Source organism: Oryza brachyantha, chromosome 11 (assembly GCF_000231095.2).
Source record: "Oryza brachyantha chromosome 11, ObraRS2, whole genome shotgun sequence".
NCBI lineage: Eukaryota > Viridiplantae > Streptophyta > Magnoliopsida > Poales > Poaceae > Oryza > Oryza brachyantha.
Genome location: NC_023173.2, coordinates 2,295,656 through 2,417,551, shown reverse-complemented (window position 1 = coordinate 2,417,551; position 121,896 = coordinate 2,295,656). Strand labels below are relative to the sequence as shown.

The following is a 121,896-nucleotide window of genomic DNA, read 5'->3' as shown; positions in this document are numbered from 1 at the left end:
AGTGGTTGGGCCTGTTGCAACGTGGTGTAACGTTGGACAGTGTTGTGGTACTTTACAACTGCTTATTTTATTTATGCTTTACTGTTCTTAATTACCTTTATTCTTTAAGCTCTGTTATTTATTTAAACTGCTGCTTTATTGCAACTAACCCTAGCATGTCCTTGTAAATCCCGTTGCATCATTTATTTTCCCCTTGTCCGTGTTACTTGTTGAGTACGGTGGTTTGTACTCAGTCTTGCTTAACTTTCCCAACCCAGAGCTAGAAGCAGAGTCCGATGGAGGTGCCTCTCAGGAGTGAGCTGTTCCGCCGTCGAAGTGTTGCCTGTGGACTGGAGCCGTACCCGCTGGAGCTAGTCTACTCCTTTGTTTTTCTTTCCGCTGCATTTCCGCTAGAATAAGTGTAATTTTCAGTTGTTTCTAAGAACGATGGTTATGTAATCAACATTGTCTTTTTGTGTACCCTGGCTGTTCCTGGACAGGGATTTAATACACAATTAAGTTCAGAAATTCATGTGAGGAATTTCTGGGCGTGACAAGTTGGTATCAGAGCCTCCTTTGACCGTAGGATCAGCCCAATGGAAACCCTAAGAGCCCGCTGCTTTTCATGTTTGTGCATAGTTTGCGAAAGTGGGAGTGTTTTGAAAATGGGTTAGTGCTTTCCAAAAGCGTGAGTGATTTAAAAAGACAAAAGCCCTTTGATTGAAAAGCATGAGTAAATCGATTTACGGGTAAAACTTTATTTACTTTCTTTCTTTTATGATTTATTTATCTTGAAATAAAATTTTGCATCTATTGATTCCAAATCCTTGTGTTCTTTAGATGGCTGACCATCCCTTGTACCATCGTGGAAATGGAATGGCTGGGTTCGTGGCAGAGTTGGCAAGAGTCTCGTTCACGGCAGGATACCCCTACGAGCCGGAGTACACCACGATCCACCCTCTGGAAGGCGAGTTTCCCCACCGAGTAAGATTGGAGCTGCATGGAATCCCCGGTTTCCTCCCTAACTTGGAAGCAGAAGGAGCTGGAGGTTCGCATGAGCATGCCTGCCAGGAAGCTGCCTACAGTCTGATGACAACGCTCAGGGCCAGGCATGACCTGACGTTTCGGCATTCGGCTTACCGGTATCACCCTGGTCGTGGACCCAATTCCATGGTCAGTAGGTTTCGGTCTGCCCGAAGTGAGCAAGACCCTACCTTCGGTAGGATGTGCACGGTGCTGCAGGGTCTCGACCAGATGCATCACGACCTCCACGAAGCGTCCAAGGCTCTGAACGACGCCAAGCTCACCCAGATCGTTCGTCTGCAAGATGAGGTCGACCGCTTGAAGAAGGAGAACGCCAGGCTTAAAGGACTCCCAGAGCCCGGAGGTGCAAGGTGTCGCACGACGGCAAGGAAGCGAACCCGTGGGCCGCCAAGAGTTCAGTCCTACCCTGGTGCCCCGGATGAACCAAGACCCTTGATGCAGATGGTGCCAACCTCTCCGACCCCAATGCCCGAGGAAGGTGTCTCCCCATTCAACACAGCAAGGAACCGCAACAGGGTCATCACGGTCTCGAGCAGCAGCGAGTCCGCTTCTGGTGAAGAGGAAGATGGTCTCCCCAGCAACTCTAGAAGCCGCTCTGAAGACGAGGAAGAAGATCCGTCCCCTGTCGTCGATCGTCGCTCTCCTTCCGTGCCCTAGACGCCGCCCTTAGCTTCGTTTTAGTCGTTGTGTGCTAGTTTTGGTGTGTTAGGTTTGCTTCGCTTGGGGCTAGTGGTGAACCATAGCAGTAGTGGGGTTATGGTTGTACCGCCAGGAGTTGTGTGGTTTTTAAGTGTGTTTCTTAAGCAAGACAATTACAGTTCACTAATTAAATAAAGCCCCTGTCTGCTTAGTCGTTTCTTTTTCTTCTTTCTCTTTCTGTTCCTCCCGCCCCGCAGATGGTGAACACCCGCCACGGCAACCGTGACACCGACCAGTCCAGCACCGGAGGACCGCCCCCGCCGCCTCCACCAGAGAACCCGTCGCTTGCCCAGATTCTTGCTAGCCAGACGCAGATGCTCTCTTGGATGATGCAGCAGATGCAACAGCAACAGCAGCAACACCAACAACTGCTCCACCAGCTTCTAAATCAGAACCAGAACAACCAGCAACAGCAGGGACCACCCCCTGTGCAGTCCAAGTTACCAGAGTTTCTCCATGTCCGTCCCCCAACTTTCTCAAGCACCACCAACCCCATGGAGGCAAGTGATTGGCTCCATGCTATCGAGAAGAAGCTCAACTTATTGCAGTGCACTGACCAAGAGAAGGTTTCCTTCGCCACACATCAACTGATGGGTCCCGCCTCTGCTTGGTGGGACAATTTCCTGGCTACCCGCACCGCTACCACGGAAGTGACTTGGGCGGAGTTCTGCCTTAACTTCCGCAAGGCCCATATTCCCGATGGGATAGTCACACAGAAGAAGCGTGAGTTCCGCGCTTTGCAGCAAGGTACCAAGACGGTGACAGAGTACCTTCATGAGTTCAATCGCCTAGCGCGATACGCTCCCGAGGATGTCCGCACTGATGTCAAAAGACAAGAAAAGTTCCTCGGAGGCTTGGATGATGAACTGAAGAAGCAGTTGCTTTCGGGCGACTATGCCGACTTTGAGAAACTAGTAGATAAGGCCATCCGTCAGGAGGACCAGCACCTCTAGATGGACAATAAGAGGAAGGCTTCGCAGTCCAGGTCTAACCAGCCGCCTCCTCAGAAGCCCCGATTCCACACCAGCCCCTATTCTTAGAATCAACAACACGGGCAATCAACCTTCATTGTCCGCCAACATCGTCCTTACAACCCCAGCAACTTCTCCAGTGGTTCGTCCCAACGTGCTCCACCTCAACGCGCTCTCCCTGCACCAGCTCTCCGGCAACAGAATGCTCCTCCGCCAACAGCTCAACCTCCTCCAGTCAGGAAGGATGCAGGTGCAAAGCCTGGGGTGTGCTACAACTGTGGCGACCCAGGTCACTTTGCTGACAAGTGCCCGAAGCCGAAAGCGCAGTGGGCAAAGGTTCGTGCAAGCTCGCGTAAATCACGTCACCGCCAAAGAAGCACAGGCTGCGCCAGAAGTAATACTGGGTACGTTTCTTGTCGACTCCGTACCTGCTACAGTACTTTTTGATTCTGGTGCTACACACTCTTTTATTTCAAGGAAGTTTGTGGGATTGCTTGGGTTAAAAAGGGAAAAGTTAAGAGACCCGATGCGGGTTAATACTCCAAGGCATAGTATGTTTTCGGACCTTTATAGCCCTGATGTGCCCATAGAAGTCCAAGGGACACCCTTTCTAGCCAATCTCATCCTTCTCGAATCTAAAGATCTAGACGTCATTTTGGGAATGGACTGGCTTACCAAGCATCAATGAGTGATTGATTGTGCCAAGCGTACAATCACCTTGACCAGTGAAGAAGGTAAAGTGGTGACTTATCAGTCGCTGGAGTCAGTGACAACCAGGACTTGTTTGAATCAGATGGAAGCCGAAGAGCAGCCCTCGGAAAAAGTCAAAAACCCAAAGAAGTTGGAAGACATACCAGTGGTTTGTGAGTACCCGGAGGTGTTTCCAGACGACCTCACAACGATGCCGCCAGAAAGAGAGATCGAGTTCCGTATCGACTTGGTGCCCGGAACCGCACCGATCTATAAGAGACCCTACAGGATGGCCGCCAATGAGATGGTAGAAGTGAAGAAGCAAGTGGATGAACAGCTTCAGAAAGGTTACATCCGACCGAGTACCTCGCCTTGGGGTGCCCCGATTATTTTTGTTGAGAAGAAGGACAAAACTAAGAGAATGCGTGTGGACTATCGTGCTTTGAACGATGTCACTATTAAGAATAAGTATCCTCTGCCAAGGATTGATGACCTATTTGATCAGTTGAAGGGAGCCAAAGTTTTCTCCAAGATCGATTTGAGATCAGGGTATCACCAGTTGAGAATTCGGGAAGAAGATATCCCTAAGACGGCATTCACTACTCGCTATGGCTTGTATGAGTGTACGGTAATGTCGTTTGGACTTACTAATGCCCCGGCATTCTTCATGAATCTCATGAATAAGGTGTTCATGGAATACCTGGATAAGTTTGTGGTTGTCTTCATCAACGACATTCTTATCTACTCCAAGTCAGAAGAAGAGCACGAGCAACATTTGCGGATTGTGCTAGAGAAGCTAAGAGAACACCAGTTGTATGCCAAGTTCAGCAAGTGTGATTTTTGGCTGCATGAAGTGAAGTTCCTTGGCCATGTGATCAATGCCCAAGGTGTAGCAGTGGACCCCAGTAACGTGGAGTCAGTGATCAAGTGGACCCCGCCTAAGACGGTTTCCCAAATCAGGAGTTTCTTAGGACTTGCGGGCTATTACCGCCGGTTCATTGAGAATTTCTCAAAGATAGCCAAGCCAATGACACAGTTGTTGAAAAAGGAAGAGAAGTTCAAGTGGTCAAGTGAGTGCGATAGGAGTTTTGAAGAGCTCAAGCAAAGGTTGGTTTCGGCACCCGTGTTGGTTTTGCCGGATCAAACGAAGGACTTCCAGGTTTACTGTGACGCATCCAGATCAGGACTGGGATGTGTGCTAATGCAAGAAGGAAAGGTGGTTGCTTACGCCTCTCGTCAGTTGAGACCACATGAGGGTAACTACCCGACTTATGATTTGGAATTAGCAGCTGTGGTGCATGCCCTAAAGATTTGGCGTCATTACTTAATCGGTAAAAGTGTGAAGTGTATACGGATCATAAGAGTTTAAAGTATATCTTTACGCAACCGGATTTGAACCTCCGCCAGTGAAGATGGTTGGAATTGATCAAGGATTATGATCTAAGTATCCATTACCATCCAGGCAAAGCAAATGTAGTTGCAGATGCTTTGAGCCGGAAGAATTACTGCAATGCTGCGGTAACAACAGAAGTTTGTGAGCAGTTACAACAGGAGTTTGAACGACTAAATTTGGGTTTAGTCGAAGAAGGCTTTGTGGCAGCCCTAGAAGCGCAGCCCACTTTGGTGGATCAAGTTCGCCAATCCCAAGCAAATGATCCGGAGATAGCCGAGCTAAAGAAAAATATGCGAGTTGGTAAAGCTCGAGATTTTTCAGAAGATGAACATGGAACAATCTGGATGGGAAACAGGTTGTGCGTACCAGATAACAGGGAGTTGAAGGAGCTGATACTCCAAGAGGCTCATCAAACCCAGTACTCTATTCACCCCGGGAGTACCAAGATGTATCAGGACCTCAAAGAAAAGTTTTGGTGGGTTAGTATGAAGAGAGAAATTGCAGAATACGTCGCCTTGTGCGATGTTTGTCAACGAGTCAAAGCAGAACACCAAAGGCCAGCAGGACTATTGCAACCTCTCCAGATTCCAGAATGGAAATAGGAAGAAATCGGGATGGATTTCATCACTGGTTTACCAAGGACTGCTGCTGGTCATGACTCGATTTGGGTAATTGTTGATCGACTGACAAAGGTCGCTCATTTCTTACCAGTTCACACTACCTACTCAGGGAAAAGATTAGCCGAGATTTACTTGGCTAGGATCATGTGTTTACATGGAGTACCGAAGAAGATCGTTTCTGACCGTGGAAGCCAGTTTACTTCAAAGTTTTGGCAGAAGCTACTGGAAGAATTGGGAACCCGACTGAACTTCAGTACGGCATATCACCCATAGACAGATGGTCAGACAGAAAGGGTAAATCAGATCCTTGAAGACATGCTCAGAGCTTGCGCTCTTGACTTTGGTGGAACTTGGGATAAGAATTTACCGTACGCAGAGTTCTCATACAACAACAGTTACCAAGCCAGTCTGCAGATGGCACCGTTTGAAGCATTGTATGGGCGAAAGTGTCGTACACCCCTCTTCTGGGATCAAACAGGAGAACGTCAAGTTTTTGGGACTGAAGTTTTAAGCCAGGCGGAAGAAAAAGTCAGAATAATCCGCGAAAGGTTGAAAACAGCTCAAACCCGACAGAAGAGTTATGCAGATAATCGTTGAAGGGACTTAGCCTTCGAAGCAGGAGACTATGTGTACCTCCGCGTCACACCTTTGCGAGGAGTACACCGGTTTCAGACCAAAGGAAAATTGGCACCACGTTTCGTGGGACCATACCGGATAATGGAACGCAGGGGAGAAGTTGCGTATCAGTTGGAACTCCCCGCTAACATGGCCGGAATCCATGACGTGTTCCATGTGTCGCAACTCAAGAAGTGTCTCCGTGTGCCTAAGGAACAGACCAACTCCGAGCACATCGACCTGCAGGAAGATCTAACTTATGTGGAGAAGCCAGCACAGATTCTAGAAACCAGTGAAAGAAAGACTCGAAACCGTGTGATCAGATTCTGCAGAGTTCAGTGGAGTCACCACTCAGAACAAGAAGCGACATGGGAAAGAGAAGATGAGCTCAAGGCCGCCCATCCGCACCTCTTCGCCAGTGCCTCCGAATCTCGGGGTCGAGATTCCATTTAAGGGGGGTAGGTTTGTCACACCCGGAGTTTCGTCCTAAGCCTAAATCGTAAAAAGAAATCCGTAAATAACAATTGGCTTAATTAACTCAGGAAAAATCCCTCTAAAAGGAATTAATTCAATTAAATCGAGGCTCGCAAATCGACTAACAGGATTGAAATTTAAACTGCAGAAGTATAAAATTTGGCCAAACAAATTAATTTAAAACTCGGCAAAAGTGGGGTTTTCCTTTTTTCCTCCTTTTTCCTTTCTTTTTCCCTTCCTTCTCAAATTGGGCCGAAGTCCAATTTTCCTCCCTCTCTCTTTTTCTTTTTCTTTTTCTTTTTCTTTTCCTTCCCGGGCCGGCCCAGCCGAGCCGGCCCACTCCTCCTCGGCCAGCCCAGCCGCGCCGGCCTCTTCCCTCCGCCCGCGCGCGCTCCCGCCTGGGCCGCCGCTCGGCCCAGCTCGCCGCAACGCCCGCGCCGCGAGTCCGCGCCGCCTCCCTCCTCCCCTCGCGCCACTGACAGGTGGGGCCCACCTGTCAGTGACCGTTTCGCCGCCTCTCCGCTAGCTCGCGCGCCCGCGCCGCGCCGCGCCGCGTCCGAGCCGGACTCTGCGCCGTCGCCGCAACCGACGCCGCCGCAACGGTCGCCGTCGAGACCGCGTCGTCGCCGACTCGATCTCCAACCTCCGCCTGCCCTAGCCGGTGCCGCCACCCTATAAATCCCGAGCCGCCGCGCGCCGTCGCTCACTTTCCGTCGTCGCTCGAGTCGCCGCCGCGCTGCCGCTGTTCGCCACCGCCGCGCAATCTCGCTCGCCAGTCGCCGGTTGTCTCCGCCTGGCCGCGTCATCGCCTCCGCCTCGGTGTCGCCAACCTCTCCCGGGCCCTCGTCGTCGCCGGTGGACGCCTCGCGCCCGCCGCAGCTCCTCCAACCTCTCCGCCGCCGCGTCTCGCCCCCTCGCCGCCGCACGTTGATCTCCGCCGCCGCTGCCGATCTCCCGCTCCAACCCGCGTCGCCACCTTCGCCTCGATCTCGCCGACCCGCCCGCGCTCTCGCCGCCGCTTGTGAGCACCCGCACCCTCCTCCCCTCCCTCTCCCCCTCTCCGGCCGACCGCCGCCGAGTCGCGCGCCGTCGCCGGACGAGACCGAAGCTCGCCGCCCCTGCCGGCCGCCGTGGTCGTCGTCGCCTCCGCGTCGCCGACGTCTGGCCGCCGTCGCTTGCGCCCGCGCGTGCCGCGCCGTCGCCGCTCGCCAGTCGCCGTCACCGCTGTTCTTCCGTCGTCGCCGCTGGCCGGTCGTCGTCGTCGCGCCGCCGTCGCCGCGCGCCGTCGCCGCCGTCCGCCGAGCCACTCTCTGCTCCCCCCTCTCTGTTCTCTCTCGCTGACGAGTGGGCCCCACCCGTCAGTCGTTCCCCGCGCCCGCCTCCTCTCTCTCCTCCCCAGGCCCGCGTGTCAGTCTCTCCCTCTCCCCGTCTCTCACCGACAGGTGGTCCCCACCTGTCAGCCGTCAGTTTCCTCTCTCCTCGCTGACGTCAGCAGCCCCATTAATTGCGCAATAATTGATTTAGGACTTTTCTGTTTAGCTAAAAAACCCAGAAAACTTCTAAAATACATAAGTAATTCATCTAGTCTCCGTTTAGGTCCATTCAAATTTCATTAAATTCATAAAATTGTCAAGAATCCATTAAAAATAGTTTCTTTTGCTGTTTCAGTAGAGTTTGTGCCTGTTTTATTTACTTTTGTGCTTTGTCGCTTAGATTCGGACCCCGCCGAAGAACCGGTTTACTTCGAGATCGTCGCCGAAGTTCCCCAAGGGCCAGAGCAAGGCAAGTGACACTCATCCTTGAACATATTGAACCCATTATTGCAAATTCCCCGCTTATTTATTTCAAATATGCATTGTTTTAATTAAAGTACTTACTTTATGTTATTTTCGGGTAAACCTTATTATTATGCCGTTGTTTATCCAACTTTATTCATGCTGGACCAGGGGTAACTTGATTAGAGTCAGGCCTAGGTTAATGCTTAGCCATGCTTAGAACAAATAGCTCATGGGATCACATATAATTATGCTTAGTTCTGTTTAGCTGAGATAATGATTCACTACCCGGTTCGGGTTAATGTCAACTAAAATATTGATAATGGTGGGCTATGGGTGCATGGTTTTGAGAGTCGCACCCATGGCGATTAAGGACCGGTTCACGGGAAACCCTGGAAGTCATTAAGTGCTAACCACATGCCGAAATGGGTAAGGTGGGATTTGGAGCATGACTTCGAACTATTTGACGTACCCAGGCAAGGGTAGGCGTGATAGAGTATGGACGGGTAATCGTGGTGTAACGAAAGCTTCTCCTGCTTCCGGATCTACCAAGGCACAAGAGGGGACTGCCCGACTTGGTGTAAAGGAGGGGGTGAAACCTGAAGTGTGGTGCGATTAAATAGGGAGGGTTGTGTAACGGGTCCTATCACGGTCTCCTTTCCGGTATGCCGTGGTGGTATGTCGGCGCACGTTCAAGTATAGTGGAGTCGTGTCTTGTGGGTACAGTAGTACACCTCTGATCGGAGTATAAACTATTCGAATAGCCGTGCCCACGGTTACGGGCGAACTCCCAGCTTCACTGTGATTAGTGAACCTTAATAACTTGAGTAAATTGGTTATCTCTCGGGACTACTGCAACGTGGTGTAACGTTGAGTAGTGGTTGGGCCTGTTGCAACGTGGTGTAACGTTGGACAGTGTTGTGGTACTTTACAACTGCTTATTTTATTTATGCTTTACTGTTCTTAATTACCTTTATTCTTTAAGCTCTGTTATTTATTTAAACTGCTGCTTTATTGCAACTAACCCTAGCCTGTCCTTGTAAATCCCGTTGCATCATTTATTTTCCCCTTGTCCGTGTTACTTGTTGAGTACGGTGATTTGTACTCAGCCTTGCTTAACTTTCCCAACCCAGAGCTAGAAGCAGAGTCCGATGGAGGTGCCTCTCAGGAGTGAGCTGTTCCGCCGTTGAAGTGTTGCCTGTGGACTGGAGCCGTACCCGCTGGAGCTAGTCTACCCCTTTGTTTTTCTTTCCGCTGCATTTCCGCTAGAATAAGTGTAATTTTCAGTTGTTTCTAAGAACGATGGTTATGTAATCAACATTGTTTTTTTTGTTTTTTTTTACCCTGGCTGGTCCTGGACAGGAATTTAATACACAATTAAGTTTAGAAATTCGTGTGAGAAATTTCTGGGCGTGACGGGGGGTTGATGTCATTGCCATGATGCATGCTTATACGATCCATCCTTCTCGAAGTTCCTCAGCTCATGATCAGCGTACATACAAAGGTAGACGTCTACAGGGAAATACGGGTATTTATTAATTAAACAAACTCGGTATGTAAGGTCACAATAAATATTGATTGATCGAGTATCTTAGGGAAAAATTAATAGGTAAGATAAAATTATAGAAAACATCTCATTTTACACGCATAAAGTTTCACAATTTTTGTTTCAATAAGCCTATTTCCGTTCATTTTAACCCTATAGTGCCTAAAGTAAACTGCGCACCAGGTCGATTTTGGCTTACACCATTCAGCAAAAAAAAAAAGTTAAATTAAATTAGAGTAAGTGGATCGATCAGCTTGTTTATAGATAAATTGAACAGTGCATAAAAAATCTAGCGGTGAGAATACAGTGGCATGCAGTTTACGCGGTTACGTACAGAGTTTAGGGTTATTTTTTAACCATAAAAAGTTCATTACTATTCTGGCGTGAATCCAAACACCACATTTACAAACAAAATATAATTTGTGAATAAAATTTTTATATGTGTATTCTTAGTGATTTAAATACTAAGGATAAAAAATAAATTTCGGTAAAACAAATCCTAAATTTAACTCCAATTTTAAGGTTAATAATTTAAATTTTAACTTATAAACATAAGTAGAAGCGAAAAGATAGAGGTGCTGAGGTGCTGAGGTATGAACTATTCTGAAAATTCACCTATTAACGGTATTTTGCAAGGGTAAGAGCTAGGTTTGCCTGATTATTTGAATTAGTGAGTTTTGATATAGATTCCAATCTGGTGACTCATCCGGTTGTGTTACTCAGTCATGTTACTTTAGCTTTCTCACATAGAAATGCAAATTGCCTGCCTTGGGTACAAAAGAAGGAAGCATTCATGCAGGCTTAAGGCTAAAGGGACTCCAATATAGTTGAGCGGGATATGTGTTAATTATTTTTATTAATTGACGATGAACAGTACGTCAAATTAACTATATTTTCTTTATTGACAATTATTTTGGAATTATACCTAGCTACGGACGGGCGTACGACTGACCGATCGATCTGCAAGATGTACATTATTTTTATTGACTATGAACAGTGTGTCAAATTAACTATACGTACTCGCTATCTCCGGGCTGAGGCATTGAGCACCCTATAAATAGAGATGCTATCTTGCATCTTTGTTCATAAGCAGGAGCAAATCAAAATCAGCAGGTTAATTCCTTGAAAATAGTCAGAGGTAATTGAGATCGATGCCTCTCTATATGTATAGTTTTAGTTCAATTATTCGCCGATCATGCACGGTGTATATATATTGTTAGTTAATGGCCTGACTTATCGATAACTTCAGTTTAGGTTATATGTACATAGATATACGGTTAAATTTTGTACATATGGTATGTTGCGAGATCACGATAATTATTAAGCACCAGTGCACTGGTACTGCACCACTCCAAAGTCATGGATCCCTACTATTTTGCTTATTTTTATGGTTACGAGTAATTAAAAATGTTATACCCTTACAGCGGTAAAATAAACCTTCGTTAAAAAGACCACAAAAATTCTAAATAATAGCAACGTATACCAGTAAGTTGCTACAGATGACGACAACTACAATAAGGAGGAGAATGGTATTGCAATAACAGCGACAAATTAACAAGCATAAATATATATATATATATATATGATTTTCTGTAATGCAGGTACGACGATGTCGGTGGTGAAGATTGGGCCTTTTGGCGGGACAGGAGGCAGGATGATGGACATCAATCCCAACCATGTCCCGGCTCAGCTGAACAGCATCATGATCTGGCACAACGAACCCAGCGGGATCATCACCGCCATTAGCTTCAGGTACACCACCGACCAAGGCAACACCTTCACCGTGCCCGATAAGCCGCCCAACGTGTGGGGCGACCAGCGATCGAGTCAACCTCACACGGTATATACATCGTCTACATGTTTCTTAATTTTGATTGATTTCATATATATACGGATCAGGTCGTGCATGAAAAAGGTTTCGTTCTCTCGTTAGGATGCCTCGGCTGCATACATCGCTATACTTTCACTCGACATATATTGTCTCGTCGCTATCTTATCCTATTTTTCATTGAAGAGCAGATCGAGATCGATAACGATGAAGATGAGTACGTGACGAAGATAGAGGGCAGCCACAACGGGACTCACCTGAGCTCCCTGAGGATCACGACGAACAAGAAGACGTCGCGATGGTTCGGGAACCAGAGCAAGGGGCACCAGCATCAGTTCAGCGTGCCGCTGCACACCGGCGGCATCCTCGGCTTCTTCGTCCGCGCCTCCACCTGGATCAACGCCATCGGCGTCTACGTCGGCCCCATCGACCAGTAGCCAGCCATGGCCGACCTCTACCCTGCACCACTGCTATTCCTCCCCTTCCACGTTATAATACTTTCTGATATTTCTGTAACTAAATAAAATGGGAATAAGCTTTCTTTCGTTCGTGCCGTGATGGATGTATCCATGGATGGATGGATATTTGTGCTCGATCGATCCTGTTCCTCGATGTGGTTTGTGTGCAATTATGTGTTGGACAATGTTAATTTGCTATGTGTGTTTGTTTTATCGGCGATATATCGCCTTTGCTTGGTTTGTACGTACGTACTCTCCTATTAATAAATAATGGATGAATGAATCATAAAAATGAACTACTTTATTATATATGGAGTATATGAGGAGTCAATCGGCCATCACGCACACATTTATTTGATGTGTGTTTCATGTTATGCATGGAATTTTTGTGTCGACCGGTCGTATGGTCAGATTCATGTCCATCTTAGCTTATTTTCATGATCTCATTTCCTGCATAAGAGAGTAGACAATGTATAGAACATCAAAATTAAACAAAGTTACTCTCCCAGTCTCCCTGCCATGATAAATTACATTTTTTGCAGCCTCTTTAACATTTTCCTCTATAATTATTGTAAGCCACCTTAAAACTTCTAGGAACTTCTTTTTTACTATTTTCCCTATTTGTGCTTCAGAACTAAATGGTATCTTTTAGAGCCCCTTTGAAACGTCGGAATCAAAAAAAAAAAAGAACGTAAAACACCATAGAAATTAAGGTGGCATGTCATCACAATTGTATATAATGAAAATACAGAAATTGCTCTGCTGTGTTTTTGGATGCTTCACATGGAAATAATTACATGAATTGAGAGAGAAAATGGTACAAGGAAAATTTCCAAGAACTTGAACTCGTGCTAGGTAGGAGTAGGAATGGGTCAAGACCCGTGGGTTCTTTCATCACCCTATTTAATTCTTTAAAAAGTTAGCTCAAAACTCTATACAATTTTATTTTCAATCTGTTTTAAACTCGGTCCTTAAATTTTGTAGGCAAAATGGTTGGACCCATTACGACCCCTGATGCTAGGGCACTACTTTGGTCCTGTTTGGACAGCTTATGATTGTAAAAACAACATGTAAAACTAAAAAAAAACTATGTTTTCCGGCTTCTTAGTTCTATTTTATTTTCTAGATTCTACACTGAACTGTTTGAGATGTTCTCGTAGAAGATTCTATGAGAAGATGTGAGCTCCCTCAAACAGTATATGCCCTCTGTATAATAAGGTGGGCTAATTGAAAGCCCAAAACTCCGTCCTGTAAGGCTAGCCTGGACATAATTCTAGAATGGGCCAAAAGCTCTGAAAAAAAAAGAGAGAGAGAGAAAAACACCCAAACGTCCAGATCGACCGAACCTTCGCAGGCTGACAAGTGGGACCCGTCTCACAGAGACGCTGACGGCAGCATGACGCAGCGGTGACGCCCAGCAATGCGGGGGGAGCGGGCCAAATGGCACGCAGACGCAGCAGCAGCAGGTGAGCCGACATGCATGCACGGCCGGTTTGTTCTCTTCTCACTTCACTTTTACTCCCATTTCAGCAACAGCTGGAAAAGCGCCAAGAACAAACCACCTCATCATCATCATCATCATCCATCAGGCCAATGCAAATGCTTGCAACCCCACAGAAAAAGGCCTCCAAATTGATACAGCTCATAACACAGCTTCTGCACAAGGGCTCTGCAGTACTACTGTGCTGTTACTGTTTACTGATGATGAATCATCTGGATGACATTATGATTCACATGAAGAACAGAACACAGCAGAAGCTCCTCATCCTTTCATCCACATCTTGGGGGCACACAGTAGCACACGTGGCAGGTGAACCCAGCAGGTAAGCCATTATAATGTTGTCACTAACTGGAGGAAATACATTGTAGACGTTACAGAGATTTGACACAGGAAAGTGTGCTGAATGCTGCTGATGATGATGGTAACTCATGTTTAATTTTTCAGAGGATGTAAAAAGTACAAGATCACTGCAATTGGGTTGGGGATTACTAGATATTTTCTTCAAACTTTGTGCTTCTTCTGCACATCATTATTGACCTTTTGCCACAACTGTGAGAAATGCATACCAAACTAGTTCGTTTTTGTAGGTACAACAAAACCAGAAATATCCTTCCATTGCTCATGAACAAGATTAGCAAACGCGATCAGACTCTCTGAGTTTCAGTTGTGATATGTAGAAGCACTGAGGCTTTCAGGGTTTCAGTTGTCATATACACCATTCCAAAGTATAAGCATTTTTTGTGATTCAAATTTTGTACCATAATATAGGTAATTTCTGCACTAATTTCCATGATTTCAGTGCCAATCAACAGCTTGGAAAGGAAATCTAATTGATTCAACATTTAAAAATTGACCACTTAAGTGACTCAAAAAGAATCTTTTAACCTGACCTTAGTAATTCCTCACTGACCTATAAATGTTTATATTCTGGAAATGTTCATAGTTTGGAACGGAACTAGTAGTTCGGAATAAGGGGTAATGTTCTGGCATGAGTTTTGGTGTAAGTGACAAGTACTACTAACCTAGAACCATGGAAAAAACCAGAAGACTCAAATATTAGGTTCAAGTACATCAACCAAAGTAGAAACAATGTACAGGAGTCCATCTAACCAATCTGAACTACAAAGCCAACACGCACCTAGCAAGGTTAATAACATATGACTGGATAACATGCTGCACTAGCATGTTTTCCAACCTAATTTAATAATAGTTTGGTAACAGCAACAATAAAGTTTGACCTGATATTTATAGCAATATGTCCGATAGAATTACGCAGGAGATAAGATCACCCAAATATAGATTATGTACAATGAGAATCTTGCCTTGGTCATTTCTTTTCAATGTGTTGGCACGAAAATTTAACTCAAAGTGCACGTAATCTGAAATTTCTACACACTATCCATGGTTATATTTTGGTCTGATTCTTCAGACACTATTTTTCTGCTAGCAAGAAGCCTTGAAATGCATCGGTACAACAAAAGTATTACTTCACAAACAGCAATCCACAATGCAGCAGAACTCATATACATATTCCCAAATATAAAATCAGATTTAAGGATTCCACAAAAAACATATAAAGAGTTGAAAGGGTAGAAACAGGCACCAGCACGACCGCACAATGTGAAATATTGCTGCATTTTGCATACAAAAGTATAAAGATTGACTTTGGTCAAATCTGATCCAAATATCAGGAATAAACATGAGTTATGAGACAAGAACGCCATTGAATTAAACTACAGTAGATTTTTTTTTCTTCTTTCATTTTTTTGATCAACATTCTCAACAACAGGTCACATTTCAGAGTGACCTCCCAGATTTTCAACTATAAAGTAACACAAGAATTAGCCGCACACATGGAGGACTAACAAAAATGCCATGATATACACCAAATGCAATGCAGCATCAAAACATGGGAATAAGGAATCATCTTTACATACATAAAGATGGTTCCTTTCTTTCCCCTTCCTTTACAGAACGGCACACATTTTATAATTACCACTAGACCACCACAAGTGAGGGGAAAAAAAACCAAGAACAGGAGAGCTACCTATCACCACCACATTGACATTGCACGATCAAATCCAAATTCTCGATGGTTCGATCGGCATTACCTATTACCACCACATTGCGCGATCAAATGGCGAATTCTCCACGGTTCAATCGGCGTTGAGCATCGGCGAATCGAGGCCCTCCATGCGGCTGCGAACAATTCGGTGGAAGACCTCCCGGACTTGTCTTTCAAGAGGCTCAAGGCCGGCTTTCATGGCGGCACAAACCGCAGCCAGCTCGGCAGCCGCCTCCTGTACCTCGGCCTCGCGCTCGCCGGAGAGCGGGACGGGGGCGGCGTCGATCGCCTCTGCGAGCCGCTGCGTGCATTTCTCCAGCACGTGGATTTCCTTGAGAAGGCCGCAGGAATTGCGCCTGTCCTTGCGCTTCCCCTCCTCGGTGAGGCGCTCCTGGAGCGCGAGGAGCGGCGGTACCCAGGGGAATGCGGCGCGCGGTGGCGCCGCGGGGAGGTGGTGAGCCTGGAGCGCGGCGGCGCGGTCCGGGCAGGGGACGGCAGCGACGAGCGCCCATGTCGCGAGGTGGAGTAGACAGCCCATGGAGTACACTGGCGCCACGAGTCCCCCCTCGTGCGCGCGCGGCGCCGCCAGGCCGGACCCGATGGCCTGCAGCTGCCGCGCCGCCGACCAGTTGCGGGAGACGCTCCACGAGAGCGAGCGGAAGTGAGAGGACGACGACGACGAGGAGGCGAGGGTCGCCGACCGGGAGGGAGACGCGCGGGCACGGCCGAAGGAGCGGTTGCGGTGGGAGGAGAGGAAGGAGGCGACGCCGCCCCCACCGGCGGCGGCCGCGGCGTCGTCGATGAGCAGCACGGAGAGGTCCGACAGCGCCTTCCGCGCGCGGCGTAGCTGGCCCTCGTGGATCTCCCCCGGCGCGAGCAGCACGGACGCCGCGATGCCGGCGAGGCGCTCCCACCGCCGCACCTGGTCGACGCCGTCGCGGGCGGCGTTGCACACGTCGAGCGCCTTCACCGCGCGCTCGTAGAAATCCCCCACCATCTTCTCCGCCGCCGCCGGCAGCGCCCCGCGGCGCCGCGCCAGGGCCACAACGACCCGGAACTCCTCCTGGCACAGCAGGAACGCCTCAAGCAGCCGCCGGATCCACTCAATCGACAGAAACCCATCCTCCCCTCCCCCTCCCCTAAGCTCAGCGAGATGCAGGGCCACGTGCCGCTGGAACGCCTCCAGGTCGGCCTCCTCGCCGGGCGCCATCGCCGGGGACGCGCCGACGGCGGGACTGTCCCGGCGGAGGGACAGGAGCGAGCGGCCGAAGGAGGAGAACGGGGAGGGGTGGGAGTGCGAAGACGAGCCCTGGTAGTCCGTCGCCGGCATGGTCGCCGGCGAGATCGCCGGAGAGAGAAGCGGAGCGGGTCTTGGAGAGCTTAGCGGGTTAACGGGCGCGGGTGGGCATTTGGAGAAGCCGTTTTGTGATGGTGGTGGGATGGATGGATGGATGGATGGCTGTATATATGTATGGGATTGTGATTAGGAAGGTGATTATTTTAATGATATTGTGGGGTTAGGGGGAGAAGTGGTCTGAGCTAATCATGATTTGTTGCATTTGTTTAATCATGCTTTGTAAATGATTTCTTTCTGTGGGTGCAAATATTCTTCTGGAACTTAGAATGTTTCTAGTTTTATTTTAGCATTTTTTTTTACTTCCGTGGGGTTTTGGTAGGAGGGGTTCTAAAAGGATGGTAATTACTCACAGGTCCTTACAAGTTCGTAGAGTATTGCTTTTAAGTTTTAACTATTAAAAATAGAATGAGGATGGGTCTTGGAATCGAGAATATGTTAACGACCATGCTTGTTTGAGCTGTTGGCTTAGCTAATTTTAAAAACAATTTTGATTTAATATAGTGATTTTTTCGTCATTCTTTAATTATTAGAATGCTAAAAGTAGAGGCACAAAATTATTATCGTAAGGTAATTTTCCTGTGTTGCTTTGATCGCATATCTTGGGTTTATAAATAGGTCGCAACGATATAAATATCTTCCAAATAGGCCAACAGCCCACTCTTTGTGGAAATTAAAACATTAATGTGAAATTTTCTGTTGTGTATTCCTTCCTACTGTGTCCTACCAGTGTGCAGCTACAGTGATCCGCTGACTACACTGGCAGGCACGATGCACAATAATTAGTTGGCCATTCTTCATGATGAGCTGCGCCACAGGCAAGAAGATGCAGACAAAAAAAGACCCATCAGTCCTTGAGGGGCTATCTGCAAAAAGGGCAACAGCAACAGCATCCATATAGTATAATAATAATAATCGCCAAGTTTAGCTTAATGAGATTGATTTAACTTAGACTAAACAAATCCAACCAAACTCGCAGTGACCAGTCGCCTGTGCAGAGAGATGATGAACCCATCATCATCAACAGAAAAGTAAACCAAACCGAGTTAATTTGCTCGGTCGAGAAGACGAATCAAATCAGACCCCCAAATAATTTAAAAATTAAAAAAGCTTTCGCCGTCGCCGTCGCAACCGCGGGCGACGCGGGAGGGAGGCACACGCGCCCCCGGGACCGGGTCGCTGGCATGTGGGGCCCGCACCCCGCTCGTGCCCTCCGACGCGGGAGCCGTGCGTTCACACGACCCCGCGCGGGATTTTACGCTTCTGCCCCTGGGCATTCCCACGCGAAAGGGGGCCGACCGACCAGGGGCAGTTCGGGAAATATACTGCCAGGGGGCGCGGCGCTGCTGCCACCGCGGTGCACGCGGGCGCGGGTGCCACGTGGGCAGGCGGTACCGGTCGCGTCACGGGGTGGGTCGGAGTGCGGTAAATTTTTTTATTTTTTAAACTTTTTACCAAATAATTTTATTACTAAACCTAGAAAGTATTTTTATAGTATAAATTTTTTGGTCACGCCATTAATATAGACGTGGAGAAATGGCTTGTCACACCACTGACATTAACGTGACAAAACTGTCAAGCCATGACACGCCTGTCCAGGCTACACGGCAGCGTTATCTTATCACGTTACCAACGCTGACGTGGTCTAAAGGTTAAGTTTTAGGAAATTTTTGTCCGATGATTTAATAATAAAATTACTTACTTCAAAAATTTATTTAATAAAAAAATTTCGAGCGGGGTATGGTGCGGGTTGTACGGACGGACCGGGAGCTGCCCGTTTTGGGGCGTCGGTGAAACGGGCGAGGTGGTGGGGGTGCGTGGCTGCATTATGAGCTGCCACGTCGTCGGCCGCTAGTTAAGCTTCAATTTTTTTAGTAACCAAGGAAAAATAATCTTTTTTTAATAAGTAAATGAATGGAGTACGTCCTTGTGCAATTAAACAAAGCTAAAACATGGTAGATATACTATGACAAAATCTAAAAAGAAATTACATATATGGATGGAGCAGCAAAAGATAATTTGTAGATAAAACATTTCTTTATGTATTATTAGGGGTTTCCATAATGAATTCTAAAAGTAGGTTTTAAATTTTAAATCTTGGTTGCAGGGCTAATAAACCAACAAGCACATGACAACAGAGTAGGCCACTGGCCGCTGCAAAGAAATTCTGCATTGAGATCTGTTATTACTGGAAGGACCTAAACTAAACTAAGGCCTTGATTAGTTTTTAAAATTTTTTTCCAAAAACATCACATCGAATCTTTGGATATTTAAATAAAGCATTAAACATCACATCGAATCTTTGCAAAGAAATCTTAAGACGAATCCTTTGAGCCTAATTAGTCTATGATTAGCCATAAGTGCTACGGTAACCAACATGTGCTAATGATAGATTAATTAGGCTCAAAAAATTCGTCTCGTGGTTTCTAGGCTCGCCGTGAAATTTTTTTTTTTCATTCGTGTCCAAAAACCGTTCGATGTGATGTTTTGCCAAAAAATTTTGGCAACTAAACACCACCTAAGTATGCAAACGCATTTCTGTTACCTTAGAAAGTTATTAGAAGTATAGTTTTCAAAAATCATTGATGTTTTGCATACGAATGTTCAGAAGATTTTTGGCCACTTTGCAATCCATACTAATGGAAGGAACAGTGTGCAATGCAAAAAAAGGTGGTCACGATCATGGATCAATCTTCAGGGATCCACACTACTTGTGCCTAACGTTTGGTAGGGCGTCAAATTACCAGAAAAATCGGCGACTCATGCCTTTTATCCACTCGATCTTGGATGACTTCTGTCATTTTCAGAGGCACTATCAGCGAATGTTTCACCGATGGTGGCACGATATTAGCCCATCTGTCTTTTGTTTTTAATTATTTTTAATATTTAGAATACAACATGCATGAGCATGACTACTACTTATATCATGTAGAAGTTATTAGAAAACAATCTATTGTCTAATATAATTGGGATGGACTACAAGGATGCAGAGAAGAATGGGTCTGGATACAAGTAGATTAGATTAGGGGTTAGGAGAAACAATATGCATGTAAAAGTGCTTGTAACATATATGGTACTTCTCGTTTTTTACTTATATTTATAGGCTAAAATTTAAATTTTTAATCTCAAATTTAGAATTGATGTTGAGGGTTTTTTATCATAGTTTATTTTTTGTTTTTTTATAGCTAAGAACATGTATATATAAGTTTCATTCATAAATTATTTTCCGTTTATAAATATGTTATTTTTTCTAGAAAAAGTCAAATGATGACCTCGGTAGTCTCGGTTTATGTTAGGGGTCATGGAGGATGTGCGAAGAGAATATTGAATATTGTTCCAATACATATAATAGTACATCTGTGTTAAAAATATAAGTATTTCTATATTATTTAACAGGAATTAAAATTGAGAAAAATATTCTAGTGTATCTCCATAAATAACGAATGTATAAGGGTGAGAGAATATGTGGGCATAAAATGGAAAGAACTTTAAATGAAAACTGATTAATATGATAATTAGTACGTTGAATAGTGTCAAAATTTATTATTTTATTGGTATAAGATTTAAATCCTAAAAATGGTTATATTTTGGAATAAGGAGTAGATTTCATGGCACAGAATCATATTTATTCTCTCATAAAAAAAAAGAATCATATTTGTTCTAGAAGAAAAGTCAGTTAACCATTGCTAGCAAAATACTCCTCAATGTGTAATGTGGACTGCTCCAAGAAAACAACTCTGCCAATGGGCCCGGGTGGAGGGGCCGGACACGTTAACCAGCAAATGAAAAATAAGAGGACGTGTTCTTCTTCTCTCGTGCTACTTATCTTTTCGTTTCTACACATACTTATAAAGCAAATTTTAAATTTTAAATTTAGATTTATTTTTTGGTTTAATTTTTTAACACTTGTTTCTGCACCTTAGACGTTAAGAGAGTAGCTAGGTGTAGATACTCACTGCACGTTCATGATGAAAAACATTCTCATAACTGTTTCTACTTTCACCCAACGGAAAGTATGGACACTATTAAATCTCATGTGAATGATATAACTACATATTATGTAGAGTTTGTATTTTTTTTTGAAAGAGAGAAGAAATATGTATAGAGGTGTTTCTGCACCTTAGACGTTAAGGAGTAGCTACACCTGGTAGTAGGATAGAGGCTTCATATATATATATACTTATTTCTAAATTTTTTTATAAATATATCATTTGACTTTTTCAAGTAAAAGGTTAAAAGATGTGGCCTCACATTATTCTTAGTTTTTTAAAGAACCGTATATTTTCATAAAATATTTACATATAGAAGTTGATCGTCTCATATTCTGTTGTTTCTGATAGTTAGTTTCATAGTTTATACTATAAACATGCTATAAAAATTCAGACAACGTTTCGCACTCGTCTAATAGGGGAACACAGCCGATTTTCCGGGGGACACACGACCGGCAGCCGTATTTGTGTGACTTGTGAAGGAAGGCAATGTAGACGTTGCCATCGTAGGGGAGACTTGTTGCTTGTCTGATTGCTCAATGCTCATGAGTCATGCACTCACGCCAAGCTGGTTTAATTGGACAAAACCCATTACTGTTCATCCATTCCGTTGCATGGATGATGACATGGACAGGTCTTCTCGTCTTGTGTGTGTGTTTAGTTTGTGGAATACTACTAGCTAATTTTGACTTGTTTAAAAAATTAAATTGTGCAATAGTTTGTAAAAGGGAAAGGCTGGTCCACTCTAGCATAAAAAGCATTTTGTGTGTTAAAGATTCTGAAAAAAAGTTTAATGGGGTGATTGTTTGGCTTCCAAGAAAAAGCCAAATGATTTATTTAAAGATAAACTTTTTATATATATGTTCTTAGCGGTATAAAAATAAATTATGGAAAGTAAACTACTATGAAAAACTTCAAAATCAACTCTAAATTTAAAGTTAAAAAATCAAATTTTAGCTTATAAGCACGAGTATAACCGAAAAGAGAAGAACCTGGTCCATGCTTATAAGAAACGAGGGAGTAACTGAGCCTTACAACCTAACTGAAATATTACCTTCATCCAGAGACCATAAATTATATTTTAGTTACAAAATAAGCCCTACGGTTTATTATTCCAATAAAAAAATATCCTTATCTTTTCGCTTATGCTTATAAATCAAAATTTGAATTTTAAATTTCTAATTGATTTTGGGGTTTTTTCACCGAAGTTTATTTTTCAGTCTTAGTTTTAGATTAGTTTTAGATCGTTAAGAATACATATATAAAATTTTTATTTATAAATAATTTTTCATTTGTAAATATATCATTTTGTTTTTTACGTGATACACTCGAACAATCACCCAAAATGATGGGAGCCAAGAGTGGGATGTCCATGTTCTCACGTAACCAGCTAGAATTGAGCAACTTATCTGCATATCTTACTACTAGTATAAGATGTCCTTTGTTTTACAAAGCCATCCTCATAGTTTATGAGTAAAATCGGAATTTCCGCAACAAAATGTGGGCAATTAACTATTATTGTGTTCAAATTAAAATTCCGCAAATATAGCTTTAAAACTTGATGCTCGCAAGGCTGCAAGAACCCTGCACGATATCACATAACCAACTGGACTGGGTTAACTTGATGAAGGCGTGATGAAGCCTAAACAACTCTAATTCAATATATGCCATCATGGAATGAAATGCCTATTAGAGCAAGGCTAATAAATATAGCCAACAAATTTGCTATAAAAATCTTTATAGGCTTCTCTCAGTCTATCTATATAGTAGTTAGCTGTTTATAATTACTACATGGTCTAGTTATTTCGCTCACAGAGTTTTTTTGGTTCTTATGTCAGAGCTGGCTATAAGCTTATAGCCCGCTTCTCCTCTCTCTCGTTCTGTCTCTTCTCCACCTTACCATTTAACCGGCTTATAGCCTACTATCATACTTGTTCTTCGAGTAGTTGACAAGAATACCGTTGGTTGTGTTTAAAAGAACAAAAGAGAATTTGTTGTGTTTGTTTAAAAAAAAATAGAGTTTCGACATCAGGGAAAAAAAACTCAAATCTCGTCGTTCAAGTAGGAATTTTACCTATTTTCTGTGAAATTAATGAAGATGTAGATCGAGGTTCCAAGAGAAATACCTGATACTCTTAATGCGTGAACATAAAAGAAGAGCGTATAGATGGACCAGGTCTCATGAACAGGTCAAAGTTCCGACTGAAGTGTTGACCATACGATTACAGATAGCGGTGTTAGTTGTTCGTTGAACATGTTCAGACTTCAGACCACAGGCCAATTTCAATCAACTTGAAAAAGTTCGGACTTGAAGTCTGACCACACATTTGTATATAGACAAATAGCCAGAGACGAGCAGTGAACCAGAACTACTGACTCTACCTGACAAAATACCTACCTGGTACTCAGTACAGACACGTAGTCTCATTTGATTTGCTTTTGGGAATCAAAATGAATTCAAAATACATCAAGTATGAATTGATTCCCTCTCACTTATGGGAATATATACTATCTGAATTGATGCTTTGGTCCCAAATTCTTCTCCATGCACACCTATGATTCTTCAGTATTTATTGGGCTGCAGGAAATCTGTTCATGCTTCCCAAGTTGATTGCAGGGACAGTTCAGTCTAGCTAGCTATCTCCTGATCTAAGCAGGGAGTGATGCTGGTTTACATTAATTCAGGGTAAAGTCACTGTTCTTTTTTTTTTTTACTGGTAGAAAGTTAGCAGATGTTGTATCCTCTGCTGTCCCTTTCTGGCCACCTAACTCTAGAAAGAGAAGCACTGTATCTAAAATATGAGGTCACTTTCGAATCTTTACTTGGATGGAGATGCAGGCTAACATGGATTGTTCAAGATCTGCTTATTTTAGCGCCAACTGGGATAAGATCTTCATGATTTGGTTGCAAAAGCCTAACACATGGCCTCCCTTGGAAGCAAACATAGTAGTATGTGATTTCTGATGGTGACACTGAACTACTTAAGCCTAATACAAGGTACAATTTTCCACCACACCATTGGAATCATCTGAACTCGAATCAACAAAGGATTAACACTCACAGTTAATATATCACTGAGTCAATGAATTTTGCTAAAATTATCCGATGCACATACAAATACACGTCTCAGAGAGCTATGAGGCAAAAGAAATGGAGATAACATTCAATTACAAAGCAAAATCAGAATAAATAAAGCCTACGGAATGCAGGAATTTTACAGGATTTTCATAGGAAACGGTTCAATTCCTTGAAATTCCTATGAAATTTCTCCAAACCAAATAGACCCTATGCTAAATGCCAAAATAACCTTTTGTTTCAGGTGTTTGTGAGTTAAAACAACATCAGCATTCAGCAACATACAACAACATAACGGTATCCCAATCTAAACTTGGGATGGTCAGCTTCATTCAGGAGCATGTCAGACCATCAGGGCATCAACCAAGCATACACGATGCTTGTGGCCTGACAACTATTCACAGGCCAACTTGGTGTCGAAACTACTCAGGGAGATGGCGAATGCCTGGAATGCTGAAAGCGGGTAGCGGTAATCCATGGTAAACATGTCCTTGGCAACCTTCCCAAATTGCAGTATGACCTTATCATGCTCTGGTGGGGGTGGTGGAACAGGCTGTGATGGAGTTGGGGCTCCTGCAGCAGGCTGTGTGGCAGCGATGAGCTGGAAGTTCTTGACAGAAGCAACAGTTACTCGGCCCCGGAAGTTTAGGCACCAGCACTGTAGTTGCTCATGCCATCTTGGAGCCTTATTATGGAGGATCAAAGGTGTCTCCTTGCACTCCTCATCATTGCACAATTCCCTGCCTCCAATCCTTGGGCCATCTCCAACTGAGAAGTCAGAGAACCGGGCACTGCTGAAATGCATGGAATGGTCCATAATGGACGACTTCAAAAAGGAGACACTTCTAAAGGAGGACTCATTGAGGGAATGGGCAAGGACACCATCTGGCTGGCAAGGAACACTCCCACCAGCATCAAGAGATGAGGAAGGGATAGAGTGCATTAAACAGCGCATCCGCCTAGGACCCCGAGTTCCAAAGACGTTCAGCTCATATGAGATGTTTGCTATGTTATATGTGCTGCAGGGAAGCTTCGCTGTTCCCTTGTTGGAATAGAACCTTCGGCTTGTTTTCCCTGGCTGTGAAACACTGGTTGCGTTGTACGGAGGGTGGGTATCATATATTACAAACTTTGTGCCAAGGAAGTTTGACCTACAATTTGAAATGAAAATCATATTAGCAGCAGCATTTTTTAGATGAAAATGGGGTATGCTCTGCAAAAAGGTTGTAGTTTCTTCGAGTTAATACCTCAGTTTTCCAATGTACGTGTTGGTAGACCTAGATATATTGTTAGCGTTCATAGATATCACATATTCTGTACATGTCGCACGGCAGTTTCTTTTTGCTGACAGAAGGAATTTGCCATTGTCGACAAGCACAGCTGCAGAAAAGAAAAATCAAGACATATAAAATAAGTAATACTGTTACTGAAATATAAAATAATTTAGTATCCCAGAAAGGAAACATATATGTGCAAGTGGAATACTTGTTCTATAATTGGAAACTAACAATGTGACAGCATGTGTGACACCCAAATCAACACAGCAGACAAATAGCATTCAATTACAACCAAACAAAAGACACAGCAGCTCAAATAATTATTGAACCAGTCACACTTGTGGATATACTCACATGATATGGTTGTCATGCTGTAGGTGAAATGGTTTGAATGCAAACGATTTTAACAAAGAGAAAGGCTAGGATTCTGATGAAACATACCCATGCACAGCAAGTTAACAACTAGAACATATTCAACAAATGAAGGACACATTTTCTGTTGTTTAAAAATTATTGTCATGAATCATGACATTATCATGGCTCAGGTCAATTTTTTTCAGATCGTCAAGTACGGTAGATGGTCAAACATCAGCAGTAGTTACTACCACACTGTATAGGTTGCGTGAAACAGTAGAACAAGTGCATGACCAAATTCTACGATACTAGAAAACGGCAGTTTTTCAATACAGAACAATTAGTCTGCTGTATCCTATTTCGGTTACAAATATATCAAGGAAATTAAAGACAACGCTTGTGCAGAAAGCAGAATGATTGCCGACGATAGACGACGACAAATAAGAAAGAACCTTTTCAACCATATTCATATCAAATGATCAGTACATAACCATCTGTCCTATGCAAGGGCTTAATAAAGAACAGCTCTTCATTTGCTATATAACACGACCATAACTCCAGCAGAAAATAATGAGCTCATTCTACAGCCCACAAGCATACATATGAGTCTATATAAAGCATATGAGAAGTATCAAATAACTTACCTGAGCCAAGAGAGAGGTACAAGTAGTAGGTTTGGGTAGACTTATCCCTCCTAATGAAACACTGGATAGTTCCATCTCGAGGTCCAGGCTGTACATAGAAGAGGAACAACATGAGCTTATTAGCATATAAGCAAATAATAATCCTGTGATAGGTGGTGTTCTTTCTATCTTATAATGCTAGCATTCCAACAATCATTCAAAGGATAATCATCTAACATGCATGAACTGAGATTGCTCCTCAACAATGTAAAACTAAAAATGAACACAGTTTGCATCATCACCTGTTTAAGGGAAATAGGAAAGGTGATCTTCCCACAGAACTCTATATTCTTGACAATCTCCTTACACATCTCCCTCCATGTTCTGCAGACACCCGCACAAGCAACCACATGCTTCCTAGAAGGCCATGTAGCCTCACTTGCTTCCAGCCTCTCGATGATATCTCGAAGCAATTCCGGAGGCAAGCTAGCCCAGCAGGTGCTCTGGATTACAGGAACCGGGTCATGCGACTCATGGACAGCACCATGAGATTTCCCCCTGCGATGGCCGAGAATGGCGACCTCAAATCCCCTCCTTGATAGGCTCCCAAAGCCATCCCTTACATCGCGCACGATGCTGCGAAACGACATCTACTCTGAAAACTGAGATCTCCTCCTCCTCCTCCTGAACTACCAAAAGGGATCTACTTTTGGCCAACAACACTAACAACATTCCAACGTAATTCCAGCCAACTCAAATTTTCTTCCCTATTGACTCAGGCAAAGGACCTGCAACACAAAATGAATTAGTCAAAACTAGTCTTTGGTCATTCTTTCCTCAAAGAGACGGGGATGCTTCAAGGATAGCGACGTGCCCCTGCGCTGCGGGGTGAAGATTAGGTGGTCAAACAATGGCGATTGTCAGCAACGTTAATTTTCCCTCCACGGCTCCACCGATTGCAAGGACCCAAGCTACGAGGCGAAATGGTGGGCGGGTTCCCAATCGATCGAAACAAAAGGACAGTTTTTTTTCTATTTTTTTTTAATTTTTTCTACTGCAAACCTTGTGACGGTCGCGCGACGAGGAGGGGGCGCATCGTGGAAGAGGGCGGCGATGGCTGCTGACGCCGGATCGAGCGCCCACGCCGCTGCTGCCGCCGGATCGAGGAGCGCCTTCCCCGTCGCAGCTGGAGCCCGTGGTCGACGACCGATAGCGTATGGTTGCGGTGGAGTAGGGGCAGCCGGTAAATTGGAGAGGAAGTGGGAGAGGGGGCGTGGGGGAGAAGTCGCCGGCGGCGAGGAGGAGGAGGAGGAGGAGATGGCCGGAATCGGCGGAGGGTGGAAAGCGAAGCGAAGGGAGAGGAGAGGAGGCGTGTGGTCGGAGAGGAGACGAGTGTTAGGGGAATATTTTTATATTTATTTGTTTTTTCTTAATTAATTAATGTGTAGTGGGTCCCACACTCCCACATGTAGGTGCGGTCCCACACTCCCAAGTCTGGGAAGAAAAGCGAACGTTGGAAGTTTTTTTTTCACGGTATAAATGATAGAGAGAATTAATATAAAGATGAAATTTTATTTTGTAAGAGTGAGATGATTAATATCTAAGTAATGTTATATTTTTTTACATGCTTATCAAACTAGATTTATCATCTGATTTTTACCCATACCATGGTTGATTTTTCCATTATAGCACTAAATAGTTATAATAAAAAAAGAAAATTTCTGACTTTTTTTTAATCAAAAAAGAACGCAGCCTGAAATTTGCGCCGCGTTGTCTCAGTTTATCACATTTAAGGTTAAATAATCATAAATTAGACCTAATGACTCAGAAAAGTGTGAATATTTTCTTAGGCCTGTCATGGTGTATGGTGTGGTTTTCAATTTAATAATATCACCTTAGTTAAATGTGACAACATTTGTTGGCACACGATAATAAAAGCGTGAACCAGACATCATCTTAATAAAAATCTAGGGTAATATAGTTGTTCGAGTATATAAAATCATATGGAATTTTGTATTCGACACAGGTATTTTAGTTCTTTGGCTTTATAAGACCATACCTAGTTTTGACCAATTATTGATTAAAAAACCATAAAACTCCTAGCATATCCATTCCAAAATACATGTATTTCTAGGATTCATTTTTTTATCAGAATACTTTCATTCGGTCGATATTACGTGTCTTTCTAGCAGGAAAACAAGGCTACAAGCAAGCCATTTGTCTAGACGAAAACATCCAGTATTTACGATCGGAGAGAGTGTAAACATCTATATGTCACGAAATACGTACATTTTCAGTCAACAGGTGTTCATGTGCTTAAAATAATCTAAAATTTCCAAATTCAAACATTGACAATGATTGAAAAGTGAATCTTAACATTAGTATTTCATAGATAGTCTATAAATACTTACAACCTCATCATTTTGCTTATAATAATGTAGTGAAATAACATATCAGCAATTAAAGAAACAATTTATGGGTAGAATTTTTGAATATGTGTTCTTAAAAATATCAAAATCAACTTCAAAATAAAGCTCCAAAATTCAAAAAAATTTATATGCTGATAAAATATTGCCAAAACGATGAACCCCTTATATTTTTTGGAGACGGTGTAAAAAATTATATATAACAGTTTAGCATCTTACTATTATTTTTAATTTTATAGTAATTAGTTTTATTGTTTATACTTAAAAAAGCTTTGCAGTCGAGCGCTAACGAAACGGGAATGCGACTATTATGTTTGCAAATGTGTGGGTTACGGGAGCACTGTACTTGCATTTACGTGGTCAAAATTTCGTACGCTCTCTCCGACACGCTGCACATAGGGTAAAAAAGAAAAGGAACAGAGCCACTGCCAGTATGGTCCCCGGTTCTGTATCAAGGCAATGGCTGGTTGTGGGCCCACCAAACCCTTGGTCAAAAGTCAAAACTAACAGCCATACGATATGCCCATATGACATGTTCCCTTTGATTGGATCCAAGATACTACTAGTAGTAATTACTGTATATGTAGGGGCATAATAATAAAGTGGTAATTGTGATATTTACAGCACCAATAAACAAGCAGCAAAAATGCTCAGTCCATGCTTGTACCACTCCACCATTCAATACGAGTTGACTGGTCAACATCGCCCGAGGGCCCACACGCAGAGACCCATCTGACTAGTAGACCACCACATTTTGACTTGACTTGTCGTTCCTGGTTAGCAAGAATAATCCAGTAAACCAAAGCTGGATAGAGAAAACAACGAAAATTCTGGCGAGCCCCAGTATTACAATGGAAAAATTTTACAATAAGAGAATCGGAGATAACTGAGCTAAGCTCTAATGCATCGAAATGGTTGTCGGAGCCCAATCTGCCACCTGTACCATCTTGCACAAACACAACCCTGAATTGAATTCATCCTCAACCTGAAACAATTCCATGGAACGAAATCGAGTTTCAGATGATCAGTATTTCAGTTCTACAGAGAATGTAAAATTATTGGAAGGGCATGGAAGAAACAAAACTCGGTGCAGAATATAATGCATTGATAACAGGTTACTACATTGTACCCTGATAAACCATCTACATTTCCTTTCAGTAAAAGACCATAACAATGTAATCCTTTTTTAGATGCAAACTACCTACCTCCATTCGCGAATGATAACCATCTTTGTAACAAACTAACAATGCATTCCATCATATTAAAAAGAAGCACTCTACATATGAATAGATAAACATTGGTTCTGAAATTGAAGAAACAGAAGCTACTTCTTATCAAGATAAGAAACATCATGCCAATTAGCAACTTATCCGTACAAGAGTAAGAACTATAATCTTTTTTTTATCAGGGGAAGAAGATATATACTCTTTGAATCATGAAGATTTTTGGATACTGAAACTCAGCTTGGGAGTGCCAATCTGACACCACAGGATCACCGCATGCAAGCACCATCACTATTCATGTCTTGGTGATGCCGGTATTTCCTTTTGTTTTCTTGTAGTATTCACTAATCATGTTTTACCCCAAATACACCATGTATAGAACCACAATCATTGCAGTAGATACTTGTACTATTCATGAAATCACTCATGTTTGAGTGTTAATATCTAACCGATGCCTTCTTTGCTGTTGAACAGTAAAATCTCCATCTAACTGATGCATCCATCTACAGATGGGAGTATGGGACTAATTTTTGTCCTACTAGGGTTTGGGGTATAAAACTGAAGTAAGCACTATCAACAAGAAACAGCCACAATGCATGACTTCCATAGCTCCATTATCTAGTACACTAGTAGCACAACAATACCTAAAAACTTTTGTCATGAAAAAACTCCTACGAGAAGCTACTCAAATTATGAATATTGAGTACTTTTGAGTAAAGGTAACTAAAAATCTAGTCCATTTGCTTACCATATTACAAATTAAAGCACTAATGGAAGAAAGATCATGCACGATTGTCATTGCCTTTTATCTTGATCTCAAGCTCTAGCTCTTGGTTTCTTAGGTCAAGCTCGAACCGCTTATTCTCAAGCATCATTTGTTCATTCTCCAATGCCATCATTTCCAATTCCCTGTCCTTGCTCTCCCTGAACCTCTCCCACTTGAGACGTTGCTTTGCAAGTTGCACAGCCTTGGTTTCAATCTGCAAACGATGTTTTTGAATCTCTGCTGCTTTCAGAGCCAAGTCTTTTTGCACCAAAGCCAAATCGGTTCCATCTGGAAAGGTTTTGTTGATATCCAATATGGTGTCATAGGGAGCAGACCTCCCACTACCATCGTTAGAGCATGAGGTCACAAAACCCACATCACCATGATCCACCACATCCCACATCCTTTTATGCATTGAGGAACCCCTTATACTGGTATCAACTGCTTCGTCATTTTCCTCATAATCTGAATCTTCACTCTGATCATCATCCTGTTCAGCATCTCCTCTTGCATGCCTCCTCAAATCATTATCATCTTTACATCTAAGAGCAAACATTAGTGACTGCTGAAGTGCAGGGTCTTCAGGCAGATTCATATGGTTGTTATTATGGTAGGAACACATCTCTTCGTAGAATAAGTGCTTAGAGCTCAGTATCTTCCTTGCATCCTCTTTCATCTTTTCAGAAATATCCATGTGATCAAGAAGTGTGTGATTCTCCACAACATCACAAGCAGTACCCCTTCCAAGGATATCTGTTAGTCTTTTATATCTCTTATTGAGATCATTGAACTTATCCTCACACTGCTGCGGTGACACATGGCAACCTCTCTCGCCCATGACCTTTGATATTGCCTTCCATTTTCCTTTCTTTTGCATCATTGAATAGTTCCTCCTCCCACCACCAAAATCAGCTCCGGGATCCTCCCCTGTGTAGGATACTGCAGTAATCAAAAGCTTCACCATTGAATCTGTCCATTTCATCCGATGCCATGCAGTGCCCTTCTTGTCTTTCCCAGTCTGGGGATCAACAGCATCCTCGTTCATATCATGCTCCTCATTATCACTCCCACAGTTCTTTGAGCGGTGTTTGTGGTGATGATGGTGTGAAATGTTTCCTCCTTGTCCTAACTGAACTCCGTCAGAGATGTTATCAGGCCCTGTAGCCCTGTCCATAGGAATGATAAAATTCCCTGGTATCTGAGGTTGGTTGAAGACCTGGTTTCCTGAGTGTGGAGGATTCGTTTGCATAGGGAAGTCCAAACTCCCACAAGGAGGTCCTTGCATCATATTTCCTGGGGGTAGGCCGCCGCCTTCCATTTCCCCAAAATGATCACTCAAACACTTCAACCTTTTGCTAATACCATATAAAATTGATACATAAGTGCCACAGGACGTCACATTTATATGACCTGAAATGGAAATTTAGGATGGAATTTTGAGATCCAACACATGTATACTGCACATTTCTATACATCTCAACCTTCAAAATCACACAACATTATCTGAACTAGAATCCATCTGTAACCAGGCTCACCAAATAAGAATAACTACTGCATGAGACTTTACATTAGTACAACAAATGGCATGCGCTCATCCTGTCACTCGTGAGTCATGGTATCAGAGCCATTGGCTAAAGTGTTTATAATATCCGAAAACACGATACTAATGGAGCACTAAAAATTACGGTATTCTGAAGAATCTAATTAAACCGCATCCATCAAGTTAGGTGATGAGAAGCATAAGTTGGCAAATCAAACATGCATGGACAAACCATTTTACTGGGTAAGGTGAGTGGAACAATTTTAGGACATCAGTGCAATAGCAAATTAGCTAGTGGTAAGCAATCAAGCAGCTCGTGATAAACAAAATGTTGCAACCATTTTCGTGCTTCAGCTTCGGCTCTACTTAAACGTAGAGTGAACCCTATGTGATCTCACTAAAACATTGTTTTCATTCACAAATAAGGCATCCATCTAGTAATCCACGAACCACACCTACCGAGCATCAAACGTTCTTCCGTCTTCGCATGGCTCAAACACGCAGACACAATAAACTACGATTACGATACCACGAGGAGCAATCAGTCAGACAGGTGGCAGCGGCTCCGACCGACTCCGGCCACCGCCTCCGACTCCGACGTGACGAGCAGCCGAGCACCCCCAAACTCATCGTCTAGACGGAGGAAGCGGCAAGGTCACTGGGTTTAACGCCACGCGAGAACAGAGAAACCAACCGACGCCGCGGCGAGCAACGAAAGCCATCAGGGGAGGGGAAGGAGGGAGTGGAGAAAGCTAACTCACAGTACCCAGCGGAAGCTCCGGGAGTAGGGAAGCCGCCTCCGCCTCCGCCGCCGTCGCCGCCGCCGTCGCCGCCGCCGAAAATATTGGACCTCGCGGAGCACGAGTCGCCCCAGAAAAAGTGCCAAGCCCAACGGAAAGGCAGGAGGGAGGAGTGTACTTTATACTCCACGTCGGCACTTGTTGCCATGCGGGATCCACATGTCATTGGAATAACGAACGCGCGTGTGGGGTCACGCCGGGGAGGCAGGGCGGCGCGACCCCCACGTCGGCGTGCCCCTTTTTTCTTGTTACGGGGGGTGGGGTGGACCCCACTTTGCAGCGAGCCATCATCACGGGCCACGTCGCGACAATTTCACACACACTGTAGCTATGTCCCAAAATAAAATTATTTATGCTTTACATTTTTGTGTTCAAATGATTTTTAGCGATTATTAATAAATGTATTAAAAGTAGATAAAGAGAAGATTAATTGTGTTGAGATTAGATAAAATAGAAAATATTTTAATCCTTATATTTGTGCATTTGTATACTTGGAATAGTGAGAATAGAGTTATTCTGTGATAGAGACGAATACTTTACTACTACTACACCCATTCTCTGGGGTGGTTGGGTTCATTTGGTTATGGCAACTTGGCAAGATGCTGTGCACACCTGAAGAAAAAATAAATGTAAGTACCATGCATGGTTCGTGGGGTAGCCAAATGGTGATCTCAGCATATGTTATGATTCGAAAGAGAGTCGTTTAATTGCACTTGTAATGATAATGAGGCTGTTCTCAACAAAATCTACTGTAACTTTTGTTTATGACGAGTGACTTTCTATCTCATCTTTTATAAGCTAAAATTTTACTAAAATTTGAAGTAGATTTTAGGTTTTTTAATCGTAGTTTACTTTCTAGTCTTGTCTTTTAAATCGATAAGAACGCATGTATAAAAATCTTATTTATAAATTATATTATTTATAAATATATCGTTTGATTTTTTTCAATTATTCGAGACTTCCTACGGAAAATGTCAAAATCTATGCTCCCATACAAAACAGTAGTAGTGCACCATCAATGTCACGTAGGACATTATATTAGTGGAACTACGTGTGAAATCGCACTGCCCCTTCAACTTGCGTACCTACACAACTCAATTAAAAATTATGATGTTTTAGTTTTAGTTTTTTCAGATGAAAAAATTTGTTACTCCCTCCTTCCCATAAAAAAACCAACTTTTTGATTTTTTTTATCGAGCATTTGACCATCCGTCTTATTTAAAAAATTTTCAAAAAATTTTAAAAAAAATTAGTCACACATAAAGTACTATTCATATTTTATCATCTAATAAAAATAAAATTATTAATCTAAATTTTTTTTAATAAGACGAAGAGTTAAACGTTGTATCTAAAAACTAACTAAAAAGTTGATTTGTTTTGGGACGGAGGGAGTATTTTTTTAAGCACAGTATAACACATGTGCAGTCATATTTCAACCCATTAAACATAGTTTTTTAACCATACTTATTTTTGTTATTTTTAATAACCCGGTGCAACACTCAGACATTTAGGCCCCGTTTAGTTCCTAAATTTTTTTCCAAAAACATCACATCGAATCTTTGGACATCTAAATAAAGTATTAAATATATATGATATTAAAATTAATTACACAGTTATGGAGAAAATCGTGATATGAATCTTTTGAACCTAATTAGTACCTGATTAGCCATAAGTGCTATAGTACCAGCATGTGCTAATGACTGATTAATTAGTCTCAAAAAACTTGTCTCGTGGTTTTTAGGCGAAATCTAAAATTTGTTTTCTAATTAGACTACATTTACTGCTTCAAATGTACGATCGTATGCGTCGATGTGACCTCCCACCCAAAATTTTTGGGATCTAAACGCAGCCTAAGCTAACGTACAGAGATGGTGTTGCAGAAATGCAAAGCTCAGAATCAATAGAAGACTATAAGCCAGCTATAAGCATATTTTAAATAGATAAGAGGGGAGAGAGAAGAGAGGTGGACTACTAATTTGTAACCAGCTGTACACGGACTCTAAAACACGGTGTGTGAATAACACGTGAGACCATATACTAATGCTTTTAGGTAACTGTTATATAAATTAACTATTAAATTAATTATAGATAAATTAAAGCTAAGTAGTTGACTGTATTATTGAACTTGCTCTTATGCATCCTAGCCTCGTAGTAGCAGCTTATTGTTTGGATATACTACAGTATTCTGACAAAACTGTCAAGAAAATGCAATCCCATTAAACTTTAGGACATGGTCACATCAATCATGGTGCAGTGCAAGAACAGAGCTCAAGCATATACTGCCATAGATGCCATGGCTGTCTCTCAGCTCTTGGGCTTCACCAAGAGTCAGTTTCTGAAATCTGAAGTTGCAGAACACCTAAAGAGGTTGTTTAGCCCATGTCAAATTGGATATTTGAATACGAATTTGAAGTATTAAATATAGATTATTAATAAAAACTCATCTATAATCTTGGACTAATTCGCGAGACGAATCTAATAAGCCTAATTAATCCATGATTAGCCTATGTGATACTACAGTAAACATTTGTTAATTATGAATTAATTAGGGTTAAAAAATTGGTCTCGTAGATTAGTTCTCATTTATAAAATTAGTTTTTTTATTAGTCTATGTTTAATACTTTAAATTAGTATCCAAATATCTGATATGACTAGTGACTAAAAGTAAGTCCTTATAAACAAACACCATCTTACTCTCCAAGTGTTAGCGAAGTTGCAGTACTATGTTCCAAAATGCCATGCCTGTCTCCTAGGCTTCACCAAGAGGCACTTTCTGAATTTTTACTATGGTGGCGCTGGCATGGTCGGAGGAATCTCTTTTAACAAAAAGCTTCGGACAAAGTGACAAACAGTTGAACGTCGTCAGCCGCGATATGATCAAACGTGTCGTTACAACCATCAATTCGGTGATCCTGCTTTCTAATCTTCCATTATCTTTGACAAACAAAGATTACAACGATGCTACATCGTATGACCATCGTCGTACGATCACGGTGCAGCGTATGCATGCGCGGTGCGCGCCGTCGCTCATCCGTCGTTAGCAGCACGCCCGTCGCTCGTCCGACTGTTAGATCGTACAACGGTCGTACGCAAAAATCGTACGTGTAGCATTTTTACAAAAATTAATGGCTTCTCTGCCAATCTGCTACTGTACTCCACTATATATCAGGCTTTGTAATCAGGCCAGCAAACAAAAAAGAAAGGCACCCAAATTACCTTTGCGGAAGGCGATCGATCACAAGAACCGCCGACGTCGGCGTCGGGTGCAGGGCTGCAGGCCGCCAGGGCGGGGCTTCTCCGGCGAACGGCGGCGCCGGGTCATGCTAAGCCAAGTTGGAGAAAACTTTTGTGTTAGGCTGACAGGTGGGGCCTTTGTCAGCGAGGCAAGTGGGCAGAGATTTTTTTTATTAAATATTCACTAAAATAATTTTTAGTTTAAAAAATTGCAGATCTATATACCCAACATCTACTAGAATTCTTTTAAAAAAAAATAAATATCCTTCTATGGAAATTTTTTACAGTATGGCAAACGACGATTGGTTCAAATGAACAGACCCGGATTCGATCACATTGCTCCGTGACATTCTCGATCATAGAATTTACGTCCAAACGGGGCCAACCGGGCATGCCATATTTGCATGTGACTCCTAAACGCTCTACTACTAGGCTTTATCTAGCACCAAGAGGCCACCTACAAAAAGTGAAGCCCTTTCCGAGCAAGGCTAATAATATAGCCAACAAGCTGATTATAAGACTTCTTGTAGTCTTTTCTTAGCCTACTCATATAGTAGTTAGCTCTTTATCATTAATGTAGGACTCACATGTCTCTCTCACATAATTTTTGGTTCTTATGTTCAAGCTGACTATAAGATTATAGCTCACTACTCATCTCCCTCCTCCCCTCTCATGGAAATGCACGACAGGACCAGGTATTTAAGTAGGCGCACAAAAAGCCCATGCAAGTGACCGTTGAACGCTCTTCTACTTAACACCCTACATGTGAGGGATTTTTCCTATAACAGGGGGTTGCCTATAAAATTTATAGGAACACTCGTGGGAGGGGTTGGCAATCTTATACTGACTCTCTACACCATAGAGCTTGGTGTAATATTTTCAAGAAAAAATAATATATGTGTGTTAATGGAGCTGATCGTAAAATTGGCTACGCTGCAGACAACCCCTGGCGATAAAACACATAGGAGGCCAATGGTCGGTTGCCACGCCATAAAAGTGCAAAATTTTCAAACCAAAAAACATTTTTATAGCGAAATAGCATGTAGCCTAGTGGTTACAAAGACCTTAGTAGCACCTGAGATCTTAGTTTCGACTCCTTGTTGGAGCAAATTTTCCAGGACTCTAACGGCTTTGGTGCCCGTTGACATCGAGCCGCTTGTGGCGACTTTGTGGTTCTCTAGGATTTGCAAGCGGTGACTTCGTGGTTCTCTAGGATTTGCCGGCCAGTCTTCGGAGGTGCTCATAGGGGGTTTGTGTGCGTGCGTTGTGAGTGTCTGCGTTATACTGCGTTCTCTTTCGAAGAAAAATATTTTTATAAATTTTTAATGAAAACATATAATTTTAGAAAAATTGAGTGTTTCTTTCAGAGCGCTCGGATTAGAAAGTGAGCCCAATCGAGATAGCGACCCGCGGCCCAGCCTTAATAAGTGGGCCCGTTGGTGGCGAGATGGACTTAGATGGGCCTTGATTTTGTATAGCTACCGTTGGTAGCGGTCCAAACGTTATGTAGCTTCAGTTCAGTTTGGACCGTGACTGACTATTGGTAGGGCCTATATTTTCATGGGCCGAGTTGGGTTGCTACCATTTCTAGTGATCCAGTTTAGATGGGCCTGTGTCAGGCTAACATGTAGTTAAAGGTGGCAATGAGGAACCATTACCGGATACCCGACGGGTATTTATCCCATTAGAGTGGCTAAATGGGTTAGATTTTATACCTATGGATATCTTAGTGAGAAATTTTTATATCCGATGGGTAATTAGGTTTGGGTATGAGTAGTTAGTATTCATACCCATCACCCAATGGATATCCACTAAAAATAAATAAAAATAAATAATATCATTTATCTGTAAAAATTCGGTCTAACATAAAAAAAATTCTAATTATGTGGTAAAGTATTAGCCAACTACTTTTATGGTACTCATTGTTTATTGCTAAATTATAGCACAATACTACAATTGATGTTGATCTTGTATTGTTATTTTTATTGTATTGTGGGTAATAATTGGGTATGGATTATCCGTAGGTAAAAAATACCCACATGGGTATAAGTATGAGAAAAAATTATACCCATAAATGTAACTGGGTAATATAGTGGGTAGAATTTTATTTCGTGGAGGTAGGTATAAGGTCGTGATATCCATTGGGTATCTACTAGATACCCATGCCACCTTTATGATGTAGTTTCCTCTTGACAAGTCAGGGCTAGTTTGAAGAAAGCCACATGTATATGATTAATTAAGTATTAGTTAAACTTAAAAAATATATTAATCTAATTTTTTAAAATAACTTTCATATAATTTTTTTTAAAAAAATCACGATTACGGTTTATTCATCTGAGAAACGTACACATGGACAGAGAGAAAAGTTTCCTCCGTGGTCGCTTGCGAACGTGCGGGAGCACGTCGGTGGCTCGACCGATGACCGGTGCCCTCTTGTTTACGCTTTCCTTGTAAAAATCCGCCTTCGACAGAAGGTTACGTAAAACAAAAGGCCCCACTATTGGGTACGCCTTCCTCAGAAAGCGAAGTCCGCAGGCGACTCCTATAGATTGATCGTAGTGTTCTCCAGACCTGCACAGGCACTGCACAATTCCTGACATGGCTGCTCTTCATTATTAGTACTAATTCAACGTACTGTTTATGCAGATGAGCAACACAGTGCCAGGCCAAAATGGTTGCTGCATTTTCATGGACATCTGCAGGCAAAATCACAGATGGGAGAGCACCTGTAAAGAACAGGCAGGTGGAGCTACACCTCTAAAACAAAAGCGAACTTAAAACCAGCTTAGAGGACAAGGTGTGAGCTGCACTGTTGCACCCAACAATGGTCCCCCATGCCAGGCAAGGTTAAGTAATATAAACAGCCCATGTTCTTCAGGCACAGAGGCAACCCATGTTACTGAATTGATGCACTCAGTACAAGGGCCAGCAATGCAACTTTTACAGTACCAAAGGAACCAAACCAGCACAACATATCTGCCGCTCATGTGTTGATTATGACAATGAATTTTCCTCAAAAGAACTATATGGTACACTGCAACCAGTAAACTATAGATATTCAACTGAATATTGTCGTTCAGCAAGAGCATTCATGTATTAACAGTCATGGCTCGGCAGCACTGGGGGCTATCAGTAATGTGGCCCAGAGAGAAGTATCATGTCATAACTTGTAACAGATAATAACAAGAAACCATCAATCAAATGTTCAATGAGCCAGATCACTTATCTTGGAGATAAATGATAACATGACTCGCACGAGTACGATTACAATAGTTGATCCTAGGTAGTGGGGTACATCTCTCATTTTTCTTTTGGTCCTACCACTAGCCACAAACTTAGCATGACAAAAGTTGGACCATGCATGCCATGTATAATACAGCAGCCACCAGACAAATGCATACCAAGAGTTCACAAGGTGCATAATACTTAGCCATAAAACAAATCCAACAACAGTCCGATCGGACACCAACAATCCCAAACAGAGTAGCTTACATGACAAGGCCTTGTGAAAACTGAAAAGGAACTTCCCCATAAATGAGTGATCAGGAAGCCACAGCTTAGAAGCACTTCCGGTGAACAATTGCTGGACCCGACTCGTCATACTCACCCTTGGAGATCCACATCTGTAGCATAGGTGTCAAAAGAATAATGTTAACACGAAGCAGAAATACCAACATTCTTTCTATCTGGTGAACTGAAGTTGAGGTTTACCTGTTGGAAGGTGCTAAGGGAGGCAAGGATCGACCCTCCTATCCAGACACTGTATTTCCTCTCAGGCGGTGCCACCACCTTGATCTTCATGCTGCTTGGTGCAAGGGCGGTGATCTCCTTGCTCATACGATCAGCAATACCAGGGAACATGGTTGATCCACCACTGAGAACAATGTTACCATACAAGTCCTTCCTGATATCCACATCACACTTCATGATGGAATTGTAAGTGGTCTCATGGATTCCAGGAGCTTCCATACCAATGAAAGAGGGCTGGAAGAGGACCTCAGGGCATCGGAACCTCTCTGCCCCAATTGTGATCACCTGCCCATCAGGCAGCTCATAGCTCTTCTCCACAGATGAGCTGCTCTTTGCAGCCTCCAGCTCCTGCTCATAGTCGAGCGCCACATATGCAAGCTTTTCCTTGATGTCTCTTACAATTTCCCGTTCAGCAGTGGTGGTGAAGGAGTAACCTCTCTCAGTAAGAATCTTCATCAAGCTGTCAGTGAGGTCACGCCCAGCAAGGTCAAGACGGAGGATGGCATGAGGCAGGGCATATCCTTCATAGATTGGCACGGTGTGACTGACACCATCACCAGAATCCAACACAATACCTGCATCAAGAGCAACAATTTTCATGAGTAAATTGAATATCTTTTTTGAAACTCTTAATGACGACATACTACCACCATGTGAGTCGAGTTATTACCAGTTGTACGTCCACTGGCATACAGGGAGAGCACGGCCTGGATAGCGACATACATAGCTGGCACATTGAAGGTCTCGAACATGATTTGGGTCATTTTCTCCCTGTTAGCCTTGGGGTTGAGCGGGGCCTCGGTCAGCAACACAGGGTGCTCTTCAGGCGCAACACGGAGCTCGTTGTAGAAGGTGTGATGCCAGATCTTCTCCATGTCATCCCAGTTGCTAACAATACCATGTTCGATCGGGTACTTTAAGGTGAGGATACCTCTCTTGGACTGGGCCTCGTCACCAACATAGGCATCCTTCTGCCCCATACCAACCATCACACCGGTGTGACGGGGGCGCCCCACGATACTAGGGAACACCGCCCTGGGCGCATCATCCCCAGCAAAACCAGCCTGCCAGCAATTTACAAGATGCTTGATGAGATCACCAAAACAAGGCTACTGGATGGAAAGAAATACGGATGGGCACCACGAACCTTGACCATGCCGGTTCCATTGTCACACACAAGGGGCTGGATATCCTCGCCGTCAGCCATCGCCTACTGATTCTGAATTCCTGATGCAAAACACAAGAACAGGCATGAGCTACAACTCGTGTGGCAAAAATGGCCATTTCAACCTAAACTAGATCCAACCTCGAGGGGAAAAAAAATCTCAAATCTGCGTGTAGAAAACAGGACAGGATAGGCAAACTACATGTCTGGAGAGCCGGACCCTACGATAGTTTGCAGTACGGCAGCATCTCAGATCTAGAAGTCGTAGAGCAAAGAGCAACCGCATACAAGAATCACACCAGCACTAAAACCACTCATGGATCGACGGATCTAACGAACCCCCAGACCGCTACTAGCATCAGGATCAAGCCAGATCAGGAGAGAAGCTTCCAGATCTAGCAGAACGGAAGCTAGGGTTGTACTTGTACCGCCGAACTGGAGAGAGAAGAAGTGAGCGCGCGCGTGGGCAGCGGGTGAGAGATGAGAAAGCGGACGCGCCTGCGTAGAGAGAGAGAGAGAGAGGGGTGGTGGCTGCTCACCGGGATCCGGCGGTGGACGGCGGCGGCGGCGGCGCCCCTGCTGTGCTGTGGTGTGCTGGAGAGCGGGCGGAGGCGGTGTCGCGAGGGAGGAGGCGAGGGTCGGGGGGGAGGGTAGATAAGATCCTCCTCGACTAGGGCCGCACAATCATTTTTTGGACATAATTTAGGTCTTGTTTCTAATATTTTTTTTTTTAAAAATATCACATCGAATTTTTAGACACCTAAATAAAACATTAAACATAGATAAAAAAAAATTAATTGTATAGTTATGAAAGAAATCTTGAGACGAATTTTTTGAGCCTAATTAGTTCATGATTAACCATAAGTGCTACAGTAACCAACATGTGCTAATGACGGATTAATTAGACTCAAAAGATTCGTCTCGCGGTTTCTAGGCTAGCCGTGAAATTCGTTTTTTCGTTCGTGTCCAAAAACTCCTTCCGACATCCGATCATTTGACGTTACACTTCTTCCAAAAATTTTCTCAATCTAAACACCACCTTAAGCCCGCTGGGCGCTTTTCTTTTCCATTAATTTTTTTGGAGTTTAATTTTGCTCCTCTTGGGCACACAGTTACGCTGGGAATCTTCGAGAATCCTCGCTCGCGAATACGTGCAGCTGTCAGCGGGCGCGAATCGATTTAAACCACGTCGCCATGCGTAAGCAGGCGTTTGGGGTAGGTCCCGTTTAATTCGCAAAAACTTTTTAAAAAACATCATATTAAATCTTTAGATATTAAATATATATGAACATTAAAACTAATTATACAGTTATACGGGAAATTGTGAGATGAATCTTTTAAGCCTAATTAAGATGTGATTAGTCATAAGTCCTATAGTAACCAATATGTACTAATGATGGATTAATTAGACTCAAAAGATTATCTCGTGGTTTTCAGGCGGAATCTGAAATTTGTTTTGTAATTAGAGTACGTTTAATACTTCAAACGAGTGTCCAAAAACTTGATTTGATGTTTTTGTAAAAACTTTTTGCAAACTAAACGGGGCCTTAGAATAATCCCAACGGTATATTAATGATGATTTCTATCTCATTAAATATCTTATCACATAAGTAAAATGATAACATTGGAGAGAAAAACTTAGAAATGGTTTTCTCATGAAGAAACCAAGTTTTCTCTTCACTCAATGCACCAAAAAACCATGAATTCACCATTAAGAAAAAACTAATAGTTTCTAGAAGACATGTGTCATGTTCACCATTGGTGAAATAATATAGAGTTAGAAGAGAGAAACAAAAAATAATTATTAGTCGAAGACACCTTTACTGTATAAAATAGTTTCTATAGATTCTTATACTACGACGACATCAATTTCTTCTATTAGGTCTACCCTTAGGTTTTGGGGTCGAGGGGCTGGGGCCTAGGAGGTGTCGGGTTAGAGATGTATGAGTATGTATATATCGGGTTTTAATCACATAGCAAATGGAGATCGTCTTCAGAAATTGAAGGCCTCTAAATGAAATGCAAATGGAGATCTAAAATATAAATGAAGGTGAGATACGCAGTGGCGCGATGACACAAACGGATGTCGAAGCAATCATTGAAGCAACATTTCAGTTATCACCGACAGACATGGGCTAAATCTTAGAAATCTAGGTCCTTATCGCTTGATTTTTCCTAAAAAGCCAAACGACATAGTTGCCAATAAAAAATAATTTATGAATAAAAAAATTATATACATATTCACTGTAAAATAAACTACGATGGAAAGCCTCAAACTTTTATATACATATTTTACACTTAAAAAAATGAGACTTACTAAATCTTCGTTCAGATTTTGGGACCCTCCAATTCAGGGGGCGGTCACTCCGTCCGCACATGCCCATGGCCGGGCATGAATAAATTAAATAATCTCTGCTTCAATGTACACATACATTGCAGGTGCAAGATTCTCCTTGTACTCACACCTATAACAATAACTTAGCACTTTCAATTTTGCGTAACAATAAGATGATTACAATAGTCAATCATTAATATCATGTCAGCTAATAATAATGTTTAACGTTAACGTTCAATAGAAAGTGAACAAAAAGTGCAATCACATTCAAAAAATCAAGAATAAGATGATAATTCTATACCATCGGACTAGGAAATATGCTAGGCATGCAGGTCTATACCATCGGACCAGGAAATATGCTAGGTATGCAGGGCTTTTTACCTATGGGTAGTATGTACGTGTGTCCAAATAAAAAGCCCATACACATCTACCTAACAATAAGTATTTTTATTTACTAGTAGACCCATAAGTCATTGGGCTCTATTGCCATCTCTAGGTGGAGTAGGGTGATTACTGAACTTACAACATGGCTGAGTATACTACGGATTGAACGACAATCGGTGATAGGTGATGAGATGACCATGACATCGCTAGATCGCGAGATTAGGAGAGGATGATGGATATGGTTGGCAGCGAGAGAAAAAAGTCTTTGACCAATTAGGCTGGGTTGGCAAGCGAGCTGGTAGCGGGAGTGATGCATGAGGTGGCAAGGTGACGAACATCGCCATTGGTCTTAGTAGGTGGGGAAGTGGTGGAAGACATAGAGAATGGGCAAAGAGCTAACCTAGATCACTACATTGTCAATAAAGTTGAGCATACTAGCATTGGTGGCGAGGCTAGAGTCATTATAGTCTCTTGTGCCTTTTTGCTCCCCTTGTGCATGGTTGATGAATGTATAAGGTGGAGAGAGGAGTGGTTCATAGGCTGGACAACATGGATTGCTGTAGACTCTTCTTGGGATTTACTTATCTCACAATCGTGAGGGTCTAGGTTGCATGAATGCACCTGCATTAGGGTCCAATGGAACTAGAGATGCTGGCAGTATTGGGCTTCCCATAACATGGTATAGTCAACTACGATCATACCCAACCGAAACAAAAATACTCAATTCTATCCAACAATATTCGTTTTCTTTTCAATGTCCATCACGAATTGAAATAGAAGTCAGTGCAACAAGAAGGTTCTAAAAACGTAGTGTACCTAGGTACCAGTGTAATCGTCAAGGTTCTAAAAACGTAGCATACCTAGGGTGATCATCACTACCTACACTTTATCTTAGCACAATGGAATGTGTCACTTGTTGATTATCCAAATCGATCAACTAGTTTATTTTCTTGTAATTCATAGCATGCCACAAGAGATTGGTCGTTTCGTGGATGCCTATATCTTGTACTTTACAACACCTCCTTTCTTATCTCCAACACATACTAGATGGAAAGTGAGCAAGCTATCTTGGTTGCATTGATACCCTCCAAATCCATAGATTAGTGATAGAGATTTTAATGGATCTGTGAAGGAGAAAGAGGCGGAGAAGAGAATCGGGAGGGAGACGGAGACGATGAATCTTCTTGACTACATTTATACACCAACGGATGGATAGGCCCAATGTGGGTGAGAGAATAATATAATTTTTAAATGGTTGTGGAACCCATGTAGCGTTTGAATATGGCACCAACGCAATACATTTATAACACGTGCACATTCGTCCCTATAAATACACACGCACACCCTATCATCATGAGCACATCTGAAAATTAGACCGGTCATATTTTGAGATTGACGAAGTCACCATGAATACATCATTTATCATTGAAAGAAAAATAGGAGGACATGGTCGATTTGTTACTGAAATAAGCATATTTATTTGTATAAGAAAACTACCAGTTAGCTAGTGCCCAACTCATAAAATAGCAGGTTATAAGCGAACTATAAATGAAAATAGAGAAAATATAAAATGAGGTACATGGCTTTCCCACAAGAGCTGAGTCTACATATGTTCCAACATAGATATACTAAATACACAAGTGAAATAAAGAGATACGAAAAGAACAATGAAACCAACCTTATAGTTAATATATATGTGTATATAGTTTGTAGTTGGCTCTACTATTAAACTTGCTATTATACGTAGCTCACGTTAATGGTGTGTACATACATCAATATGACACCAGCCGCCAAAACTTACGATAAAGAATTTGGATGAAATGTTAAATAACAAGTTAGTAAGAATAATTAGAACATATATATTTACCGGATACTCATTATTTCGCTGACATTAAGCATAAGCAAAATGACTTATTGAGGATTAAAACAGTATATGAGTAAAATTTTTATATATGTGTTCTTAGAATTAGAAAATAAACTACAATAAAAACTCAAAATTAACTCTAAATTTAATTTTTAAAATTCAAAATTTAGATTAAAACTAAAGCATAAACAAAAAGTTGGCCGGCATATCGAGTTGAGATCGATCATATAGGAAAGATCCAGCGTCTATTGTTTTGGCTCGACCGACGGTCCGACCGACGCATCAATGCATGATGAGCTCGATCTTGGCTGTAGAGGAAAGAAGGAAAGAAAGGAAATTACGAGGCGCGGTTTAGTTTGCTAATTAGGTGGGGGTAGGCCCCGTTCGCTACCTTGATAACCCAGAATTCCTCGTTTTTCGAGCATATGCATTTCCAACTATTAAACCGTGTATTTTTTTAAAAAAATTCTATAGGAAAGTTATTTTAAAAATTCAGATTAATTTATTTTTATAATTTTTATAGTTATACTTAATTAATTATATACTAATATATTACCGTGTTTTCACGCTGGCTAACAAACAAAGAGCCTAACACAGCCGTGATCAGCGGCCTAGCAGGACATGGATGATCGGTGACAGATCTAGACAACGAGATAAAAGAGCTCTAAACAAATTAGATAGAGTTTTATCCCTTTCTATTAATCTTTTCTCTAAAATCTTAGGAATACTTCGTAGAAACTTCAATGGTTTTGAGGGGAATAGCGGGCTCGAGTCCCGGCTGCTCTCGTTCGTGGATGATGACTGGGGCATGGAAACCAGCCAGGAACAGCTGTTGCCTGCGCTGCCCCCGGCCCGATGATCCGATTCCGATGGGATCTTGGCTGGAAGAAGGGAAGGGAAAGAAGGAAGAATTTAGGGTATTTTAGTAGTACGGTGCCCCATGTGTGCATGAAAAGCTTCATGCTGTTCTTGCGCTGTTTGATCAGCTCGATCAGCTTTATTAATTTTGTTCCCCGGCCCGGCCCCCAGCTGTGTTGATCATGACCACATGTGGGCAAACCCTCCAAGAAAAAGCAGGAGAACTTGGGTTGGAATCACACACCAATCAGTTATCAATCAGAGAACTCAAATGCAATGTACAGCTTACTTTGCTGGATCATGGCAATCAGGAAAGATATGCAGATTAAATTTCTAAAAGCAGCTTATTTTCATGCTAACAATATATATGCATGCCAGGTTTACATTATTTCACGAAACCTAACCGTGACAGAAAAATTTCAAATAGGTTGCCTTCGATGCCTCTAACCGATACGTCTTCAACAATGTTAAATTAGCCGGAGAATTTCTGTTTACAATCAGCTTTTTAGATAATGTATAATCAAATACCCCAAAAATATTATTTGATAAAAAAGTGGGATTCTGTAAAAAAACCAAAATATAAAGTCCTTTCTTTTTTCAACAGACATTTGTAAAACCACTTAAATATATTTTTTCCGAGCCAAAATAGAAAAAAGTCGAGGCGGCCCAGCCTCTGAGTTCACCTTCTCATGGGCAAAAGCCCAAAAACATGGAGCCTAATTCAGCTCATCAACACTCATTTCCCCCAAATTTCAACTTTCACGTGCAAGTGGCAACCCTAATCACCCAATTCCTCATGCGTTTTCTTTGCCTTACTTAGGGTGTTTAGATGGAGCTAAACTTTTTAGCCCTTTGTCACATCGGATATTTAAATACTAATTTAGAGTATTAAACATAGACTAATAAAAAAAACTAATTTCATAAATGAGTGCTAATCCACGAGACGATTTTTTAAGCCTAATTAATCTATAATTAGAGCATGTTTACTGTAGCATCACATAGGCTAATCATGGATTAATTAGGCTCAATAGATTCGTCTCATAAATTAGTCTAAGATTATGAACGGGTTTTATTAATAGTCTACGTTTACTATTTATAATTATAACAAGTGTCTATAGACATCCGATGGGATCCCAAACAGCCTCTTAATTTTAGTCTATGGTTTAGTTGAGTTTTGAGCAGCTAGCTCCTCAATTCTCGTCGCCCCGCTAATTAACTTGTCATCCGTGTAAATGAATGCGTGTCTGTCCCAGTATATATAATATAGCTGCATTTTTTTTACTTGTTAGATCCAGGTTTAATTTGTATCAAGAAATTTGTCAAGCCGGGGGCATGGTCTGATCGTAATCGTTCTATGGAGCTGGTAGGTTACGCCTTAAACCGAGAAATAGCGATGGCTGATTGTTGGACTTTTTTCAGAAAAAAAAGGTATATTTGTAAACAAAAAATAATTTACAATATAAAACTTTTATATACTTGTTCTCCTTGATCTAAAAACGTTGGCTAGAAAATAAACTATGATGAAGAAACCCGCAAAATCAACTCCAAATTTAAGTTGAAAATTTAAGCAAAAATTAAAAAGATGAGGCCACATATATATACATAAATATATATGTATATATATATATTCCAAAAAAAAAACTCCTTTGATGACTATAGTTCTGCCCTTGTATTTTCATCTACATTGGTGGTCCAATGTCTGTCTAAATCTTACAAATTTCGGTAAAAACCTCACCTTTTACCATCTCTGACTTACCTTTTAGTATCTAATTTTAGGTTTGAATTAGAGATGGACTTGATCAGCCGATGGGTACTCTGTGGAGGGGTCTAGTTTAAATAAATGAATTAAGTTTTATTTTTGAGTTCTTAAAAAATAAAAATTAGTTTATTTATTTGAAATAGAGCCAACCACGGATTATTCACGGGCTGACCTGCGCTGCCTTCTGTCCCTGCCTACAGGCACCATCACCTCTCCCTGCAGCTGCCTCCTGTCCCTGCCTCCACGAGTCGCCTCCCTGCCATGGAAACGGATTCCGTCGGGCTTGTGGGCGGGTGAGGTTTCTAGATTGGGTTGATGTGTGCTGAAGGAGTCATGGGTATTTTGGTCACTTCATGAATGTACAAACATTTTTTTCCCTTTTTTCTACATGAAACCCTAACATTGTATTCAGAACATGATTCTTGACACCAAATCTATCTTAGCTTAGTAGGTAAAAACATGTTGATTTGGTGTGCTGAGTACATACGAAAGGCTAGGAGTCTGGGCTCGCTATAGTACAGGTCCTAAATCTTGATAAGGTGTGGTTGATAAGGTATGGGTGTGCCAGTCAGTTTGATCATGGAACTGACAAGATAAACAATAAAAGAAGTCAATCGGATATCGAGTCAATGGATAACTTCAGGACTCAGCCAATCAAATATCGATGTGGTAGCAATTAACCGATAGGTTGAACAATCGGCTATTGGAGAATTGGATCGGCTAGAAGTCCGATAAAAATAGACTCAAATAGTTAGATAAACAATAAAGCATTTGCTATAATTGGCTTAAACCAACTTGTTCATAATCCTTATAAGCCGATGCAAAACTTATTTAACTAATCGACTGAAACCTCAATGAAACGACGATGCTTATTGACTTACATAAATCTAACTTACAACCACAACCCTATAGATCGAACCAAACCGATGTAGCATAAGGTTGATAATTGCTTGATAAATTTAAACTGATATGACACCGATCAAAGTGGTTAGATACGATCGGCTAACCCTTCGTTGAAACATTAGCATGAACTTACCGGCTTAATAAAATTTAGATTATTAACAACAATCTAGCATGCTGAATATAACCGATGTAGCATGAGGTTTATCTGATCTTAATGAGCCGATAAATCTATTTAATATGATGGATATAACAAATCTATCAAAAGCATCATTGTGATTGTAGAGACATATCGACTTAGACGTAAGATTAGATTTAACTGAGACAGTTCTGATTAAACTGATGTGTCTCTAAACACAATGCTACTAAAGATAAAATTGAAATATGAGATAGAATTAAAATATACCAATCGAACCAGAGCAATCCAAAAGATCAAAGCGATGCAACCTTGAACAACACCAATATAGCTGATACAATTGATGGAACTTAGGACTTACCCCTTCATTTGAGATCAAAGACGATGCAGCCTCGCGTCAAGTGATACACCAAGAATAATTGTATTGATTTATAAGATATTTTATAGTGACCCCGGATGTACATATTTATACTCCTAGTTGAATACTAGTCCATAACGGATACACCACATGTTTCCTAAAGACAAAAGAAAACATATAAGTTCTAATGTGACACTAGAATTACTTTGCGTTCGGCTGCCCGTTAGTTACCCCATATTCTCTCGTTTTCTATGCAAGTGCTTCCCAAACTACTAAACAATGTATTTTTTGTAAAAATTTTCTATAGGAAAGTTGCTTTAAAAAATTATATTAATCTATTTTATACTTTTATAATTAATAATGAATCAATCACGTACTAATCTATTGCTACGTTTTTCACGTCGGATAACTAACCCTCATCTCACTACATGCCGAATGCGGCCTTAGTCTATATCAGACATGACATACGTTTACTAAACACAAAAGGAAACATAGTCTCGATAGAACACTAGAGTACTAGACAAAACTTCATAAAGATAAGAAAATATTAAATCATTGCATGATTAATAGATAAAATTAAATTGACATGCATGGTCTTCATGATTCATTCTTAAACTTGGAATCTACCGAATAAGATTCCCATCAGCTGATTTTAGCAAATTTTAGCGTTAACAATGGTCAAATAATAGCTTTGATTTTCAAAAGAGAGGTCAAATGAACAAATATGGAAAAGCCAGGTTAGATTCATAGTTAGGCCGCGTTCGGTGGAATGGAGATAAGTTAACTTATCCCGGTGTGAAAAACATAGTACTAGATTATTACATGATTAATTAATTATTAATTATTAAAAAATATAAAATAGATTAATATGATATTTTAAAACAACTTTCCTATAGAAAATTTTTGTAAAAAATACGTCGTTTAGCAGATTGAGAAATGCGTGTGATAAGTTAACTTAGAGGGAGGAGGCGAACGGGGCCCTAGTCTTCCAAGAAGAATCAAATGAGCAATTGTTTCAATTTTTTTAAACTCCGATTAATTGTTCTTTTCCTTAACCCTTTTATCATCGGTGTGTGACTTAAGGCGCTCGCTTCTTATAGGATTAAATTTCAAAATTTTGATCGATTTTTTGTAAAATTCAAGATGGGAGTTTTTGTTTCGTTCGAAGGGGGCCTTAACTTAATTAGCCTTTGAATGAAAGAAGGGTTTAAGAAGTGGTTTAGGCGGTTGAGCCCGGATACGGTGATTCAGTTTAGGAGAGGGATCCGACCAAAACTCAGATGCGTGCATCGCCCATCCATCCACCGTCCAAACCGAATCCGACGGCTCAGAGCCGATCCCCTCGTCCTTCTTCTCCCCTACACCGTCCGGCCGGCGCAACTCCGCAACGGCGAACAAGCCCCGCCGTCGGGAGCTCCTCCGCCGCCGTCTTCGCCGCCACGCCCCACCTCCCCTCCCTTCCCCTCCCCTCCGTGCCAGCTCGCCCTGCGACCCAGAGGCTCCTCGTTCTCCCCACCACCTGCCGGCGCGTAGTGGGTGCGCGAAGGGCCGCGGCCGCCGTCTCGCGGAGGGAGGGAGGGAGGGCGACGCGGGAGGCGGAGGGGGATCTTCGTTGGGGGGAGGGAGGAGCTGGGATCCCGTGTTGGGATGGGTATGGCGGGGAAGAGATTGGGTGGGGGACGACTCGTGTGAGAGGAGGCGTCGCTGGAATCGGATCCTCTCCGCTCGTGTGGGGGGTGGAGAGGCTACAAGGGGGCAGACGCTCGCCGTGCTGCTCCTCCATCTTCCCCGGGCGCGACGGTTGCACCGGCAAGGTATTCATCCGTTCTCCCCTCCCTTCTCCGATTGGAGTCCCCAATTCTTTTTCTAGGAAAAAGATGAGCAAAATTGGATAAAATCCATGCCGCCGCATTAGGTCTGGGTGCGATGGCGTCAACCGCCGCAGCCGCGGAGCCTCCCATGGAGGAGCAAGTGATCACGGAGTTTTTCGCCAAGAGCCTCCACATCATACTGGAGTCCCGCTCTCCCTATGAGTCATCCCGCAACTTCACCCGGCCTTCGCCGCCGTCCTCGCCGCTGTCTGGCAGCCAGCCGCGTGACCGTTGGTTCAACCTTGCGCTCCGAGACTGCCCGGCCGCGCTTGAGAACTTTGACCTGTGGCGGCAGAGCAACCTTGAACCGTTGGTCATTGACATTGTCCTCCTGTGCCGCGACAGCACCAGCAATAGCTCTGCTGGGAGTGGCAATATCATAGAGAGGTGGGTAATACAGTATGAGACCCACAGGTCTGGTGGTGGCAATGGTAATGGCAGCAAGAACAATGGCAGGAAGTCTAGGAATAGCTCGGCCGAGGATCATAGCTTGTACAGGACTACCTACCAGGGATCGACAATTTTACTTCGGTCGTTGCATCTGGTTGTCAGGCTCTTGCCGGCATACAGTCTCTTCAGGGAGCTGAACTCGTCTGGGAGAATCTGTCCACTCAGCCTGTCACACAAGATATCATCATTTGTTGAGCCGTTCACCAGGGCAGAGGATGCAGAGATGAAGCATTATGCATTTGCTCCAATTGAAACTCTGTTTGGCCGACTGAGCTTGTCAGTTTCTTATGTGCCAGTGTTGGAGGTAATGGCAGCTTCAGAACCAACCTCACCAATGCCAACAGAGATCATAAAAGATTACGTTGGAAGCCCCACAACTGATTTCCTCAAGAAATTCAATTCCCTCCCTTCAGTTGGCATTGCACCTGCATGTGCTGCAATGACCAGGAGGCACAGTTGGAGTATTGAGCATGGAGCTGGAGCGTCAATGTCACCATCTCCTTCTCCCACTAATTCAGAACCCCGCGGGAGCCCTCACCCCAACATCCCTCTTCGTGTTTCTCTAAAAACATGCTCACATCCACAAAATGCATCATCCTCTGGGCAGAAGAAATATACACCATTTGAAGAATGTTATCCATCACCACCACTGTCACCGTCACCATCCCATTCCCCTTCAACTAGCTACCCTAGAAATCCTTTGTTCCGCTATGAGAGTGCTCCTGTTATTATTCCCAAGTCTGGTGGAGGAGGCAGCGGGCTGCCTCTTTCTCCATGTTCAAAGGGTAAGCACCAGTTCTCACCTCACAATGACAACCTGGCACCTTCCCCTGATGATAACTCAAATGCGAGGAAGGATCTGGTCAGGTTTGGTGAATTGGAGAAGGACAAGACCTTGCAGAAGGTACTCAATATCTGTTATTTGTTCAAGCAAAATGTAAAATTTGCAATAACAATAATTTCATTGTGAGTTTTCTACCTTTGGATGATTGTATCTGATTTTTAGCTGATGGTTTTCTTGTTCTGCATTCTGTCGACTGCCCTAGGTGTTATCTTACAGTAAATATGATTTGGGATATTTTCATGGGCTCAAATTGTCAAGAACTTCAAGTAAACTTTTTATCATGGATGAACTGGATGAACAGGAATTGGCTTTTGCACGGGAAGACAGAGACACCATAATTGATCAGCTTAACAGGTATTCTTTCCTAGCCTCTTAATTGAAACAGTATATAGTTCGTGAGACTGTCTAGCACCTGATCCAGATTGATGCACTTAACATACACATGCTCAAGAAAGATACATTTTCAGGCAATGCTGAAATGCCTTCTATGTATTTTCCACAAATTAAAGAGAAAGAGGGTAATGACATGATTTGTAGTGCTCATTAAGGCCTATGAACCTTATTTTTGCATTTGATTATTAAAATTTTCTTCATTAATTCAGTGCAAGTTCTTCACAATGAGAACTGAAAAGGCACCATGCTTGCTTCAAGATTCTAGGTTGGATGCTCAATAGACATAATTCCTCAGTAGATAATTATTTCTGTATTTTTGGCCAGATTAACCTGCTCTGAAATGCATCTTGTTCTCCTTATTGAGAAAGTCCAAGAAATGCCATTGGTAAGCGTATAATTCCAATAAATACCATTGACAAGTGCAAATTCCATGAAATACCACCGTACAATTGACTTCGTCCAAAAGTGCCATTGCAAATTTGCAATTAGGTTTCCGTTAGCAGCCCTCCGTTAAGTGCTATAAGATGAACGATGCATTTAATGGTGCAAGATGAAAAGAAACCTAAGAGCGATGGCATTTCTTAGACAAAGTTGTTCATATGATAACATTTTGTAGAACTCACATTCATCAATAAAATCTCTTAAATTTAGATGTTTGTCAATGACATTTCTTATATTCTCTTATTATTAATAACCTTATTGGGCATTTGCATTTTTATAATTCGGATTTATCTACATTATAAATAATCTGGGCATTGGCTTCAACCAAATGAGTCTTATCCTCATGACGCAATAAGAGAGGACTACTGTTCATTACTTTTTATTATTCATTTATTCCCTAGTTTCGTGTTTCCTACATTTGCTTAATTCTCTATTGTTCATGTTGAAGTGTACACATTGTGGTGACTACTAAGACTTAGGGCCTGTTTGGGGAGCTTTAGATTCTAAGAAGCAGCTGCTTGGTAGCCAGCATTTGAGAATCTGGAAAAGCTCCTAAACCCAGCTTCTCCAGATTCTGGATTCTTAGTTCATTTTCCAGAATCTGCAACTATAGATTCTCAGAAGCTGTGGCCGTTTGGGGCAGCTTCTGGGAAAAGCTGCAGCTGGGAGAAGCTCCCCCAAACAGGTCCTTAATAGGGTTTACATTGAAAAAGTAATATCGGTATTGATTGCCTTATAGATTACTAGATTTCAACGTACAGTGCAAACTATGAACTGAAACCAAAGCTAGTGTGTGGTTTTTTTTAGGATAAAGACATATACACCAATATTAATATGTAGGTATGGAACTTTGACGATTTTGTAGATAGATCAAAGCAAGCATTTTCATTTTGCACATTGTCCCTTTCCTCATGTAATAGCTACATCAGCACACCCTAAGCTCCTAACCCCCCTAACCCCATTTATTCTGTACAGGGCAATCCAGGCCCTGCAACTACTTTTTAGCATTTTTTCAAATCTACAGTGTTCCAGAAAGTGCAACCTATTCTAACTCAACAATCTAAAACAGCTCACAGTGGCTTACCTCTAAAGTTCTTCAGATAGTTCAATACAGCTGTACTAACCAATTAATGTTAGGATAAATGTCAGATTATATCTAACCTCCTCAATTTTGCAGGGTTGATATCACAGACAGGGGGGAACAGAGAATGAACCAGGATGCTGGAGGCTCATCCACGAGGTCTCCAGCTGCCGCAATTGGTGCTCTTGTGCGCCTGCTGAAGACTGCACCAAGCCTCAGGGAAGGTCTACAGTCAGATGCAGCTCCTGTGGTTCCTCAAGAACCTTCTTCAGTTCAGAAGGTCGTGACTGAGGAACATGGCAACACCACCTCAAGTTCTGCAAAAGCAAGGACGGCGGCTGACGCCCTTGAGGAGCTGAAGAAATACAGGGAGATTAAAGAATCGCTACTGAACCGCGGCAAATCACAACTTGGGGACACAGAGTTGGGAGAGACACACACAGATGGAGAACCTTAGCATATATTACGATGAACGAAAGTTTGCCTTGTGTATATATTATATATGTAGCACACGTTAGCGGACTATCTATACCTTAAGCAAGCTAGTAGGCTACTAGGATATGACCAAACTCTATATGTTTACGTGATGACATATATATACCACATCCATGCACCTGCAGCTTTGATAAGATGATCTGAGGCTGTGGGGGTTTTGTAAAGTTGAATTGATCATCTGCAATGCATGCAGGCCGTGAGATGCAATCAAATGGTTCCAGTTCAACCATGTTGATTTAGTTCAATTTCAATGCTTCCATTCTGATATGGTATGATCCTTTTTTCCCCTCTTTGCAAGAAATGAGATTATGGTCTGAAAGGCATGAATTTGCACGGAGCTCGCGGATTCATGGACAGACTTGGTAACAAGTTCTTATCTGAAGCAGATAAGAACAGTTTGCAGTTGGATAATTTGCATCAAATTTTCTTCTTTGGGGGAATCAGTGTAGCTAATCATCCATTTGTCTTGAAGTGCTTCATGACGCCATAGGTGGCCGCCATGGCAACGAGCCCTCCAACCACGGCCCTAAGGCCGGCGCGGCCAGCGGGAGCGCCGGCGAGCAGCGCGCTGAACGCCGCCAGCGCGAGGCTCGCGGTGGCGACGACGACCACCACACGGACCCTGTAGCTGCCGACGAACCACGCCGCGAGCAGCGGCACGGCGGCGCCGCCGGCGAAGGACAGCGCCGAGGCCTGGCCGGGGCGCGACACCGCCGCGTGCAGCTGCGTGCCAGCCGGGCCGCCGAGGCGACGCTTCTTGAGCTCGGCCAGCTCGACGTCGCGCTGCGCGTGGACGGAGACGTACTCGCCGATGGCCATGCTGCAGGCGCCGGCGACGAGGCCGGCCAGCCCGGACAGGAGGACGGCGTGCGCATCGGCGGGGCGCGCGGCGCCGATGCCGAGCATGAGCGCGGCGGTGGAGACGAGGCCGTCGCTGGCGCCCAGCACCGCCGCGCGCAGCCACCGGGAGCTGGCGCCGACGCCGGCGTGGGTGGCTTCCTCTTTCACTTTGGGCTCAGCCACGGTGATCTCGGTGGCGGCCATGTACGTGTGCCGGCCACGCGCGCCGACTTAACGAGAGTGTGGAGAACACAAGGCCGACACATCTCACCTCAGCTGATTCCTGCACCTATATACAAACACAGGTGAAACAACAACCGGTGTTAATCCCTCCGGTCCTTAATATTACCTCAGTTTTAAATTACAAGATGTCTTAGGTTTTTATACGAATATAACATACACTCACTCCTGTTATGTATTATAAGTCTTTTCGAATTTGACTAGATTTATCAATAATTCAATATATCAATTTCTTAGCCTTGAGCAGGTAACATGAGATACTTTTCTATGTAAAATTTAGTACATATCTAAGGTATCTAAAGATACCAAATTTTACATAGAAAAAAATGATACCTTCGGGTACCTTTGCAAGGATGATAAAATTGCTCAAATGTATATGTTTTAGAGCATTTTTATCATCCTTAAAAAGTAACTTAAGGTATCACTATTTTTAGTATAAAAAGTTAGTACCTTGAGATACCAAAAATTTGTACTAAAATTCGTGGTATCTTGAGTTACTTTTTAAGAATGATAAAAAAACCTATGTTTTATGAGCATTTTCCTATCCTTGAGTAGGTACCATGAGGTAACACTGTTTTCTATGTAAAATTTAGTACTTTCTAGTATCTAAGGTACCAATAGATACCAAATTTTATATAGAAAATAGTGGTACTTCTTGGTACATTCTTAATGATAGAAAAAATGCTTACCATAAGGTATCACTGTTTTTCTATATAAAATTTAGTACCTTATAATATTTAAGAGGTACCAAATTTTACATAGAAAATGGTGATACCTTATTATACCTTCTCAAGGATGGTAAAATTGCTCTTAAAAAAAGTGTTTTGAAGTAGGCCGGGTTCGGTAGGGGAGAAATGAGGGTAAGTTATCTGATGTAGAAAATTAGTACATGATTAATTAATTATTAATTATAAATTAAAAAGAAATTAATATGATATTTTAAAGTAATTTTCTTATAAAAATTTCCGTAAAAAACACGCCATTTAAATATCGGGAAGCGTACGCGTGAAAAATAAAAAAATCTGAATAAGGAGTTGGAACAGCCGAACGCGGCCCGTAGTACCGGTACATCTCTGGTGACAAGCGATTTAACATTTTTTTTAGCCGGATCGGTCTGGCAACCGACCAAATTTCATTAAGATTAAAAAGAAGTTTGAGTGTACATAGTGTGGAGATTCAACCTAATTGGTGGTGATGTTCCCCACATGGCAAGCTCACTCGTTCTTCGTATGAGAATGACTTTACTGCCACTTGTAGTTGTGCCTTCTTCATTAGATGATTGGAACATTTTCCATGCTTCCACATCCACATCCCAACTGAACTCAACTATGCCTTCTTCATTAATATGACTATAGCGCGACCACCGATCTAATTGACAGAGTTTAATAAAGCTTCGATTATCCAAAAAATAATATGCTCCTATAGTCCTATTAATTTGGATGTTCAAAAGTACTCCGTTAGTTAAAAGTGCTACTCGTGGCAGTACTTTATGCATGATAGAAACCTTTTGAAAATAAACTACCTTTTTTATGCTTCAGACTTCTGATAATTCGCAATATAAACCTGGCAAGTCATTTTCTTAGTTTCCTAACAGAAAATTCTGGTTCAAGTACTTGTCACTAATTTATTATAGACTTGTCACTGTCTGTTACAGCTAGATTCTTTATCACCTTAATGATCCTATCTCACTTTGGGAGCTCCCATTTTGACAAGCTACTTCCTCCCAAAGGCTCAAGGAGAACTCAGCCGCTGCACCTGCACATGGAGTTTCTGGTCTCTGCTGCGGCAAGTGATCTTATCAGCCGATTCATCTCTTCGGTAGCGCAAAATTACAGCAACCATGCAAGCAAGGCGGATGATCGCGCAAGGCTGGAACGCGTCTTGCTGAGGATGCACTCTGTCGTCGAGGAAGCAGATGGGCGCCACATCACAAATCGAGGAATCCTCCTGCAGCTGAAGGGACTCATGGAGGGATTCTACGTCGGATGCTACAAGCTCGACAAGATCAAGTTCCAACCACCACCTGAAGAAGAAGAGGGCATCGAAGATGAGGTGAGCCATGAGGTTCAGTCTGCTTTTAAGCGATTTCGTTTTGCTGATGCCATAAGAAAACACACACCAGTAGCCTTTGGTAGCAGGAGCACAAGAACCCTGAAAGATGTTGTTGAAGGTTTAGAGACCAAGATTGCAGATATGAGAGAATTCGTCATACTCCTTGGCAGCTATCCTTGTGTGCCTCGCCAGCCTTACAGTACGTTTCTGTTCATGGAGCAGTGTATGTTTGGTCGCCGTGTTGAGAAAGAGCAAGTCATCAATTTCTTGCTTTGCAGTGATCCCCATGAACCATTTGTCAGTGTTCTTCCTATCATTGGACCACGAAATATTGGAAAGAAAACTCTTGTGCAGCATGCATGCCAGGATGAGCGGGTGCGCAACTTTTTCTCCCACATACTTTTCTTTAAAGAAGATGATCTGAAGATCGGAGAGCTCTCGGTTAACTCCAAGGCTTCTCCAGGGAAGTATTTGTTTGTGATTGAGTTCATTTGGGATGTTGTGGATGAGGCAGCATGGACAAAATTTCAATCATACTTACAGAACATGAAAGCTACCGGAATTAAGGTTGTAGTCCTAAGTAGAACGGAGGACATTGCAAAGTTTGGGACATCCCAACCCATCAGGCTGAAGAGGCTGTCTGAAGAAGGGTACTGGTACTACTTCAAGGCACTTGCATTTGGAAGTATGGATCCTGATGAACACCCAAGGCTAGCATCTCTGGCCATGCAGGTGGCTAATGAGATGAATGGATCATTTATTGGTGCAACTATAATAGGAGACGTTCTAAGAGCTAATCCGAACACTCAACTCTGGAAGAGAATGTTGCTGATGCTAACACAGCTGAGACAAAAGCACATGTCTTCCAGTGGCTTGCACCCTACCGATCTTCTGGGAAGAAATATCCCTTATGATTTCAGTTTGGGTGGCCAAGTTCAAGATTATCTGGTCTATGATCTTAGGGTGGCTGACCCTGCACAAAGTGAGCTGCCAAATTGGACATGGCGAGAGATGCTGCTGGGTGGCGACGTTCCTGTCGAAGATAAGTTTGATGTGCTCATATGGAAATCTCGCATTCCACCCTACTGTGCCTACATAGTTACTCATGAGAAACGGAAACCACGGTGTAGTGTTGGCAAGAGGAAACATCTAGCACTGAGGAAATATAAGCAGAAATCTTGATTGAGGGGGAAAAAATTTCTACAGTGTCGACAGTGTAGGTTAAAAGTCTGGGTAATGCCTTGACAGGTTCTAGCAACTACTGAAAGTAGCACATACTTTGTTGCTGTATGTTCAAAAGAGAACTGCTGTTGTATCTGTGTGTAGTTTGGATATGTGAAGTGCAGTTAGTTCCTATTGGTACCCTGACTAGTATTATGTGTGTGTGGCAGAAACGTTTTCAAAAAGAAACTTGTATTTATGTCATGTGTATGACCAGTTTTAATTTACTACTTTGTGTTTCTGACTACTATCACCTATTATTGGGTCTGTTACAACTCAATCAGTTTCAGTCCCTTTCCTCAAGCAGTTTTAATAGTCACAGCTCCTGACTTGCTTAACGTTCGTTATTCCAACTACCTTGACGATTTGTTTCTTGACAGACAATCGTTTGGATTAGTGAATTTACGTTTTGGTCTCGCGTGTTTGAAAGGGACATTCTTATCTCTGCAGTTGCAAATTAATGCAAAGTGATCTCGTCAGCCATTTCATCTCCTTTCACATGACAAAGGAGGGCCTTCAGATCCATACCAAAATTTATAAGGAAGATGCATGTCATATCACAAATCAAGGAATGATCTCTTCTCACAGGATGAAACATCTCTTTTTGTTGCTTGATCTTCTCCTTGATCTCGAAGAGGACATCTCGCAAAATTTGGTGTTCATTTTGGAGCACTCGTTTACTCCTCTCCTTCTGAATTTTCCGCATGTATACAACATCCTCTTCGTCATCTGTTTCTTTAATGCTGGGACATGATTCATGCCATCAACTTGCGAAACTGTCAAAACGTTTTGGACTCACCACTTTGCGATTTATACCACCTTAAGAAAATGTCAAACCTTCCTGGGCATAAGCTAGGACAGAGCAGAACATGAACGGTGGTCTTCCATGTTGGCTGTGACTTACAAAGCTAGCAGATCACGTGTTATGACCATCCTCCATTAGCCAAGTTATTAAATAGCCGTTAAGATCTTGTTCGGATTTGAAATCCAAGCAAAGAATTTTTATTTGTTTTCAGAAATCTTCCAATTGGATGTTGTTTTGAGATCTATGAGGCCGAGTTATTCTCCCCCTCATACTGACCTAGATTTCGTCGTTTTTTGCACACATGCTTCCCGAACTACACAGTGTGTTTTGCGAAAATTTTCTATAGCAAAATTGCTTTAAAAATTATATTAATCTATTTTTCATTTTTTATAACTAATAATTAATTAATTATATACTAATTTGCTACTACGTTTTCCGTGTCATATAAGTAAACTATAACCGACAGTGGCGAACCCACGTGAAGCTTCCCGGGGTCCTCGGACCCCGGGTAAATTATCCAATTCTTAGTAAATTATATCATATTGATTAGTGTTAAAGTATAAAATTTAGATATTTAGTATGTATTGGACCCCCGATAATATCTATTCTAGGTTCGCCACTGATAACCGAACATGGCCTTAGTCTACCTTTGAATTCCACAGCAAGGTAGGCTGACTTTGCGGACTAATATAGTCCTTGTCGACAGAATGAAAGCAAATGGATTTTATTTTATTCCAAAGCTTGATAATTGTTCTATCTGTACCATATTCTAACAATGGTGTACTCCCTGTGGAGGTACCGATACGGAGGCACTTGTGAGTTGTGACTGACTTGGTTATCTTCATTGTACGCATGACGTAAACCCTTTTGAAAAATAACTACTGTACACTTCCAAATCCCTACTTTCTATAAAGTTAATCCTCTCTTCTCTCATGAAACAATCACTTCAATTATTTTTAGCCTTAGAATGATATATCAAAAGTGTAAATTAAGCCACATCATCTAAATTGTTTTTAGCCTTAAAATAATAATATATCAAGGACGTAAATTTTATCTCTTCACATCACCTCAAGCTCACTAAGTGTAGTTAATGCTACACATCACCTTAAGCTCACTAAGTGTAGTTAATACTAATTCTCTCTTCTCTCATAAAGTCACATCACCTTAATTATTTAAACTTTTTTTTCCATTCCTAAGGAGGTACCATGATGTACCACTGTTTCTATATAAAATCTAGTACCGGTACTAGAAGGTATCAGATTACAGTGTAACCAAATTTTACATAGAGAACAATGATATCTCTTGTTATCTTCTTAAGAATGATAAAATTGCTTTTTTTTAAAGATGATAAAATTGCTCTTCCAATACTAATAGTAACCGACTGCGTTTTACATATGCAATATATAGGAACAACCTACAGTAGCAAAAAATGTGCTACATTCGTTAAACTGTACGAATTATTCCAATAGTAGTTAAAGCAAGCCTTGTAAAACTACACTGTATAGACAATGTAATCTCTTTGTAGAATTTACCCCCAAATGAGTGGTAGATGGTGCTCCTCTTGCCAACCATGCGTCGTGGTTTCTGCTTCTCAAAAGTAGCTATGTAATCACAGTAGGGTGGAATGCGAGATTTCCATACAAGCACATCAAACTTCTCTTCAGCAGGCGTGTTACCACCCAATAGTATTTCTCGTGAAGTTAGTTTTGGTAGCTCACTCTGTGCAGGGTTAGCCTCCCTGAGATCATAAACCAGGCAACCTTGAGCTTGAGAACCCACAAAGGCTACCCTGGTGAAATCAACAGGAGTGTTTTTTTCAAGAAGATCTTCAGGGTGTACACCAGAGGAAAACAAGTGCTTCTGAATCAGCTCTCTTAAGCTAGACAAGATGCTCTGCCAGAACTGAGTGTCAGGATTGGCTCTCAACAGTTCACCTAGTATATTTGCACCAAGAAATGATCCATTCATCTCGTTAGCCACCTGCATGGCCAGAGATGCTAGCCTTGGGTGTTCATCAGGATCCATGCTTCCAAACGCAAGTGCCTTGAAGTAGTACCAGTACTCTTCTTCAGACAGCCTCTTCAGCCTGATGGGTTGGGATGTCCCAAACTTGACAATGTCCTCTGTTCTACTTAGGACTACAACCTTAATTCCGGTAGCTTTCGTGTTCTGTAAGTATGATTGGAATTTTGTCCATGCTGCCTCATCCACATCCCAAATGAACTCAATCACAAACAAGTACTTCCCTGGAGAAGCCTTGGAGTTAACCGAGAGCTCTCCGATGTTCAGATCATCTTCTTTAAAGAAAAGTATGTGGGAGAAAAAGCTGCGCAGCCTCTCATCCTGGCATGCATGCTGCACAAGGGTTTTCGTCCCAATCCTGTGTGGCCCAACAATAGGAAGAATGCTAACAAACGGACCAGGAGGATCGCTGCTCCACAACCGAGTGCATCCTCAGCAAGACGCGTTCCAGCCTTCTGCGATCCTGCTCCTCGTCGCATGCATGGTTGCTGAGATTTTGTGCCAGCGAAGAGATGAGCCGGCTGATGAGTTCACCCGCCACAGCGGAAACCACAATCTCCATACCAAGGCGAGCTCTGTCAGCAGTAATGGTGAGAGGTATACAGTAGTTTGCAGAGTGAACTAGGATTCTGAAGGTGACAAAGAAGCCAGCAAGAACACGTCCACCAGAAAGTTGCTGGGTCTATATGCTATAGTGTACCATTTTCTAAACATTATTTCTTTTCATTTTTTTTTGCCGAGATGGCCAAAGGTTGGCCATCCAAATTTCATTAAGATTAGAATGAACAAGTGTACAAAGACTTTGACTCCCTGACTACATGAACAAGCTAGCTAGAGAGCAGCAGAAAAGGTTGTTCCAAGCGAGGGCGACAACACAACAGTGGGGCAGCTTCTAGCGTATGTGCTCCGGCAACTCACATTTCACCAAACAACCTGTTTGGCTGGTCTGGTCTCTATTGATCGACATGGTTGAGGACCATCCAGGAGAGGAGACTAGCAGTAGGACCATGTCAAAGTTTCCTTCCCATGTAGCATTTCCGAAAAAAACACTCCTTGTTCTCAGCCACCAACAGCCCAAACTTTGTGCCGTCTCCTCCGGCAGCTGCAAAGCCACTCTCCTCCTGTCCAAACCCTTGATCATTCTCGAGACTCGATTGGTGTCGGAACACCCGAGCATGAGCTGATGGCAGTCCTCGTCACTGTTTAGGTACAGACTTAACTCTTGACTATTGGGTGCTACTTAGGGGCCGGCTACTTAGATAATACCATCTCTATCCCTAAATCTTTGACACCGTTAACTTTTTTATACGCATTTGACTATTCATCTTATTCAAAAAAAATTGTCAAATATGTAAAGCTATATATATGCATAAAAATATATTTAACAGTACACGAAATGATATAAAAAATAATTAATAATTATGTAAATTATTTGAATAAAACAAACAGTCACACGTGTATAAAAAAGTCAAATGCGTCAAACATTTAGGGACGGAAGGAGTAGGAACCAAAAACCACCAGGCTACATGCCTTTTCACACATACACTTACTTATATTTATCTGTATAAATAGATATGTGTAAGCAACTTCTAAGATTGGACAGAATCAATGAAATCACCATATATGTCTCGCTATGCATGAGTACAATATCTACCACTAGAAAATAATTAACTGTGAATACAAGTACCTATCATCAAAGGGCAACTCTCCGGTTGCATTTTACTGGTAGTATTATACTACCAGTAGAACTAATCTCAATTATTGATTAAATATTGTATTTTATACTTTATTAAGTAATTGATTAACAATATTTTATAATTTTTCTTTTTGGCAATAAAGATCACAATAGAAAGGATGATATTATCCCTTTAAATTTCTGCTTCACCTAATATTGTTGATAGTATAATTTAATCACAGTCGTACGATAAAAAAATAGATCAACAGTGTGAATAAAATTCTACTATCAGTAAAATACACCGGAGTCAGCCCCATCGTCAAATATAGGATTTGAATCGAGTCTATAGGTTTTACTATGAAACAATTTTATCATTGTTAAAACACTACCTCTGGATACCAAAAATTATAATTAAAATTTTAGTACCTCGATGTACAAAGTATCTTGATATATTAAATTTTACACTACAAAAGGTGGTATCTCCTGGTACTTTCTTAATGATGTTAAAATTGCTCTTTTCTAGGATGAACCTAAGCTATACACTTAGTTTTTTTTTAAAAAAAATGAGCATGAGCTAGAGATATACAAGTGGGGAAAACAGAATAAGAGCAAAAAACACATTATAGTGAAAAGGAAGAAAAACAAGAATAGCTCGCAACGCGCCTTTCAGGTTTTGTCTCACGACGATATTACCGCTATGTATTTGGCTCCACACATGCTCTATATTTTAATTTAATTTTTTTCTCATTATGTGATGATTAGGTATTTTGGGCTCCATCGTTTCGTAGTTGCAACTGTTTATAAGGTAAAATTTAAATTTTAGAATTTAATTTTAGACTTGATTTTGTGGCTTTTTCGTTATAGTTTGTTTTACATATTTTGCTTTTGAGTCGTTATGAATACGCATATAAAAGTTTTACCTGCAAATTATTTTTCGTTTATAAAAACACGTTTTTGTTTATTCCTCTAAAAAGCGACACGAATGGAGCCCTTGAGCTGAGCTCTTCTATTCCTACTCAGAATCTTCTATGCAGTCAATATTGAAAATTGACTTCATGTCGAACTTAGCCATTTTCCAGAAGCACTGAAGCAAGAGCCCAATTGGTTGTCACACATAAGCGGGGTTGTCTAGATCAAGAAAAATGGTTGAAGAACCATGAGTTAGCCTACAAAGTGTGCCCTGCTACTGCTAATTAACTATCTCTATTCAACTCGCTGCTAACTTCTCCATTTTAAAATATAAGCATTTCTAAATCATTTGGCGAAGATTAAGATTAAGGAGAAAAGACTATAACATCCTCAAATAAATAAGAAATAAATAAATACACGAGAGTAGGTGAGAATAAAATGAAAAAACATTGAATAAGAAATAATTGATGATATAAGCACTATTATAAGTAGTAAATGCTTACATTGTGATATAGGATTCAAATCATGCAAATGCTTTTGGAAGAGAGGGAGTAGAATAGCTGAAGGAGCCAAAATAAACATTTTCCAAAAGAATATCCAATCGGGCAGCTTGGGCCTTATTGAGCCCTTTATGTAGGGTGCCTTATTTTGGGCCGAGATGGGCCTCCCGAGGCACCGTGAACCCACCCGGCTCCCATCGCTCGAGTCCGGAGTCCCCTCCTCCTCCTCCTCCTCCGGCGACGACGACGAGCACGGTGGTCGGTGGTCCGGCGCGGCAAGATTGGGCCTCCTCCTCATCCTCCCCCCTCCTCATTCATGATTTCTATTATTTTCTTCTACCTCCGTTTGCTTCGCTGTGCTCTCTCTGATCTGCGCCCTATGTAGGTCTAGTAAATGGCTCGCCTTGGGCTAAAACGGCCAGATTTCTTGGTGTTCATGCACTGCGGTGGGCGATACTGGTTGCGTTGGTCGGAAATTTCGGCGCTTTGTTTGCAGAACCAAACAACGGAATTCGATAGCGATCTCATAGCAGGCCCAATCCTTGGATTCGACCCGTTCCTAGAAACCAAACTGTGGCCAAACGCCCCCTTAGAAAGTCCACTTTGTTCTTGCATTTAGGAATTTTCTTCGTATTCTCAGTAAATAATTATGAGTTTATATATGGTCATCTGTTCCACGTTATAAGACTTTTTAGCTCTACTCAACTTCATATAGATGTTAATGAACCTGGGCACATATACAAAATATATACATTTGATTCATGAATGAATCTAGGCACAACCATTAAAGTTTTACAATATGAAACATAGAGAGGGGAGGGAAATTAGGTATAGGAAAATGAATGAAATCGCATGTTTCAAGAGGACATTTATTTGGTCTAGCACTAATGTAAACTGATAGCTGCAGATTCGTTTGCGTAGTTTGGAACCATTAGTGACTATCTGCAGTCATGTTCTGCCTATACACATATGCATGATGCACAAAATATTTGCACTTTTCAGTAGTTCACTCCTCACCTTTTTTTGATTGTGGTTGAATTTCTGTACTAGAATTTGTCTTTCTTATCTGTCTAGAATTCTAGATGTATTCATGTCAATGCACGACAAAGCAGCTAATGTTACAGTGTGAGCGAATGATTTGCTCAGTCAGTATACCATTGCGTTTATTCAAATGAAAATTCTGTAACTTTTACTATATGTCATACTTGATAATACTTGATACTTTGTATCCCATTTCATGGTTGTGCAGCAACAATGACGGCTGGATACATTGCCGGTTCCCTGGTTGGGTCCTTTGCGATTGCTTACCTATGTGACACATTTGTTTCAGACAAGAAGGCATTTGGAGGTGAGTGTCCTCTTACAGAGAGATGCATGTGCTTAATTTCTTGTCCGGATCTAAAGCTGCTCATTTTTTTGGATTTTGGAAACAGGCAGCATTCCAAAGACTGTTTCTGACAAGGAGTGGTGGCTAGCCACTGATACCAAGTTCCAGGCCTGGCCTCGGACTGCTGGACCACCGGTGATCATGAACCCCGTCAGCCGCCAGAACTTCATCGTCAGGTCCACTGAATAGGCGAGACACAGAAGCTGGTTCGGCGTCTTGTTTCCATCAAGGAGCTGAAGTTTATTTTTTTAGGTCTTAAAACTGTAATAAAACAAACTACAGTTAGGACTTTTTGCAGTTTCCATCACACCTGTAGCAAATTTTGGGGCTTACAGCATAACATTTGATGAATTATGTTCATTGGTGAAAATTACCACCAGGCAGCAGAGAGTTGTAATTGTTCTCCTATCTTCATGTATTCTTTGGCTAATCAGCTGCTTAAGCTCATCTTGTGGTGATTGATTTTTCCCTGCATTTTGTTCCAAACTTTGAACCTGGAGCGGTGCTAGTCCATTGTTTGTGCATGATTTATACTGTCAACGTGAACTACTGGTGAAAGCGATTTTATCAGGCCTGGCTAAGGAGGGAAACAACTAAACAAATCTTGAACAGTCGTGGAGCAAAATACACAGGTTTTCAGCCTTTTTTGTTTGTGTTTATACTTATAAACCAAAATTTAAAATTTTAACATTAAATTTGAAGTTAATTTTAAATGTTTTTCATTATAGTTTATTTTTTAGATATTGATTTTAGATCGCTAAGGATATGTATATAAAAGTTCTATTAACAAATTATTTTTTATTTACAAATATGTTATTTAGTTTTTTTTCTCAAAAAAGCGAAAAGGTGACGCCGCTTAGCTATTTAATGTGACCATCTTTTCGCTTTTTAAGAAAAAAGTTAAATGATATATTTATAAATAAAAAATCTAAATAAAATTTTTATATACATGTTCTTAGCAATCTAAAAGTCAAGGCTAAAAAATAAACTACAGTGAAAAACCCCAAAATCAATTCTAAATTTAACATTAAAAATTTAAATTTTCACTTATAAGTATAATCAAAAGCGAAAGCATGAATCAATTCAACTATTGCTACCATGTTGACTTGACTTAATTTATAGTTCTTTGTATTTGTTTGGTGGGCACAAGCAGTGATTGCGATTGATGAGACCAACATTTTGGACTTGTTTAGTTCCTAATTTTTTTTAAAAGCATCACATCAATTTTTTAAACACTTAAATAAAGCATTAAATATAGATGAACTAAAAAATTAATTGCACAGTTACGGAAGAATTCTTGAGATGAATCTTTTGAGCCTAATTAGTCTATGATTAGCCATAAGTGTTACAGTAACCAACATGTGCCAATGATGGATTAATTAGGCTTAAAAGATTCGTCTCGCAGTTTTCAGTCTAACCGTGAAATTCGTTTTTTCATTCGTGTCCGAAAACCCTTCCAACATCCGATCAAATATTTGACGTGATACTTCTTCCAAAAATTTTCTCAATCTAAACACCCCTTTCAGTCCATCTTGTACCAAAGTTGTCTCCCTCCATCATCTCCCATCAAAGTCTCGTCTCCTTTCAGCATCAAAGATTTCGGCTCCCATCATTTCGCTTTTTAGAAAAAAAAGTGAAAACGTGTTTTTGCAAACAAAAAATAATTTGCATGTAAAATTTTTATATATATATTCATAGCGATTCAAAAACAAAAGTTATAAAACAAATCACAGTGAAAAAAACCATAAAATCAAATCCAAAATTAAGTTTAAAAATTTAAATTTTGGCTTATAAGCAGCTGCAACTGCGAAATGACGAGAGCCTTCATTTACAATTTGTTCTAGTAGTCAGCCCTGCCATGGAAATATTTCTTTGTTTATCTCTTTTTCTTCAAAAATTAAACCAGGGTTATTGTGGGTGCACTTTTCAAGCTCTGATGTATTTTGTGTTAAAAATTTCTCATCTAACATTTCTAAAATAAGCTTTTCCCTTTATGTTAGTTAATTTAATCGTTTATAACCTCAAATAAAATAGCTATCATAAAAATAAGATAATCTTTCAATTATAAAATCTCGGCTATCTCAAACACTATCAAACTTCTTTGCCCATTGCCAATTGCTCTTACTAGCTAGCAAAAAAAAAAGAGCCATACGAAATTAAAGGAAAACAGTCATTGGATACAAAGCATTTGCCTTCAGCCTGACAACGAGGACTATAGTGTATCATGGATGATGTCCTATGGGTAATATTCCACAAATTCAGTCTACCTTCTGGAACTCCAATGGATGTAGCCTCACAAGTCTATTTGGAAGACTCAAACTGAAAACGAATGCAGATTCTTCGCTTCGATGGCAAATCAGAACAAGAACTTAACAGGTGATAATTTGGCTAAGCGATAAAGGCCATGCCACTTGATCTGTAAGTTCTGCAGCCAACATGGAATACAACCGTGCATCTTCTTGTTTGTTCTAATGACAAGGAAGTTTGGGACACTATTTGAAGGTAATTTACAAATGTTGATATTTTTTGGAAGGAGAGGGATAGAAAAATCCTCCAAAACGGAAGCAAGATTTCTCAGCACCACGTCTTAACAAATGCATGAAAGATTAAACCAGGAAGAAATTCATCTAAACAAATGCATAGTATGGTAGTTGGAATATAGAAAGTCAATTAGCAAGTCAAAAACTCCGACTGTAATGGAACTCATGAAAGGGACCAAAACTAATTGAGCAGTAACAAATATTTTTCAACATTTGAATTGGACATACAGAGAACATCATACTAAGAATATTAAAGTTGTTTAGTTTGAAAATATTTCTGTCGCACACATAATATTAGCCAGGGCAGCAATAGTAATTAACTGCATCTTGCATATCCAAACTAATAAGAGCAGATACAGGAGCAGTTTTCCACCAGAACTGTTTGAACAATTTCAGAAGCAGTTATAATCTGTCAAAAGGCATACACAGTTCCCGGCAAAAAAAGGCATACACAGCCTTTTGAAATATACCATCGACAGTACAATTCCTTCATAAAAATTTTTACACCAAATTTAAGATTTTGCGCTTTTATTTTCGCAGTGCTTGATAGTTTTCCTGCCAACCATGCGCAGTGGTTTTCGTTTCTCATAGGTAACAATGTAGTTAGAGTAAGGTGGAATGCGAGATTTCCATACCAGCACATCAAACTTGTCTCCATCAGGAACATGAGCACCGAGTATCATGTCCTGCGATGTCAATTTTGGCAACTCGGTTTGTCCAGGACCAGCCGTCCGAAGATCATAGACCAGGCAACCTTGAACTTGATTGCCCACAAATGCAATCCTGGGGAAATCAACAGGGATGTTTCTGTCAAAAAGATCGATGGGGTGCGCACCAATGGCAGACAAGTGCTTCTGTGCAACCTCTCTTAGGCTTAACAAGATGGTCTCCCAGAATTCAGTGCTGGGATTATCTCTTAAAAGCTGGCCAAATACAGTTGCAGCAAGAAATGCTCCCTTCATCTCAGCAGCCAGCTGCATGGCCAGGGAGGCTAGCCTTGGGTGTTCATCAGGATCCATGCTTCCAAATGCAAGTGCCTTGAAGTAGTACCAGTACTCTTCTTCAGACAGCCTCTTCAGCCTGATGGGTTGGGATGTCCCAAACTTTGCAATGTCCTCCGTTCTACTCAGGACTACAACCTTAATTCCGGTAGCTTTCGTGTTCTGTAAGTATGATTGGAATTTTGTCCATGCTGCCTCATCCACATCCCAAATGAACTCAATCACAAACAAATGCTTCCCTGGAGAAGCCTTGGAGTTAACCGAGAGCTCTCCGATGTTCAGATCATCTTCTGTAAAGAAAAGTATATGGGAGAAGAAGCTGCACACCCTCTCATCCTGGCAAGCATGCTGCACAAGAGTTTTCTTCCCAATATTTCGTGGTCCAATAATAGGAAGAACACTGACAAATGGTTCATGAGGATCATTGCAAAGCAAGAAATTAATGACTTGCTCTTTCTCAATATGGCGGCCAAACATGCACTGCTCCATGAACAGATACGTACTGTAAGGCTGGCGAGGTAGACGAGGATAGCTGCCAAGAAGTATGACGAATTCTCTCATATCTGCGATCTTTGTTTCTAAGCCATCAACAACATCTTTCAGGTTTCTTGTGCTCCTGCTACCAAAGGCTACTGGTGCTCGCTTTCTTACGGCGTCAGCGAAACGGAAGCGCTTGAAAGTAGACGAGGCGAATGTCTGAGCCCCATGGCTCACCTCATCTTCGATGCTCTCTTCTTCTTCTTCTTCAGGGGGTTGGAACTTGATCTTGTCGAGCACGTAGCATCCGACGTGGAACCCCTCCATGAGTCCCTTCAGCTGCAGGAGCATCCCTCGATTCGTGATGTGGCGTCCCTCTGCTTCCTCAACCACAGAGTGCATCCTCAGCAAGATGCGTTCCAGCCTTGTACGATCATCCCCCTTCCATTTATGGTTGCTGTGATTTTGTGCTACTGAAGAGATGAATCGGCTGATAAGATCACCTGCCACAGCAGAAATGAGAATCTCCATACTAACAAGACTCTCAGTGGGTGCACTGCACACAAGGCTAGTAGAAATTAAGCGAGCACTAAGCTTGAGAAAGATGAAAAAAAATTTGGCTCTAGAGTGGACTCTTGCGTTTGCACACAATTACACCAGCTTGTGAGGGTTCCAAAAGTCACCAAGAAGTGTAGGAAACCACAGATTTATAGGCCAAACCAGAGCTAACTAGCCGTTTGTGACTGAATGAACACATGATCTTTCAGGATAACTAACTGAACAGTCTGACCTTGTTAGGATTGTCCGGCCCATACTTGATCAACACATGATCACTGCTGGGCCAGACAGTTGGACACTGTCAAGACTGTAATATCTGGTTTAGATCTATTAGTTGATTTTTCGGTTAAAAACCGTACAACAGAAGATTGAGATGGAGAGTCCAGGATAAATAAAATTAAATTCACCGTGACTTTACCGTGCCCTTGTCTAATAAGAAAAAGAAATGGATAAGAGTTATAATAGGAGTTTGTTTCGGTGATCGGTAGAATTTAAACTCATTAACTAAATTTGAGATACACCCCAAGCCCCATCAGTACTATATAAAGAGAGAAACAAAGGAGGGGACGCCCACTTCTTCCGTACCCAATCTAAAACCCTACTTTTCTAATCAATCAGAAGCAGTGAAAAGGAATCGTGAAGTGATCCAGAAGAAAGAAAAGACAAAAGAAGAAAACAAGAGGAAAGAACAGAAGATCAATTTAATTCAACGGCTTCTCAAATCAGGTCAGCAAATCAATTAAATTTTGCATTAGTAAAGGTGATCAATATTAGGCTAAGATCATAGATTAAGTTGGATTAGATAACCCAACAAGATCTTCAGCAAGATCAGCATTGTTTGGTAGCACCTGGACTATCCGACTCATACAAACTCGCAACAATAAAAGATAGGGACAATTGCTCATTTGACCCTTGTTTGAAAGCTAACTACACTGAAATGATCCTATTTTTTCGGTCTGCTTATTTGACCCTGTTTTTTCTAAAAATCAAGCCGTCATGTGACCCTCTTCTGCGTACAACATTAGGATTTCATTTTATAATAATAATAATAATAATAATAATAATAATAATAATAATAATAATAATAATGTAATTATCGTATGACGAAGCTACCCCTGCACATCCTTAGCCTAACCCTAACTCTCTCCGTCCCATGTAGCAGACCATCCATGGCTTAAGCGAATAGCGCGTGGAGGCCAACGTCAAGTGGCGACGTGCGCACGGGAGGAGGCAGGAGAGGCGGCGTTTGTCACTCGCGAGGATGCAGTGAGAGAGCAACAGTGGCGGTGGACACACTGGGGCCGGGGAGAGGCAGCGGCGGTGGCCCGTTGTAGGTAGGGAGAGGTGGGGACGGGAAGACACGATGGCTGCCGCGTGAAGGGGGCGGGAGAGGCGATGGCTTGACGCGAGGGGGAGAGGCAGCGGTAGCTGGAGGTGAGGGGGCGGGTGGAGGCGACGGCGGTCGTGTGTTGGGCCCGGGGAGAGACGGTACCGGAGGCCGGCTAGCCAGCGAGCGGGCATGGGTAGGCGTTGGCCACCGTGAGCCGCGCGGTCATTCGGGTTTGCTCGGCGGCAACGCCGTTGGTGTCGGCGTTCAGGCTGTTCGATGCAAGCGGCATGTTCATATGCAGAGGAATGTTGCACTATATTTTAAGGAGTCATGATTGTTCCAATGCTGCCTTAGTTTCTTTTTAAAAGGGAACCTGAAAGGTATTTATTAAAAGTTCACATATTACGGGGCCAAACAAGCAAGGGCACAACGATCAATTTATCCCCTATATCACACCGTTAACTTCACGGAACATGGTCACTCGACAACATTTTTGCATAACATGATCAATAAGAAAACTGAACAAATATGGTCATTTTGGTAGTTAGCTTTAAAACAAGCGTCAAAAGAGCAATTATCCCTAAAAGATAGGATCAAATGAAGTGTTTGCTTGGGCTTTTGTGTAGGGTTTACTTAAGCTTTGTGGAAGGTTTGATAAGTACTTGCAAAAGGAACTAGAGTTTTAGTGTGCACCACACCTTGACTCTAGTACAAGAGAACCTTCCAGCTACTAAGGCAAACTCTCGCATAATAGTACGGCCTTTTAAACAAAAAAAAAAACCTATAACTATTGCATTCACCCTATGCCTTCAATGCATTTTCATACCGAGGGATAATTGGATACCTAACCCTTTTTTTGGGTTAAACTTAAAGCAAATGAATAATTTGATGATTATATTATCAATAATCACCAAAACATCAACACTGGGGTCTAGAGCTTTCACCATGAGGAAAAAAGAGCATAACCCAGCAATTGTGTGAACTTGTCAAGCTTAGGAATAAAATACAGTGCAGTTGCTTTCAGCCTGTCAACAATGACTATATTAGTGTGGTGTGGAACTGAGGATGCCCCAGGCCCCATTGGCAATAGTCCACAAAGTCAGTCTACGTTGTTGTGGAATTCAAAGGTAGACTCAGAGGTCTCAAAACAACATCTAATTGGAAGATTTCAGAAAACAAATAAAAATCCTTTGCTTGGATGTCAAATCAGAACAGGACATTAATTAACAGCTATTTAATAATTTGGCTAATGGAGGATGGTCATACCACGTGATCTGTAAGCTTTGCAAGTCACAACCAAAATGGAAGACCACCGTTCATGCTCTCTTCTCTGTCCTAGCTTATGCCCAGGAAGGTTTGACATTTTCTTAAGGTGGTACAAATTGCAAAGTGGTGACCAAAACGTTTTGACAGTTTCGCGAGCTCATGGCATGAATCATGTCCCAGCATTAAAGAAAGAGATGCCCATGTTTCATCCTGTGAGATTGAGAAGAGATCATTCCTCGATTTTGTGATATGCCATGCATCTTCCTTATAAATTTTGGTATGGATCTTCCTTATATGTCATGTGAAAGGAGATGAAATGGCTGACGAAATCACTTTGCATTAATCTGCAACTGCAGAGATAAGAATGTCCCCTTCGAACCCAAAGTAGTAAATTAAAACTGGTCATACACATGACATAAATACAAGTTTCTTTTTGAAAACGTTTCTGCCACACACACATAATACTAGTCAGGGTACCAATAGGAACTAACTGCACTTCACATATCCAAACTACACACAGATACAACAGCAGTTCTCTTTTTGTTAAAAAGAAAACATCTTTGAACATACAGCAACAAAGTATGTGCTACTTTCAGTAGTTGCTAGAACCTGTCAATGCATACCCAGCCTTTTAAACTACACTGTCGACAATGTATTTCCTTTGTAGAAAATTTTTTCCCCTCAATCAAGATTTCTGCTTATATTTCCTCAGTGCTAAATGTTTCCTCTTGCCAACACTACACTGTGATTTCCGTTTCTCATGAGTAACTATGTAGGCACAGTAGGGTGGAATGCGAGATTTCCATAAGAGCACATCAAACTTATCTTCGACTGGAACATCACCACCCAGCAGCATTTCTCGTGATGTCCAATTTGGCAGCTCACTTTGTGCAGGGCCAGCCACCCTAAGATCATAAACCAGGTAATCCTGAACTTGACCACCCATGCAAAAGAGCGTGCCGATATCATAAGGTATATTTCTTCCCAAAAGATCTTCAGGGTGTAAACCACGGGAAGACATGTTCTTTTGTCTCAGCTCTCTTAACTTCAACAAAATTCTCTTCCAGAATTGAGTGTTCGGATTAGCTCTTAAAACGTCTCCTATTAGACTTGCACCAATAAATGATCCATTCATCTCATTAGCCACCTGCATGGCCAGAGATGCTAGCCTTGGGTGTTCATCAGGATCCATACTTCCAAATGCAAGTGCCTTGAAGTAGTACCAGTACTCTTCTTCAGACAGCCTCTTCAGCCTGATGGGTTGGGATGTCCCAAACTTTGCAATGTCCTCCGTTCTACTTAGGACTACAACCTTAATTCCGGTAGCTTTCATGTTCTGTAAGTATGATTGAAATTTTGTCCATGCTGCCTCATCCACAACATCCCAAATGAACTCAATCACAAACAAATACTTCCCTGGAGAAGCCTTGGAGTTAACCGAGAGCTCTCCGATCTTCAGATCATCTTCTTGAAAGAAAAGTATGTGGGAGAAAAAGTTGCGCACCCTCTCATCCTGGCAAGCATGTTGCACAACAGTTTTCTTTCCAATATTTCGTGGTCCAATAATAGGAAGAATGCTAACTAATGGATCATGAGGCTCATTGCAAAGCAAGAAATTGATGACTTGCTCTTTCTCAATACGGCGGCCAAACATACACTGTTCCATGAACAGATACGTACTGTAAGGCTGGCGAGGTAGACGAGGATAGCTGCCAAGGAGTATGACGAATTCTCTCATATCTGCAATCTTTGTTTCTAAACCTTCAACAACATCTTTCAGGTTTCTTGTGCTCCTGCTACCAAAGGCTACTGGCGTGTGTTTTCTTATGGCATCAGCAAAACGAAATCGCTTAAAAGCAGGCAGTCCCAATGACTGAATCTCATGACTCACCTCATCTTCGATGCTCTCTTCTTCTTCAGGTGGTTGGAACTTGATCTTGTCGAGCTTGTAGCATCCGATGTAGAACCCCTCCATGAGTCCCTTCAGCTGCTGGAGCATTCCTCGATTTGTGATGTGGCGCCCATCTGCTTCCTCAACGACAGAGTGCATCCTCAGCAAGACGCGTTCCAGCCTTGCGCGATCATCCGCCTTGCTTGCATGGTTGCTGTAATTTTGCGCTACCGAAGAGATAAATCGGCTGATAAGATCACTTGCCGCAGCAGAGACCAGAAACTCCATGTGCAGCAACAGGCTGAGTTCTCCTTGAGCCTTTGGGGGGAAGTAGCTAGTCAAAATGGGAGCTCCCAAAGTGAGATAGGATCATTAAGGTGACAATGACAAAGAAGCTAGCTATAACAGACAGTGACAAGTCTATATATAAGAAATTAGTGACAGGAAGTTGAACCAGAATTTTCTGTTCGGAAAGTAAGAAAAAGACTTGCCAGGTTTATATTGTGAACTACCAGAAGTCTGAAGCATAAAAAGGTAGTTTATTTTCAAAAGGTTTCTATCATGCATATAGTACTGCCACATAGCACTTTTAACTAACTACTTTTGAACATCAAAATTAATAGGAGCAGATTATTTTTTAGATAATTGAAGATTTATTGAACTCAGTCAATTACATCAGGACGATAGATTAAGTTGAGTTTACCCCCAGCCTCTACAAATGCACACAGCTAAAAACACACACACTAAACCAACTAAAATAATAGAGACACAGCTATAAACATGATATATACCGGAGAAAAATAGACAAAGGATCTAGAGATTTTGATATAAATTTCCAAAACAACCACATGGTATTAGAAAAATAGACCTCTAAGATCATTTTTTCCCTAATAACATAGTGTACCATTAAAAAACTTATCTTGACTGCAAAGTCTTACAACAGAAAATAGAAAATGCCTATAAGAGCACCAGAATCTCCTTTGGTTTCACACAGGAATCCAAACAGACACAGAGATCAAGGGCCTAGATTTCCAGCACAAAGCAAGCCTTCCCTTCTCACACACAACTCCAAATACCCTGTTGAACAACCCAACTAGCATCCTGGCCTGAGCTATATTGCAAGCACTCAGCTCACAAGCCCTAAACCCTTCCAAAACCTCAGAAGCATTGGCCTCAACTCTCACAGACCCATAATTGCCCACAAAATCCTGTATCCTTGGTCCCATCAGTTCCATCTCCACAAGTCTCAGGCATGTCTCATAGTTACTGCCACTGAAGCAACTCGCCAATGACTCGAACACCGTGGTGAAGTGGTGCAGTGCCTCAAAGAAGAACTCGACAAAGCAGGTGCTAAATGGAGATGCTCCTCTTCCAATTCTAACCAGGTCCTCTTCTACAGTGACCACTAATTTAGGTTGCAGCTTCTTGACAAAGACAAGTAGTACATTCTGCAATGTGCTCAGTGGCTTGTAATACAGACTTGTTGTATCACATGAGACAATGACAGAGCCTTTACAGTCCTCAGAGAAGGCATGCAGTTCCTCCTCATTATGCATAAAGATGGAGTTATATTGAAACGGAAGCTCCAAGGACTCAGCAAACTCCGATAGAAGCCGTACAGCGGTGTCATGAGTGCTATCATTGCAGTCACCAGTGACAGTTGTTAGTCTGAAGGACTTACCACCACAACGAGCAAGGTCCGACATGAGCGATGACCACTGGATGCCCTCGCCGATGTTCAAGTCAACAACATGCACATCCATGTCACCAACAGTGGCATCCAGGATAGCCTGATTGGTAGTGAAGTTGGCAAACTTGACAAATGGTGATAACTCCTGTATAATCTGGTGCACCAACATGTTACCAGATGGCAGTGGTTGTGGCTGATAACACCCATTGCATGCACTGGACATCCGGGAACGCAGACCTTGATCAAAGTGGTATGCCAGTCGATCAAAAGAGCTGGCTGCTGAATTTTCAGGTACCCCAGACAGGAAGTCATCCAGCCTCAAGAACGCTATTGATGCAAGGATCGAATCCCCCGCCTCGACCGCCTCTGCGCCAGCAAGAAGGAGGTCACTTAAACTGTCCTCCTCCAAGAGCTCCTCTTGGATTGCTGCCAAGTTGCCATTCTCTTGGCCTAAAACTCTGTCACCACAACTAACAGGCACATCAACATCAGGAGCATCATGTTGATGATGCAACTCATTAGAATCTATGGCCATGGTGTCAAGGGAATCAAGATCTTTCTGTTGGTCAGAACAAGGATCAGCATGGAGGTTGGCATTCTCATGGAGAGATGCTTGAGAAGGCCAAATGGAATAGATACTCTCTTCGTGTGTGGGGAAGGAGAGAAGAGGGGAACAAGGATATGATATAGTCTCCATTCAGTTGCTGTCTACTGTAGGTCCATAACAAGTTTCCTTCATCCCTGTGCTTCAGCATGGACATATATATACACATTGAGGAGGAAAAAGGAAAGGAGAAACGTTGACAAGAAAAGACAAGAATGATGTGTGAGCCTTCATGGCCAATGCAAGCTAAATGGGGTGATTGGAAAAAGTCAAATGACATAATTACAAATGAAAAATAATTTGTGAATAAATTTTTTATATATGTGTTCTTAGTGATTTAAAACCCAATGCTGAAAAATAAACAACGATGAAAAAACCTCAAAAGTTACTCTAAATTTAAGATTGAGAATTAAAATTTTTGTCTTATAAGCATAAGCAAACGCGAAAGATGGGGCTGAAAATGTCTTGGTCTTAGATGCCTAGCATGACATGGATTGAGCTAAAGGAAAATATGAAAAGACAATTATACGGCATGCATTGTCATTTTTTGTTGGCCTAGCAGAAAGGAGCAGAAGCACCAGAGAATGCACTGCAGGCATATTCCAAGAATGCTTCTTGCTACGTGTCAGCATCCATTCAATTATTGGACCATATGCATAAAAAATACCATGTGGTGTTGCCTTTTACATAATAGCTATAGCCTGTAGTCATACATAAAAAGCCCAATGACAACTGAAAAAAATGATAGTATAAAATACATCTGTGGAAGAAAAACATGTGCTTTTATCTTTAAAATTGTGCATAAAAATTCAACTCCTACCTATCTTGGCCATGTATGCAGAGTTCATTCAGTCTGATCAGGAAAATGATAAGACTTCAACTTTATTATGACCAGAAAAGGCACAATTACTTTCCGTTTGTCAATAAAGGTTAAATTTATCAATATATAACAAAAGCATGGCATAGACTTGTTTACAGGATCAATTCAGTCATACAGCGCCATTATAAGGTGATACTATATTACTGTCAGTTCCTAATGTAGTACACATTAATAACTATAGATATATACAATAAAATGGAATTGAAAGAGGACAATACAGCTTGTCTCAAGTAGTAGAGTTGTTGCAAAGCGGAACTGACAGAGAACATATGTGGGTCACACATATTTCTTGGTTTTAAGCTACCTGTTGTTGTTATCTGAACCTTTTTTAGAGTTGGTTCCAGAAGATGGCAATGGTTGGTCAGTTCAGGTACAAATGCACATATAATGTGTTGCGATGAGCTTTTCAGCATTGAACTATACCCTTTTTCTAAAAAGTATTCTCGAAATAAAATGAAATAGCTTTGTCCTGGTCTGCCAATATATGCATGTTGCTACAGGATAAGCTAAGTTTGAGCCATCTGTAAACCATGAAGAGCTTGGTAGTCAGTACACTAGTTACGACCATGGATTATTTTCAAGTTTTGCTAGAAAAATGGATATAGGACAACACAAGAACTTTAGAGGTGTAGACAATAAAACAGAGAGATAATTATTTTGAAAAATACTAGACTGATTGGAACTTTCATTGCCTATGGTAATGCATAAAAAGAAAAGGTTTTACCAGAACAGATATGGTCAGTAATGTAAGACCAAAATGTATATATTACAGCATAAGTAGCAAATGGCACAAGGTTTTGTCACAGAGGTCACTGATTGGTCTCTTGAACTTGAAATAGACAGAAATTACTTTGCATTGCATTTAGTCAACCATAGGTTCAGGTGCTTACAATTGTCATGAAACACAATCTATCAATGACATCAAAGAAGTTAAGGCCGGCAGAAGTAGACTTCAGTATCATCCCAATCATAGTTGGTACTTAGTACAAGTGGAAGAAGAAACAAAGTATTAATTAGAGCACACAAATCAATTTCATGATGATTTGAGCAGATAATGATGGAAATGAATGGTAGATCATGATGGTATGAACAGCATGATATTCATTTTTACTCTTGAACTATTTGACCTCGGTGTAAAATCTGATGGTCATCACAAGGTGGGAAAATAAAGGGTATCCCTCCTGATTAGGAATCTCATGATCCAAAACAAGGTGGTGACAGGTTGTGTGTAACAGAGCTGCTCAAAGGACATTTGTCAGTATTTCATTCATGCAACAGCCTTTCTTCTTTATATGGCTCATGTGTGACAAAATTGAGGAAAATTACTAAGCATTGCTCTAATATAAGGCCTCTAGTAGTTGAGGAGAGAATCTTCAAGTAACAGTTTAAGTCAAAAACAATAGAACAAGCGAACAATCTGTTGTTTTCTGTTCTGCAGCATCATCCAGTGCCTCGCTGTTTCCTAATCCCCAACAGTATGTTAAGTCTCTTAAAAGTATCATCTCTGGTCTATTAATATAGAATTCCTAAGGGCATTCCCAACAGCTCATCTAAAATTCTAAATTTGGTCATCCATATCTTTATTTGGATGATCATCTAAAATAGTTTTATTATTCATATTTATACTCTAGCAGATCATCCATATATGACATCCTCCATATCTCTTTGGAGGATGAAGAGAGAACACCTAAATATGGTTTTTCTCTCTCCTAATATGAATAATATCCAAAAATAAAAGATGGAATGAATGCTCTGCAGGAGCTCAATTTTTACTTTTCATTCTCTATTTTCAGAATAAAGGATGGGATAGCTAATCTGCTGAGGATGCTATAACATAGCATAAGATGAATGACATACTATAAAACGTTAACCATAACATGAACTATGAAGGAGCACACTGACAACTGTATAGCCTGCAATATTAGGAACAAGATCCAAGTGTCAGATATTAGGTAGCTAGGCCAGAATAATGCAATTTGCATGTGTTAACCTTAACTACAGAAAATAAAGGTAGCTCTACAACAAAAGGTTATCATCGTTTAGACACCAAAAAAGGCATTTATTTGTAATTTGTTCTGCTACTTCATGGACTAGCTTATCAAGTCACTAACAACTACATATTAACATATGTCCTGGTTTGCCTATGAAATTATTCTATGGGCACATGGGATAGCAGAACAGCCCCACGGATGAATGCAACAGTAGTAGTGAAAAATCACAATTTGAAACTCAAGCAAGAATAAAGATTGTAGCACAAGGACAAAAAAGAAAATATTTTAGCATTATGCTCATTCACTTGATAGAATCAGAAAGCCACAGAAGAAGACAAACCAATCTGAGGCTTGTCTGGAGCAGTTTCACGTCCTACTACTCAGAGGTGGAGCATCAAAAAATCTTGTTCAATTAACATGCAACACATCACAATCCAACAGCGGGGATACGAGGTCAACACATCACAATCTATCTGTTGAAATCTCCAAAAGATGAGACTAGAAAGACAGCATAAATAGTATAATATCATGAAAGTGTACATTAAGCTTTTAAAAGGTAGTAGTAACAAAGAACTTGTCCATCATGAAAGTGTACTCACTTGCAAAGTATAATATCATGAAAGTGTACTCACTTGCAAAGCCTAGCCACTTAACTACTGAAAACAAAAGGACTAGTGACCTAAGGTCCTAATCATATTGAAAGTCCGAATTTCCAGATAAAATTTTTGCCCATTTCAGCTAATACTGCAGGGGATTAGGGAGGCTAAATCATGCCAATGCCATCATGTAGGCCCAATTCTAAAGAAACCTTGTCTGGTAATGCTGAATGATTTTTTCCACACAACGGGCTTGCTTACCTTCCTAATTATAACTCTTCCATTCTTCCAAGGATTTAAATAAAAAAATACTTGTGTATGAGAAATACGTTCCCTCTAACTCCACGATTTGCGAAATGCTCATTAGCATGGTTTTCGCAAATTAATCGCATCGAAACCAACCAACCCAATTGAGAGAACCCTAGAATTAGATGTTGCGAGATCATGCTCAGTCCCTTGAAAATGGTTGTGAAACCAAACTAAAATCCCTACACACCCGAAGGCCCAGAAAATTAATCATCCTAAGGAGAAATGTGTGTGGAATAATAGAAGAATTGCATCGACGTGGGCGAGCAACTGTTAGGCCTCTCATGCGCGGGCAGCAGGGAGAAGTTTAGGGTCATGGCGGCCTCATGGGTTGGTTACCAGGACTATAAACTATGTAACTGAGTCAGATGAGTTTTATGGGATAAAACTACTCTCTTATATTATGAAACACTCATGTTTAATGATACTGTCAAGTCAACAATTTTGCTGATGTAACACTCTATTTAACCCATATAAGAGCGTTTAAACCTTGTAACTTATTATTCACGTGTCATGGATATAGGTTAAATGTTGAATTTAAGATTGTCACTCTTTGTATGTATATATTTGCGTATGGACTTGTGCTGACCGTGTCTTGGTTCCTCGGCTTTATTTTTAATAATAGAGTATTATTTACAGATTAGGTAACGTCCTAATCGTGATTCCTAGGTCTTTTAAATGGTGTCGTACTATGGCCTTTTTTAGAAAATTTTCTTTATCGGTATTTTTTTAAGTATATAAATGGCATTTTTTTATCGTTGAAACATGAAAATAAACGAACGCGTGATCGTGCCACCAAGAACATGGAAAAAAAACAAAAAAAAAAGCTGGGGTTCATCTCTGGCAAAATGGCTTGTGGGCTGGATGGGCTCCTAATCTGCCATGCAACTCAGCTTTCCTCTCGCCGTTTTCTTGCGTGTTCTCTCAGACAAATGCAGATGGAATTTTTTATTATCAATTTCATTTTTTAAAAAATATTTACAATATATTTTCATTTCAAAAAATTGCAAAACACTGGACAAACACAGACAATATTTGCATGTGCATCACACATCATGCCGAATAAAATACTGATGGCACATGAGTGAGATTGGCCAACAACTGAACATTCTATGCCTAACCTTAGCAGATCATGTCCCCCAGGCCCTGGCCAAAGTCTTCCAATGGCCGTCTGGAACACGTCCAAAACTCTTCTTTTCTCCTTCCAAGACCACATGATTGAGACATTGTCTGTAACATGAGGGAAACTACAAGTGTTTCAATCAGAACCATTCCATTCACTATAGCAACATCTTTACAAAAACAACCATGGCGGGCAACATGTTAAACAGAGTTCTTTCAATCTTCAGGCTAAGGCATAACCCCTAAGAAACGAAGCAGATGATGGGCCGAGCATGTGAATGGCCATTTTGAGTGAATGATACAAAGATCAGCAAGCTAACCCTACAGATTGATTCATATGCAATATGGTATACATCAGCTATTCTTTACAGTACATTGAGTTGCAGTTAGCGTGCAACTTGGCGTGCTTCAGTCCTCACATGAAATCCATGGAGTCGTTTAGGGTCTGGCCGCTCATCGACTGGCCTCCGTTCAAAGAGCTATGTGAATTGTTTGGGTGGTGATGCCGACCCTGGTGGCCACCTAAGTAGTGCATCTGCTGTGGTTGCGAGAAGTAGGTCGGCATCTGCTGCTGCTGATGCTGCATTCCTCCGTTGAAGGAGTTTCCATTCATGTTTGGAACTTGACCTGCTGCTATCTTAAGCCGCTGAACTTCTTCTCTTAGGGCATCATTCAGAGCTGCATTAAACAGAAAGGGATTTTAACAGGCTGCTTGATTATCTGGATAAACATATTTGGATTCATTGTTATCAACTGCCTCGTAATAGTCCCTAAACAGTATAACATTGTTTCTGCGCCTTAATGACAAAGACGTAAGAGCTTCTGAAAGAATAGGACGTACCATCTCGAAGTTTAGCTTGTTCTTCCATGGACTGCAACCGAAGTTTGAGCTCTCTGTTCTCAGCAGTTAGGCCAGACGTGTCCCTCTGACCATTAGGAAATTCCAAGATGAAAAAGGATATAAAATTAAGTATATGTGCTGAGCAAAGGACACTAGAAACATGCGAATGAGACTGATGTGCAATCAGAAACATGATCTTTATTTTTAGCAGCAGATTTAAACTTATCCTAATTAGAAATAGCATTAAAAAGGAGTAAGAGCACTCATTCCCCTACAATAACCTATTCATGATTTCTTGCATATAAATTATAAACAAATCAGTTAGTACCAGCGAAGCTTTATGGAGTAAGAAAAACATCAGCTGCTATCCCAGACCACCAAACCAAAATTTCAGCCTCCCACCTAATTTCACCATCTTTAATCAAATCAGCTTTCATATACAGCATCAACAACCCTGTTTCTGACATGACCAAACTATAAATTATATAGGCATCAACATTATGACCCCTACTCTTGGGTGCAATAAGGTGGTGTTTAGATGGAAAAAATTTTTGATACCAATGTCATATCGAACGTTTGACCGGATGTCGGAAGGGGTTTTCGGACACGAATGAAAAAATGAATTTCACAGCTCGCCTGGAAACCGTGAGACGAATCTTTTGAGTCTAATTAAGCCGCCTTTAGCACATTTTGGTTACTGTAGCACTTATGGCTAATCCTGGACTAATTAGTCTAAAAAAATTCGTTTCACGATTTCTCCCATAACCGTGCAATTAGTTTTTTGGTTCATCTATGTTTAATGCTTTATTTAGATGTCCAAATATTCGATGCGATGCTTTTGGAAAATTTTTTGGAAACTAAGGTGGTGTTTGTTTCAAGGGACTTATTTTTAGTCCCTAGTCACATCGAATATTTGGACACTATTTGAAGTATTAAACATAAACTAATAAAAAAACTAATTTTATAAATGAGAGCTAATCCACGAAACGAATTTTTTAAGCCTAATCAATCTATAATTAGCAAATGTTTACTGTAGCATCACATAGGCTAATCATGGATTAATTAGGCTCATTAGATTCGTCTCGCGAATTAGTCCAAGATTATGGATGGGTTTTATTAATAGTCTATGTTTAATACTTCAAATTAGTGTCCAAACATCCGATGTGACATGGGGCTAAAAAGTTTAGCCCTAATCAAGGCCTAAATCTTAGGCTATCACATCAGCTACAGGACCACTTCAGGCAAAAGAAAATCAAGAAAATTGCATGATGCGTTCAGCGCTCAACCATGTTGTGTCCTGAAACAAACTTCTTGTAAAGTTGTAATATTTGCAGAGCTTTTATGGTTACTTAATTATAATTTGTCAGCTCTCAAATGACACATTCATGAGCCAGCTATTAAACATTTGCAAAATCATATAAATCGAGTAGATCAGCCTATTCTCCCACAGAGCAACAGGACAATCCCACCAAAGTCAGAAATTTCTGGTCTCAAAACATGCAGAACTCATAGGATGTGTTTAACTCTGTTACAAAAGCTAGATGGCCTAGACAAGATATAACAGAATTTTTAGGATAAACCGCTACAAAAGCTAGCATACAAGAAATTCAATTATCACTGGTGTTTTCTGAAATATCAACCTATGGAGTGGCATTTTGCATGGAAATAAACACTTCTGATCCTATTACATGTACAATTTAGTATACACTATACAGAATATGCAAGTAGAGAACTATTCGTTCATGGTATTTTTAGTACACTGTAAAAAAGTAATAATTCAATCTTGTCAAAGTGGACATCTAAGCAGGTTAGCATTTTTCATATACATAGTCAAGTACCATGAAAATTATAAACTCAGAATAAAATAAAGTTCTTAGCACAAAACCAGGCAGTCCTACTTTTTTGTCCTGGAAAAGCGATACTCAGTTGAAAATAAATTCAACCAAAAGAAGACTAGCGCTCTTATGACCATAGCATCCATTATGCATGAACTATCAATTATTGATCATAATAGCAAAGCTAGCAATTTTAAACTTGGAAAGAACTGTTTGTGGAGATATAACTCAATTGTTAAAAACAAGAAAGAAAAAACCAGAAAACAATGTGCAGCAACTGTAACCATCAAGTAAAAAAAAACATCGATGTTGAACTACCAACAACTGCTGTAAATTTATGTGATCTTCTATCCCAAAAGCTGCTAGTGGACGTTAAATTTGTCCGTGCTGGACAGTAACAAGTACTAGTAATTGATGTTAGTTAAATGATGTCTAGGCTGAAACTATACTGTACTAACGTATCTAAAGGTAAAATTTCTTTATTCCAGCTGCTAATAATAGGCCAAAAGCTGTGTCAGTTACGTTTGATACAAGAGAATAAGCAAAGTATACAGAAACAAAAGTCAGCTGATCACACAAACTAGTTTCTACACTTTTATGGTATTAGTTACCGGGGCACCAAAATCTTGAGTAAAATAACCAGGTCCGGTTCTAGGAATCCTAATATACATTACAAACAAAATAATAGAAGGCAAAGATTATAATGAATACCTGAAGAAGCGTGAGCTGTGTTGAAAGCGTCGTTGCCTCTGTCTGCAGCGTCTGCACCTTCTTCTCCAGCTCACTGGTGTACTTGATCTTCCTCTCCTTCGACCTCGCCGCTGATTGCCTGTTGGCCAGAATCCTACACAGCAGAGATTACCACCATGAAACCATGTTAATTTACAGTAGGCTTGCAGTAACGAAGACCCTAAAGCTGAAACTAAGAACACAACACAAGCAGCACAATAGAATAGCAACCGCAAACTAGATACTTTCAAGATTAATTATCAAGTAGTGATAGTAAAGAGAAATATGTAACGAAAAGTTCTTTCTTTTCTGATCAGAAGGGGGAAACCCGGTTCCATTTCTATTACTAGCTACTAAGAAAATTTCTCACCTTTTCGCGCGCTTGGGGTCGAGGAGCGAGAGCTCGGCGAGCCTATCAGCGGGCATAGCCTTCTTGGCGTAGTCCGGCGGCGCGGACTCGCCCTCGAACAGCGAGCTCTCCCCATCCATGGACCCGCTCCTCTTATGCCCAGCACCGCCCCCAATCCCTCCCTGGAACGGCAGCCCCTCGAAGAAGGCGGCGTCGAGGGAGAGGCTCCTCATGTGCGCCCCGCCGGGCGGCCGCGGCGCCGACGCGGGCGACTGCTGCTGCTGGTGCTGCGGCGGCGGCACCATAGGCGGGAGAGGCGGCGTCGGGTCGGACGCCGCGGGGGAGTCGTCGGAGAGCGAGGGGAAGTCGAGGTCGGAGAAGCCGAAGTCCCCGTCCGGGTCGAGCAGCAGGTCGGCGTCGGGCAGCCGGATGAACGTCTCCGAGTGCGCCCTCCGGTGGTGCCCCCGCGGCGGCGCGGCCGGCGGCGGGAAGCGCGGGTCCATCGCCGCCCGGTCAACACCCGGTCAACTCCGGCGAGCGGCGGCGGAGGCGGCTGGGGTTTGGGAGGTCGCTGTGCTCGGAGCCGGAGGAGGAGGAGGAGGAGGAGAAGATCGGGTAGGTAAAGAGACCGGAGGCCGCTGCGGCCACGCCCCCCGCGTGGACTCGGTGCATGGACCCCATGCCAATCTGCACGCATCCCGAGGCAGGATGGACCGCCCCGGGTTCTCCGCGGCCCATGCGGATGGTCCACGGAAGGGGAAACAGGAATGTCCCCCCGGCCGTGGGAATGGCTGCTGAGGAAGGTACTGAGTAGACCTGGTCCATAGACCGGTAGGTGGAGAGCACGCATCTCGAGGCGTAGCGGACGGTGCGCTCCCGCGTCGGTGCGTGAGGCGGGTGTAGGGGCGGAGGCGAGGGGTGACACGGTAAATTCGGTAGGGGGTGGGAAGGGGGGAATGCCGCGTGGTTGCGAGGGAGCGAGCCGGCTGTCACTGACTGTTTGGCGGTGGTCGCCACGTGCCAATGACACGTGGGGCCGGGGTGTACGCGGGCCCCGGTTGTCAGCGAGCCACGTGGCGGTCGTGGGCAGCCTGCGCTCCGCTGCCGAGCTTGCCGGTTGATACGGGAGCGTGTGGGCCCCACTGGCATCGGCTGGGTAGGCAAGTAGGCACCGGAAGCTAGAGGTTGCACAAGACTGCAACCTGTCTCTTGCCCTAATTTTTAGGGAAATTCACCTAATTGTTGAGTGGCAATATATTTGTACTTCTTTTTTTTTATTATAGCTGTGAGGGGATTAAGATGATATGACAAATAGTGGTAAAAAATTAAAAGTCCCCAATTTTTATTAGTACCTACTACTTAATTTTTTTTGATGATTTGTTTGTTTTGAGGGAACAAGATCTTTTGATTTTGATACGTTGGTTTTTATAAAACATATAGTTTGTTGAATTGTTGGATGTTTCATATTCATGGTTAAGCATTTATAGAACTGTCGTATGAAACTGTGAATACTAACTACAAAATTATAGTACTGCATCTATTCGTTTGGTCTAGATTAAACAGGTGTCAAAATACTATCTCTTAGTCATTTCGGTGCTCAATCTTTGAATTATGAATTGATTAGCTTCTTGGTACAAGCATTTGAGTGGTTCTGAAATTATGGGAACGATTGGAATTACGAGAATTATTGTAGAAATAATTATATTTTGGAATGGATTGGATAGTTTGTTTGGCTCTATTCATTCACAAATTTTGGGTTAACTAGATAGGTTTAATGGAAATGGTTATGCAATTTCTGCCCATTAATACCTTGATCATAGTTTTCAAAAAATATATATTGTTCTTATTTTGCCACGTAATTCTATAATTACTTACAATTATCTCTTGTTCAACTGGGGGATGCAATTAATTTGCAACATTGATCTCTTCCTCGGAGAAAAAAAATTGCATATCTGATGTTGAATAGATGGTGGTGGTGATGTTGATGTCTACCATTTTAGATGCAGTCTCCCTACCAAATAAAAAGGGTCAAGAGATGCTACCGATCTTGATCTTGGTTCTTTATGAAAATTCTCTCGACGTCTTTATCTGAACCTCACAATCAAGAAGCTCTTTGGTCATCCTCTCACTTGTTTTTTCCCTTTCAGAGGCAGCAAAAGAATGCAAGTAAAGCAAGGAAACTTTCTCATTGGCCAGTAAACAAGTGATTAATGTGACACTACAAAGTCCAAATTTAGGTGCTAGCAATATGATGACCATATAATATGAGCATATGACGTATGTTGTTCTAATTCTCATGCTGTCATGTGTAAATATTATTGCTAACCATATAATATGAGCATATGACGTATGTTGTTCTAATTCTCATGCTGTCATGTGTAAATAGAGGCAGATTAAATGGATGAGATAGCATATGATTTTGGTGTCGATGGCTGAAAAGATAGCTAATAATTGAGATTTTAGGTGAGAGCACATGATAATTTGGTGATTAGCTAAAAAAACTGCAGCCTGCATAGTTAATTAATTTTCGGTGTCAGAACTGATGCTAGATGATAGAATGATTGGCCAACAGCAAGATTCTTGACAAAAGTGTATAAGTAAGTAAGACCCATCTTAATAGGAGTTTCGTGGGTAATAAATAGGGTATCATGTAGATATTTTTGATAATGTGACAAAATATTAATAAATAGAGAGATGAAATAAGTTTTATGGAGATGAAAATAAAACCTTCTATGTATTGTTACGTAGACAGCTTATGTCTTGCATGTAATCTAGAAAACAACGATTGATGAAACTATGTATGTATTGAGAGAGGGTGTTTTATCCTAGTTTTAAACTTTTTAGATGTTATATCAGTCTAGTTAATTGTGTCCATAAAACTTACGTGTCACTCTAGCACCCACTGATAGTCATTTATATCTCTTGGAGTCTGAGTTCTGAGCCGGAGGATCCCTATTGATCTAACTGTGACCATCTACATCAGTAGTAGCTTGCAGGCTGCAGCTATCGCTGATACATCTTGTATCCTGAATAAGTAAGTTGATTTTATTTGTCAGTTCCTGTGCTACTAAGAAGTACGTAGCCATGCATATGCAAATTGTACCTATGCAAATAGTAAATTAATTAGGACCATGCACATAATAATTAAGATGAGATCGATCGATGGCCCAATTAAGCTGAAAGATGCTGTTCTCTGAATATGATAACAGAACACACTGATACATCTCTCATTTGTTAAAGACGGCCAGCCCTACATATCTTTGCAGTATTCGTGCAGGTATTAATTAAAACTAATACTCCAATATTAGTAACACTTGGCATATATTCAGAATGGCAGTACGGCCGGCTTCGATTCTGAATAATCTCCGGCCAGTGCACGCCGACGCGGATGCATGCATATATGCAGAAATTGCAGATCGATGTCGCATTCGTTCAGAGATCTCATTAGAACAAGTCAGCCCCATAGAGACTCAAACACCTATTGATCGATCATTGTATTTTTCTTGCCAAAACAAACAACTTGCTGCGACAAGGACGTCTGTGTACGTAGTGTGTAGCAATGCATGCCATCTTTTACGTATAGGGTGGGAATCGACGTATCAAGAATGAAAAATAATTTATAAATAAAACTTTTATATACGTATTTTAATTTAGCGATGTAAAAGTAAAGATTAAAAAATAAATTATTATGAGAAAACTCTAAATTTATTTCTAAATTTAAGGTTAAAAGTTTGAATTTTGGCTGATTAAGAATTAGAGAAAAAAAAGGCGAGGGTGGTACAACTTTGGAGAGATCGTCCGTCCGGAAAACTGATATTTTGATTGACTTCTTCTGATAGTAACACACCCATTTGTTTAGATCAGTATATATATTCTTTGAAAGGAACATCAGCATAAATATTACTGTTGTTAAACGGATCGATCCGGTTGTAAGCATCTGAAGAGGACCGTAGCTAGCTAGAACTCTGGGCCCAATCTTTTCTGCCTGTTCGGTTTAACTAATCGTCGATTTAAATGATATATTCCGTAGAAAGATTTTTTTTATATAAAAGTTGTTTTAAAAAATCAAATAAATCTATTTTTAAACTTGTAATAACTAATACTTAATTAATCATATACTAATCATGTTTATCATTTTCCATGTGCCTAATTGGCTTATCAAACCATTACTTTAGAACACAATTCAATCAGGCATTTGAACAAAAATAAGAAACGGGCCCTTGGGCCAAAATCCTTGGCCCTAATGTGTCTGGTAATGAGTTTGTGTTGGTTATTAAAGACAGTATGAAAATAAGAAACGGCCCAAATATTTCTTCAATCAGATAGGTCCATCATAAACCAGCTAGAGTTTTTCATTTTTTTTAAAATAAAACTTTCTTTACAGTAAAAAAACACCTAATATATATGATTCTCCCATGCTTCTGTTCTTGAAACGTTCTAATCAATACTCACTTTGGTTTCATAATACTTGTCATTTTAGATAAAACTGAGGTCAGGCTTTTAGAATTTAAACTATGGATAACTTTTAAAAATATTTATTTGAGAAACATAGAGAGACTATATGTAGGTTAATTTTAAAAACCACTTCAACTAATAAAACAATATATGTTATTTCTATATATATCATATATATTTTAACATAACATAGTGATTTGATTATCACACCAGGGATGCATGTGTAATCACTTAATTAGCACAAGAAGAAGCAAGCTCAATTGTCACGTTGCTTTATTCATATCACCATGCATGCCCTCATTGGGGAAGATCAAATATCAATCATCTTGGACAAATGCCATCCAAATTCAAAATTTATTCGTACTGCTTTTGTGTTATCTAAATGATTAAATCTAACGGAGCTTAGTATTTGAGTGCTTAATTTCCTTCAGTTAAACTCATGCTATCACTCGTGCACTTCTTCTTCCTTGGTGATCTTCGCCGCCGGCACGTCGTCGCTGCCGTGGAACGGCGGCAGTGGTGGCCACTGGTTGCCGCCCGGGTGCGGCCATGCCGGCGTCGGCGGAGGGTGGGACGGGAATGGCGGCAGAGGCGGCCACTTGTTGCCTGGGTGCGGCCATGCCGGCGTCGGCGGAGGGTGGGCGGGGAACGGCGGGAGCGGCGGCCATTTGTTGCCTGGCTGCGGCCATTGCGGCGTCGGTGGCGGGTGGAAGTGGAACGGGAACGGCGGCAGCGGTGGCCACTTGTTGCCGCCGGGGTGAGGCCACGCTGGCGTCGGAGACGGCTGGAACGGCGGCAGCGGCGGCCACTTGTTTCCCGGGTGCGGCCATGCCGGGGTCGGCGGCGGGTGGAACGGCGGCAGTGGAGGCCATTGGTTGCCCGGATGCGGCCACGGGTGCCCGCCGCTGCCGCTGTGGTGGGGGCCCTCCGGCGCTGGTGCGTCAGGGGTAGTGTACGCCTCCGGCGCCGGTGCCGGCGGCGAAAGCTCGGGCTCCGGTGGAGCGTGGTGCCCGTGGTGCTTGGACTTCGGCGGCGCCTTGATCTCGTGGTGCTTCTTTGGCGGTGGCGCCTTCTCATGGTCACCGTGCTTGCTCTTCTTGGCATGGCCGCTCTCCTCCCCCGGCGGTGGCGCCGCGGTGACGACGGCGCGCACCGTCGGCGCCGCAGCTGGCGGGTCGACCACCGCCGGTTCGATCAATGGAGGTTCGGCACCAAACGACGCCGCCACCGCCGGCCCCGGCGCCGCGGCTTGCACGCCGGCTTCCGGCGCATCGGCGGCGCCGCCGGAGCTAACCAGTAGCGACCGCGACGTGGCGTCGACGCAGCATGGCGAGAGCAGCAGCAACGCGATGACGAAGACCACGAGGCATGGCATCTCGATGAGTACAACTCCTGCACGAGTAGAAGAAGCTGCTGCTGATCTTGATGCCATCTTGGATTAACACTCTTATGCTTTGCTTCAGTTTATATAGGGCTTGAAATTAACTTGAGTGGATTTTGGTTGGTGATGGTTAAAAAAAATGTAGTCAACTGAGTAAACTGCGACCGAGTTTAATTAGTTTGGTAACATCTCACACATTTTTGTTGTAGTGGCGTCTTTTTGGTTGTTGAATTCAGAATTAGAGACATGAGTGAGTGGTAGTAAATGGGTTGTTGGTGTGACTCCTAATGAATGTGACATGCATTAGTGAGGGTTTAGGCAGGAGTCATTACTTCATTTGCTCATATATAGTGGATCTCTTTTTTACCGGGTACATGTTGTTTAGCCACATTTTTCTTGGTCGTGCATCTATGGTGCAAGTTTTCACCATCAACTGGTAGTAGTGCATTGGTATGATTTGCTCATGTGGTTGTCCTCTTGCTAGGTACGTAGTAGCATGGAAAGAGAGTCCCCAAGAGACTTGCATTGTGTTCCTTAACTTTTCAGATAGTGGACATTGCCTGTGTTTCTTGTATGCATATTAATTAAGAACAAAATATATAGCTAGTGATCAACCTTACGACATGCTACCATCATTCATTCATTGCTATGCTGGAGGGTGGAGGAGGGGGTGGGAAGATATATTAGAGAGAGATAAGTCTTGCGAGTAAAGGATGAGGAGATGGAGATGGTAGAGAATATGATTAGGTAAATTTTATTATCGTTGAGAAGATAATATATATATATATATATATATATATATATAATATTTTTTATGTAGAACAACTTTGTAGGCGCCACGTAATAACGGGAGGTACCGGATTATGTGATTTTTATTCTGTTTTTATTGTTTGCCTCTTTGGCCAAAGAGATAACAATCATGGACGATCAGAGTTAGATTTTAAGTGATTTTAAGTGATGATGGACAATCCAAATTTAACTTGTTATATATACTCGAAGGAGGAATTCCCTCCTAATTCTCACCCCCACCATAGGCATGGTGCCCATAGATTAACACGACTGGCAAAGATTAGTGCATAGTAGTAACAGTTAAAGCATTTCAGCCAAATTTAAGTAGTATGTTTTTCCTCGCCAGAACCATTAGAGACTATGTATTACGTAATGTTATTGTTTCTATATTAGTGCCTCTACCTAAAAAGCATAAATTTTACATAACTACAATTTTAGTGACTAAACTATATCATGTCGTTGCAATATTAACAAGCCATTTTAAGTTGATCATTTCGGGTAACTAATAACTTGAGCCTGAATGGCAGACAGAGACAACCCATAAGGGGCATAAACAATAAGGTATTATAATGATTATTTGGGTGTGTAAAATATCTCACATATGAACATATGTATTATTTTAGAATTAGCATTATTGTAGGTAACCCATTAAGAGACCCGCTTGAGATAATCGATTGTTCTATACGGGCCTCTTAGTAGCCCACATATAATAATACTATTATTATTTCGGATGATCCTCTTATTTACAATAATATCATTGTTATTGTTCTGTATGAGATAATAAGTCTTCACAGGTAGAGAGCATGTCCTTCCCTCGCTATTGACTACTACCTCCGTCCCTAAATGTTTGACGCCGTTGACTTTTTTATATGCGTTCGACCATTCATTTTATTCAAAAAATTTTGTTAAATATGTAAAGCTATATATATGCATAAAAATATATTTAACACTACACGAAATGATATAAAAATAATTAATAATTAAGTAAATTTTTTAAATAAGATAAATAGTCAAATATATATAAAAAAATCAACGGTGTCAAATATTTAGGAATAGAAGAAATACCTCACAAACGAACTATCTAACGGTCTTCCTGGGACTTGGTGAGGGTAGTCTACAAAAGTTGTTTTCTAGTAGCGGTGGTGCTGTAGGTCACGTCACAGTACTCAGCCGGCTACCTTCCACGGACGTCGTTTTTATCAAATTACCTTTTTCAGAATTTACGGGCAACTATTAGAAAAGAGGAAAAATCCAAAAAATATCATTGGCAAACATTTAAATCTAAGAAATGTCATTGATAAGTACAGATTTTACAAAATACAATCGTACAAATAACTTTGTCTGATAAATGACATCGCCGTTAGAGTTATGACCATTTATGTCGTTAAATACATTGTTCATATTAGAGCACTTAATGGAGAATTATAGCACTTAATAGAGAAATGTTGATAAACCCTAACGGGGATGATATTTCTTACACAAATTCGTTTGTACGATGATATTTTATATTTTATAGAACTCATACTCGTCGATGACATTTCTTACGATTAAGTGTTTGTGAATGATATTCGTTAGATTTTTCTCGAGAGAAAATTAATTAGCTGCGAGAATTCTTCTTACTTGAAGATAACGTGTCGAGGGCAATAGTGACTATCAACAAGTAAATAGCCTGCATTTACGTGTAGAGGGTTTAAATATCACCGGGATGTGTTACGTTAAGTATGACTAATACAATACTATTGTAGTCCATGAGAAGTGACGCTATTTTGGAATCACTTTATAATACGCATGGTAAGATTAATAGATAAATGCAATTAATATAACATGCCACGATAGGCAATGATCGATAGGCTTAAATGCACATCGATGAATGCATCAAAATATAATTCCCTAACAACGGAGATACATGGTTAGAGGCTTAGAGCAAGGAGGGAGAAGACATTTCCTACTGATGATTTACTTACTGTCAGGGTTCTAAGGGATGCAGCAGAAACAGTAGGACAGCGACGCCGTCGGCTGAGCGACCGATCAAATTGGCATCGGAGACTAGATGGCTAACAAATAATTTCGTATCAACTATGGTTTAATAAAATATTTATTTATTCATACTAGAGTCGATCTTCTGCCTACTAGACCAAACTTAGGACGAGAGAACAGTCTAAGGGCTCAAAGACGTGCGAGAAGATGATTGACTCATCATTTCACAGGTCTTCTTGCCATAAGGTCTTTATAATGAGTTGCATATGACTCTACCACGTAGATCCAAGGCGTTAGACGTCAAGAATATAGTGTTCTTTACTTCTTTAATAGGTTAAGTAACCGATATAAAAAAATAGCAGTGAATTAGCGTTTTGTTAATTAATTTTAACTAAAAAACTTGAAAAATATATTGATAATATTTTTTAAAGCAACTTTCATAAAGAATTTTTTCAAAAAAAATACTATGTTTAATAGTTTAAAAAATGTGCACGAACAAAACGGAATAGTCTGACTAACTTGCCCAGACTAACGAACACGGCCTCGTAACGACGGAGCTTCAGTTTCATGGTAAATTGGTAATGAACTCATCCACTAACGATGTAGCAAGCTAAAATGGCTTGCGAGTATTGTAGCGGCGCGATAGCTCAGTCACTAATTTTACAATTACTAAAAATCTACTTTTAATTAGGAAAAGTTTTATCTTTAAAAAATAAAAGCAAACCAATCATTGTGTTTGCTATTCGACTTGCATATACAAATAATAAAAATGTTAGTGTTTCTGTACAAAAGATCTGGTTTTGGAGAAAAAAATCAAATGATATATTTATAAATAAAAATATAATTGTGAATAGAACTTTTATATACGTGTTCTTAGTGATTTATTTGGAAAACAAGACTGAAAATAAACTACGGTGAAAACCCAAAAATCAATCAAAATTTAAAATTTATAAGCAGAAAAGATAAACCTGCTACGTAGTACTATTACGTATGAGACTGACGTCGACACGGTTGATTTGAGGGATAACCTTAATAAATTCCTTAATTCGATTTTGATGCACGCATACAGGTGGCCCGGCCCACAGCTGATTACTCCAATTTGCAACGGCGGTTTCATCTTCTGGGATGAGATGAGACGATCCATCCATGCAAACGCAACAATCCCTTTCTCACAATTTCTCCTGATCCGGCTACTACACGACGATTGATATTTCCTGCCTCATCGATCTGCCAGAAACCGATCGATGGTGCCTCCGGAGGCGGCGGCGGCGGACTTCGTCGCCGACGAGCAGCCGGAGCCGCCCGACGAAGACCCCGACGTCGCCGAGGCCGACCCCACCGGCCGCTACCTCCGGGTACATATGTGCTCAACCTCGCGCGCGCATCGATCATTCATTTTGGATTGATTTTTTTTTTTTGGGTGTGTGTGTGTTGGATATAGAATTTGTTCGTCTGATTTGGCTGATTAATTTCTGTGCGCGATGTGCTGCAGTACAAGGAGATCATCGGATCAGGATCCTCCAAGACAGTGTAATGCCTCCAATCCTCTTGGTTGATTATTAACTCCTTCATGTGTTGCCAAGTAATGAAATCTCCATTTTGTCTGGGATGAACTGGTGGGTTAAATCCATTGATTTGTCGAGTTTTGTTGAACTGAATCATGAAATTTCTACATTCCAAACGGTGCCTCGTATGATTTTGGTGACTGATATGTCACCAATTTCAGTTCCAGAAAATAATTCATATATTTGTAGTGTTTTCGGATACCAAGAATTTAACGGCTGCTGAGGATAAAATCGAGCCAGGGGATTCTCATGTTTAAATAAGTCCAGTGTTTTGTTGACTGTTACTCCATAGAATATGAGAAATGAGGCATTGCAACACTGTTCCCCTACGGTGTTGGATTCAGAAAATTAGTTTCATGGTTTTTTATACTAGTACGTACTTACAGCATGCTAATTGTAGTTAAATCATGATAAATTTAATGATTTGATAAATTTTTTATCAAATTATTTATGTTGATACTTATGAGTATGACATGTGGAAGCATCTAAATCAATAACAGTGAGTCAGGCTATCAAATAATCAGGAGATTTGCTCCAGTCCAACAAAAAAATACCTCGAGATACTAGATCGTTTTTCACTATTGGATCTAGCTAAATAGGATATGCGTGGATAGATCCAACGATCAGAAATAATTTGGTACCATGAGGTACTGGTACCTCGAGGTACTTTTTATTGGAAAGAAGCAAATCTTAATAATCAAACCTTAAGCTGTCGAGTGTCAAAAAATAAAATTCTCTCCTTCAATCATTTGTATAAACAATTTAATCATAACTTTTGCCGAAAATCGTCAGGGTCGCCTAACACCAACCTCAACACAATATATATGTTGGTGATTATCTGACAGATACAAGGCTTTTGACGCGGTGGATGGAATAGAGGTGGCCTGGGGCAAGGTGGAGATAAACGATCGCATCATGGGTTCTTCCAAGGAACTGCAGCGGCTTTGCACGGAAATCCAGCTGCTGAAATCGCTCAAGCACAAGCACATCCTCAAGCTCTACGCCTCGTGGGTTGACACCAGGAACAGGACGGTTAACATTGTCACCGAGCTGTTCACATCTGGTAATTTGAGAGAGTATGTATTTGTATTCCCCTGCCATTCCCTCTCTCGTTCTAAGCTAGACACTATGTTTCTTTCTTTTTTTCTGTTCCTCTTTAGAAGTAGTTTTTGTTTCATTTAAGTTTTGTTCACCCTTGGGTTTTATTTAATTTTGTTTGCTTATGTGATCTTATCTGCCTTGTTTGAAACAACTGAGAAACTAACAAATGGGTTCAGTATGTTTTCATGATTAGGTTTTTAGTTTAAAATTACATTGGTTTCAGAAGCCAAATTCCTCATGAACCCAACTAGGCTTTGAGTATAGCTTTATTCCTGCTTCTCGGGGGCTTTCATTTGGAAGAAAAGGAATACATCATGATAGAACTAATTATCTTAATGCTCCACAATTTTTTTTTGTTTGCATTTAACTCGATCATTAGATGGATACATAGTAGTTCCTCTGTCTCAAAATATAAAGACTTCTAGCATTTAAGATTTATACTAAAATATAACAACTTATACACATACATTCTCTTTTCAAGCAATCATAAGGTTTCACCACAAAAGTTTCTCACCTGCTTTGTTAATATCTATTCCTAGCTCTAAAAATCTTTATATCCTGAGGGAGTAGTGCTTTTTCTTTCATGTGATGAATAATCTTTGGTGCACATGACTAGGTACCGTACAAAGCATAAGAAAGTTGACATGAAAGCAATGAGACGATGGGCAAAACAAATACTGACAGGGCTGGAATATCTACATAGTCAGAAGCCACCAATCATACATAGGGACTTGAAGTGTGACAACATTTTCATCAATGGAAACCATGGCAAAGTGAAGATTGGGGATTTTGGTTTAGCAATGGTCATGCAGCAAAGGAAAACACAGAGTATTCAAGGTAGGTGAACTGCTCCACAAAGCCACAAAACTTTCGAAGTAAATTACAAGTACTGGAGACAACTGTCTTTTACTTCCTTCAAAATAATTTTATTTTGAAGCATTACATGCATCAACTGGTGCTCTTACTGTTAAATACAGGCACCGTTGAATTCATGGCACCAGAGCTTTTTGGTGAGAATTACAATGAGCTTGTTGATATATATTCTTTTGGAATGTGCATGCTTGAAATGGTGACGTGTGAATGTCCATACAGCGAATGCAAGGGCTTTGTTCAGATATACAAGAAGATAACTGAAGTAAGTGACCTTCAATATAGTTCAACATTCATAAATTGGAGTACATACTTTTATACCATTCTGGTAGCTAAACATATCACATCATATTCATGTCTCTATAACTGCAGGGTGTAAAGCCAGTCGCTCTCTCCAAAGTCAAGGATGCAGAACTGAGAAATTTCATTGAGAGCTGTCTAACTTCAGTATCTGACAGATTGCCTGCAAGTGAGCTCTTGAAGAGCCCTTTTCTTCAGAAGGATGGTGCGAACGAACAAAGCTCAAATCCAGTGCAAGAACAAGTAAAATTTACAGAAAACTCAAGCCTGGATTCTAAAGATGTACCAATTTTTGTCTCTCTGGTGCCGAATGATACTGTCAATGGGAAGGAGAAATCTTTCAGTTTGGTGCTTCAAAAGGGTGATTTTGTATTAGAAGGGAACATGAGCAACACCAACCCTGTCATGTTGTTTCTGCGATTCCCTTCACCTCCTGATGGTAATAATAAACATCAAAGTGACACCTTACGATCTAAATACAGCTTAATTTGTGTCTTTTCGAACAACAAAACAGTTGAAATTTCTCTCGTTTTCAATAAAATGTTTTTTTGCAGGTAAGTTTAAGAATGTTCAGTTCTGCTTCGACATGGAGAAGGATACAAGCCTGTCGGTGTCCTCGGAGATGGTTGAGCAGCTCGAGCTGCCTGAATGGAATCCTGCCTTTCCCGAGTTGATAGATGCCTTCTTACTCCACATTTTTCCTAGCTGGAAACCCTGCGTTAAAGTTGGTAAGATGCTCCCGAGTTCTTCCTAGGTAGGGAGTGGATTGCCCAGTTTTCCCTCATTTCAGTGGCCTGAAGAATATGTTTCAGTCTCCTTGGTGTATGCTCAAAGCTCAGTGCCACGCATTGTATGTTAAACCAAAACATTTTTCACCGATGATGCAAAAAAGTTTGTACATAATTACGGTTAGGCGTAATGAAATATTCCATTACCCAGAAAAAGTTACCGTTAGGAAAGAGGTTTTCAGGAAGTCAGCTCATTCTTGATTTTTACTGTTACCTCCATTTTAGGTTACATGATATTTTATTTTTTTTAAATTCATATGGATACTAATAAATCTGAATATATATATTTATAATATACATTGTGTCGGTGATATTAGAAATAGAATATCTATACCAGTGGATTCGTGGTGCTAGAATTTATCTGTGTCTTAACTAAGAGGATTGGACCGTCCGGATGCCTCCACTTGAGAACTAAAAGGGCTTTGGGGCAGCATGAGACCAACCAATATGGTGTACCGGCCAGGGCTAGCTAAGGGACAATCCACTTTTTGCATTTAATGCTAGGCATACAAAGTTCTAAGGACAAGGTGGTGTCTTACACCCACTGTCCCATGCCAAAACATTAAAGTCCTCTTTGTTTGGGCTTAGAAACCAACTTTTTAAGCCAAAAAGTATAAGCTTGAACAAACAATCAACATTTCCCATGTATTTTTTAAAAAATCATAAGCCATTCTTACATAGATAAGCTAAAGTTAGGTTCGAATGTCTTTTTTTTTTTTGCTTATTTTGGACTAGAGGCAACAGCATGTTAATTTTGAAACTCATCACTCATTGGGTAGACGTAGAAAATAGGGGCACACATACTTGGGTCCCCCTCAATCTTGTCGTTGTTGTCATCATCATCATCACAGTTTCCAACCAACGATGACCATCGCTTAATGGCTACTTGCCACGTGTTCTCACTGACATGTGGGGTCCACCGGTCGAATACCTGATGGTGTGTGTGGGGAGGTACTAGTCCTATCTGTTCCCCAAGGGTAGTGCACAAGGACCGGCAGATCCACATAAGTCTACCATCAACCTCCGGCACTGCCAGTTCTATCACAAGTCCTATTAACGAGGATGATGCATGTGCATTAAATGGCTACCCCAAATGGTGCAAAATCTAGGGGATAAGTCCACATAGATACAAGTTCTACGGATAGAACCAGCAAGGACCAAGCCCAACAAACAAAGGAGAGTAAACTAGAGATGAGAAAAACACTAAGAAGAGAAGGTAGCAAGCATCAACCTCTCGTTGGGAGTATTTATGAGCTATAGAAGGAGACTCCCATTAATTCTTACAAAGGTTCTATCATTCTCATCATTTTTATTGTATACACACAATCTATAAGAACATCCACAGGAATATGGTATTACACCTTCGTGGACATGTATACTTGCTTTGTGCCTACGTTTTCTCTACACATTTACATCACCACATTTGAGCTATCAATTTCTCTTGCGTTCCCTAGACTGAACACAAAAGGGGTCCCATGATCTTCCACTCAAAGAGTTCACACTCCGACCTATTGGTTCATAGATAAATCTAAAGAAAACCAAAACATATTATTACCTGAAACAAAAACCAAAATATGCGAATTCAGGTATGCACGATATGGATGGCACTCTCAGCGATGCATTAAGATACAGGGGGTTGTCTATTTATCAATTTTCTTATTCTTTTTTTCCCCTATCAATCACTTTTGGATGGTTAAGATTACTTTGAGATTTATGCAGAAGGGCGACCTAGGCCCAAGACATGGCCTGGTTATGAAGCAGCACATCAGCACATCTCACAGGGTAAAACAGAGACACGCTCTGAAGTGGTGCTGAACCTTTTCACTGCGCTTTGGCGTCGATGTGCTGTTTCATATGAATCTCTAGTTAAACCTCCAAGCTGTGGTGGTCTTTGAATGTCCAGGATGTATCCTACTGGATCAGAGTTTGGAACTCCCCACAATTTTTCAGTGTACTCTCTGGTGGTAGTCCAGTGAAAATTCTGCTTTGTGCATATGATTCTTAAGCAACCCTCACCTAGACCTGTCATGCATCATGTGCCATTACTAGTCTGCAAATGAAAATTAGGGGTTGTTTTCTAATCTATGTGCCATCTGTACTGTTTCTGAAACTTACGAGGAGTTATTTCTAATCTAAATGCATTTCAAAATTAAGAGTGTGAGCTTTGGTGTTCTACAGAGTATTTTACCACGTTATGTAACTTATGAATCAAGTATGTTTTATATTCACTTGTTTAGAACATGAAGATTAGAACATCACTTAATCATGTGGAATGATAAAAAAACGGAACACCGGTCTTTAGGTGCAACAGATGAGTTATATTAATCTGTTGTGTTCGCCTAATTGGAAGCAAAGGATCTCAATTATAAGCGCTGGTCAGAACTCAGCATGTGCTTCATGGTCAGGCTATTTGATTGGAGTTGGCATGTTCGTGCATCTACAACACAAGCTCCCATATAAAAATTCTATGCAAATTTACAGGTTTGAAACATGTGTGAATTGCCTTAAAAAAGTGAAAATGGAACTACATGTGAGGTAAAGTTGACCATCGTGGAACATGAAACAGCCAGGTAACAGTTGACCAGGTGAAACGTACAGCCGGTAAAGATCTGATGTAGTTCAGAAGGTTTGCCACAAATCAATGGACATCTGGATTCTCAATAAAATTATGAATAAAAAGTTTTTTTACATAATTCAACCTTCTTTGTTGCAATTTGATTCATCATGTGCACCAGAAAAGATGGTCATAATAAGATTTTCATATAAATAAGTAGGATGAAGAACATGGATAATGACCAAAATTGTCTTTCATAGATCGATCTTATATACATTTGTGCCCATTTAATAAGCTAAAATTATATATACAAGATTGACGAATCCTTTAAAAGGTGGATGCCAATCGCAAGGCGCCAGAGAGGCAAGGCTTGAGAGATATCTATGAGCTAAGAATGTTCAGTAGAGAAACCCTGATCTGGATCAATCTCCTGAACAAAAACTCAGCACCACTCTCAACATCTGCCATGCTGTGCTCCAGTGCTTGCAACTGCTCCTCCTCACAAACAACCTTCCTTTTCTGAAATCTCTTGGAGACAAGAGACCATTTGCTTGAATTGTTGTTGCCGATTTGCTTTGGCAGTAGAAGTGATGTGGATTCAAGCAGAGAGATGGCCATCTCTCTGGCTTCTTCTAGTAGCCTGACCATCCTGCAACCCTCAGAAGTTGCCCTGATGCTTGTCTTCCTGAATGGCTTTTGTGCCTTCTTCGCGAGGCGAACAAAAGACTCGATCTTGTTTTGAGCAGCCACAGCATCTCCTCTCTTGAGGGCTAGCTGCAACTCATGGATGCTCATCTTCAGCTCTGCCATGCTCTCTTGCATGGCATGGCAGAGATCAATCAGAACTAGGGACCTGTCAAGTTCTTCCTCCACCATCTGCTTCTGTTGGTGCAAGGAGAGGCCAGCTTGGTTTCTGGGCAATAACATGATCTCCTCTATGCTTCTGTAGACATCTCCAAGCCTCCTCAGACCATCACTCATTGTGCCAATGGTTGCGGAAGGCGCAGCGAAGCAAGCTTTCAGGCTCTGCAGCTCTTCTTCCACATTGGATTCAGTGGAGTGAAGCCTGGAGGGCAGACTTGCAGACCTTTGATGGGAAGCCATGTTTGTAATGGTGGATGCCAAGATGTGTTTCTATCAGAAATGAAGGAGAGGAGAAGAACTGATGCTTCCTTGGTGCTCAACAGTTTGCAGTTCATTCTATTTATAGTCAAGAGCAAGAGGCACTGACATTGAGAAGTCATCTCAGCTACCGTTGCTCTATTATTCTCTGTCAACTGACAATGAGGCAACTTCTCTGTTGCGATGTAATCATCTGTCTCCAGGTCACAATGGTGTTCTTTTATTCCAGGGCAGAGACATGAACAAATGAGCTTGAGACCATGTGATGTCTCAACTGTTGGTGGCAAAGCATCTGCAGTTCTGCACGAGTGCTTAGCTCAAAGTCCAGGATGGCAGCAATCCACAAGCAAAAGAACTGGAAAACGAGTCGTGCAACCGAGATGTTCGTTGAAGCACCAGCGGACGCCATCTGGTAGCAATCTGTCAATTTGGTTCCAACTACTTGTAGTTGTACGTACCTGCGTCTCAGTCTTTATGCAGCAGACAGTACTGTTGGCATGTCTCTTATACCAGCAGCATGATCTATGTTGTCACCACTCATGTATCATGTGTCGATTACTTTCTAAATCCTGAGTTTAGTAACATTGATTGATTGATGGATGGCTAAACCATGGGCTCATCGTTGTTAGGTTTGTCCAGGCTCCAGAAAATTCATGGATCCACCATTGTGCCAAACTAACAAGCTAAAATTGAACTAGATGATGACGTTGGTCTCTGTTCCTCTAGACAGCTCAAGTCATTTGTTTCAGAAAAAGAGAGGAAAACCTGAACTATATATCTATCAGATAGGCAGACAACTGCATTGATGTTTATTTGTCAGTAAGAAGCACTTGTACAGTAAATAACAACCACTGACGTTCTGGTTATCTCAATCCTCAGAAGAAGATTCTTGGTTTCTGGCGTTAAACCGTTAAAGGTCCTTTTGTCAGCTTCCATATTTATGTACCTTTGCTGGCTACATTAACAGTTTACTAGTACTCTGCATCAGGTAGCGTTATTGTTTGTAAACATTGAAGTGCGCGTTACTGCATATCTATCTGAGTATCTGCTATGTATGGAACAAAATATCCTAACTTGTCCAGTGGTACATGTTTCTTGCAAATACATTTACTTTGATGTGCTAATATTTTCTCCATTCTGAACTCGAGTTACTTAGATTGTTTGAATAGGATATAAAGTTATATTGTAAAAGTGCAGCGAAATAGGACAGCATATAATTGTTGTTTTTAAATATATACAGAAAATAACAATGCATTAAGCTTGAGGTGGCATAAGTGTGCCTCTAATATAGCTACCTCCTACAAGAAGTGAACATTTCACTTCCATGTCACTGATCTTTCCACAAAATATATAGGATCAAATGTCACAGACCACTCTTTGTTGACGTTGAATAATCATGACAGGGTTAAGGCATGAGTTGAGTTTTGCCTTATTTGGCACGACATGATAGCTGAGATTGCTTTTTGAAGCAGAGTTATTACCATATGAGGTATAGAGTGCCAAATCAATTTATAGTTATAAGTTAGAAAGATCTAAACTCATAAAATTAATGGAGGAAAGGACTAACCCTGGAGAATCCATGACTGGATGTATGTTTTGCTATGCTGTTGAAACCTCTCAAGGCACACTTCATCCAATCGTCTTTTCCTGAGTAAGACCAAAAGTGACAGAATGTTGGTTGAACAAATTAATCGCACGGCACAAATATACCATCAGAATATTTCTATCGACCCATTAAAACTACTTTCTTTACAGTAAACTAAGTTCCTGTTTTAACAAAACTAGGATGGCCACCATTTAATTAACAAATTGTTAGGTTTAAAGTAAAACAACAAATTAACAAATTATACCAGAATCATCTAGAGGCAAGAATCTCTCATACTTTACCATACTAAATAAAAATACTGGAATATAACATATAAATTGTTGCCACACATTGACAAGCTTATTGACCTGCAAAAACTAGAAATATAACATATAAATGTTGCCGCACATTGACAAGCTTATTGACATGCAAAAACTAGACAGCAGATACCACACATAACTGTTGTATGTGCAATATCAACATCAAGTTTGCAAATCGAGAAACAAGCAGCAAATGGTGAATCTGGAAAGAGAGCAAATTAGTCAAACATTTGTCAAATGAAAGGTAGACCAATATGGTATAACACTCAGTTACTCATGTTGCTCTGAGTTGCAACCACTGGAATAAAAATGAACCGGAAGAGTTATTCAAGAAACAAATCTATCTACCAACGTAATTTACATGTACGGCTGCTCAAGGATTAAAAACAGAAAACTCTTGAAAAAAAAATACAAGGCCGGTGAGCAAACACAAACTCCTGTATTTGCAATGGTTCTCATGCTACAATTAGTATACAACATCTGAACAGAGAAAGCTCACTCCAATTCAGACAAACTCATGTCTCAAATAAGCCATTCTTGTACAAGAGAGTCCAATCCGAGTCATCGGACGAGACAAGCTCAAATCCTTCTGCTCTCATAGACTCTGCGACTGAAACAGGGTTTGGAGAAGGCTTGGCATTATACATTTCACTGCAACTATAATCAAACTCAACTGAGCCAAAGCCACATGCTGCCATTTGGTCGCCACATTCTTGCAGGCAAGAAGGGCTAACTGGCTGAAACTTGGAGTCGTCACTGTGTTGAACATATGGTCCATCCTCATCATCAGACCACCACTTGCAGCAGTCGAGATCACCCATGTCAAACATTCTGCTAACTAGCCCTTCTCGCCAAGAGATTCGGGTCTCTGCAGGTACCAGTTTCTGCAAACTCGCACACTTCCCCTTCAATTCTATGCCACAAGGTGACCTCTTAAACGAAGTCAAATCTATCGATTCCAGAGGAGTTGGAGCACCTGAAAACTGGAAGCTAAGATCAGGCAATGGTGCAGGCAAGGCACCATGTTCGCAATAATCGGGATCCCCAGGCCTTGGGGACAAAGTCATCATCTCGAGACATTCTACCACTGGATCCATTTTTGTCAAAGGACGACTGCAAGTCCTCGTCAGCCCTGAGCACTTGCTGTTCCATGACTCATTGGAGATCGCTGTCGGATCAGCTGCCAATCCATAGCTGGAGCTGCCCAGCCCTTGCTGGGAACACAAGGACTTGAGTCCTCTAGAGGACAGTGATTGTGATGCCCTCTTCACAATAAGGGAGAAGGGACTAATGCTGTCGCCGGTACTCGGCGTCTTCTGCGCGGGGAGGAATCCCGATGATGGTGTTGTCTCAGACAATTCGGATGCCGGCGTGCCAATGTCCAGTAGACCACCGAGCACCGGCGAGCTCAACAGCCCCGTGCAGTCGGGGGAGAATTGCCAGAAGGCGTCCTCCAAGGAGCATCTCGGCACAAAGATCTCATCGCCCAGCAAATCCACCCCGCGTTCCTCATGCGGTGACGGCAGCCAGTTCACCGATGCCTCGTTGGCGCATTTCGTCGAGCACGTCCCGGCCCCATCCCCCGACGGCGAGGACAGCCACTGGATCGACGCCCTGGACGGGTCGGCGTCGAGGTCCTCGCTCGCCCCCTCCCCGGCGATGGCCAGGATGCCCCTGGGCCGGCACTTGCGCCGGTCGCCGACCCCCGGCACGACGTGGTGGCCCGCCGCGAAGCACGCCGGCGTGGCGGAGCCGCAGGGCAGCACCTCCGGCGAGATCGAGGCGTGGATCGGCGGCGTCGCCCCGGACGCCGGCGTGGCCCCTGCGTCCGCCTTCCTCTGCGGCGTTAGCGCCTCGGCAAGATGCAGCACCTGCTGCTGCTGCTGCTGATGATGATGCAGCTGCTCCCTCGCCGGCGGCGCTTGCTTCCTCGCCGTCCCCGTCCTGATCAGACCACCACCACCACCCGACCTCGGCATCCGCTCCACCCGGGCCGTCCTCGACTCCTGATCCGCCACCCGCCGCTGGCGCCCCCTCCCGGCCTCAGCCGCCGGGGTCGGGGTCGGGGTCGGGGTGGGGGTCCTCGACCTGGAACCCGACGCGGAGGAGACAAGGAACCTGAAACACCCACCGCGCGCGGCGGAGGCGTCCCCGGAGTTGAGATCGGAGAGCGGGCTGCGGCGGCGGCGGGGGGCACCGGCGACAACATTCTTGGCGGTCTTGGGCGCCGTCCCGGGGGACGGGGAAGGGGAGACCCTCCTCGGCTTGGACGCGGAGGAGGAGGAGGAGGAGGAGGACGGCTTGGACGCCCTGGGCATCATGGTTGCGGCGGCGAGAGGCGGCGGGGTCAGGGCGGCGGCGAGGGCATCGGGGTTTGGGTTTTGGGGAAGACTAGTAGCCGTTGGAGGACTTGGATCTCTAGGTGTGATGTGTTAACCGCCGTCAGCGAGGGGAGGAGCATTCAATTTGTGTAACGGTAAAAAGGGCCAGGGACAACGGGACAGAATGCACATATTTTTATGAAAAGGATTCATATGCTGCCCTTTCCAAATATTTAGGTTAAAAATTATCGGGGGCATTTAACTTTTCGCCGCTCTTATAAATATTGATAATATATTTTTTACTGAATCTACATGTAATAGACTCATGAGGATTCATATGTCATAAACAGTGAGTGACAATCTGTTTTGGCCGCTCATGAAAACGACAAAAAGTTAAATTTGCCAAATTACCGGGTCATCTTTTGGCTTTGGGTGGGTTTTAAACTAAAATTTAAATTCTCGCCCTTAAACTTGAAGTTGATTTTAAGGTTTTTCATCGAAGTTTATTTTCCAGCTTTGGATTTTATATCAGTATGAACACGTATATAAAAGTTTTATTCGTAAATTATTTATGTTTGCAAAATATAATGTTTGACTTTTTCTTCTAAACACCCTGAAGATGACCCTGTCATTGTATATGTTTAAATTCAATGTCTCGTTAGAGCGAGTATAATAAGAGCACCATGCATCTAGTAGGATTAACATAGCACTAAGATATCACGTACGATGGGGGATAGTGTGGTGGAGGAGAGAACAGAGGAGTCATCATTTATGCAAGAAGCAACCTCAACGCAAACACCAAAACAAAAGGTGAAATAGAAAGGGTGGATTGGACAAATAATAGTTGAAATTAAAGCTAGTGTAGTGTAAGTGTCGTATGTGTCATATATTAGAACTAGCATCTGGCTCTACTATTAAACTTGCTTTAAGTGATATAAACAGGCTTCGAATAGAATATTATCGCATCATAGATGAGATTACGTGGAAGAGATTGATGAAAGGTAAAAAAAAAGGCAAGATACAAATTTTTCACCGGTTGCAGTCAAAGACTCTAAGATGTTGTGTATGTCTGAGAGATTAATCATATGTTGATGATATAGTATGTGTTTATGTGTAACCGATATAAATTTTCTATATTTAGTTCTTAAAGATATGAAAAAGATATCAGAAAATTTTTCACCGGTTGCGGCCGCCGAAGTCGGGTTCGAGGAACTGGCGCTTCCACTGCAGCTCGTGCTTCAGGACGTCCATGGCTCGCCGCTCGCTGTGGCGCCGAGTCATTAGCTGCGGTTTCAATTTGGATCGATGGATCGGGTCCGCATCGCGGATCGGAGAGGTGATTGGTTCTGGAAGCATCGGACACGAAGACGAAGGGGCGCCTGCGCAAACAACCCATTTGAGGAGGCTCGGCCCAGGAAGAAAGCAGGCGGCCCGTGGAGGCCTGGCGAAGCAGCCCAACGGCCCACGACGAACGAAAATCATGGCAGAATCCTTTTTATAGCAGCATAGATATAGATATAGAATAAATATAGGTAGAGAATAGGGGTAGAAAAAGATTTAAATTTTAAAAGAGAAAAAAATAAAAAAACAGATTAATATAATAGTATATTATTTTACAAACGCGTATATCCAAATTGAACCGGATATTATGTGAGGGCTTATTAATTTAGGGTTCGGTAGTCAATCCGTCGCCGCCCGCCGCCGGGAATCGAAGCGCAAGACAAGATGACGCCGCGTGACAACGGCACCGCCGCCGTCCACGGCGACAACGGCGAAGAGAAGACGACGAAGAAGAAGGTGGTAACCTGCGGCTACATCTGCGACGATCCGGTGATCTTCTTCGTCCCATGGGGCGGGGGCATGAGGAAAGACGTCGCCTACGGCATGTGGCTGCTGTCGCTCGTCTACGCCGTGCTCTCCCTCTACCTTCTTCTATGGCGCGTTCCCGGCGACCAGCCGCTGACCTGGGTCTGCGCCTTCTCCCTCCTCCTTTGCTCCTACATGTTCTTCTGGATCATCTCCCTGTCAGCCGCCATCACCAAGCTCGCCGCCTTCACCGGCATCACCTACGGCGTCCTGCTGGCCTCCGCCGCCGGACAAGTCCTCGGCCCGGTCGCCGGCATGGCCGCCGTGGTTCTTGACCTGATCATCACCACCGGGGTCTTGGGCCACGCCGTCGCCGAGCATCGGCAGCGCACGGGCAGCGAGAAGGCTGCAGCCGCGCAGCTCACCTGGGAGCTAACGGCGGGTGAAGACGAAGGGTTCTACGTCGACTTCCTCCCGAGCTTCGTCGTCCTCGGCGCGTCCAGCGTCTTCGCGCTGGCGGGCGCGGCGTGGCTGGTCGTCGACGTCGTGGACAGATTGCCCCCGGATGATCCCGTCGCCGCCGCCGCCGCCGTGTTCGATGTCTCGCTGGGGACGTGGATCGTCTCCTGCCAGTGGAGCATGCTTCTCTTCACCGCCGTGCTCCGTGAGCCGTTTGCCGTGATCAATGAGGGTAACACCGTGTCCTGCATGGCTACGGCGTGCTCGGCTGGCCTGTTCATGCTTGCTGCTTTGCTTCTCGCCGTCTTTGTGTGCAAGATTCCTGGAATCTTGGTGGTCTTACTCTCGCCCATGGCCATGACTGGATTTCTTGGTTATCTCGTCGCCGTCTACTCACACTACAGGTCACTAAGAGGTATATATATATAGTACTAGCCGTCCGTCTCTAAATATTTGACGTTGATGATTTTTTTATACACGTTTGACTATTCGTCTTATTTAATTTTTTTTAAATAAGTAAGCTATATATATATGCATAAAAGTATATTTAACAATAAATAAAATAATATTAAAATAATTAATAATTATGTTAGTTTTTTTAATAGGACGAATAGTTAAAACATGTATAATAAAGTCAACGGCGTCAAATATTTAGAGATAGAGGGAGTATTAACTACCTTCATTGCATATGTTATGGAGCGAGACATCACGATTGGAGGTCTATTTTTGCAATTTTGTCAGAGCGAGAGCAACACCTTGCGAAGACGAACCGACGTACGACGCTGCTGACGTATCGAATCGTTACTGTTTTTATAATAGCATAGATATATGGTGCTAAAACATACCGGCCGTTTCCTTTTTCATTTGAAGGCCAATCCCCTAAGTAAATTGCATTGCAACTTAATTTAGTCGGTCACTGATTGATTCCTTCTACTCCTTTTACTGTATTCTAGGCAAGCTTCAACTCAAGAAGCCTGAGCATGATGGCAAGCTCCAAGTCAAGAGTCCGGAGCATGCTGGCAAGCTTGAAGTCAAGATCGAATCCTGAGCATGAGATATATATGTGTGTGTGTGTGTATATATATATATATATATATATATATATATATATATATATATATATATATATATATATATATATATGGCAAACTTAAAGTATAGAATCTGGGGCAAGAATTTATGAATTCTAGGTAAATTCAGATCTTGGACAACATAAGTAGTCAAGCAGAGATCTGTGCGTCTTGACCTGTGCACCCTAGTTTGTTTATCTTGGCTCTGTGTTATGCCCTTGTTTTTGTCTGGACTCTAGCTAGTTTATCAGGTTTTAGCGCGCGTTTGTTCTTTCTTTCTTTTTTTTGTCGTCGCAGCGTTGGATTATTCTAGTCCTGGTACTTCGAATTGTGGTTAGGCTTTTGTTAATTTGGAGGTTTAATTAGGTAGTCGGAGTTCGCATTTTACCTTCTTGTGCGCCTCCCGGAGAGCGCCTATGCCTATACTTAGAGCAACTCCATCAGTTAGGTAAAAATAGTTTCTTAAATCTGTTATTTTAGCAAGTTTGTAACCAATACGGCAAAAGAAAAATTGTTTTATCTTCGACAGTTAGAGATATTCTACTTGTCAAAAACAGATTAAGCTTTCAAAACGGTCGAAAGTTAACTGAGATCGCAGAAGTCCACTCGTCGTTCTCATCGCCCTGCGCTCCCCGGCAGCCGCGACGCCCGCGCCACGCCTCCCGCGCCAGCGCCGCCCTCGCCACGTCTGAATAACATATATATTCGACGCTGCAAGCAGACTATATAACAGCTATCATTTTCATGTAACCAGTAGAAATGTCCTAGATTACATTGTGCAAGCAGGCTAATTCACGTATTTCAAATGCAAAGTTCTGAAGAAGATTAATACCATTCAGTCTCACTGGGCAGAAGATGAATGTATATAAATTTAATTAGATTATCAATCATATATCTATATGTTCATCCGGATAGCAATGCAGTTGAGTGAGTCATGCATGGTCACTTAATTAGACCCAACATTGTAACAGTACACTTTCAAATTTTGGTAACTATGGTCTGTTAGGTTTGTAGGGCAGTATAAACCTGTTCACATCATCAGTTTTTGTTCTCCTGTCTACACTATATTGCTAATGCATTCTGTTCTTTTGGGTCCACCTTTATTCTCCAGGACTAATTAAAAGCATGCTTTTTTGTCATGCTACTTTTTTTAGTGTCTTATTATCGATGAAGCTGATCGTCTACTTGAGCAGAACTTTGAGGAGGATATGAAACAGATATTTAAACGCATTCCTCTGGTATATATCATCTGCGTCTGACAATTATCACTATATACAAACCATAAGTTGTAGTTCTACGCTGACATAATGTGTTTTTCTTTTGTAAATCACCACTTATGCTATGTAGAATAGATAGACAGTTCTTTTTTCTGCTACACTATTTATACTGCCCTAGAAATATGAATTTTGTGGCTCCTCTTCAGTTAGCTCATGTGATGGTCCTAATACCTACACTATTTCCAGACTTCAGTTAGCTCATGTGATGGTCCTAATACCTACACTATTTCCAGAGACAAATTATATCGATCCATTGAACCAAGACTCCCTTTGCAAGCTGATCTGCTTCACCTCTACGGCCATTACCACCAATAATATACCCAAGAGTTTGTGGATGATCCATAACTGCAATACGCGGGCATGGAGGGGCGAGTGGGAGAAGTCTGTTACCTGCATAAGACAAGTTCAAGGCAGCGACGAGCTAGGCCACGGCGAGGTGGCGCACGTGCGGGGGTCAGCGGCGGGGCGATGGGGTGGCGGGGGCGCCAACGGACGCGAGCGGGCCAAGGCGCCAGGCGGCAAAGGCGATGCGCGGTGTCGCGATGAATTGGCCGTGCCGAGGTGGCGCGCGTGCGGAGGACAGTGGCGGGGCGACGGGGCAGCGGAGGCGGCGGCGCTAGGGGATGGCGGCGGTGGCATCGCGACGCTGGGACGCTAAGGAGATGGCGTCGGCACAAAAAAATGCGTGCGCTGAAAGTTCCTGGCGAAGGCGCGAGAGAGAAACCCAAGATCGTATTTTTCTGGATGCCAAGTGAAACCTCATCTCGCATATATACGCGCAAACGGGAGGATATGGCAAATTTCTAAAATTTGGAAACCCAGATGCCAGACCGTTGGAAGCAGTTTTTTTAGAATTTGCCAAAAAAACAGAGATGACAAGTTTGGATGGGAAACGGTTGGAGTTGCTCTTATAGGTCAAAATTTAAATTTTAAAACTTGGTTTGATTTTTTTCAGTAGTTTTTGGGCTTAATTTTTCACCATGGTTTAATTAGTTTGCAATATTTATTTTAATTCTAGAACAATAAAAACATATACAAAAAGTTTTACCATAAATTATTTTTATTGACTAATTAAATTGCATTTTGGACTACTTTTTGATATCCTATTTGCATATCGGACCAGGCAATGGTAAGTGTTTGCACTTTAGACCAGGATTTTGGGGAAGTTTTTTATCACTTCTCAAGTGGACATCTCTCATTTCTTTCGTATCATCTAATAGTCAAAGAAAATTTGAAAAAAATGACAAAATGGATTAATATGAGATATCACTCTATAAACGTGTAAATTTAAATTCAAATTATAAAAGTTGTAACAGAAATAATAAGGAATAATTAAGTTCACCAGAGGTCCCTCAAACTTACTTAACCATAAAATCAGAAATGTGTACCCATAAACTCATATAAACCGTTCAAAAAAGTTCTTCGGCAGTATTAACTCAATTTTGACTATTTTGATGATGTGGCATATAGTGGGCCCAACATGTCGGCAGCTCGATTTTTTTTCCTCTTTTCTTATTTTCTTCATCTCTCTCCCTTCTCTGTGTCGGTGGTGCTCATCAACAGCGCTGGCTACACCGCCTATACCAACTACATGTCGCTATCGGCCACCGCCGTCGACCTAGTCGGACTTTGCCGAGCATTTTTTTCATCCTGGAGCAGGTACCATGAGCTATCATTATTTTCTATGTAAAATTTGGTACCTCTTGGTACATTAGATACTAGAAGATACCAAATTTTACATAGAAAACAGTAATACCTCATGATACCTCCTCAAAGATAGAAAAAATGCTCAACTCTGCCACTCCCCACGGCGATCTGCGACAACTGCGTCAAGTCGGTCATCACCAAGCTCCTCTCGCTCTACAACTCCGCCGCCCGCGCCGCTATGGGAATGACTCGTTCCTTGAGAAAATTTCATCTACAAATACAATTATAAGCATATAAAATTTGACTTAAAAATATGTAATACCGATAGAAAAAAATCTACATAGAAATATAGTTTATAAGTATCTAAAAATCACCTTAAATATTAATAAAGTAATAGGAAAGTAATCCACCATGTATACTCTCATGGTCTAAAAAATTCATATTAATCGAAAGAAAATGAGAATCCGATTACAAATAAAAATTCAGAATAAATAAAGGAAAGTAAAAAAAAATGAGTTCATGTAAAAATTGAATGTATAAAAGTAATTAATGTTATGAGAAAGTCCATCTACAAATACAATTAGAAACATCTAACATTTCAATTAAAAATAAGTAATATTGAGAGAAAGAGTACACATAGAAAAATATTAGTTAGATGTATCTAAATCCGGCTTGAGAAAATAGTTTATGTAGGAGTATAATTTAGAATACAGGTAGAAATGCAAAATCAGAACAAAATATTAATAAAAACACAAGAATAGTCCATGTGGAAATATAATTTAGAAAAATATAAAATTCATGTTTAAAATTTAAAAATAAGTAATACAGAGGTAAAAACCATGTATGGAACTGTAGATGCAGTTTATGGAAAACATGAAATTTGGATTAAGAATTAAAAATAATCAAGTCAAGAGTAAAGTCCACGTAGAAACAATGAGAAACATCTAAAATTCGGACCAAAATAAGTAATATTAAGAAAAATAGGTCACATGGACATACAATTTAGAAGTATTTATGATTGGGATTAAAATATATATATTATAGAGGAGAAAAGAGTGTCTGAAGGAGTAACATTTAGAAATATTTTAAATTTGAATTATAAATAAATAATATTAAAAGGTTCATGTAAAAATGATTATTATAAAAAAGGAGTTCATCCCTGGGTTTAATTCTGAAATACTATAAATCTAAATAAAAATAAATAATGTTGAGTGAAGAGTCCACATTGTATATCTATATTAATTGAAGGATCTTTTAGGGGCTCACATAAATTGTCACATTAATTAAGAATTCTTAGAATGCAGGTGTTAAGAGAATAAAAGGAAAAATATTTTGATTCTCCAATCCACGTAACAAATAGAACTAATAGATGAGGTTGGAACCTCAAACCTATACCAAGGCCCGGTTTAGTTCCAAAAACTTTTCTTAAAAAAAACATCACACTGAATCTACGGATATCTAAATGAAGCATTAAATATACATGAACAATAAAACTAATTACACAATTATGAGGGAAATCGTGAGACGGATTGTTAAGCCTAATTGGTACATGATTAGCCATAAGTGCTACAGTACCAACATATGCTAATAACGGATTAATTAGACTCAAAAAATCCGTCTCGCGGTTTCCAGATGGAATCTAAAATTTGTTTGATAACTAGAATACATTTAATATTTCAAATGTGTGACCGTACATGTTGATGTGTCCTCCCTCCCAGAAACTATATTAACAAGAATATCAGACATATAACTTTGATCAAGTTAGATTGTGTTCAAATTATATTTCTATTTTACATACTTTTTTAATAAAATGTGAAAGTATATATATGCTATTATCTGCAAAAATTATGACAATTCCAGTCGTGTAATCCACGTGTACAACCACACTGGTTTATACATGAAATGAAATAAAGGATAACCGATGTTCGCTCATTAATTCGCTATTGTACTATAATTCCTCGATCTCCTTTTCGCATGGACAACTACTATTATAAATTTGTTTCTTTTTTCCAAACTGCCCCTGATGTCAGGACGGGCCAAAATAATGCATGCCTGGCTACGATAATCTTCATCCGAGAAAGATTAAATGGAGTCATGCAGCTCACTGTCTTTCCCCTTCTCTGGTAATGCTTATAATTCCACATTTAAATTTTTAATCTTAAATTTAGAGTAAATTTTGGAGTTTTTATATTTTATTTTATTAGCTTTAGCTTTAGATCACAAGAACACATACATAACAATTTATTCATAATTATTTTATTTATAAATATACCGTTTGCCCTGGACTTAGTTTTACGAGGATCTCTTTCTAAAATATTAGCGGGATACTCCTAAGCCACAGATTTTCCTTGAGCTTTACTGCAGTCAACGAAATAAAAGGATTTTTGACATTTCATAAAATAATGAAGTGACCGCTTCCTAAGAAGAAACAAATTGTGACAAAAGAAATATAGACATGTACACGTCTTAAATGAGAGATGGTTTAACGTTGGAGTCAATATAAGAAGAAACTAAATTTAAAGGAGAGATGATTAAAGAGAGAATGCTAGACTTGTTTATTGATGAATGTATAATTTATTTATATATTAGATTTATTAATAACTACCCCTCCATATTTTTTTATATGACGTTGTTGACTTTTAGTTCCATGTTTAATCATTTGTCTTATTCAAAAAATTATATAATTATTGATTATTTTTTATATTATGATTTATTATTATAAAAACTTTAAGTATGTCTCATAGTTTTGCATATTTGGATATAAATTTTGAATAAAACGAACAGTCAAACGTGAAACTAAAAGTCAACGGTGTTATATAAAAAAATATGGAGGGAGTATATAAATAAAAAACCTTATAAAATCTGAAATATAGCTGCAGTACTAACTCTATATAGTTGGGTTTTGAATTTTAAATCCCCCGGTTTTGTTTGTGGGGGAGGGCGTTTGCTTCCCTGCAGGTACTTTTCGTCAAACTCCACCTGCCAGGCCACAGCCCCATCACATACAGTATACTCCTAGGCAACCTACTGTTGGGTAGAGCTAGCTAGAGGTGCTGGAGTAGACTGCAGCACGGCTACCGGTATTACGTTGCTCGTTGCGATGATACTACGCCGTATCAATTGTAGGAGTACTGTGAACATATAAACCAGTATTAGCGCGGTGCTCTTTTGTCGTTTCATATTATTTCTCAGCTTTTCTACGTACGTATTCTTTCTTAAACCGTTAAACGATGTACTTTTAAAAATGATTTTATATTGATATTCATCGTATCGATCACCTTTGTGAGTAGAAATTTAATTTTATATTAGTTAGTTTTAATGTTAGATCTTTCATCTTTTCTCCGGGAAAAAAACATAGCCTACATTACTATACATTAGCAACATAAAATAATACATGAAATATAAGGTGCAAGAAATAAATCAGAAATATATGAAACTATGAACCGACGCAGTTAAATTAGAAATACATGAACTATAAATCAGAAATAATGCATGAATTTTACAGGAATTTCAAAGGAAACAGGTCAATTCCTCCAATTTTCCTGTAAAAATCCTTTGAAACGAATAGGCCCCATAACATGGGCATCAACGCCAGCCCATATACAACAGCCGTGGTACTGGTAAAAATTATTGAATTTGGAGAGCGTAAATTAAACATGGAAAAAACAGAGGATTAGAGTTAGGAAAGTGGACAAAATAACACATTCTACTAATGTTGTATTCTCTCCGTACCAAAATAACTTCATCACAGCAATAAAAATGAAATTATTGAAATATTTTTCACTTTATGAAATCGCAATGCACCTGTCCAATGCATTTTATTTCGTACTTTTGGAAATTCCAATATCTCAGGGATGAAGTTACTTTTAAACAACCAAGATGAAAAAGAAGATACACTTTTCTTTTTCGGCTATGGAGTTTTACAACAAACTTTGGAGCTGTGGTGCTGCAGCACTGCGTTGCGTATGCTGGTCAGGCAGACAGTCAGGCTAAACTAAAGCTGGCCACAGTGTTGGGGGTGGGTGAGGCGCCGTCGGTCACCACCGCTTGATCGACCAGGTGAACATAGTGTACTAATCGATCGTTCATTTGTTTGAAAATAAAAAACATAATAATGAAAAGTATCGATCCTTTTGGTGGTGTATCATGGGTACGTACGGTGCGTGTCGAGGCTGTACCATATACGTGACAGTGAGCCCAGTCCATGGCGACGGGCGTTATGTCCTTCCTGGCTCTGGGCCTCTGGCAAAGGCAGGCTAAAGCTGAACTAGCCTGCACTACTGTAACCCGTACACACTTGTAGTAAATCTTTTTGCTTTTTGTTTATATCTATAAGCTAAAATCAAAACTTCAACGCTTTAAAGGTAGTTGATTTTGGAGCTTTTCATTAAACCTGGAAAAAACAATTTATCCCAGGTTTGTCAATTTTACAAGTGTACGTACACACAACACCAAACGATTACAGAACCAGCCACAGCAACGGTACAAGTTTAATTAGATTGAAAATACGCTGTTCACCTCCGTGCTTGTGTTGTACCAAACCGGTGGCAACCAGCAGGTGCAAAAGGAGCAGCAGTCTCACCTTCAAGCTAGCAGTGTACCATGCATATTTTTGTTTTCGATATAAAAAGCCTTTTCACTAGTCAGTGTATTAATTATTTGAACATATCATGCATGATTATTCTGTGTTTCATATAGTATATATCCTTTTTTTCGATGGATGAAAAACATTCTAGAATTATTTGCTTGCATGGTTATATTTTATGAGGGAGGGATATGATATATATAGAGAGAGAGCAAGCACTACTGGTTCCGTGCGTGTTGGCTGCTGCCTCGTGGTAGCGTGGTGCAGAAGCCAGCAGCCCAGCCAGCCATCACGTGAGGTGAGCAACACAGGACAGGAGAGCGCGCGCGCACACACACCTCGCCTCCTCTCCCTCTTCTCCCCTAGGACCTCGCAGAGAGGAGGAGGCCGGGGTACTAGTTGCTCGCTCCCTCGGAAATCCAAAGCCGGCGGGCCGGCGACCATGGCCGCTGCTCTCCGACGTCTTCTGGCCTCGCACTGGCGCCTCCTCCTCCTCTTCCTCCTCCCGGCGCTCGGCGTCGCCGCCTTCGCTTTCGCCGTCGACGCCAACGACCGCGCGCGGCAGCTGTACGAGAGGAGGCTCAGGGATCCCCTGGAGAAGGCCGAGTTCGCGTTTATCTGGTTGGGATCCATGTACTTTGTGCTCCCCATGTAAGTGTTCCCTCTCCTCTCCCTCGCTCCCTCCCGGGATCTTCTTCGTTTCCTTTTTTTTTCCTTCCATTCGATCGAGTGCTTGTGATTTTCCGGCCCGATCGATCGATATGCTTTAAGGATCTATATATATTGTCGATCGCAGCAATGATGCTGGCTTGCTTGCTTGTCCCTCTGTGTTATCAACGTACATAAAGACATGATGATCGATGCAATTCGGCGTCTCGTAATGTAGCTTTTAAATATAGTTTCGTTCCGGATTTCCTTTTTCTTCTCGGCGGAAAACCACGCGCTTTAATTAAGACGATGCTATAATCTATATTATTGGCTATCGCTGAGCAACCTGTTGTATGCAGCAGCGTCCAAAATCATGTTAAAAGAAAAATAAACCCTACCCTTAGGTTTTGTTTGCCCTCAGATGGTTTTCTTCTTCTAACAGGGAAAAAAACGAAGTTCTGATCTCTTTAACTAACTAACATTCCCTCTGTTTTAATTTATAAGATATTTTGACTTTTATTCGTATAGATACTAATAAATCTAGGACAGACATCTTATACCTTAAAGCGGAGGTTTTTCATCCCTAAAACCCTAGTACCAGATAACTTGCTCCTCTCGTCTCTCAAAACCACTCACTCTACGTTCCTACTACCCTTTTAATCTTGTTTTGGCCACCATATATAGCACGTGACTCAGCTCATTGACTAGAATTGACCATTTTAATCCTCCTGTTCCTGTATTGTTCCGGAGCCTTTTTACCAGCTTCCTCTCTCACTCTACCGTGTGATCTCTCTCCCATATTTGTTCCCCAAATCCCCCCAGTCCCTGTCCTCAAATCCTCCATTCCCTATCCAGAGAATTCCACCATTCATGGCAAGCTCATCAAGCTCTGCGAACCCTCGTTTGATTTCAGGACATGAGTGCAAAGTTTTGGAGATGTTTTGATTTGGAGACAAATCCATCGCTTGAACAGGTGTTGCTTGACTTGCACATTGTTGTGAGAGATCTGAGGCAGGACAACATGCAGCTAAGAGGTGGATTCATTTGAACAGAGCTAAGGAAACAGAAGGAGGTCCCAAATGATGCAGTAATGTATCTCTAAAAAAAAAATGATGCAGTAATGGATAGGGTTGGGGAATCAGATAAGATTCTGGTATATGTATTGCTTGTACATGTTCTGTTTTTTTGTTGTTGTTGTTTTAATTGACAGGATTAAATGTATATTTCATATTGTACCGTATTTACTAAAATGAGCTGAGGGAATGGATGTTCTTTGGATTGAAAATTATTGTTTGACGCAATGTATCTATCTCCGAAAATTTTGGTTCGGTGAAGTGCATCCTTTGCTTGAGCTTTGTTGGGCAACTATGAGCAGCAACTAGAGTATTTGGCAAAAAAAAAAAAAACAGAAGTGTTAAAAGTAGCAGCACGGATTGGTGTAGAAGACTGGGAGGGAGGAGGAGAGGGAACAGAGAGATATTGGAAAGAGCGAGAGGTTGAAGAAGCTGAGAGCAGGAATTTTTTGAATTTTTAATTTTATTTATCAAACATTTTATAAATTTAATTTTGCATTTCAAAAAATCACAAAACTAACCTCCTGCCGTCCTTTAGGAGGACGGAAAGGTGATGTGGCAAATGGCCGCTCGGCCACGAGGGACGGCCGGCAACGGCGACACAGTAAATTTTTCATTTAGATCCTTTCCGTCCTTACAGATGGCGGCAAGGGACAAACTGCAAAAGTGTCGCACACGTTCGGAATTTTTCAAATGAGTCGGAAATTTTTGGATTGAATCGCGGTTTGATGCATATATGTATAACGTATGTAATTAATTAGTTACAAATGCTTTGGTGGCTTAGTGGTTACTATCCTCTTCTTTTGCCTAGGAGACCGGAGGTCAAACCCTCATGAAAGCAAATTTTTTTTGATTTTTTCTTGGGCTAAAAAAAAGAGAAAATATGATCCTATAGGATTCGACCTCTGGTACCACTGAACTAAAATAGTAGTTGTGATTAGATAAATACATACATTATACATATATTGTCAAACTGCGGTTCAATCGAAAAGAAAATTCCAGGGAGGGGCGAAAGGACCAAAATGAAAAATTCGCCGTGCCGCCGTTGCCGGCCGTCCCTTGCGACCGAGCAACCGTTTGCCACGTCACCTTTCCGCCCTCCTTGAGGGCGGTAGGAGGTTAATTTTGTGATTTTTTGAAAT

The 121,896-nt window shown here is 41.4% G+C and overlaps 16 protein-coding genes across 18 annotated transcripts; 6 read left to right on the top strand and 10 right to left on the bottom strand.

Annotated features, from left to right (window-relative positions):
- Window positions 1-10,906: 10,906 nt before the first annotated feature.
- LOC102716171 (horcolin-like) lies at window positions 10,907-12,397 on the top strand. The gene is made up of 3 exons (XM_006663177.2): window positions 10,907-10,944; window positions 11,408-11,646; window positions 11,826-12,397. The coding sequence occupies exons 2-3, from the start codon at window positions 11,416-11,418 to the stop codon at window positions 12,069-12,071; spliced, it is 477 nt and encodes a 158-aa protein (XP_006663240.2). The 5' UTR covers window positions 10,907-10,944; window positions 11,408-11,415; the 3' UTR covers window positions 12,072-12,397.
- A 2,850-nt stretch (window positions 12,398-15,247) lies between these two features.
- LOC102715895 (protein ROH1-like) lies at window positions 15,248-17,079 on the bottom strand. Its single transcript, XM_040528858.1, has one exon. The coding sequence runs from the start codon at window positions 16,986-16,988 to the stop codon at window positions 15,750-15,752; it is 1,239 nt and encodes a 412-aa protein (XP_040384792.1). The 5' UTR covers window positions 16,989-17,079; the 3' UTR covers window positions 15,248-15,749.
- A 6,973-nt stretch (window positions 17,080-24,052) lies between these two features.
- Window positions 24,053-27,746, bottom strand: LOC102703907 (tubby-like F-box protein 13). The gene is made up of 5 exons (XM_006662698.3): window positions 27,394-27,746; window positions 26,634-27,119; window positions 26,353-26,440; window positions 25,325-25,457; window positions 24,053-25,228 (listed from the first exon to the last, which is right to left on the bottom strand). Exons 2-5 carry the CDS (start codon window positions 26,979-26,981, stop codon window positions 24,472-24,474), a joined length of 1,326 nt encoding a protein of 441 aa, XP_006662761.1. The 5' UTR covers window positions 26,982-27,119; window positions 27,394-27,746; the 3' UTR covers window positions 24,053-24,471.
- A 1,488-nt stretch (window positions 27,747-29,234) lies between these two features.
- On the bottom strand, window positions 29,235-32,150 carry LOC102703623. Its single transcript, XM_040528893.1, has 3 exons — window positions 30,729-32,150; window positions 29,645-29,742; window positions 29,235-29,530 (listed from the first exon to the last, which is right to left on the bottom strand). Exon 1 carries the CDS (start codon window positions 32,062-32,064, stop codon window positions 30,763-30,765), a length of 1,302 nt encoding a protein of 433 aa, XP_040384827.1. The 5' UTR covers window positions 32,065-32,150; the 3' UTR covers window positions 29,235-29,530; window positions 29,645-29,742; window positions 30,729-30,762.
- Window positions 32,151-39,478: 7,328 nt separating this feature from the next.
- Window positions 39,479-41,871, bottom strand: LOC102703343 (actin-7). The gene is made up of 5 exons (XM_040528660.1): window positions 41,775-41,871; window positions 41,218-41,297; window positions 40,741-41,134; window positions 40,032-40,645; window positions 39,479-39,943 (listed from the first exon to the last, which is right to left on the bottom strand). Exons 2-5 carry the CDS (start codon window positions 41,275-41,277, stop codon window positions 39,878-39,880), a joined length of 1,134 nt encoding a protein of 377 aa, XP_040384594.1. The 5' UTR covers window positions 41,278-41,297; window positions 41,775-41,871; the 3' UTR covers window positions 39,479-39,877.
- Window positions 41,872-51,231: 9,360 nt separating this feature from the next.
- LOC102703070 (autophagy-related protein 13b-like) lies at window positions 51,232-55,673 on the top strand. The gene is made up of 4 exons (XM_006662695.3): window positions 51,232-51,643; window positions 51,745-53,054; window positions 53,197-53,348; window positions 55,006-55,673. The coding sequence occupies exons 2-4, from the start codon at window positions 51,756-51,758 to the stop codon at window positions 55,364-55,366; spliced, it is 1,812 nt and encodes a 603-aa protein (XP_006662758.1). The 5' UTR covers window positions 51,232-51,643; window positions 51,745-51,755; the 3' UTR covers window positions 55,367-55,673.
- LOC121055737 (vacuolar iron transporter homolog 4-like) lies at window positions 55,556-56,448 on the bottom strand. The gene has a single exon (XM_040528770.1). The coding sequence runs from the start codon at window positions 56,446-56,448 to the stop codon at window positions 55,858-55,860; it is 591 nt and encodes a 196-aa protein (XP_040384704.1). The 3' UTR covers window positions 55,556-55,857.
- Window positions 56,449-58,191: 1,743 nt separating this feature from the next.
- LOC102702789 (disease resistance protein RGA2-like) lies at window positions 58,192-60,071 on the top strand. The gene has a single exon (XM_006662694.3). It carries the CDS (start codon window positions 58,246-58,248, stop codon window positions 59,716-59,718), a length of 1,473 nt encoding a protein of 490 aa, XP_006662757.1. The 5' UTR covers window positions 58,192-58,245; the 3' UTR covers window positions 59,719-60,071.
- Window positions 60,072-61,928: 1,857 nt separating this feature from the next.
- LOC102715621 lies at window positions 61,929-78,505 on the bottom strand. The gene is made up of 4 exons (XM_015842545.1): window positions 77,245-78,505; window positions 76,195-76,429; window positions 71,004-71,605; window positions 61,929-62,982 (listed from the first exon to the last, which is right to left on the bottom strand). Exons 1-4 carry the CDS (start codon window positions 78,503-78,505, stop codon window positions 62,006-62,008), a joined length of 3,075 nt encoding a protein of 1,024 aa, XP_015698031.1. The 3' UTR covers window positions 61,929-62,005.
- LOC102702504 lies at window positions 65,862-67,521 on the top strand. 2 transcript variants are annotated; one of them, XM_006662693.3, is made up of 3 exons: window positions 65,862-65,926; window positions 66,918-67,016; window positions 67,102-67,521. In XM_006662693.3, exons 2-3 carry the CDS (start codon window positions 66,923-66,925, stop codon window positions 67,242-67,244), a joined length of 237 nt encoding a protein of 78 aa, XP_006662756.3. In that variant the 5' UTR covers window positions 65,862-65,926; window positions 66,918-66,922; the 3' UTR covers window positions 67,245-67,521. The 2 variants fall into 2 exon arrangements, with proteins under 2 accessions (XP_006662756.3, XP_040384637.1); XM_040528703.1 differs by having other exon boundaries at window positions 65,868-65,943.
- Window positions 78,506-83,439: 4,934 nt separating the features above from the next.
- Window positions 83,440-87,639, bottom strand: LOC102715064 (transcription factor VIP1-like). Its single transcript, XM_015842547.2, has 4 exons — window positions 87,083-87,639; window positions 86,695-86,827; window positions 84,149-84,233; window positions 83,440-83,985 (listed from the first exon to the last, which is right to left on the bottom strand). The coding sequence occupies exons 1-4, from the start codon at window positions 87,562-87,564 to the stop codon at window positions 83,723-83,725; spliced, it is 963 nt and encodes a 320-aa protein (XP_015698033.2). The 5' UTR covers window positions 87,565-87,639; the 3' UTR covers window positions 83,440-83,722.
- Window positions 87,640-91,788: 4,149 nt separating this feature from the next.
- Window positions 91,789-92,948, bottom strand: LOC121055819 (vegetative cell wall protein gp1-like). Its single transcript, XM_040529152.1, has 2 exons — window positions 92,807-92,948; window positions 91,789-92,776 (listed from the first exon to the last, which is right to left on the bottom strand). The coding sequence occupies exons 1-2, from the start codon at window positions 92,946-92,948 to the stop codon at window positions 91,962-91,964; spliced, it is 957 nt and encodes a 318-aa protein (XP_040385086.1). The 3' UTR covers window positions 91,789-91,961.
- A 3,755-nt stretch (window positions 92,949-96,703) lies between these two features.
- LOC102702222 (probable serine/threonine-protein kinase WNK6) lies at window positions 96,704-100,544 on the top strand. Its single transcript, XM_006662692.2, has 7 exons — window positions 96,704-97,018; window positions 97,156-97,193; window positions 98,074-98,304; window positions 98,946-99,166; window positions 99,307-99,464; window positions 99,572-99,938; window positions 100,054-100,544. Exons 1-7 carry the CDS (start codon window positions 96,908-96,910, stop codon window positions 100,251-100,253), a joined length of 1,326 nt encoding a protein of 441 aa, XP_006662755.1. The 5' UTR covers window positions 96,704-96,907; the 3' UTR covers window positions 100,254-100,544.
- A 2,678-nt stretch (window positions 100,545-103,222) lies between these two features.
- On the bottom strand, window positions 103,223-103,945 carry LOC102701945. Its single transcript, XM_006662691.2, has one exon. The coding sequence runs from the start codon at window positions 103,943-103,945 to the stop codon at window positions 103,223-103,225; it is 723 nt and encodes a 240-aa protein (XP_006662754.1).
- Window positions 103,946-106,107: 2,162 nt separating this feature from the next.
- LOC102714782 lies at window positions 106,108-108,254 on the bottom strand. The gene has a single exon (XM_040529035.1). The coding sequence runs from the start codon at window positions 108,187-108,189 to the stop codon at window positions 106,384-106,386; it is 1,806 nt and encodes a 601-aa protein (XP_040384969.1). The 5' UTR covers window positions 108,190-108,254; the 3' UTR covers window positions 106,108-106,383.
- Window positions 108,255-109,840: 1,586 nt separating this feature from the next.
- On the top strand, window positions 109,841-111,503 carry LOC102714508. 2 transcript variants are annotated; one of them, XM_040529108.1, is made up of 2 exons: window positions 109,841-110,858; window positions 111,408-111,503. In XM_040529108.1, exons 1-2 carry the CDS (start codon window positions 109,915-109,917, stop codon window positions 111,430-111,432), a joined length of 969 nt encoding a protein of 322 aa, XP_040385042.1. In that variant the 5' UTR covers window positions 109,841-109,914; the 3' UTR covers window positions 111,433-111,503. The 2 variants fall into 2 exon arrangements, with proteins under 2 accessions (XP_040385042.1, XP_006663236.1); XM_006663173.3 differs by having other exon boundaries at window positions 109,841-110,869.
- The last annotated feature ends 10,393 nt before the right edge of the window (window positions 111,504-121,896 follow it).

Excerpts from the sequence above, each read along its gene's own strand:
- LOC102716171 (XM_006663177.2), top strand. The coding sequence starts at position 11,416 with ATGTCGGTGGTGAAGATTGGGCCTTTTGGCGGGACAGGAGGCAGGATG. Across the intron at positions 11,647-11,825 it reads GATCGAGTCAACCTCACACG|ATCGAGATCGATAACGATGA; the intron begins GTATATACATCG and ends ATTGAAGAGCAG.
- LOC102715895 (XM_040528858.1), bottom strand. The coding sequence starts at position 16,988 with ATGCCGGCGACGGACTACCAGGGCTCGTCTTCGCACTCCCACCCCTCC.
- LOC102703907 (XM_006662698.3), bottom strand. The coding sequence starts at position 26,981 with ATGTCGTTTCGCAGCATCGTGCGCGATGTAAGGGATGGCTTTGGGAGC. Across the intron at positions 25,458-26,352 it reads GTACCTCTCTCTTGGCTCAG|CTGTGCTTGTCGACAATGGC; the intron begins GTAAGTTATTTG and ends TCTTTTCTGCAG. Across the intron at positions 25,229-25,324 it reads ACGTACATTGGAAAACTGAG|GTCAAACTTCCTTGGCACAA; the intron begins GTATTAACTCGA and ends TTCAAATTGTAG.
- LOC102703623 (XM_040528893.1), bottom strand. The coding sequence starts at position 32,064 with ATGGAAGGCGGCGGCCTACCCCCAGGAAATATGATGCAAGGACCTCCT.
- LOC102703343 (XM_040528660.1), bottom strand. The coding sequence starts at position 41,277 with ATGGCTGACGGCGAGGATATCCAGCCCCTTGTGTGTGACAATGGAACC. Across the intron at positions 41,135-41,217 it reads ATGGAACCGGCATGGTCAAG|GCTGGTTTTGCTGGGGATGA; the intron begins GTTCGTGGTGCC and ends AATTGCTGGCAG. Across the intron at positions 40,646-40,740 it reads TGCCAGTGGACGTACAACTG|GTATTGTGTTGGATTCTGGT; the intron begins GTAATAACTCGA and ends CTCTTGATGCAG.
- LOC102703070 (XM_006662695.3), top strand. The coding sequence starts at position 51,756 with ATGGCGTCAACCGCCGCAGCCGCGGAGCCTCCCATGGAGGAGCAAGTG. Across the intron at positions 53,055-53,196 it reads AGGACAAGACCTTGCAGAAG|GTGTTATCTTACAGTAAATA; the intron begins GTACTCAATATC and ends CGACTGCCCTAG. Across the intron at positions 53,349-55,005 it reads ATAATTGATCAGCTTAACAG|GGTTGATATCACAGACAGGG; the intron begins GTATTCTTTCCT and ends TCAATTTTGCAG.
- LOC121055737 (XM_040528770.1), bottom strand. The coding sequence starts at position 56,448 with ATGGCCGCCACCGAGATCACCGTGGCTGAGCCCAAAGTGAAAGAGGAA.
- LOC102702789 (XM_006662694.3), top strand. The coding sequence starts at position 58,246 with ATGGAGTTTCTGGTCTCTGCTGCGGCAAGTGATCTTATCAGCCGATTC.
- LOC102702504 (XM_006662693.3), top strand. The coding sequence starts at position 66,923 with ATGACGGCTGGATACATTGCCGGTTCCCTGGTTGGGTCCTTTGCGATT. Across the intron at positions 67,017-67,101 it reads AGACAAGAAGGCATTTGGAG|GCAGCATTCCAAAGACTGTT; the intron begins GTGAGTGTCCTC and ends TTTTGGAAACAG.
- LOC102715621 (XM_015842545.1), bottom strand. The coding sequence starts at position 78,505 with ATGGAGACTATATCATATCCTTGTTCCCCTCTTCTCTCCTTCCCCACA. Across the intron at positions 76,430-77,244 it reads GTTTAGGGCTTGTGAGCTGA|GAGAACTCAGCCTGTTGCTG; the intron begins GTGCTTGCAATA and ends CAAAGGCTCAAG. Across the intron at positions 71,606-76,194 it reads CTGAAGGGACTCATGGAGGG|TATGGAGATTCTCATTTCTG; the intron begins GTTCTACATCGG and ends GAGTCTTGTTAG.
- LOC102715064 (XM_015842547.2), bottom strand. The coding sequence starts at position 87,564 with ATGGACCCGCGCTTCCCGCCGCCGGCCGCGCCGCCGCGGGGGCACCAC. Across the intron at positions 86,828-87,082 it reads GACCCCAAGCGCGCGAAAAG|GATTCTGGCCAACAGGCAAT; the intron begins GTGAGAAATTTT and ends TCTGCTGTGTAG. Across the intron at positions 83,986-84,148 it reads ACAAGCTAAACTTCGAGATG|CTCTGAATGATGCCCTAAGA; the intron begins GTACGTCCTATT and ends TGTTTAATGCAG.
- LOC121055819 (XM_040529152.1), bottom strand. The coding sequence starts at position 92,948 with ATGGCATCAAGATCAGCAGCAGCTTCTTCTACTCGTGCAGGAGTTGTA. Across the intron at positions 92,777-92,806 it reads GTCGCGGTCGCTACTGGTTA|CCGGCGTGCAAGCCGCGGCG; the intron begins GCTCCGGCGGCG and ends ATGCGCCGGAAG.
- LOC102702222 (XM_006662692.2), top strand. The coding sequence starts at position 96,908 with ATGGTGCCTCCGGAGGCGGCGGCGGCGGACTTCGTCGCCGACGAGCAG. Across the intron at positions 97,194-98,073 it reads TCAGGATCCTCCAAGACAGT|ATACAAGGCTTTTGACGCGG; the intron begins GTAATGCCTCCA and ends ATTATCTGACAG. Across the intron at positions 99,465-99,571 it reads TATACAAGAAGATAACTGAA|GGTGTAAAGCCAGTCGCTCT; the intron begins GTAAGTGACCTT and ends CTATAACTGCAG.
- LOC102701945 (XM_006662691.2), bottom strand. The coding sequence starts at position 103,945 with ATGGCTTCCCATCAAAGGTCTGCAAGTCTGCCCTCCAGGCTTCACTCC.
- LOC102714782 (XM_040529035.1), bottom strand. The coding sequence starts at position 108,189 with ATGATGCCCAGGGCGTCCAAGCCGTCCTCCTCCTCCTCCTCCTCCTCC.
- LOC102714508 (XM_006663173.3), top strand. The coding sequence starts at position 109,915 with ATGACGCCGCGTGACAACGGCACCGCCGCCGTCCACGGCGACAACGGC. Across the intron at positions 110,870-111,407 it reads ACACTACAGGTCACTAAGAG|GCAAGCTTCAACTCAAGAAG; the intron begins GTATATATATAT and ends ACTGTATTCTAG.